This window comes from Lissotriton vulgaris, chromosome 7 (assembly GCF_964263255.1).
Source record: "Lissotriton vulgaris chromosome 7, aLisVul1.2, whole genome shotgun sequence".
NCBI classification, from domain to species: domain Eukaryota; kingdom Metazoa; phylum Chordata; class Amphibia; order Caudata; family Salamandridae; genus Lissotriton; species Lissotriton vulgaris.
Genome location: NC_141695.1, coordinates 1,652,708,978 through 1,652,850,750, shown reverse-complemented (window position 1 = coordinate 1,652,850,750; position 141,773 = coordinate 1,652,708,978). Strand labels below are relative to the sequence as shown.

The window sequence follows — 141,773 nt, the reverse complement described above, 5'->3', positions numbered from 1 at the left end:
ACATCTGTAAAAGAAAGAAGTCAGATGGTGCAAAACACCATCATAAAAGACAGTATCAGCCACTGTCTCCATATAAGTGAAGAAGTAAAGGCAGAGCAAGCTCTGATAAAGAACCTTAAAGCGAAGCATGGACCCTCCCCACAGGCTGAGTAACAAGGGAAGAATATCTCAACAGACAAAGGTAGATTGTTATTACCACGTAGAACTGTGCCGGCCAACAAGGACTGGCCACAGGAAGAACAACAGTCTACTGCGAGAAGGTATGAAAAGAATAGCACTTCCCTTATAGAAAAAGGGAGGGCCGTAACACAGCCCAGCAGATCCCAAAGAAGGCAACTATAGAGGAGACAATAGCCCTGATTCAATGGAGAAGGCGGGAGGGAGGGAAGGCAACAGGAGAAGAAGAAGAATCTCCTGATGATGGTGAATCAAAAAGGCACCATTTTACAGGAAAGAAGCCACTTAGAAGGAGGCAGCCGCATATGGCAATTTTTAACTCCTTGTATGCTCATGACGGAGCCGCTCCGTCATGAGCCGCGGTTGCGCTGTGCTCATGACGGAGCGGTTCCGTCATGGCCCTGCCGCCGCGCCTGTGCGGCGCTGATTTCGCGCCTGCGCGGCACGTTCTATTAAGCGGGCGGGGCCATGACGGAACCGTTCCGTCATGAGCGCAGCGCAACCGCGGCTCGTGACGGAGCGGCTCAGTCACGAGCATGCGAGCGCTGCTCGGCCCCCCCCCCCCCCCCTAGCCCTGCGGCGTAATTGCCGCCACAGCGAAGGGGTTAAAGGGGGTGTAACCCTGTGAGCACCCTGTAAAAAAAACAATGGCAACTGAAAGGAGGAAAAGTGGAGAAGTCCCCCTGGCAAGGTCCTCGCAGAACGGGGAGGGTGGGTGGGCGTTAAGGAATCTGCGGCTAGACAATGTCTCTACCAGATACATAAGGTAAGTAACTCGTACATCTGATAGAGACATCTAGCCGCAGATTCCTAAACTTAGGATAGATACCACAGCCATACCCCAAGGGGGAGGAGGGTCTGAGATAGAACAACAGAAAGTGCCAGAAGCACTGAGCCGGCAACAGAGTAACAGAGTATGGGGAGTGCTGCAGCGGAACAGCAACCCAAGTAGCTCAGAAGAGCAAAAGACAACAGGAGACAAAGCATCCCAAACCTGCCAGAATGGCACAACACCATACCTGTATGACTATGAGAAGTATAAATAAGGCACTGGCCATATCCCAGAACCTGAAGAGAGTGTCCAGAACGAAGGAGGAAGAAGGACTACTCCCAGACCAATGGTGCACAAAGTGGACACCAACCAAAAGCCAGAGAATAACATGAAGTGATGTAACCAGTGCCTACCAGGCTAGACCATGCAAGGGAGGCCGGAGATGCCACATCCAGGAATCAAAGGACTAGAGGCAGGAACTGAGCAACGTCTTCGAAGTACAGGCGGGAACAAAGGACACGCCAAGTGCACGCCTAGTCACCAAAGGAGTGAACAGTATCACTCTGAAGCACGCTGATGCAGGCCCCAACTAAAACATGCACAGAGCAGACAGCGATGGAGACAAGGCGGCGTAGCTAAAATGAGCATGGGACTGCCCAACCAGGGAGCTTGAAGACCAAGGTGAACAGAGATGCAGAGTGCAGCACCTGGGACGATCGGCATCAGAGGAGCTGTCCCGCAAGCACAGCAGACATAGTGTAGGGTGACACCCAATGAAAAAGAAGCATTAAAATGCAATAGGTCTCGCCTTTCATTAAGTTTGACCCATTTCCTTTGCTATACAATACCATTAGCAAAGCAAATAGCTTTAACTTAATCAAAGGCAAGACCTATTGCATTTTCAATGCTTGTTTCACTGAGTGAACGCCGTCCACCTTGCCAAGAAGTTTGGCCCCTGCTGAATTCTTCCCGGTGTAATTTCAAAACACCGGGACACTTTCAGTAGCGCCTGGAGGTTGTTATCCGCTTCTAATCCATAACAATGTGCAGAGGGGCCGGGACGGGATGGGGGCTCTCATTTCTGACTCCTAATGTGCCCATAACATAGGAAAAAACAAAATAAGGGTTTGGCTAGTCTGAAGTAAGGCCAAGCCATAAATATCAAAGAACAACAACAAATTGCCAATACTGCAATTTTTTCAGAACTTAGTAACCTCAAGAATCAGTCAAACCGGTTCTTGGAACCAATCTTTCAGTTAGAATTAATCAATTTATTTCACACTTGAAATTACATCACCTTATTTGTACTTTTCACAGGACTTCTTTTAATTCTTCATCCTAACTTCAAATACAAAGGACTCTATCTAAAAATCTCTACTTGTACCAAAGGGTGGAAAAAAGGGGGACTGCTCACAAACAATGTACCTTACGCTTCTTCACACTAACATACGCCTAATCATACATACTCTAAGTTTCATACAGACTGGGGACAGAAAAGGGAAAGAAAATTGGAAAATGAAAACACAACTGGAAACGCTAGTCAAATCCAAACTTTGGTTTGGAATATACAACGGTTTGCTCGCTTTATGTATACTTGGACTGAACAGTTGTAAATTTCAACACTAGGCCATCTACAGAAGATGGTCGACGCATTTCGAGTTCTTCTGTAAAAGAACTCTCTCCAGGACCTCAAAAGTTCTTAAATCTCATGCATTCTGCTCTTTTCAAAAGAATCTGTCACATGTACTTTTGATATATGATGTACTTCGCCTGGTTTGTCGGGGGAGCCTGTGGAAAGGGGTGAAATTGATGTGAACTGATTCTGAGTAGAATCTTTCGTATCTTCTAACATTCAATCTTGTTTTTGAGCAGGATCTTAGTCTCCCTTGGGGACGCCAAACACTTGTGTCTCTCGTGGCTGGCTTGTTGCCTGTTTGACAGTTCACATCAATGTCACCCCTTTCTAGAAGCAAATGCAGTAGAGGGGAAACAAAGGCTTACACCTTGTTAACACTTCACACATACTTAAGAGAGCCAGCTTTTCACTTTGTTCAAGCTCTGTTTAAGAGATATGTATTCACTGTAAGAATGGAAAGGGGCGACCATTCGGTCCCCCCGAACGTATGGCGGAGTACCACGATCCCCCCGGGAAGCCATCTTGGGCGGGAGGCGAGTCTCGGCTGGTATGCCCGAAGCGGCGTAGCCGGGACGCGCTTTTTCCCGCCCTGGAGTGGGCTGGCCTAGACACTGACGCGGCCGGCCACGCCCTTCGGGCAGGCAGGGGCGGGTTTACGCCCGCCCTGAAGACGGATAAAAGGAGCAACAAGCCAAGAAAGCATCCTCTTGTTCCTGTGCTCTGAAGCTGCACCTCCTCGCTGCACGTGAGCTCGAGACGGAACGAAGAGCCAATTTTGAGCGTGGTAATCTTTCTTTTTTGTCTTACAGATACTCTGTCTGAGAATGCCCAAGAAAGTCGGAAAGCGAGTTACTACCGATCAGATGCTCCGTATGCTCATGAAAGAAGTAACCGATCTGAAGAAGCAGATGGCGGCTAAAGACGGGGAAGGGGGACCGAAACGACCTTTGTCGGGAGCAGCTCCCGGAGGGAAAGGCAAGAGGTCCAGAAGGGGGGCATCTGGGGGGGACACCCCGGTTCCCGATACCCCACTTGAAGAGCCAACTCCAGTGCCGAGGGAGGGGAATCCGATTCCCGTGGTGGTCACTCCTGTGTCCGGGGAGGATATGCCTCCTGAGTTAGCAGCACAATTGGCAGCGTGGTTGGGGAAAGATAGCGAGGGCGCCACGGCTGACGACGCACGGGTGTTAATGAAACAACTGCGTGAAACTAGGGAGGCGGTCAAGGCACCATCGCCAGTTACCCCGCTGTCTCCGGCGGCGGAAAAAGCAACAGGATCAGGTCCAGCGGCAGATGCAGCTTCTGGTTCAGGTAAGCGTCCATTGCCGATTGCGAGGGAGGGGTCTGCACCTTCACGAAGGGAAAAGGTGGGTCAGCATGTTCCTCTGGCAATTAAGGAAAAGATGTGGGCAGATGAATATGTAAACATTTTCTCTTTGCTTACCGACCATTATGAGATGGAGCATGTTAAGAGCCAAAAGGAGCTCATGCATCCGAGTGTTTGGCGCGCAAAAATGCCGCCTTTAAGGTTGACGAAAACATTGGCACTTGGGGCAGGGCATGGGGAATATTTACCTCCATCATGGGCGAACGTAGGCCCGAGTTACTGACCGAATTGCCTATTTATCAGTCACGGATCATGGAGTATTATGGATCATATGGGGGCAATCAGTGGTTCTGTTACGATAATATTTTTAGAAAAGCGAAAGAACACGACAAAAACTTGACTTGGAATTGTTACGACTCTGTTTCATAGTCAAAAATGGAGAGTACAGGTATGTTGAAGGTACCATTGGTAGGGAGTAGCGGGGGTGAATCCTCCCGCCAATATGCTGGGACACCCTTTCGATCGGGTACAGGTAACGACTATCACTCGAAGCCGAACGGCAACGCAGGTAAAAGGGGGATTTGTTGGAATTTTAACAGGGGTAAATGTACGAGGCCCCAGGGGTCATGCAAGTTTAGACACGAATGTGGAGGGTGTGGGCAGCCATCCCATCCTGAGTCCATGTGCAGAGCCAAAACGGGTGATAACGGTGGTAGGGGAAGCGCCAAACAGGTCTGAAATGGTCCGAGGGGCGCCTTTACCTACTCCGATTGATTCCATGGCAATGATTCCTTGGCTCAACGAATACCCGGATCATGCTTCCGCTGGGGTGTTGCGGAACGGGTTTTCATATGGTTTCTGCATCCCAGTGGGGGATTTTCAGGGTGTAGCAAAATGTAAGAACCAACTGTCGGTCTTGCAACATACGACCGTGGTACAGGAAAAGATTGGGAAGGAGGTTACTCGAGGTCGAGTCGCCGGTCCATTCGATGTGCCACCATGTGCTAACTTTGTTTGTTCCCCTTTGGGGGTGGTCCCCAAGAAGGACCCGGGTGAGTTTCGGCTGATACATAATTTATCAGCCCCACGTGGTCTGTCCGTGAATGATGCGATAGACCCGGAAGTGTGTTCGGTGCGGTACGCATCTTTCGATGAGGCCGTTGCCATGTTGAATCGCCTAGGGCCCGGTGCGCTGATGGCAAAATCTGATATTGAGTCAGCGTTCCGGTTGCTCCCGGTACACCCAGACGATCAGCGTCTCCTTGGTTTCATGTTTCAGGGTAACTATTACATGGATAGATGTATGCCAATGGGATGCTCTATATCTTGTGCCTATTTTGAAAAGTTCAGTTGTTTTCTGCAATTGGTCTTCACAAAGAGGACGGGTTTTCAACATGTTATGCATTATCTCGATGACTTTTTGTTTCTGGGGGCAGCCGGGGATCCAGAATGTGGACAGGCTTTGAATGAATTTTGTGTCTTAATGAAGCATTTTGGTGTGCCATTGGCACCAGGTAAGACTGTGGGTCCCTCGACTTGCCTCGAGTTCCTGGGGATCGAGCTCGACTCAGAGGAAGGTTGTTTTCGATTACCAAGAGAAAAGGTGTTAAGATTCAGGGCATCCCTGGAAACGTGTATTAATGAGTCTAAGGTCAAACTGCATCAATTACAACAACTGGTGGGCCAGCTGAATTTTGCCCTGAGAGTAATGCCGATGGCCCGCCCCTTTTCCCGCTCGATCGCTCAGGCCATGGTCGGCCTGAAGGAGGGTCATCATCGCACGAGGCTATCGGCAGAGGTTAGCCAGAAATGCGCATTGGTTGGCATTTCTGGCGGAGTTCAATGGTCGAATCGTCTGGAATAAACCGGCGGTGTCCTCCGAGGAGCTGGGGCTGTGGACAGATTCGGCTGGGAGCATTGGTTTTGGTGCCATATTCGGCACACAATGGTCGGCTCAAAAATGGCCGTTATGGTGGCATGAGTGTGGGCTGACAAGTAACATTGCCTTTCTTGAACTTTTTCCCATTCTGGTGGCCCTGAAAACTTGGCCTGAGGGATTCAGAGATCACTCTGTGGTGTTTTGGTCTGATAACATGACCGTGGTTGAGTGTATCAATAGCCAGGCAGCACGATGCAAATGGATGCAAATGGATTCTGAGATTGCTCAAAGAAGTTGTGTTATTGTGTATGCAATTGAACGTGCTATTTAAGGCAAGACATGTGCCGGGGGTAATGAATCAAGCGGCTAATGCGCTTTCTCGTTTTCGTATGCAGGCCTTTTGGGGTTTTCTGCCCACAGCGGACCCGGTGGCGGCACCCTTTCCCGAAGCTCTCTGGTCTCTCGGTGCCCCGAACTACAGAACCTCGTGGGAGAGAGTTTAGCACCCAGGACGAGGAAGGCATATGAAGGGGCGTTCCGATCCTATTGGGCCTTTTTGGGGGCTGCTAGGGGAGAGCTTTGGGGCCAGGAAGAGCTAGTAGTAAAATTTCTGCTGGCTACGGCCCAGAGGCATCGGGCCGCCATTTCCTTTATGGCAAGGGCTCATGGGATCCAGGACCCGACAGCGTCTTTCGTTGTGCAAAAAGCGCTACGTGGGTGGCAACGCCTTGTGGGTCGCAGAGTAGATGAAAGGCGCCCGATAGGTCTGGATAGGTTGGCTCTGTTGTTATCTGTACTTCCTGCAACGTGTTCATCCCAGTATGAAACAGTGTTATTCCGAGCCGCTTTTGTGCTAGCATTCCATGGGGCTATGCGGGTAAGCGAACTAGTGGCAAAGAACAAGCAGGATACCATGGGGGGACTGTGCCGAGAGCACGTTCAGGTCAGGGGGGAGACAATGACGGTCTCGTTTGTCAGGTCCAAGACCGATCAGGGTGCAATTGGGGACTGCATAATCATACAAAGGATTCCCGGGTCTTCCATGTGCCCTGTGGTATGTGTAGAGGAATATTTAACGCAAAGGGTGGCATCATGGGGGGGGACCTTGTTAAGACACGCTGACGCCACCCCACTGACGAGGTTTCAGTTTCAGCGGGTGCTTGCGATGTCGATTTCGGCCGCGGGCTTGAACCCCGGCGAGTTTGGGACCCATTCCTTTCGGATAGGGGCTGCTACAGAGGCTACAGCAAGGGGTCTGAATGTTGAACAAGTAAAACGTGTGGGGCGTTGGTCCTCAAACTGTTATAAGAGGTATGTGCGGTTTCACATGTTGTGAAGCTGTAATGATGTACTCACGCTTCTTGTTTTTGTTTGGTTTTCAGTTGCGCAAGCCTACGAGGCGGGCGGACTGTGCAGTCGACCCGACACCGGGGGGCCAGCGGTCAGACATCACCGGCTGTGAAAAAGGAGGTGTGGGTCGTGGGCCACTCATACGTGAGGCGTGCCGCGGACGTATTCAAAGCAGGTGACATGATTCACGTGGCTGGGGAATACGGGTACAGTGTGTCCTTCTACGGAAAGGGCGGGCTCTGTATTGACCAGTTTCGATCATTTTTTGAGGATTTGTTAGGGCGGACGAGGTCACCGCCGTCTGTAGTCATAGTACATCTTGGGGGCAATGATTTGGTGACCACTGGTAGACGACTTCTTCTTGAGGCGATGCTTTCCACGGTAAGTTGGCTGGCGAGAAGAGTTCCAGGGTGCACAATTGCATGGTCCCATATGATCCCACGGAAAGTGTGGCGGGGGGCTCTTTCGGTTTCTGCTCTGAACCATTCAGTAAGGAAAATTAATAATAAAGTGAGTAGATTGTTCCGTTCAAGTACACTGCATTCTATTTCACATGGTTGTATTAAAGGGGACAGTATGTATTTGGGGGATGGTGTTCATTTGTCCCGGATGGGGAACGAGTTACTCATAGGAGACCTGATAGCTTGGCTAAAGACTTTATGACATGACCTTTAGGCAGGAGTGTTGTGGGGGGTCCGGATAGCCGGTCAACTATCCGGCCTGTGGCGGTAAGGTCATGATCGGTGAGCAGTAATTGGAAGATCCCTATGGGTGGGCGCCACCCATTACGGATGGGAGCGCTCGGGGGAGGTGGCCATTGGCCCCTCAACGGGGAGGCGGTCCCTTCTAAGGAAGGGCCGCCGAAACGAAAGGAAAGGCGGTCAAGGCCCCTTCCTGGGTAGGAGGGGCTACAGCCCCCTCCTGGGGAATTTCCCGGGGCCAGGACATCTGCGACGGCAGATGTGGTAAGTTGTGTGGGGTTTGGGAGGGGGTCTACGCTACCTTCTAGATACCTCACACGAGTCCTCGGACGACCTTTAAATGGCGTCGAGTTTATTGGGCCCCCGTCAAGTCAAGGGAAATTGGTAGATGCACTTGAGGTACACCTCTGTGCGGTCGCCCCTCACAAGTGAGGGGGATATTTCTGGTTTAGGGATCTTGACACCGGTTACGACCTTGCCGTTGGCCCTTAAACGTTAGGATGTACAATTTCAAGTTAAATGTTTTGTAGGATGTTAGTTCGGCTAGGAGAACCTTTGTATTAGAGAATATGTTAAGGTTAGCCAAACATCGCAATGTGGAAATGAAATTGTACATAATATGAAACTGTTATTTTAATGTTTTAATTTTGTTTCATATTTTAATAAATACGGCCGGGAGGGTCACTCCCTCCCGTCTTCCAAAAGTTCAGAACCGTTTCCTGTTTCCCATCCTTGGGGATTGTGTTGAGAGGGGGTGGCGGGTATCTCAGCTATACTGCAGATGTGTTGATCTTTCCCAGTATTTGCACAAAATAAATAGCATTCATATAGTGCTTACTACCACTGAAGGCTTTGTAATAATTTAAATATCACTATTTCTTTTAAAGTACTACGCCCAGAGAAAGCTGAACGCTGACAAAAGGTTACATTGTTTTATGTGTAGCGTACATAAGTGTGAATCTTCTGCCTAAAACCAGGAGGGTTTGCAAATATACTCTAAATCAAATGTACTCATGATAGACCTGCTAAACATATATGTGAAGGCTTAAGATCTGATGTCACTTCTTATGATGCCACTTCCTGTGATGTAACGAGCTGTGATGTCACGCGCCTCATTCGGCATGGTAATGCGCCGTGATGCTACTAGCATACCGATTAATTAGGTTGGTCCCCCACTTCATTTTTTAGGACTTGTGCCCTGACTAGATTGTTAGGCTCTACAAGGTGCTTATTTCAGATGTGATCTGCACTCTGTGCATAATGTTCTATGCACTTTAAGAAACAGTGAAATAAAGTTTTTTCTGTGACATTGTGTGGGGTCTGGATGTGAGGCCAGCACTCGGCAGGAGCAGGTCGAATTCTTACTGAGTGAACAGGACCCCTGAACATCCCTCCTCGGAAATCCGCATTTTATTTCAAAGCAATATTTGATTTCATTTTTACCGGAGTTAATAAAACACATGGACCTGAAGCGATTTTATCCCAACTACACTCCTCCAACTACCTCCACCCTAGTGTCAGACTGACCTCCACCCCGCCGCCTATAAGCAAAAACTTATGTATAGCGCCTTGACGCATCAAATGATGATCGTTAGGAATAATACCCTTCTTGCCCTAATGCCATGCAGGTGAAGTGATGCCCATGCACTCGAACCCAGGCTGCCTGGTGCCAATAACTTGATATTACCAGTTTTATGAAATGCGCAAACAAAGTCAGAATGTACACATAGGGGGCATCACCACATCAGGCTAAAGGGTGTTTGCAACGTAAAGCACATCCTTGGAGGGGGACTGAAATGCCAACCTTTGAGTTGCGATGTTTCCGTAGAAGCCACTGGAAAAAGGCTTCCCGCACTCACAGCAGTACATTGTGAATGTTAATATAACACTTGCATGAATTATGACGCAGATATGTGCAAAGATGCAGTACACCAGGTGAGCTGCAGCTTAAGATGATCTTTCTATTTGTACAACCAATGCTCAGTTCATATGGAACAATCTATGGTGCGAAGGAAGACAACGGTTTTTGTAAATGTGTACAAGATACTGCGTTTAGGGCTATTGGTTTTATTGGTAGAACTCTGAATTTCAGGCTACCCTTGTGATTCTGAGGGCTTGTTGAAAATGTTTTCTCCCTTGCTGACTGGCTTAAATTTGGACCACAAATGGGAGAGAATTCCAGTTGATAACAAATGTTCTACTGCTTGTGTTCCTACATTTTCCCCTATAAAACCGTTACCCATTTGTGTGGCTGGACCAACCGCCAGTGACAGGAAAAGGTCCCAAAACGAGTAATGGAGACCTCACGATCCCCCTTGAAAACTGACCCATTGTAGTGACGGCACATGGATCACAACCACAGGAAACAACCTTTACAACAAAACTTTTACAACGCACTACCATTACAACAGAACTTTTACAACGCAACATCCATTACATCGCATGCCATTACAACTCATGACACTACAACGCATGTCATTACAACGCAGTCATTGCAACGTAGTCATTGCAACGCAGTCATTGCAACGCAGTCATTGCAACGCATACCATTACAACCCATAGTACCCTTACACTATCTAACACTTACCTTCCTGTTGCACCCCTTGGAGTTAGAATAGTAATTTTTACCCCTACACTATCCAACACTTACCCTACTGTTGCACCCCTGGGGTTAGAATAGTCATTTTTACCCCTACACTATCCAACACTTACCCTACTGTTGCACCCCTGGAGTTAGAATAGTCCTTTTTACCCCTACACTATCCAATACTTACCATACATGCAATGTACTGTTATGCGCTGTAATGGTATGCGTTGTAAAGGTAGTATGCGTTGTAATGGAATGCGTTGTAAAGGTAGTTTTTAAAAATGCGTTGTAATGGAATGCGTTGTAATGGATGTTGCGTTGTAATGGTATGCGTTGTAACGTCATACATCCACAACCACATGAACAGTAGTGCCATGTCACAGCACCAACCGTAGTCCTGCCCATTCACTTCTCACTTTCACGACTAGTATTCAGCCATGAGACACAACACTCTGTAATTACACCTGGTCCCCAGCAGGAGGAGCTATATACTTAGGCTGCAACGTGAAACCATTCAAGTCCAAGGGTGTGAATCGCTATAAATTGCAAACCAAGTGCAAATGCAACAGAATTTGCGGGGTGCTCCGAGAAGCATGGCATTGATGAAGCCTTGTGACACCTCCCTGTGGGGGCATGAAGTGCAGCGCTACCCCCGCAGCGGGAGGCAAACCCCCCCAACTCGATTTATAGGGGGACAGACTTCGCCTTGCTCCCTCTTTTCAAGTTATCGCCATCATGTTCCTAGTGCCAACGCTGCCTTCTAGCCGCTAGAGGTACCACTATGGGCTGTGGAAGTAAGCAGTGACTACTCCATCGGGGACAGTGCTTAATTTGAAAAAAAGAATGAATGCCAGGACCCTGAGTTTGGAAGCCCTCGGCAGGCGCTAGCTAAGGTCGGGTGCTGAACATCAAGGCGCTGTAGTCCTGAATCCCCCTGGTGCCTCCTTCATCCGCCTCCAGACACTCACTCCCTGCATCTCACTCTTGCAGCTTCCTGTACATCCCTGCCTTCGGGTTGTCCTTTCTTTTCCTCCTTTCCGTGCTTCTTCTCTTGCTCTGTGTCAACTTTGAGGAAAAATAAAAGCTGGTCCTTGGAAATAAGTGCAGGTGACCCACCGGCTCAAATGCCGCAGGGGCTCTGCGGAAGTGTGACGTCATATGAAGGGTGCAGAAAGCACCCAGGAAGAAGTGTGTGTGGGGCGGGTGGGTTAGCACTCGTCCTTCACACACTGCCAGTCACATGACGTCACACTTTCGCAGAGCCCTTGCTTAATTTGAACCGGTATGTCCTCTGCACTTATTTTGTCTTAAAACTGCCCCATCGATGCATTGACCCACCGGAGGGGGTGCTAGCCTTCCAGCATCCGAGCGCCCCACCCCCACCCTCTAACATTGACAAACTCACTGGCATAAAACTTTCAAAGAGATGTTCTCCGAGTCACTCAATGTGTTATAGATACATGGGTTAGAATTCCCATCCCTTGACCACTTGTACAGAAGCTTAGTGAACAAGCATTGATAAATGCACTAGAGTTTGCCGTCCTATTATGATTGAATAATACAGTGTTTTTTTTGTACGTTTTAGCTTGCTGAGCTAAAATCAAACGCAACGTTTATTAACCACATTGTAACCCTTTAAACATGTAACGTAAGTTTTTTTTTGTGAAGTTGAGATTTGGAGGGTGGAAAGGATGCGACCACTGATATTTTAAGAATAGAAATAAGAGTTCTGCTGAGAGATTATGTTAAAAAGAAAAAACAGCCGAAAATACTTTGCTGCAGAAGTTTGACGGTCAAAGTGAAAACAAAGCTTTGTTACAAGTGGGAGCAGATCTTAACACATGCTATAAAAGTTACGAAATTCTTCACACTGAATGGAGTGAAAATGGCTCTACGTTAACATGTTAAACTGACGCCAGTGCAAAAATACTGGGGTAGTAGAATGAGGGAGGAGAGAGTGCGGAAAGGAGAAAAAAAGAGAAAAGCGTGGTGGAAGCGTACCACGCCATGCGGCGCGTGTGCAGGAGGGAAAGCAAAAGCACCCCACCATGCAAAGCGTGTGCACAGCTCTGGACCTAAAAATATAGTGCGTCCGTCTCATTCCGCGAGTAAAGGGACCAATCCCCGCGTGCACATCTTATGTCTTATTTGTCGCGCTGGAATCGTATCGATTACAAAAGGCCTCTCATGGCAGAGCAGCGCATGGGCTGCTTTCGACCAGGCCTAGACCTAATAACACATCCGAAGGGAGTGGCAGCAGAGACACCAAAAGTGGCAATAGGAGCTGTGAAGAGGAACACGCATAAATGTAGAGAAGAACCTCAGATCTCCAGACCACGTCCTCCGACTGTGAGGGGAAATTTACCCCCCACAGAAGAGAGGGACTGGTTATTATATGAACACCAAGAAAGGAGCATCCTGAAGGAGGGGTACCACCCCAGAGAGTGGAACGCAAGGAACCCTTATTGCCGAAGGTGCAGGAAAAGACACCGCCGTGCAGAATGAGGGCAAGCTCGAGTACAGCACTGAAATGCTCCTTGAAACATGAAGACATAGAATCAGACCTCTCAGTAGCGAAGAGAGGTGGAGATGTAGAAAAAGGGATACCCCCATGGTAAATCTGTAGATGTGTGCGTGCGTGTGTGGATGTATGACGATACATCGCGGTCACACTGATCGCGCGCTGTAACATCGCGTCTGACATCGCCCCATCCATTACATCGTGAACAAACACATCGCAGCCTTTTGCAACGCGATTGCGTTGCTTCCCATTGGCCCGAACATCACCCCACAGTACAAAACAACGTGGTTTTTTGTGTTTGCCGCATGAACCTGCCTGTACCCCTGCAAACCCCCCCCACCCCGTCCCCCTCGACACAAAATCTTCTATTTTTATCTGGTTTTTTTGGGTGGTGTGTATTTATTTTCGAAATGGCTAATAATAGATGGAAAGCTTCTGGCGGGACAAGTCAACAATCAATATTCCAAAATGAATTCAAAATATACTATTTATAGCTGCAACAAATGGGAAAACTATTGCTCTGATTCATGTACCTCAGGGACTCATTCTAATGAGAGGTGAAAATACACGTTATGCCTTGAACCATACAATAAGTGAAATATTACAACCATTGCGTCTGAACAGCAGGGGGCAAACACCTTCCTAGAGAGAGATAATCGATCTGATTCAGTAATTATAAGGATATTTCGGTTTTATGAAAAAACGATCCCTCTGAAAATATAGTTCATGTCTCTTACTTCTGCATGAGAGGACAATAACATTGTAACTCTTGCATCAATCACACTCAATCGTTGTCCAGAACATAATGTTGCAATATAACCTCATTGCAAAGCACGAGCGGAAAAAAAGTCGCAATGCGGTCATTGTGGAATATGGTAATCAGATGTGCATGCTACACATTTTTCTGCCCATTAGAAATAAAAGTTTACATGGTGTGTGTGTGTGTGGGTGGGTGTGTGTGTGTGTACACCGTATACCAACATGGCAGACAGAGTCTCCGCGCAATCGAGGCAGAACACATCGGTAATGCATCCTGGTGCTGATGCGCCACAGGTTCAGCCCCCTGGTAATGACATTGTGGTCAATCTGTCTGGCTATACACTGTCTCAAGATTAATCTAGAGTACTAATCAAGGGTTTGGGCTTTGTGCCGACGCCACGTCATGATATCTTCAACTGTCGGACAGAAATTTTTGAAATGATGAGAAAGATCAAAATGCAAAATTATTTTTAGTGGTAATGAAAAGGAAACACAATCTATCTTCTCCACCAATTTTCGTCGACCATCGAGTTTTTGCCCCCCGCTTCCTCAGTGGGGCCTGAGGTTGCTGTATTCGAACGGTTGGTACTACAGGACATAGAGGCCCTGGAACAGTCGCATGATCAGGCTCATCCAAACAAAATGAGCAAGAATGATTGGATAGCTGTAAAATCTATACAGGACAATAAACGTATTACAATCAAGCAAGCCGACAAGGGCGGTGCAGTAGTAGTACTCAACACCATTGACTACGAGGCAGAGGTGGTCAGGTTGTTGGGGTCCAGGAGGCGGATTTCTTAGTGAATCAGAAACCCAGAATAACGACATTTTACATCTTGCTGAAGATTCACAAGCCCCAACGCCCACCACCAGGTTGCCCAATTGTTTCTGGCATCCAATCAGTACTGGAGCCCCTGTCCCAATTTTCTGATTTCTTTTGGAGGGAATTGGTCATCACGCAGCCCTCAATCGTGCAAGACACAACTGATATATTGAACATCTTTAAAACAGTGGAATTCGATCCAACTAACCTGTTCCTGGTAACGATTGACATCGAATCCCTATAAACCAGCATATCCCAAGACGCCACACTGGTGGCAGCAGCGCGGGCGCTTGGGGTATTGGAATGGTTTTATAATACCCCTCAGTCTTTTGTCCTGAAGTGCATTGAGTTAGCCCTCACAAAGAACTTTTTTGAATACCATAACCAGTTGTATTTCCAGGTATCTGGAACTTCAATGGGGGCAACATTTTCTCCAAGTCTGGCCTGCATTTATGTAGGCCAGTTTGAGGAAAATGTCATCCATCATATCTCAAATCCCTTCAAAGACAATATTTCTCTTTGGAAGAGATATATAGATGATGTCCTCTGTATCTGGACTGGATCAGAGGACCTTTTGACCAAATTTTTTTGTGTAGCTCAATCAGGCTGATGATTGCTTGCGGTTTACTTGGTCCTATAGCAATACTTCTGCTGTATATCTGGATGTGGACATCACAGCTGTTGGTCAAGGCTTAGTTACCAATGTTCATCAGAAGCCAAGTGATCGGAATTCCCTGTTAAACTACCGATCCTTTCATCCCAGGTCGCTTCGGGACAATCTCCCGGTAGGTCAGTTTTTGAGTTACCGGCGCAACTGCTCTACAACGGAAAAATTCATGGAACAATCAGAGGAACTGGTGGTTAAATTGAAAGCAAGAGGGTAACCCTTTAAAACCATTAAACAAGCACGCAAACGAGCATTTAATACTCCTCGAGATGCTCTTCTGGAGAGAAATATTAAAAGGTAAAACTGAATGCCTTCCGGTGGTTACGACATTTGATCCCCTATCGACTAAAGTTAGGCAGATAGTGAGGAAACACTGGTCTATTCTGGACACTGCTACCAATAAGATGCCGCCCCGCGCTTTGCGTTTAAGAGCGCCCCAAGTCTTAGAGACTAACTGGTACATACTCGTACATTAACAACTTCAGTGGTTCTTAAGCTTCCCTCTGGTCATTATCCCTGTAGAGGATGTACAGTATGTGGGCTGACAAAAGCGACAAAAAGTGTGATCTTGGAAGGGGAAAAAGAGTGGTTTCTGAATAGTTTCAGTAATTGAAACACCAACAATGTTATTTATAGATGGACGTGCAACTGTGGGCTGCACTATATCGGTCTAACGTCGAGGAAGGTCAAGATTCGGATACAAGAACATCTTAGTACTCTTAAGGCGAAGAAATTAACCACACGTTTGGTCCAGCACTTTCAAGAAAAACAGCATGACCCCAGGTATCTGAGGTGGACTGTTCTTGAAAGGGTTATGGGCGAGACCCATAATATTGAATCCATTTTGGCGAGAAAGGAGACTAAGTGGATTTTCTCTGAAAAAGCAGATAAGTTTGGATTGAACGATTCGATCGAGTGGAACAAATGCACCAGATTCTAGATGCTCAAGATGAGAAAAGACCTCCCTTGGTCTCTCCGTGACCCACACCTGGCCTGAACATTACATTTCACCCGCAGTACATTGGTAATGGTTCTGCCCAGCCACAGAGTACAACACATAAGTGCTGGTTATTCTATTGATTCTCACATGTCTGGGGGTCATTGTTGTGTTGAGTGCTACACTGTACCCCCTGGTATATAGACATTAAAAGCGGCTTTGAGGGGGACCACATACTATACATATGGCAGTATTAATCGACAATTGTATGAGCTGCAGGGAGTCAATAACGTCAGTGCTAGGGAGCCCGTGTTGACTGACCTGGCTTTATAATTGCCTCAATATACGTGGGCTCTGTAAGTAAATATTTCGATACTATATATAGGATTTATATTTTATTCATAATTTGGTGTGATTATTCACACTTATTATGCTGGTATCGGAATTGTGTTTTAAAGCTTGTTGCTGGTTTCCTTTCAATGTATAGTCATACATACAGAGTTTTTTCAAACCCGTTCTAAGATGGCCGATACTGTGGGGACGTCCCGCGAGAATCACGTCATTGACGTGACTCGGGCCGAGAAGGAGTATTTACTCCCACATGCTCCAGGTGGGCCCTGTGCCAATTGATTTGGCCACTGGACGTGACCGGTAGCGGTAAGCGGGTTGTTTGAGCGAGTGAATGTGGTGGTAAAAGTGTGCCATCGCTTGTAGGTGTCGGTGCGGGGGCTCCCGGGCCAGTTTCATTATACTTTGGAATTACTTAGAGTTGTTGGCACTGAAGGGAGGGAAGCCTTTCTGCCGCCCGTGCTACCCCAGAGAGAGGGACCTCTACTCATAGGAAATTTATCAAGCCTGAGGTGGAAAAATGTATCCTTCCCTGGCTGTGGGCGGTCGCAGTGGATGGTGCAGTTGTTCTGGACTGTTACTCAGCCTGTGGCCCACAGCAGGGCGAGCCTGAGGGTCGGTCGGGCCCAGGCCTCCTTACACGCGGTATTGGACCGCACGGCACAGAACTCGCCCTCCCTGATTGCCTTCACTGAACCTGACCCTTGACCATAGCGTGAGGTCACTGTTAGTAAAAGCAAGAACGCCCCAGGGCTTGCTGGGTCTGGGTTGGGCTGTAAACTAGACTGTGGCCGCTGCCATTTTCTGGGGAAACTGATTGTACTTGCCACAGAGGTGGAAAGTGAGAGCTCTACCGTTGCGCGCGGGGTAGTAAACTCTGAGAGTCCCTATCTCAGTGCTACTAAGACAGTAGACTCTAGCCCAAGAAACAGTGCGGTAGGGGCATCCTGTGGCAAGAGGGGTGCCTGCTGCAGAACTTGAGTGCTAGCGAGGCACCCAGTACAAACAGTCGATCTCGAACAAGCCCATTACATATCTGCATGCGAGTGTGCAGCAAATAGTTATGGGGCTCCTCTGCTCGGCTAATCTATCAGACAATTCATACCGCCCCGTAGGCAAGGGAGTTTCGGGGGGCATGGGGGAAGCCGGAAGAAACGAACCACCCAGACCAGTCAACCAAATTAGATATGGTCCTGGCAGCATTGGAAAGGATAGGTGCGGCTTTGGAGCAGACCCGTGTCTCCCTAGAAAGCAGAATAGATGGCATCATGTCGGACTTTGCGCTACTACGAGCAGACCACCACAAGCTGACTACGTGCACGAAAACAAAGTTGCCCTTGCTGAAATCCAATCAAGCTAATAGTCATTCAGCAACCTTACAGGATCTGATAGACCGTGCACACACCTTGGAAGAGAAGCTAGACGATGTTGAGGGGAGGTCATGACGGAACAACATTTGTGTAATTGGCCTTCCGGAGGGTGTGGAAGGCTCAAACCCGGAAGGCTACATAGAATCCTCGTTGAAAGAGCTGCTGCCCCCGGACTGCTTTCCTCACAATATGTGGTAGAACGCGCGCATAGGGTTTCTGCCTGACAGCCTCCACCAGGAGCTAACCTACGCCTTTTTCTGTTTCGCCTTCTGAATTTTCATTACCGGGATGCAGTACTGAGGAAAGTGGGGAAACATCCTGGCCCAAGAGTGCAGAACATTATTATCTCATTCTTTCCAGATTATACCACCTTCATGGCAGTTAAGCAACAGTTGAGAGAGCTTGCTCTCCGCTACTCCCTACTATTTCCTGCCCAGCTAAGGGTCCTGTGCAACCGCAGCGCTATGTTCTTCGACACCACCGCAGAGGCATGGGACTGGCTGGAAGAAAATGGGCTAGCAACAATGCCCAGGCCCTCCAATGAATTTCAAGTACAGAAGAGGTCCCGGCGCAGTTGCCGTCGAGGTAAAGGCGGAAGCTTGCGGTCAAAATAGTCACCTGTAACCGCTCCGAACCGTGACCAGATGAGATCAGAACGTCAGGAGGTGCTACAGGTGGTCGCTGCACTGCATCCAACAAAACTTACACCACCAGCTGGCCCTGTAGGATCCCCAACGAAATCTTGCGAAGATGCTGAATCTATTGCGGATTGGTCTTCGGGGGCCAGCTCGCCTCATCTTCTGGACATCACTCCTCAGACGTCAGAAGAGATCTTTTGAAAAGGATCTGCGAAAAGGCTCTTAACAACTAACTGCAATGAGTGGACTGATACCACATCACTCTCCCTCCTGCTCAATGGGTGGACTGATACCACATCACTCTCCCTCCCGCTCACTCCTGGTCCCTCTCCTCTATTTATTGAGGTTACACACGCCACACAAGTGACATGCACAGACGATGTTCCACACATTGCATGTCTACATTGGCAAAGGTACATGGGATGGGCCACACGGGCCAATTCCTACTACTAGCTGCCCCCTGTGTTCACTCATCAGCGATTACCTGCCTCGCACAGGCAGAATGGTTTGGGTCGATCCGCGATTGGGATCTGCGCAATGTCCCCAGAAGCGGCAGGCACACATCTGGAGGGATCTAGAGATACACGCCAGTCCCCACTGATTCACGATGCACACCTGGGGTTTTACCTACACAACTTCACGACAGATGCTCTAGAGGGGTGAATAAGGGGGGTGGAATTTGTATCAGTTTTCTCTCTTCTCTCCGATAACTCAGTACCCCCTGTCGACCTCCATGTTCGGGGTCCGCTCTTATGATGTTTCAAGATGATTGGATGATACATATTATGAATTCTCCCCCGCAAGAGTCGCCTTGCTCCGAGACCTGCTGCCGCCACATATACCCTCCTTGGGGGTATTCACCTCACACTAGGAAACACACTATACGGGTGGGACCTGCTAGCCTTAGATCGCCACAATGACTAATCTCAACATCATAACCTGGAATGTCAGGGGCATACATAAGCCCGCCAGGCGGTACTCCATATACGCTTACCTGCAACGCAGAGCGACTAGCGTCACGCTCTTGCAGGAGACACATCTGACTAATCTTGAGGCTGTCCGGTTATGCAGTCACTGGCAGGGTCAGATATATAGTACTAACTACTCATCCATGGCTAGAGGAGCGGTTATCTGGATCAAAGCAGAGGTTCCCTGGGAGGGGGAGGAGGTGTTGGCAGACCCTGATGGGAGATATGTGCTGGTGGGGGTTAAACTGAATGGCCAGTCTGTCTTACTGGGCTCCATCCATGCCCCCAATACTGCGCAGGGCGTCTTTCTAAACAGTCTGTCAGAGGTGCTGCTCCGGTGGAAGGATGTCCCATGGATACTGGGGAGGAGATTTTAATGCTGTGTTAGATGTTTCTCTTGATCTCTCCTTCCCTCCCCTAAATCGCGCCACAGCTTCCTCAAACGCACACCTGTTACGTACCTGGATGGGCTATTGGTCGCTTTCCGACGTCTGGCATCATTCGTATTCTATAGTTCTTCATTCTATTCCCCGGTCCACAACTTACATGTGCGCCCAGATCGCATGTTAACATCCCCTGCCTTACTCCCTCTGATACAGTCCAGGGATTACTTGAGCCGGACACATTCGGACCATAATCCACAAATAATGCACCTGGCCTGGGAGGTGGGGGCCACCTCCGACCCGATCTGGCGGGTGCAGACAGTGGCCCTAGGCCTCGAGGATCCAGATTTTGGGTGCTCACTGGAGACTACGGTGGCCAAATATTTTGAGCTCTACACGGATTCTACAGAATCAACCCTGACAGAGTGGGAAGCTTTTAAAGTAGTTGTCAGACGTCACTCTCTGGGACAGACATGGAGTATTCGTAAACAGCTGGACACATCATTGTCTGCTGTTGAGAAACAATTGCTTCGAATCGCAGGACGATTCTCGTCCGGACCAGGGGGGGCAGCAAGACGATGCCCATACGGAAAGGAGGGTACTCTTAGAAAGACTGCGGTACCATAACTACTTGGCACATTCGGCCTGTTCAGTCTGCGGTAGACAAAGCAGGAAATTATTGGCCTATTTGACATGATAAGAGCATCCCCAACGCCCTATACAGATGCTAAAAGATGACCTGGGGCATATGCGGAGCACTCAAAAGGACATTCATGCAGCAATGACAGACCATTATGCTAGGCTGTATACAACCAGGCAGGTGGGAAAAGGCCAAAGTGTGGCGTCATTTCTCTACACTGTGGAGCTGCCCACGCTAACAATAGACCAGTTCCTTGCTCTGGAATCCCCATTAACGAAGGATGAAAGCAGGGAGGCACTGCGGTCCCTGGCATCTGGTAAGACGCCGGGTCCGACAGACTCCAGACGGAATTCTTTAAGACATACGCGGAAATATTAGTGCCTCTCCTGCACGCTCTGTACGCATCTGCAATCACCGACGGGACCGGACACTGGACCGCAGAGGGCATTCATGATATAGGAGATCTTTTTTAAATCCCATATCAGGAACTCATAACGGAATTTAACTTACACCTGGGACAGTTTTTATTGCACCAAGCACTTTTAGCCTCACTGTCTTCTAAGTGGGGTACACTTGCTCAGGAACCACCTACACACCACACACTGCAATACCTTCATGTGATAGGAACCGAGGAACATTTGACGTGATGGTTTGGGTCCTCCCTTCGCCAGCACACGGAGGCCAGCCGGCCTCCTCTGCCGCAACACTGGGAGGGGGTCTTGGGGAGGGCATTCACAGATAGGGAGTGGATAGCTGTCCGGGGTAGTCCGGCATACATCCAGCGTAATCAGCGGTATAAGCAAATTCAATTCTTCATGTTACACCAGTCTTATCTCACCCCAGCTCGAGTCAATAAGTACTTCCTCAGAGCGGATGCGTCCTGCCCTGATGCCGTCAGCTAGATGTGGACATTCTCCATAAGTTGTGGAGATGTCCTGCCCTAGAAGACTATTGGAGCTGCGTGGCACCCACACTAGCCACATGCACATCTCGCACTGTCCCGGCCAGATGGGAAGTACACATACTGCACCTGTTCAGCAGGAATAAGAAACACAGGGCTTGATCACCAAGCGATGGGTATCCCCCCTGGAACCTCACACATTAGCCAGGCACCGATCCCTGCTCAACTGGGCTACGGCGGAGGGGGTGGCTCTGCGTAGGGAGGATCTCCTCGGTATCCGAAAGTTCCCCCATGCGTCTCAATGGGATACTATGGCGTCGAAGTAACAGTGCATAGTCACAGGCACTTGGGAGCCACGAGACGATGACCAGGTCTGATATCCAGCGCTCACCCTTACTGGACACATCGGTTAAGTAGCACCGATTCCCAGGGTTGCATGTCCCAGCTTCGTAATGCCGTTTTTATTGAGCTCTGTTGGGGCTGGTCCACTCTGTTATACCACATACGGCAGCAGGGCTCCAGCAACTCCCTTACACCTCCTTTGATTAAGTTGTCCTCATTTTGTTGTACCCTATGTCCACAGTTTGGCCTATGATATATCATGTCTAGAACGCCTAAAAGACATTTGTGGTGAGACTAACTGACATTTATACGTTCCCTATACAGACACTGTCACGAGTCTTCTCTCAGTAGCCTATTGAATGGCTCACCTGTTTACTGCACTGTGATGACCTTGATATTGCATCACTTGAAGGTAGATATACATGGTGTCTATGCATTGTTTATGTTGTATGTTTAAAATGAGAAAATGTCAATAATTTTTTTAAATACAAGTCGGTGGGGTTGTCCAGGAGGCTGCTTTCAAATATAGGCTAAGGGGATGTTGCATAAGAGGTCAACAGTAGCACCCTTCTTGGAAGCAGAGTGAACCCTGGGAGGGGCTTGGAGGACTCTCTTCACCTTGAGGTAGCTGGTCTGAATGTATTTGGCAAAGCACCTTGCTATGCCAGCCTATGCAACAGACTCCCTATTGTAAAATTCTGGAATGGAGACAGAGTTGGTTTAACTTATGGAATAGTTGGGTCCTATCTATGTAGTACGAGGGACCACTTAACTTTTAAGTGCGCCTTCTGCAACAGAATCAGGCAGCTGGAAAGAAACGTGAAGTTCTAGGACTTCAGTACAATAGAATGGTGACACTACCTTAGGGAGCAACTTAAGATTGGTTCTAAGAACGTGCCTATCCCTGAGGACCTGGCTGTATAAAAGGTTCATGAATGGGATGGCCTTGCAGCACGCTGATTCAACTCAGCAAGTTGATAGCCACAAAGAAGGCCACCTTCCAGGAAAGAACTGTCGAGTGCACAGGCTCAGATAGTGGGCCCATAAGTCTGATAAGGACTATGGTGAGGTTCCAGATTGGAGCAGGAAGTACTCTGTGGGTATGACCGTCCATAAATGCTTTAAACACTGGTATCCTAAACAAAGACGTGTTGTCTGTTCTGCATGTAAGCGTAAACTGCTGTTAAATGGAGTTGAATGGATGTGTAGGCATGGCCCACTTTTAGAAGGTGCAAAAGGTACGCCACAATCTCCTACACTGTAAGGTTTAAAGGATCATATTTGTTAGAATCTCTTCCATTAGGCTGCAAAACAAGTGCATTATGTGTGACATTATGTCTCTTTCAAGATGGGCATACCTTTTTCGGGGGAGGTGGAAGTACCCAAATTCTAGGCCCTCCGGTGCCAAATCGCAAGCTTGAAAAGCCCTGGATCCAGATGCCTGGCCTTGACTCTTTATGAGAAGGTCCGACCCGAGTGAAAAACCAGGCTGGCTTGCCCATGTTGGAGCTACCAAGATGAGAAATAGAGATTCTTGTCTGAGCTTCCTGACCACAAAGCAATTCAGTAGGAGTGTTGGAAAGCATGGGAAAATATCCCTGGCCGGTTCATCCACATTGCATTACCCATGGACTGTGGGTATCTTGCGGCCAAGCTTTAGCATTTTGCGTTTGCTGGGGTGGTGAATAGATCTAGCTGATGGGTGCCCCAGCATTCAAAGAGTCAGTGAAGGACCCGGGGTTGGTGTTCCCACTCGTGGATTTAATAATATGTCCTACTGAGCAGGTCCGCAAAGTTGTTGGCTACCTGCGGTAGATGTTCTACTAGAAGGTGAATGTTGTAGCAGAGCACCCAGTGTCAGATGCTCTGCGCTAGGTGAGGGAGTTCAGCGGAGAGTGTATTGCCCTGTTTCTGGATGTCATACATGACTGTCATGTTGTCCGTTATGATCACCACTACCATGCCGCCAGTGAGTTGCAGAAAGGCTTTGAGGGCAACCTTAATGGCTAGTAGTTCCAAGTAATAAATGTGAAGCAATTGCAATGCAATATACCATTGTTCCCAAAAGATGCATGACTTTGCAAACCGTGATTTGACGGTTGAGCTGATAAAAAGGCAGCAGATGCTGAAACGCCAAGAGCCTTTGCTTGTCGGGGCATGCTTTGCCTGTGATGAGGCAGAGGAAGGGCTGTATCTGAATGGATAGCAGGTGGGACTTAGGGGCATTTATAGTACAGTCGAATGCAAGAAGCAAGGACATCACCATTTGCCCATGAGCAAGACATTGCAGCATGCCGCTGCTCAGACATTGCGGTCTGCTGCTGCTCTTGATCAGCCAGATGTCAAGGTAAGGAAAGACGTGGATTGCCTCTCTGCACAGATGCACCGCCATCACTGCCAAACACTTTGTGAACACTTCGGGGGAGTGGGACCCCCTAGGCGGAGTAGTTTGAATTGTTAATGATGTCCACTTACAATAAAGTGAAAGTACTTTTGGCGGGTAGGGTGGTTGGGACTATGGAAGTAGGCATCCTTGGGATCAAGAGCGTCATGAAGTTCTCTTGCTGAAGAAGGGGGATGACCTCCTGTGTTATTTTAGTTTAGGAATGTTCTGATAAGATGTAACAGAAGAAGTGCCCGAGATCTAGGGCAGGCTCGAGGGAGCCTATCCTCCCTTTCTCACCTTCCCTGTCCCCTCCCCTCTACGCTCCATTTATTTTGCCCTCCATGTTCTTTAAATGTTTTCCCATTGAGACCTAGCTATTTGGCCAAAGCCCGGTGGAGCTACCTGATAGCTATAGAGGAGATGGGTTCTGGGACTTTCCCCTCGACCGTCACCTACCCAGCCGGACTTTGGGCAGACTTTCCTTCGTCTTTCTGCCGTATCTCCCTCCCACTCCTTTATCCTTACACCCTCCCCCTCTACACTTCACTTATCTCGTTTTCTATGCTCTTGTAATTGTTTGTCTAGCAAATGATGTAAATTGGAACTGATGTAATCTTGTAATTTTGTGGACCCTCATCTAAAGCGCTCTGATACCTCCGGGTCTAGCCAGCGCTATATGAAACTCTTAAAATAAATAAATAAATTAGTTGCTTGAAGTTGCGGGGGTATGGCCTCTATGGTTCCCTTTTTCACCTCTGCCTCAAGAAGAGACAGATGCTCGTTGCTGAGCCTTTGAGACAACGGTGGGATATTGAAAGGAGATGGAACGCAGTTCGAGGCAGTAGCCCTGCTATATAATTGCTATTACTCAGTTGTAGGACGTGATTTACTGCTAGTGGTGTAGGAAATAGCATAATCTTCCCCCACAGGTGTGATCAGGGAGGATGCATGGCATGTCACTGTTTGGCAGAGGCAAGCCTCTAATTGGAACCTCCTTTACGTCTGCCCCTATTGTTCTCTTTGTAGGATGCCCCTACTGTATCCCCTACTGGCTTGATGGTGGTAAGCCGCTGGCTCTGGTATGAATGGGGATATTTAGGAGAGAGGTGGTCTTGGCCCCGTTTCTTGGTTGGTGCCTCAAAATGGGCCCTAAATGCTGTAACCTGGAGAGCCCCCAGCAAGTTTGCCGTCTTTGTAGCTGTCCTGATCTTCTCATCTGATCAGCCTGTGGCCTGAAAAGTTCTTCCCCGTCAAACGGGAGGTTGAAGAGATGTTGTTGGACCTCGGGTTTAAACCTGGAGTTACAGGAGGACCCCTATCTCTTCCCATTGTGCCCTATTGTATCCCGATAAAAGAGCAGCCAAATTGTTTATACACCAATGGGTACCTGCACCTGCTGCTACCAGTAGCAGCTCCTCTATGGGGGCGTTTCTCCCCCTGCTTTCTCGACGTGCGAGAAGGCAGAAACAAATGGTAGTTATTACCGTAATAACTACCATTTGTTTCTGCCTTCTCGCACGGCGAGAAAGCAAAAGTTCCTGATTGGGGGTGGGCGGTGTGGCTCAAGGGCAGGGGGGGGCTGGCTTTTCCACTTTTGTTCATACTGACTGTTTGGGCAGCCTGAGGCCGCCCAAACAGTCATTATGAACAACAGTGGACAAGCCACACCCCCTGCCCTCGAGCAGGACCACCCACTCTCCCTGTTCTCCATGTATGCTGCAGCATACAGAGAGAAAATGACGCAGGTGGGGCAGCGGCCTCACCAATATCAGCCCTGCGGTGGAGGGGAGGGAGGCTGCCTGCAGCCTTCCTGATGACATGCACTAATGGAATTCACAACCAGGACGGTGGGAGTCGGGAGTCTCGGGACGGTAAGTTTACTTTATTTTATATATTTTTTCCATTAAACCCCTCCCACCAACCCCCCTGCTGTGCGACGACCCCCCCCCCCCCGCAATCTCGGCCGCGACTGCATTTTATTGTCTGTTTAGTGGTAAGTAAATCCCCTGCTGTTGGGTGTGGAGGTAGGATTCCATGTAGTCTTGTTCTGCATTCTGTCCATCAATTGTCTTAATTTTTTTGAAGAGGCCACATTGCAATAATGGTGTGTTGTTTATAAATCCCTTCATAACGGCGCAGCTCAGGGCCATACGTTCTGTTACTTCTCAGCCGTCTTAATGTCCAGATCTCGGAATGAATTGAAATGTGCCGTCCTTGTTGGCGCTTTGCGGGTAATATTTTGTGTAAAGGCTGAGGCTCGGCGGTTACAACAGAACAGGATGGCACTGGTCAGCGAGCTGTCGAGCCTGACCCAAGCTCCTACTGACATTGCTAGATTGACAGGGACCTCGTGCAATATATATATATATATATATATACATATATATACACACACACACACACACACACACACACACACACACACACACACACACACACACACACACACACACACACACACACACACACACACACACACACACACACACACACACACACACACACACACACACACACACACACACACACACACACACACACACACACACACACACACACACACACACACACACACACACACACACACACACACACACACACACACACACACACACACACACACACACACACACACACACACACACACACACACACACACACACACACACACACACACACACACACACACACACACACACACACACACACACACACACACACACACACACACACATGTTCCAGTCAAGTACCCAGTATGAATATTCTCCGTTACTCCGTGGCCGATCATAAGATGCCCATTGGCATAACGGAGCTGTGACACAGAGGTCGGGAGGGTAGGGGGTGATTCACTGGAATGCCATAAAGTCAAATATTGGTCTCCTGTAATCACTTTACTATGTTTGGTGGTAAGACCCAGGAGGTGACTCGTAGGCGGCAGTGGAAGAATATTGCTTTTAATTCTTAGAATGTGTCAGTCGAGATGTCTAAAGGGGCTGTAAATGTATAATTGCTGTATAATCCCCTTGATGGGTAAAGGGCCTTTGGCTTGGTAGAAGTTCTTACAGGCCGTTATCACTTTACCTTCACATATTTCAACTGCCATGTCGCCAGGGGTAGCACTTTGGTATCCTTAAGAGCCATTTCTTTCTGAGTCAGTGCAGTACGATAATAATGTTACGCCTCACCACTTTCACACGTCACCAGCCACCACTGGCTGCTACCCTCTTGCCCGCATAGTCTATCATTTAGCATTCCTTATCTGGAGGGTGGACCACGCCAGTGGCTTCGGCAGAGGTGCACTTGCGGGCAATGAAAACCTCTAGGGGAAATGGTGGGACCTGTCCTGTAATACACACAGGGGTCACTTAGAGAGGGTTTACATTTTTACTCTGGCATGGATAGGCTCCCTGAAGTTCTCAGGGGCAGACTTCAGCATCCCTATACGCATAGGGATGAAGTGGACTGACCTGTCGGGTTTAGAGAGTGTTTCCATGAGGAAATTGTCCTCCTCTTGAATTATGTGCATGCCCACTTAATGGAATGTAACTGCTTACTAAATTACCTCATAGTATGCAGCTGTATCAACAGGGGGTGAAGCTCTAACAGGATAGGGGTCTAGGTCAGGGTCTCTCCTGGGGAATCTACGGTGTAATCATTTCAATGGTCATCAGTGAGCACTCCCCAGTTTCTGGTAGTAAAGCTCCTGAGGAGAGCCTGAGTAGAGAGACCCTCTGGAGACTCTGGTGAAGGAAGTGGTGCAGAGGTAGGTGGTGGAGGTGGCAGAGTGAGGGCTGAGGGGAGGATGCCTATGTCTCCGTCACTAAAGTAGAGGGTTCTGGAAAAGAAAGCGTTCGGAGAGGCACTTCGTAGAGCTCTTGTCCGTAGGCAGGTGAATGAAGAGGTACTTTAGGTGAATGAAGAGGCACTGTTGCCTAGCATTCCACTCTTGTTGCAATTTCTCCAAGACTGGGGCCTCAATGTCCACCTAAGTGGGTTTTGTTGGATTCTTGCATCCTTCCTTTTCTTTGGGACCTCAGTGAGATCTCAGAGCAGAATGGGACTTCACTTCTGAATTGGGTTTCGGCGTTGATGAAAGTTTCGATGTTGAGTATAACTTGGGTGCCGATTAAGGGTACAGAGCTGAGGTGACATTAGGCGCCAAGGGAGGGGCTGGCATCAGCAGGAACTTTACTGCCAATGAAGGGTTTGGTGAGTATGCTGACCTGTGGGGATCCACGTCTTTGGTCAGAGGCTAGGTGGCCTCTGAAGGCTGTTGATGCCAACCGGAGCTGGAAGGTGAGGGTGGCATGTGGGCTGATTTGCCTCAACTACTATGCTCGTGACTCAATGCCATACTCCAGTGGAAGATGTGTTTTACCTCAGTGAATGTCTTGTGCTTTCCCTGAGTCACTAGAATACCCTCAGCGTGGTCTTGACCCAAGTCTCGGTCTTTGGCTCCAGGTCGTCGCTCAGTGGTATTATTTCTGGACTGGGTGACCAGTGGGCGAGGGCGAACTCCAAGGAGGTAGATTCCTCTTGTTGCTGGGCGCAAAGTGGGATTGACCTCCCCCCAAAAATGCCCAAGGTGCTGGACAGGTCCCGGTGCTTTCGTTATACAGTTGGTGGTCAGCAATAGGCAAATATGCTGCTCTAAGGTCCATCACAAGTACAAATCAGTTAAGGCAAGTAATCTGGCACGGTGCATAAGGTATGAAAAACCACCAGATCCCCACGTTTGTGGCCAGCAGACCACTTATGCTGTATATACAAATCCTCTGCACACGTTCAAAGTAAATACATGAAGCTACATTAAATATCACAATGATGCTTGTCTTTATATTTTCAGATGTCTTTAATTCAAGATCGGTAAGCCTTCCTAGCCAACAGGTTTCTGTTACAAGGATTACCCCGCAACTTCTTCAGGGCTGAGGTCAGTTTCAAGTAGTCTCTTAATTCCGGTGATAATTGCAACCCGTAAAGGGTTCCTATAAGTACTGCTCCTGGAGAGGTAGACCAATTAGTCTTGTGTCCAGAGAGCTGAATATGCTTCCAAATATAAGGGAGTTTCTTTTAGTAGAGCTGCCCTATAGAGCTGCCCTATCAGGCAGTATTAGGTAGAACCCTTCGGATCTCCAGGCCGTGGCGTGTTCGCCGGGCAAAACAGCAGTCTCCAGGAGCAGTACTTATAGGAACCCCTTCCGGGTTGTAATTATCACCGGAATTAAGAGACTACTTGAAACTGACCTCAGCCCTGAAGAAGTTGCGGGGTAATCCCCTGTAACGGTGACGAAACATGTGTTGGCTAAGAAGGCTTAAAGATCCCGAATTAAAGACATCTGAAAATATAAATACAAGCATCATTGTGATAGTTAATGTAACTTCATGTATTTACTTTGAACGTGTGCAGAGTATTTGTATATACAGGTCCAGATGCCGCATGTTCCTATGTGCCCAGCAGCGTTCCCTCTAGTACTGGAGCATCCTCTTCGAACAGAAGGCTAGGCACGAGGTGAAGGTAATCATTGTGATCACAGGAAACCAAGACTGCATACCTCAAGGTGGTGATTCCACAGATATTTTGGGTGGCATCAACAGCAATATTGGAAAGGTGTGCGTTCCATCCCGCGAAGTGCATAGCCGGACAAGGGAGAGTCAGAAAGTGTGATAGGCCCTCAAAGGGTGCTAGGTTTAAAAAGGTTTTTAATGAAGAATGCGGTCTTCAAGGCATGAAGGGTTTCTGCTGAGACCAGGGTGATAACAGAGGTTGAAGGAGCCTGACGCAAGAAGAGACAAAGACACTGACGGACACAGTGTAATTCCAAACTATGGCACTATGTACAGTAAAATCATAGCTGGGCCACAGACTATTCTTTGAATGCTCTCTGCTGGTTTGCACAGTTACAAATGAGGAATGATAGGTCCTGAAGGAAGGGCCAATTTTGTCAATAACTGTGAAGTTACATTCGTGAAGACAAGAGCACTGCATTGGAGGTAACAATATCAGTAGGATGGCTAAATCCTTTTCAGGTTTTTTATACGAAATGTCTCTACAAGCAAATTATTTCAAAGTATACAAAACATGAATACAGAATGTATGCAAATGCTTTACCTTCCCAAATTACATTCTGTGCACTAGTCCTGCTCGCCACTTCAGCATCATGTGACCCCCAATGCAACCTGATAACCCCTTTCGCAGCGCATATATATTGCAAATTCAACAGAACATTGACAGTGACAAAGATCTGCAGCAGGCAAATCCCACCATTGCCTGATCCAAGATGCAGATCGACCTTAAGGGTGAGGATAGAAGTTCAAAAAGGGGGTGGGGGGGAGGGTTTATAGCTGAATAGCATCGGCTGTGTGTAGGAACTAACAGACAGAACATTTTTGGTCCATTTGTTTATTTATTATTTTCCTAAAAAGGCAAATACACTGCTTGAACCAATAAAGTACTAAAAAAAAAAAAAAAAAATTAAACAAAATCAAATCATAATGATCTTTTAAAACAAGACAATGAAACTTACCACAAGTAAAAACATACTTTTTGTTAAAGTCCTCGGTTACCCCCGATGCCTGAACAGTGAAGTTTACTTCAAAAAACGAAGTGAAGGGAGATTAACTCACAAGGAATTTGTGCCTCAGGCCCCTCGATTGAGATTTGAAGAATGACTGCAAGCTTTGTAGCGCACAAAACTCAGTCAAACATTCCATGGTGGGTCGATTTGTCCAGATCACACCAACAAAGACAGTGTGTTTACTGGATCCCACAGGTTCACAATGCACCGGACTACTGTTCCTCTTTGTCTTTGGTGAGCTGTGAGGCAACCCTCAGCCTTGGCTTCTCTTCGACCATCGCAAAGCCTTGAAGACTTGATTTCCATTACGTTGTAATCCAACCAGCAGCTTAGTCTATCAATTTACATCATGATGAAGTTGGATTTGCAGTGAGCTTAAATATAAACAAAGCACAAATGTTACTGTGTGTACTGAAAAACTGAGAAAAATAGATCATATCTGTAATATATGCATTTTGATGGCTGTACAGATTTCACATAAAGGAAAAGAGACGGTTAAAGTATATATGCAGATTTCAATTTCAAGGCACAAATTGCAAACTTAAATTGTGTCTCCTAATCGTCATTCATTAGGTTTCAAGCTTAAACAAAAGCTCCTAAAGTGTCCCTCTAGCTGCCATACTCCACTGTGAGGACAAGTTCATTACAGGTGCCAAAGAGTCAGATCACATCACTTCAATACTGAAACAAATTCATTGGCTCCCTTTGAAATAAAGTTTTTTTTCCATCGGAGTTTTATACAGCGCAAACTTGACCCAAAGGTATCAGAGTGCTTTACGTGTGCACCACTTGCATTACAGATGGACACATTCATTTTTGTTAGGAGCAGGGAGATTAAGTGATTTGCCCAGAATCAAAGGATGTTAAGCGTCCTTTGCCGAAATACGAACCCAGTTCTCCAGCTTCAAGGTTGACCGCTCTAGCCTTCAGGCTACATCCTCTCCCCAGAGAGGATACGGAGAATGAAGTTTGACTTTAAAATCGCACGTCAGGCCCACAAAACAAACTATCTACAGTGGTTTACCCTCCAAGCTGCCCACAGGTGGACAAGGGAATGCAGAGAACAAAAACAAACAAATTCTCAAAATCACTACATTAAACAAGCATTTACAATGCAATGGTCTCTGCATTATTAAAGGTAGAGCTATTGGCATTTTTTAAATCATAAATAAATGGCATTGTCATTTACAATGCCAATAGCTTAATCGTTAAATAAATGGCATTGTAATTTACAATGCCAATAGCTTAATCGCTCGCAAATGCATGACCTACTGCATTTACACCCACACAGAGCCCCCCTCACAAAGCCACCCACACAGTCATTCACATAGAGCAACCCTCACACAGACAGAGCCACCTACAAAAAAGCTATCTACACACAGCCACACACACACACACACACACAGAGCCGCACACACACAGAGGCACACACACACAGAGGCGCAAACACACACAGAGCCACACACATACACAGAGCCACACACATACACAGAGCCACACACACACACACACACAGAGCCACACACAGACAGAGCCACTTATGATCCAAGCTTCTGCTAACTAAAGGCATAATGCCATCACTGATAGATATATGTAATGACCATATGACTAGGCCCTCCTCATTAAGCCTCGAGTCTCACCCATCAAGTATGAAATCAAGGCAGTGTTCCTGAGTTAAAATATAGCCCATCTCCCCCTTGGAAATACATACACATGGTAGCTGCTCAGGCAAGAGACATTATACTCGACACAATTCATCAAAGACTACAAAATTCAGGCATCAAGCAAACCAAAGCAACATGTTCCCTAAGTAGGCTTACCAGTATAAGACTGTCAGCAGGTCTGCAAGACGTCACGGCAGGAAGGATGGGGGACGAATAGCTTCACCGGGCCAGTTTAAATTCTCCCGGCTGATGACACAGCCAGGGGAGCAAGCACAGCCAGTGGATAGCAGACTTCAAGGCGGATAGCCCCACAACACAGGTCACAAGATTGACAAGAGCTCACACTTGGGTGTCAGTCACATTGATATGAATAGGTTAGCCCAGGGCCTCAGCGCTACTCTTTATGATTCTCTTACGAGCCCCAACTCCTTCCTGAGATATGCCCAGGTCTCGGTCTCTCTCTCTCTCGGTCTCTCTCTCCCTCTCCCTCTCTCGCTCTCCCTCTCCTTTGAAATGTACTGGGGGAGTATGGCTCTTCCTTCTGCAGGTGCCACACCCAGCTTTTAGTAATGCACTAACACACAAATCTGTCCGGGAGAGGTGGGGATTTCTCCACCTCTTCTCCTCATGTTTCACCATGCAGCCCTGGGTCTCCCAAAATGGTAATCCAGAGACCTCCATTTATTTTATCCTTTGCAGTTACAAATACACCCAGCACCTGTATTCAGCATACACATACTGCACAACAGAGTACCTTCAAGTTTTATACCACTCACAGACACACAGGACATGAATTTACTATTAATGCACTGTGCAGCACTATATCCTTCATGTATTGTAACTTAGTTATTGCATTCATAATTTGCAGTCAAAATGTCAAACTAATCTGTTTTACTAGATAAAGAAACCCACCGTAAAGCCGGAAGGTGTCACGTGCAGAGTAGGAATGGAAATAGACAATTTCATAATCCAAGCAACACTTGATACCATGTAAGCTGATAAAATAGCCTGAAGAGTTTCGAGTCTTCCACGTTTAAGGGAGCCAATCAGCTTTCATCATTTGTGCCTCAATGTTTTCCATAAAGTGCCCATAAATTGATACCTCGTTTTCCACAGGCTCACAAACTCACCTCCAGTTTGCACAAACCACTTACTCCCAAACTGTCGCTTTAAAGTGACCCCCAAGATCAAGCCAGCCCCTGAACCATAATTTACTGCTATTTCACTGTACACTCTTTCACTATTCACTGAACACAATGGGGGTTCTTTGCCTTCAAATGTGCTGGCCCTACTAGAAATTACATCATGTTCTTCAAGGTCGAGGTGTTCTTCAACCATGGCCGTTTTTCCTACGAAGTGATTTATTTAGAGCTGTTGCCTCGCAAACTGCCCTGTTTTACAGTGTTCTAAACACAATATTGTTCTTTAGTTGCGGTACTATCGTTAGTAGATTGTGTTCTTTGTATCTTTGTTTTTTCCTCGGTGTAGAGTGTTCAAACGATTGTACAAATGAGACAATCTGAGCGAATGTTTATATTTCACTAAACCGGTTTTTCCTTTATTCTTTGTTAAAAGCAATCGCTACCTTGTGAGCACTGAAATGCACTAGCTGAAGCTATTTCTTCAAAGCTGTTTTACAGGTCATGAACAGATTTTATGTTGTTCGGCGAAAAAACATTTCAGAAGCCTTATATGTAAAATCACAAAATTGTTCAAGTTGTTTACTGTCCACTTTTTCCTGGAGGCAGCTGACCATACAACCTCTGCCCCTCGGATACTAAAGCATGAATGTGTTTTCTCCTTTTAAGTACAGGGAGCAAAGGGCCTTAAGGGTGCAGCAACAACAAAATCGAAGGACGACTGAGCTGTTAGCCGGTTTTCTGAAATTTACACCAAGACAAAAAGATTTTTTAAAGATATTTATTATCAGCAACGAAGATATTCTTTAGACATCGATAACAACTAAACGTAGAGCCATCACGTTTTTTCCTCGATTGGTAGGTAGCCTGATATTCAAAGGAGGAGATGTGGCTTAAAGGCCGAGGCTTGAGACCTTAGAACGGGGAAAGGAACCAGGCTCGACTCCACAACATCATTTGATTCGGAGAAACATCGCTTCACTACCCCGTGCTCAAATAAATGTGTGACGTAGTGTATGGTTCTGTCGCAATGCGCTATAATGCCCTTGGACGAGGTTCGCGCTATTAAAAACTTTGAAAAGAGGCGCTATCAATACAAACTCCCCATGTATACAGCTGTTGCAGTGCAGAAGTTCCAGAGGAAAAGCGAATGATAAAGAAGGGCTTATTTGATACAAGCGGAGTTATGACAATCTCTGTCGTGACAAGCCACTTAGGTCACGGACTGCCTCGCCCAAGATTGCATAACCTAACTGGAACAAAGGACACGTAAAACTGTTTTAGAAACAGTTAAATTTCAAGTGGCTCTGAAAAAGCGTCCCCTCCCTATTCGACCACAGATTAGGAGAACACGAGGTTAAAGAGTGATGTAGCAACCCGCGTGACCTTTCCCCTACATCCACTGCAAACGGCCTTTGTTCATTAGATTTCTCAATCTAAATTGTTTTATGTTTCTAACGCGGGACGGGTGTGGTTGCTACACTGTGGCAGAGCAAGTACTAGTCACATTAGACAGTAGAGCTCTACCTTACTCAATCTTTCATTAAGGATCGGGTGAATATAAAAACAAACATTTCTTCCTTTAGCCAATTTTGCAGCGTCAGGGCCAGGGTGCCTCTTTCATCTAAACGTCCAGTCAATAAATACAACTGCAGTATCTTTGCAGCCGCTAAAAGGGCTTCGTTCACTTTGTACACTACTAGAGATGTTTTCGTGACTACGCAAATAGATTTTAAAAGGTATGCCTCTTTGTTTCATCTCATGCCAGCATCCGCCATGATTATGTTAACAAGAAAAAAATAAAAACTTACCTGGAATGGCAGCGTGGCTGTTCCTAACGACAACAACAAAAAAATGGCTGCCGCAAAGGTCCGAAATTTTCGGAACCGGGGGCGTGTTTTTTGCGGAGTGACGGATGACGTCACAGATAGAAAGAACACAAAAAACACTCCCCCGAATCCGAAAAAGACGGGGCTTGAACCGAGTGACGCCCCTCTCCTCCAATGGCTGGCCAGCATTTACTAGGCCAGCCAATGGAGAAGAGGGGCGGGTTCTGAGCCCCCTCTAAGAAACATTAAATCTCGGGCTTTGTCCACTGCTACGCAGTGAGACGGTCCTCGACCTAAAAAAGGAAAAACATCTAAGCAGTCCTTCTCATACCCGACTCCAAGACTATGGAACTCTATCCTTGAACCCATCTGAGTAATTCTGGGTCTTTTGGCTTTCCATAAAGAACTGAAAACCCAACTCTTCAAATGATTACCTCACCGACTAATGACCACCCACTAATGTGTCTGTGTTGTTGTTATCATCCCACTTATTACCATCTTTTATGCAATCTCTGATTTGGCATACACTCTGCCTCAGCTCTTTTTGCGCTCTTATTTTAGTCCCGCCTTTTCTTTAGTTTTAGTTAGGGTTACCAAACTATGTGTACTGCTCACCAAACTATGTACGTTGCTGAGTCAAAAGCACTGTAGAAATTTCAATTAAAGGAATCTGCTCACTAAACAGTGGCAAATCCTACAGTCCCGTTTTAACCACTAACCTCTACTTGCACTATGCTCTTTTGCAAATGTACATCATTTTCACGATTACAAACAGTAACAATTCTACAATGCGCTCTTTGGTTGCCAATAGATACGAGCAGAGTATAGGATGAGGTCTTGCAACTCCTTACATAAAATTGTTAACATTTCTAAAGTGTACATTCAGTACTCTACACACGTCCCTCCATTTGGTGTGTCGTCCTCACCCCCAAACACACACTGAAAGTTATCCTACCAACTCAGTTTATGTTAATGCTGGCCAATAGAAGTTCCTGTTGTATGTTGCAAAAGTGGAGTTTACTGTCAACTAAAAGTCTCTGAAGTAAAAGTGTGAAAGCCTCAGTCCTGAGCCAACCTTTACCAACTTGGAAACCCAACTCTCTGTCCATAGATACATATGGAAGCAAGCTTCAAAAAAACATGTCGGTAAGAATACTGCTGTCAAAGTGAGCATCATCTATATAGGAGGCTTTTAAAGGATCAAGTTAAAAGATGGTGTGCAAAGTCTCCTATTCAATGTCAAAAACAGGGGCCCCCTGAAACTAGTTAGAGTTCCTAGGACATGGTAACAGTACTTTCAATAGTAAAAATTCCTATATTATGAACCTTGACTTGAGATACTGCATGCCATGTGTAGTATTATGGTACAGCTATTGATTCTATAAAAAGAAGTGAAAAGGCTAAGAAAAAGGTGCGTACCGATGCGAAAGCGTAGTCTCCACTTATTTTAAGTAAAATATCTAGTAAATATCGATTTTTCCACAAGAGTAAAGCTGAAATTGCAGTCTAGCAGAATATAAGGAACCATTGCATGAAACTAGGCAAAAGCTGAATTGAATTGGGAGAGATGAATATCGCTGATTCGAGGCAGGATCGAGGACCCTGATCCCCACGCGAGGCTACCTACGATTAACCCGAGGTGCCCCAGACGTTACATTAATATTGCCCACTCGACTCAAGCATCGACGAGCGATTGGGACCTTTATTCATCTCTCCCAATTCAATTCAGCTTTTGCCTCGTTTCATGCAACGGTTCCTTATATTCTGCCAGACTGCATTACTTTTTATAGAATCAATAGCCGAAACGCACATAGAGACATTCATCCTACTTTCCTCTAATTGTGTGGTTGCTATCGAACGGATTCTTCTGTTTATATACCCTTGCAATGCTTTATTTGTACACATATGAATGTTTTTTACTGTTCTCAATTGATATGTATTGTTTACTGTTTTAATGTAATTGATTTGCACATTAATTATTTTTTTAAATTTTACATGTATTAATAAATTATAATATACGGCTTCTTTTAACATAATTTCCTTGTTTGTCTTTACATTGAGGCTACTCCATTTGTTGCATCGTTTGTTACATATTATACCTGAATTTAGACAGGTACCGAGTTGCCTAGGAATTTTTACTATTGAAAGTGCAAAGTCTTCTATAGCACTCACCTTTAATGCAATAGGTCTCTAGAAAGCCAAGAATACTGCCTCAGCTACTGTGTAATGTGCACAACCGATCATGTCAAAGTAAGTGATATGGAAGAAGTACCCAACAATAGCAGAAGCTTTATGAGCTGGAAATTAATCAAAACACCAAAATAGAGGAATATAGTTCTTCTCCCAATGCATGGTACTAGAGCAACCACAATACTAGATTGCTCATAGGAAGCAAATAAAAACAAAATAGAGAACAGGATAGTGACTTTTTATTGTAAATAGCATGCTGTCTTCTTCAATGACTGATGCACAAAGAACAACTGACACGAGAAGCCAAACATGCTAAATATACACATTTTTATATTCTCCTATTTCTAGTCTCTTAATTTTCTTAATCTACATGACCTGGTGAAATCACAACTTATAGAGAAACTTCTATAAATGATATGCATTTTCTCCAATTCTGACTAGGGGCTGCATGCATACATACACAAACAGGTATGATGTAACTAGGCACAGGTCTGAGAGTAGAATCAAGATTACCAATGAATTCTGTGACTGGGTCATGCTCCCCTTCTGTTTTAATCGTCCCTGCGATGCTGTCATTCTCCAAGATTGGAAGGAAGAGATGCACAAAATCAGAGGTGTAGGGAGGAGCGATGACATCTAGCACCTGGGAAATAAGAAAAAAAGTGCTGAATGATTGTCATTTTGTTGTTTCGTGTCCTTAATTGCTCATGAACCCCTTTGAGGGACACCTGACTTTTTAGTACAGCAATCAGTAAGCAGTAAGCAGTTTAGTGAACAGCACAAAAAAACGTTCTGTCTGCACCAGAAGTGCTTTTAATCTCCAGCTGTTGAGGCCGCTGGCTACAAGCGGGCACGGCATTACATACATTCTTTATTCAGATATGAAAACTCGTGGGCCATGAGATTAAATGATCCAAGCATTCCTTAACGTATGAAACTGCGATCAATTCTCTGGTGATACCAAAACAGATGAATGCAAGAATTTGGTCTTATTGGTTCAAAATGAGACAAACCCAAATGATCACATTTAGTATAAAGATTTGTCAAAATAACCACCAAGCGTTTTAGATCCGGCATTAGCCAAACTTTTTGATTTCAATAAAACCATATGTACACAAATGCATGCCTGGATACAGCAGCTTTCAGTCTGCCCTCTTTCATGACTTTGCTGTAGTGTCATTCACATTTTGCTTTCACAAGCCACACTGTACAGCATAAGGTACAGGGTAGCAAACTTTAGCCACTGGCCTGATCTCACTGTGGGTGATGGCATTCCTCTTGTGCACAATCTGCAGATCCACAAAGTAGTCCCATCAGTGCCAGGGACTACAGGCCCAAAGTATGACTTTACTTCAAAAAATGACATTTCCTCCCACTTTCGAATTTTTTGTTTTTTTTGTTCACAGGTCTTGCGCTCTCGCTTGCGGAGCACCACATCCTGCTTGTGCACTACTATCCACTGCCACCTTGGAAAATGGACTTACACAGCATTCCAAGATTGCTGCCTATAAATGCAGAGCGACCTTGGAAGGCATTTTGTGAAACTTTATGACACAAATCCTTCCAAGATTGTCATCCATACAACTGCAAGTTAGGTTGACCATCTTTAAATATTTCGTAATAAAGTTTTACAAAAACTTTGATAAAGGAGTAAAAAAAAGCCTGGGCAAGCAAATAGTTATGCTGCCAACGCCAGACTTTTTGGTGTTGTCAATGGTGGTTCCGTCTTTGGATTATTTGGAGACATGTGCACCAGCACAATATTACCCTTATCGCAATTAATTGACCTTCATATCAAACTTTGGGCCTGATTTAGATCTTGGCGGATGGGTAACTCCGTCACAGTGGGGATGGATATCCCATCCGCCAAAATATATATATCCCGTAATGGGATTTATATTTCAGCGGACGAGATCATTGTTTCCGTTGCGACAGAGTAACCGGTCTGCCAAGATCTAAATCAGGCCCTTTGTGAGGCTTGGTACTTATTTTTCAGTCCATGTATATGAACCTGTGGCAATTAGCATTAGAACCTGCTCTAGGTGCATTTGACCTAGAAGTGAGCGATAGACATGGTTACTGACCTGTAACAATAGTTTATTAGCTCGAGTATAAACATGCTGTGCATTTATCCAGCCACCTAGTAGTTATGGTGAAGTGAAGGGAGGGGTATCAAATTAGGAACCATTAACCACATGCGTGCGGGGGTTATTTTTGCGCTACGCTGCGTTTTTCCAAACGCCGCGTTACATGACGAGCTCAGCTCGTCATCCGCACACGACCACCGTGGCTGATGACGAGCTGAGCTCGTCATCAGCATCGAAGGGTTAAACTGGCATAAAGAGCTGGTTGTCAACCATAGGCAGAATCAGAGTCACTCACTACATCAACATGACACCCTCAATGACCCACTAAGAAAACACTTCTTTGTTGGGGAGATGGAAAGGACTCATTAATCTAAAATGGCCTAGTCACAGAACTATTGCTACAGTTAAGTTACCTTTGACTTCTGCAATGTGAAAGCATTCTAGGTTCACATGCAAAACACAAGACTCCAAAACAAGTTTTCCCCACTCACTGGTGGAATATTTTAACCACGAGTGGAGCTAATACATTTTGTAAATAGTCTTTCCCCCGTTGCCTCTTGTCTTGCATGAATATTGATACAGTAATGTCTAGTGAATAAATGAACAGAGTACAGATTTGCTGAATTACACATGTCCGTTGGGACACATTCTGAAAAAGGCTATGGACGTTGTTTTTGTTCCGACAGAATGTGCTCTTGGTCGAGTGAGCAAACACTTGTTGCCTAACGAAGAGTACAACTGTCTAGACTGCAAAATCTTACTTCCAATTGCAGACTTGGGTAATCAGATTACTATGCTCTGGGTTGCATACAACACAAAAAGTTGTCACTTTCTAAAGACTTCTTTTTGAAAAGGTTTTACATGAGCTGTATTTTACCATCAAGTGTATGCAACACACTATATTTCAGTGCTGGCATTTGCACCCTAATAAAAGAATAATTCAATTATGCATGTAGATTATGTGGCAGGTATGTACAGTCTTGGAAAGCGGCCATGGGAAGTGTATTTTGCCTTCCGAGGTGCCAAAAGACAAATTGCTTCTCCTTTGCACAGCAGCAATTTCTTGTAGCTGGTCATGCAGACTCCCTAAGATTGTCTGTGCATTTCTTGTGGAGGTTTGATTTTAGAACTATGCTGCCAAATTCAGGAACTTAAAGTCTAGAGGCTTCATTTGGCTCTGGTGCATCTCGGATTATGAGGATTTACGGGCGACATCTTGTAGTATACAGGAGACAGGTTTATCAAGCTTGAAAAACATGTGTCCCTGCTCTATGCTGGTTTGATTAAATTGAGTGTCATCTAGCACAATGTGCACTTCTATACCCACTGTGGAAAGAGGATCTGGAGGTGAAAGCCATCACCAATGACCCATACCAACTGATTCACACAGTATACATAACCTCTTGACCCACATTGTATGCATCTAGAAGAGTAGTTTGAGGGTTTCTAGTTTTTGCTAAGAACTATATGTGGATGGCCGCATTTTGTGAAAAAGTCACAGACATGGCATGATCAAGCTCCTGTTTATGTATGTCTCAACTCGCAGCCATGTGACAGGATGTCTTTGTAGTTGGGGGGACATGGTGGGCAAATCAATGATCATAGCCTGGTGCAAACTGCTGGTGCACATCATGCAGATACCTCATTCTCAGGTTATAGTTGAAGGATTTTATACTAATCTTTACTTTTCAGAAAGGTCCTCGCTACCTTAATTCATTCATCATTCTTCTCAAGGAAGTTATTTGCAGAACTGCTGCAGACCTATTTTCACTATCTGCCAAGAGATCTTATAAAAGGAAGGGGAGCGGATGTAGCAGTACTGGTGGAGTGGAATTTAAAACACTACGGTGTAGATGCTGGTACCTCAACTATCTTCCAAACAGCATAGTGTTTTTTATTTTCTATATCCACAGGTTGCCCAGTGATAGTGCTTGTATTGACTAAGTACTTCTGGCCAGTTCTCAATATGTTAGAATGGGGCACGACATGGGACGTTACATACATTAGGACTTGAGGAGCAAGGCATATATTTCTCTCCCTCTGAATCATTACCAGCCAAGCACTGGCTGGACCCTTAAAGAAATCCTCTCCTACCAGCTGCTCTCACAGGACATTGGTAAAAACTGGAGATGGAGTTAACGTTTCAACCAAGAAGGAAGAGTGTCCGTCCTCCTCCAGCAACTATAGACTATATAAGTGAGATGCTCTTTGCAGCATACAGTGATAGCTTATAATATCATCTAGACAGGAAAGGTGACCAAATACAAGTCATAGCCTTCGATGGGGAAAAGCCTCTTGATCTGCTCATCTTCATCATTGTTAGTTTAGCTTTAATCTGCTTAGCTTTCATGGTGTTCCAACAATGGTTGGTATCAATAATGTGTGGTATTGCACAGTGACCAAGCCACCTGCAAGCAAATGTAAAGCTATTCCTCTGTAGAGACTGGCTTCTCTTGTGGTAGCTTCTAGCAGCGCTTTATGTGCAAGCTAAAGACTGGTGCAGAGCTTCTTCAAAATATAATTTGTTCTACTTTAGTGCATGTCATTTTCAGCACCACAGTAGCTTAAAAGTGTTTTTTAGGAGAAGTGTACTTGGTTGCAAAGTTATTTTATGAGCCAGGAGTGGTGCTTTTTGTGTTCATGTTGAAACCACCTGGTTTGGTGATGGCAGCAGTCAAATTTTCAGGATTATGTTAAGTACTGTGAGTGCTTGTGGCCTCTCAGTATGGGTACCTGTAAGATTTTGGACCTTGGGTAAGGTTCAAATCTACTTGGAAGACGTCTTGTGCAAGCTGAACCGACAGATGCGTTTCTCGTTCCACATCACTTTCTGAGTAGGCTCAGCTTTAACAAAAAAAGGTTTTTGCTTTGCAGGTTCCTGTTACACAGAGTCAGAGAGCTGACTGGTTACAACCTCATCATCACTGTGTTAGCACCCAGCATTGTGTGTACGTTGTCAAGGTTCTGGAAATGAATTATACATGAAACTAATGTGGAGTCATAACTGTCGCCTGAAAGAGATAAATTGAACATATGTAAATCTACACATAAATAATGAATGTAACACTGAGCAGAACTTACATTTTTTCACCCCCTGCTTGCTTCATAATTAAATGAAAGAAGGGTATGAATTTGAATTTATAGAAATTTATATAGCGCACGTATACCACGCCGTTTCTTGGCGCTTGAAGGATGCTTAACCCGTGGCTGGGGTAGCGGAATTACTGAGGTGGAAAGGCATGAGAAAAAAGAAAGGTCTTAAGTGCCCTGCGAAATTCGAGGTAGGAAGGAATAGATCTAATGTGAAGGGGGAGAGAGTTCCAAAAGGTGGGGGAAAGGACAGTAAATTTCAGGCCCCCAGATTTCTTTTTCTTGAACCGGGGGACAGAAAGAAAAAATTCAGTCGAGGAGCGGAGTTCTCGGTTGGGGCAATAAGTACTAATGGCGGAGGAAATGAACTCCGGGGCAGTTCCCGCCAAGGCCTGAAATGTAATGCAGCCTAATTTAAAGAGAGCCCGTACCTTCATAGGCAGCCAATGTAAAGATTGAAGTAGGGGGGTGACGCGATGGAATCTGGGCAGGCCATAAATCAGGCGGGCGGCCTGATTTTGGACTAATTGAAGGCGATGTAAGGCATATGCAGGAGCACCGTTATATACAATGTTCCCGTAGACCAGCCGGGACAGGACCATCGCCATCAAGATTAATTTAAGGGCAGGGACAGAGAAGAGCCGGGAAATTTTCCGTATGGTGCGGAGAGCAAAGAAACAAGAAGAGACAACAGAACTAATCTGAGAATGGGGGGTGAGGTGTTTATTGAGTGAAATCCCTAGGGTTTTTACAGAGGAGGAAGGTTTGGGGGAGGTGCCCAGGGAGGGAGGCCAAAAGTTAGGGGACCAGGGGCTGGGAGTGCAACCGGTGACGACAAGTTCAGTCTTGTCCGGTTTTAATTTCAAATGGTTGCCGTTCATCCAATCACTGATGAACAGCATGACAGACTGGAAGTTGAGTATACTGTTGGGGAGTGTGACAGATGAAAAATGAGTTGGAGGTCATCGGCATAGTTATACACGGTGACCTCCATTTGCTGAAGTGCAAAGATAAGTGGGAAAATGTAGAGATTAAATAATAAAGGAGAGATAGAGGAACCATGGGAAACACCACACCGGACTGAGTGAGGAGGGGCAGTGAATTCAGCCAAGTGGACGGCTTGAGAACGATCTCCTAGAAAGGAGCTGATCCAAGCCAGGGCAGGGCCCTCAATGCCCGCCGCCTTGACACGGGTGAGAAGGATTGAATGGTCCACAGTGTCAAAGGCGGCGGAGAGATCTAAAAGGACGAGGGCCTGGGGAGTGTTGGTGTCTAGCCCCTCTCTAACGCCGTTCATCTCAGAAATAACCACCTTCTCAGTGGAGTGCCGGGGGCGAAAGCCAGCCTGCCGGGAAGCAAATCCCCCCACTGTCCTCCACAAAGGCACCTAGGACCTGGGTGACATGGGCCTCCAGGACCTTAGCCAAAAAGGGGAGGAGGGAGATGGGACGATAATTAGAGGGGGAGGCAGGGTCGGCCCCAGGTTTTTTTAAAAGGGGAATGACAATGGCAGTTTTATAAAGGGCTGGAACAATCCCCTGTTCAAGGGTATCGTTAAGGAAGGTGAGGGGGGGAGGTAGCAGCTCATAAAGAGCCTGCGAAGAACGCGCGCCGGGGCAATATCCACAGGGGATCCAGATTTAACACGGACCAGTAGGGAAAAAAAGGTGTCTCTAGTCAGGGGGGGCAGAAGAGTCAAGCAGGAGGTGGGGGGGGGGGGGGAGGCTGGGGATCACATAAAATAAGGGAGGGAGGCGGAACCCCAGCCTTGATAAGGTCAACTTTCTCAACGAAAAAGTCGTTGAGAGAGTTGCACAACAGCTGGGATGGAGGGATTTTGGAGGAAGCTCTAGCAGAAGAAGCCAGTTCCCGGACTATAGCAAATAATTCCCTGGACTGGTTCTCTGCAACCAGAACTCTCCCTGAGAAATAGGCTGTTTTAGCAAGGAGGATGTCGTTTTTATATTCTTTGAGGATAGAAGTGTAACGGGATTTCAGGAGGGGTCAATAGGCACGCCTCCAGGCTCTCTCAGCTTGAAGCACCTCCAGTTTTTTTACCTTAAGGGAGGGAGAGATCCATTTGTTCGCATCATGGGTGCGTTTGACTGTTACACGTTTCAAAGGAGCAGCTTGATCGCAGGCCCTCAGGAGCCAGCATTTCAGAGCATTCAGCTGCCTGGATGGCGTGAGATCAGCCAGGTAATGATGCCTACAAGGGATTTATTTGAATCAAAATAGTTTTAAATAATTCTTTTTATAAATCTGTGGAGTGATATTTAATAACACTCAAAAAAAATGTTTTGAAATTAATTATGGTGAAAAGATTATTTCTATTGACAAATTAACCACATGATCAAATGTAAAAAAATATATTTAATATATCATGCAATAAAGTAATCAGTCATTGAAAAACAATATACAATGGTACAGAAAGAACAACAGAAGAACATTGACAACCGAGAACATAAAGGTTAGATATAGAAAAATATCAGCAGACCAGCTGGTTCATTTAATCTCTTTTGACGAGAGCTTGGAATAAATTTGGTGCTCCAATTCATTCCGAGCTCTCGTCATGACAGCCTGACAACTGCCACGGAGCAGACAAACTAGTTACCCATTTTCTCTGCTCTCTCAAAGAGATTACCTGAACCAACTGTGTTGCTCTTTCACAGTATTGGAAATACCGTATCTGAGAATCTTAGACATTTTTCTGCCCAGGGTCAAGAAATTATATAGGAGTTACGCTTTTCCTGAAGATGGTCTCAATGATTTGAAACAACGAAGATCGAAATGGCGACGAATAATCCATTCTTTTATGTAGTTATTGTCAAATTAATTGAAATTTGGGTGCAGAATCCTATGTTTAGGACAAACTCACTGTTTTTTCCAGAGGAAGATGGATATATACATTGATAACCAAGATATTTTCTTACATCCAAACTTTATGTTCTCGGTTGTCAATGTTTATTTAGTTTTTCTGTTCTTCTTTCAGTTCCCTTGTATAATGTTTTTCAATGACTGATTACTTTATTGTGAAGGTTTTTACAAAAAAATGTTAAAACATGGGGAAATACTTAAATGCTTGTGTAAAACAAAACGTGTGTACTAATGCATGAAAAACCAGGCTGCATTCTGTGTATGGCTTTGAATAAAATAAAAAGACTAATGCGGTTTGCTTTTGTGCATGTCAATAATAATAACATGTTTTTTGCATGGTTTAGTAAAATGCTGGGATGGTGTGCAAACAAAATTAATTTCATGAAAACAATAAAGACTAATGTGGTTTGCTTTTGTGCATGTCAATAATAATAACATGTTTTTTGCATGGTTTAGTAAAATGCTGGGATGGTGTGCAAACAAAATTAATTTCATGAAAACAATAAATGTTCTGTTTGATTCTTGTAGAAAAGCAAAGCATGGGCCTATTTCCTTGCATGCCAGTTTGGGGTTAACTTTTAACAAATGAAAAATAAAAGAAAATCAAATCGAGTATGGATGAGGGGAGAACGTAAAGAATAAAATTTGTCCTTCACATGTGCACTGACTGACTGCCAAGTTTCGGAAGACATTTTGTTAAACAAGTGGAAGCGATGCAACTTCCTTATGAGATGGCAGAAAACAAAGAGAGAGTGAAGGACTTGATCATTTCGATACATGTGTTTCTCTTCAGGAAATATGTAATGCTAAATGTTCAGGACAATGGTCATTTAAATTAATAGGTCATGATGAAAGTGGTATGACAGAGACACCCCTGTTCTTAGCCAATCAGAGTTCGAGATTTTACACTGATTGAAACAAATGTGGTTTGGACTTTTAGGTTTTAGGGTATAACTGAGGTGCCCCAGTGGGTGTCGTTTTTAGCATTGTCGGGTGATGTTAGTTAGCGGGAGATGGTCGCTATCGTCGGTTTTCTGTTTCCAGATAGAGACCTACCCTGTTCCTGTTTTCCTGATTTAATCTTTGCTGCTCGTTTTCTTCTCGAGTGGCCTACTGCCTTTAGGCCTGAGGGTAGATTTCCCTATCTGCTTATTTGGTTTCGTATAGATAATCTCCTGAAATTGCATATTCATTTGCAAATGAATGTACCCCGTTTCCCCGGTTCCTTCTGTGCCTTCTTTCCGATGCTGCGTCCCTGAGGCCCTGCCCCCGCCATTCCCATTAGCCGCCCCACTCTCGCCTTCTAGCTGCTCCTCCCTCCCACAGCCCCTTCATATGGAGCCCACACAGCGGCAACGCCGCTGGTGTGCCAAAGGCAAGCCCGTCTGGCACGTCCACGCCTGGACCGCGCCCAGCGCCACAACCCCTGGCCCCCGCCGGAGCCAGGGAACTCGAATGAGATACGACTCCTCCACCCTCAAAGCACTCCACACCGGACGACAACCCGCCTGCTACAGAGCAACCCCGAAGCGAACACAGAGACCCTTCACCTGTCAAGCCTGCAAATTCACCTGCCTCCGAACCTGCAGACCACCCACCGGACCTAACACCAACAACAACCACCTCAAGTACATTCTCCTCGACACACGCTCCGTCCACAAGCACGCCGTCGAACTCTGGGACCTCCTCGACACAACAGTACCAGACATTGCCTTCCTCACAGAGACATGAATAAACACTTCCTCGGCCCCCGACATCACCATAGCCATCCCGGACGGCTACAAGATCACCCGGAAGGACCGCATCAACCAAACCGGAGGTGGAATCGCCATCATCTACAGGGACACCATCAACATCACGACCAACGCCGAAGAGACACTCGCCACCGCCGAACACCTACACTTCCAGATTCACACCGACCCCAAGACCACCCTCAGAGGAACGCTCATCTACAGACCCCCAGGCCCGCGCACACAATTCGGCGAAACCATCGCCAACTTCATCAGCCCACACGCCCTGGCCTCTCCAGAATACATCCTCCGAGGGGACCTTACCTTCCACCTGGAGAAAAACAACGACAACACAACCACCACCCTGCTCGACAACCTCGGACTCAAACAACTGGTGAACACCCCCACCCACCTCGCTGGCCACACGCTCGACCCCATCTTCTCCACCAGCAACCATGTCTCCTTCAGCCAATCCACCGGACTACACTGGACCGACCACAGGTGCATCCACATCACCTTCAAAAAGAATACATCACACCACCGCACGCAACAAATCCCCCGTAGCTGCTGGAGCAAAATCACCACAGACCAACTCATCTCATCACTAAGCCAGAACCCGCCAGCCGACACCGCTGACACCAACGACGCAGCCCACAACCTCGCACAATGGATCACCAACTGCGCCAACGACCTCGTTCCACTGAAGAACCCCCCAGGCAAGACCAACAACAGGAAAACCTCATGGTTCAGAGACGCCCTCAAAGACTCAAAGAAATCCTGCCGAACCCTCGAAAAAACCTGGAGCCACGAACGGACAACAGAAAACCTGACAGCCCTCAAGAACGCCATCCGCGAACACCACCAGCTGATCCGCACCACCAAAAGGGCATCGTTCAAAGAGCGGCTAGACAACAATACCCACAACAGCAAGGAACTCTTCAGCATCGTCAAAGAGCTCTCAAACCCCAGCGCAAGCAACAACGACATCATCCCATCGCAAGACATCTACAACTCCCTTGCCACGTTCTTCCACCGCAAGATCGCAGATATACACGACAGCTTCGGACCCCAGACGCCGCCTCCAGCCACCGAAGCATCGACCCCTACCACCATCCTCAGCGCCTGGGCCCCATCAGCAAGGAAGACCCCACCCGAGCCATGAACACTATCCATTCTGGCTCCCCCTCTGACCCTTGCCCCTGTCATATCTTCAACAAAGCCGCCATCATCATCGCACCCCACCTCCGGACCGTCATAAACAACTCCCTCACGTCAGCCACCTTCCCTGAGAGCTGGAAGCACGCAGAAATCAACGCCCTTCTGAACAAACCCACAGCGGACCCCAAAGATCTCAAGAACTTCCGCCCCATCTCTCTCCTTCCCTTCCCGGCAAAAGTCATCGAGAAGACCGTCAATAAACAGCTGACTGCTTTCCTCGAGGCAAACAACTCGGTCGACCCGTTCCAGTCCGGTTTTCGAGCCAACCAAAACACCGAGACCGCCCTCATTGCAGCCACCAACGACATCAGGACCCTGATGGACAACGGAGAAACAACCGCCCTCATCCTCTCGGCAGCCTTTGACACCGTATGCCACCTCACCTTAACAACCCGCCTCCTCAACACTGGGATCCAAGGAAAAGCCCTGGACTGGATCACCTCGTTCCTCTCAGACAGAACCCAGAGAGTCCGCCTCTCTCCCTTCCACTCAGCGGCCACCGAGATCATCTGCGGAGTACCCCAAGGCTCCTCGCTCAGTCCCACCATCTTCAATATCTACATGAGCCCCCTCGCCGCATCTCCTACGCCGACGACACCCAACTGATACTCTCCCTCACCAAAGACCCAGATACCACCAAAACCAACCTCCAGGAAGGAATGAAAGACGTCGCAGAATGGATGAAGCTCATTAGCTTGAAGCTGAACTCTGGCAAAACGGAGGTCCTCATCCTCGGACAATCCCCATCCGCCTTGGACGACTCCTGGTGGTCCACAGCACTGGGCTCCGCGCCAACACCCACGGACCACGCACGCAACCTGGGATTCATCCTTGACTCCTCCCTCACGATGACCAAGCAAGCCAACGCCGTCTCGTCATCTTGCTTCAACACCCTGCGCATGTTCCGAAAAATCTTCCGATGGATCCCCACCGAAACCAGAAAAACCGTCACCCAGGCCCTCGTCACCTGCCGACTGGACTACGGAAACGCCCTATACGCAGGAATCACAGCCAAACTTCAGACATGACTTCAACGCATACAGAACCCCTCCGCACGACTCATCCCTCGCCACAGCCACATATCCGCCCACCTGAGAAACCTGCACTGGCTCCCCGTCTGCAAGAGGATCGCGTTCAGGCTCCTCACCCACGCACACAAAGCGCTACACGACAAGGGCCCCGAATACCTCAACAACCGCCTCTCGTTCTACATCCCCACCCATCAGCTCCGCTCCGACAGCCTCACCCTCGCCCCACGAATTTGCAGAACCACCACTGGCGGTAGATCCTTCTCCTACCTGCAGCCAAAACATGGAACTCCCTCCCCACGCACCTACGACTGACCCAGGACCATCTCACCTTCAGAAAACACCTCAAGACCTGGCTATTCGAGCAGTAGAGACACCCCCCTCCCTTCAGCGCCTTGAGACCCTCACGGGTGAGTAGCCCCTCTATAAATGTAATGATTGATTGATTGAAATGTATTTTGTCTCAGAAACTTCTCTCTTCGTTTATCCACTCCTTCAATGCATATGTTAATGGATATAAGTTTTTTCTTATACATTGCTCATGGTTTCTCTCCATGACAATTTATGATTTGCATTTCGTGTAACTGTACTGGATGAGCATTACATTTTACAATATTTACGATAAATATACGTAAAATTATATACCAAGTGTTATTATTTGATAGTATAAATAGAGTAAATAATTATTACCATCAACTCTTCAACTATAGGTCAGACACCACAAATTGTAAGAGAAGAAATGCAGATTCTGTAATGTACTTTTGTAAGTTAGGTTTAAACCGGCATCACACTGAACCCCAGCTTGAAGGGATAAGTTGGGTAGTGTAAATGGGCCTATGTTATTGGAAAATGATTGATCCCTGAGCGCTGGATAAATGGCAACTGTCTGTAACACTTCTACTGCATGTTGTAAATAAAGATCATCCGTACAATGAGCAGAGTAGGTTAGTGTTGCACGAGTCTGTGCTCTGTTGTAGTGTTTTGCTGATAAACCATGCGGCTCAGGAAAGTAAAAATTCCCTTTCTACAAGGAATGTGGATGCATCATGAAGTTTATAAGCAACCCATGACTTCTGAGCACCATTTATTGGTCACCTTCCAAATCACACAACATCTTTGCACAATAAGCAATGAGAAAGCAGCATTTTCAACTAAAGGTATAACATATTTTTTATTAAGAAAAAGTTCCACTGATTGTGTTGAGACTATAAATTACAAAAACAAAAAACTGAAGGGGTGCCATTCTTTGGTATGAATGAGAATCAATTGTTTATGGCACAAAAATATATCTAACTTTTTTCGAGCACTTAAGGGCAAGTAAGTTATGGAGGAGAAGCAGTAAAGAACCAGAAGGGGAAGGGAGAGCAATAGTGATAAGACAACTGGACAACAGATGCTTGTAGACCGTATAAACAAAAACAAGCATTTGCAATGCAATAGGTCTCGCATTAGGAAAGTTTGAGCTATTGGTATTGTAAATGACAAATATTTTATTTATGTGTTGGTTTTGAAAATTGCGAAATTAATAGCTTTGTAATTTACAATGCCAATAGTTTTAACTTTCGCAAATGTGACACCGATAGCATTTGTAATTTAATATGTGTTGAACTGACCCTAGGCAGCGGCCATGGTGTAGATTGACTGCTAATTTAGGTTATGATCTATTTGCTCTAGTATCTGGGAACACTTTGTTTGTATCACTTACCTACCCAGGTCCCAGCGACTTATTGGGGCAACCCGTGTTTTTACAGCACATATGTATTCACTAAAGGCATAAATGAAGACAATGTCACGCACAAACATACACTTAAGTGGAGTAACATCAAATTTAACACTAAACACCCAGTATATGCACTTTGGTTTTATGGTGGTAATTTTCGGGGGCAGGCGATTGAGCTAGAGCTGATGGGTCAGTGAGGGCTTTATTTTACCAGCACCAACAGTTAGCAAGCACAGTCAGACGGTGTAAAGCTCGCAGAAATCAATAGTGCAACGAGGAAGTCTGCAGAATAAGTGAATTGTTTTGTTTGGGAAGGGTAGGCAAAACAAGCCGGTATGCGTGACCAGAAATTATTGTGACAAAATCCGAAATGAAGGGGTTTGCGTATAACCATGTGAGCAAGGAATGCATACAAACACCAGCACACAACATCGAATAAAAATTATGATGACAACTGCAGCCAACCTATGCCTCATACTGCCTGGGGCATCAAATCTGACCAGGGGTGACCTCCGTACTCAGTGGAGGTTCGTATCTTATCCACCTGCCCAATAAATATAAAAATGCCTGCCTGTACCGACGCCAGGCTGGCTGTTCATATACCTGAAATGTTACCGACCGCATATCGTTATAATATCTTTAAGCCAATGTTTAGCAGATGTAATTCACTGTAGTTATGTCGGCAGTGTTGGAAACGCTACAGTTGACTCCCAGTTCAACCCACATGTGTGCAGTGTCAGCAGAGGTCCAGTTATTCTCACAAAGCAACAATTTTACACTGCCAAAGTCAGCCACAAGAGAAATCCGGAAGTCACTTACAGACATTTACTGCAAGCTTAAAAGACTCTCCGGCACAGGCTTCATGCTATGGTAACATTTTCAAATCTCCACGTTCTTTGGAGGTCAGCAATTTTAACATTTTGCACTTGCCGGTTGTACTTTAGATGGCAGCTGGCGCAACCCTGTGAATACATGAAAGCGGGCGCCGTGCTGTAGCGGGAAAACTGCGTCCATGTAAATAAAAGTTAGTCGCAATGTAAAGCAGGACCCCATCCCGAGCCACTCACATCCGGCCCGGCCCTGATTAGGCTGGGAGGGCTTATGGAGGCAGAAAGGGAACTGACAACCTATTGGAAGCACGGAAAGATGGCGGCTGCGACAACCCTGTGAAAGAAAGCGGTTCCCATGTGAATAAGTTTGGCATGCGGCGGACATTGTGAAACCTTATTACAATGGTGGCACTCTCGCTTTACCCTGACTCAGGAAATCTATCCACATCAGGGGGTCCTTGTTTGTTTTACAAAATGGCACTCTCGCTTTAGCCATAAACATGTAAAGCTAACGCTGTGCCGCGATTGCACCGAAAATAAAGCAATATAAAAAAAATTGTCAATTGTTTTCTATTTCTTTATGTTTGAAGCAATCACGGCACCAACGCGTTGGCTTTACATCTTTACATGTTTAAAGCTAAAGCGTGGGTGCCCCATGGTAGGCAAAGTAAAAAAAGAAACCGAAAGAAAGGCATGCGTACGGGAGAGCGAGTACTGCTGTGATTACTGCTTAGTAATGGCTCTGCTGAGTGAAGCGTGCGAGTGTACCTGCACAAGGAACAGTTGAAGGATAGTAGCGGCTAGGGGGGCGTGAAGAGAATATGCTCGCTTAGTGCTGCAGCCTGATGCGCGCAAAAAAAACATTCCAAGTTCAAGTATCAAATATATGGAGATAAATATCCGTCCGGCAGGGAAATGTCGAACGATGCTCCAGTCCTAATGTAATTCTTTCCCCAGTGATAAAAGGAGGCGCGCTTCCAATTCTGCCGGCACCAGCTGATTCAATTTATAAGCATGTGAACCGCGTGCTGCAGTCCGCCGCCGGCCTGCGACCAGGAATTCAGGCAGGCCGGGCGGGACAACCGGAAACAGGAAGTAGGAGGGCGGGAGCCTACCCCGCCTCCCACGGAAGAGCCGCGATTGTTTGGAGCACCGGAGCAGGCAGGAGCCTACCCTGCGCCCCGGTGCCGAAGAAGGGAGGAAGAGTCCTGCTGCCGGTGAGAGCCGCTGCACCAAGGAAGCCGGTGAGTGGGGCTTCGCCTTGTTGCTTGTCTGCGAGGGCGGGGGGCATGTGTGTGCGCCCGCGCGCGTGCGGCGGCGGGCTGTGTATGTGTGTGAGCGTGCGTGTGTATGTGTCTTGGAGTCTGTGTGTATGCGTGTGTGTGACTGGGGGGGGGGGTGCCTATCTGGGTGCCTGCGTGTCCGTGTAAGTGTGAATGCGTGTGCATGCATGCGCGTTAGGCTGACTTGCTGGGAGTATGGGAGGGAAGTGCACGGCGCGGCGCAGGACGGAACGTGCGCGTTCGCGCACCAAAATCTGCCTTCAAAAGCTCGTGACAGTTTCTTGTCCTCCATCCCCCCGTGTCCGATAGCTATAAGTCTCCGACCCTGGACGCATCCTTTGGATGCGAATTCCAGGGCGAGACCTAACAAAAGAAAAGTGCCTGAAAAGTGAGTAGTGCAAGGACACAGTTTTGCATTCAAGCTCCAGGGGAGGGACAAAGAGAACAGGAAGGAAAATCCACGCATGCTAACAAATAACAGCAAGCAATTGAGATGGACAATGGAGCCAATCAATGGTAAGCAATGGGGGGGGGGGGCAAGGGGGCAACAGGTCCACTTTAAGCTAATAATCAGGCTTGCAACAAACCATGAATGCGCAGTTCAGTAGGAGAGACCTAAATATGCACTGCTCACCTCAGTGACAAAGTATCTGATGAGAGAAATGTCTGTGTCCAGCTTCTCCAGGCACCTATGGATGTATGCGACGACCGGCAGAACATACCCTCGGCTAAGCAGATGAACCATCCTGTCCAGTAAAGTCTTCTTTAATTCAAGCTGCAGCACAGGATTAAAACCGTTACTAACCACAGTCACATTGTTAGTTTTTCAATCATCAAAACAAGAGTGTCCAGTGTGTGCAAAATACCAGAGCAGGCGATGTAGCCCACCAGCAGATTTATAAGTAAAATTAGATCCTTGAAAGTAGATGGCTACAGACAAAGCTAGGCTATCCCACCTCTCAGCAAATGCACTACATAGCGTGGGCAATACTGATATAAACCTCACTTTTTTTTTTCTTTCAAAAACAGTTATTGAGGCAATGAAATACAGACACATTACATCGTGCAATAAAGCAGCTCAGATGAACACAGTATAGATCAAGTCAGGCATTAGGGGACAATTCGACTGCACCGTGAGAGAAACATGAATATGTTAGGGCTAAATCACAGCGTTTGCACACAAAGGACAGAACAGCAATGGTAAGCTACATGAAGCAGCGTGGCCAATGAGGAAGAGGGGAGCAGTCACCGGCCAGCACTGGCAACCTCCGCGGGCACAGGGCCGGCTGGAAGCACGGAAGAGGCAGCGCCGCTGGGGAGGGTGCGTGAGTGGAGATAAGTGATCAGAGGGCCTCAAATGTCCACTGGACGGGACCTGGCGGGCAGTAAGTCCCAGAACTCCGATAAAAGAGTCTGACACCCAGAAGCGTCCTCCAGCTAGCCAGCTCTTGGCAATAGGAGCAGGCCTGCGGCCCCAGCACATCGCCACCCTACGCCTGGCCAAGATCAGTAGCATCACAATTAGGCGTCGAGAAGCATCCGGGCAGAATTTAACGAAGCCAAGCGAGCACCCGGTAGGGGGCGAGGGGGGGGGGGGGGGGGATGTCCGGGTGCACAACCCACAACAGCACCAGTAATGTCTGAAACAATGGAGCACACTGTCCGCCAGAATTCTGAGACCTTAGGGAATAGCCACTCAAAAAGTGCGAAGTCCGCCGCGGGGGTCGCACAGCGCATGCACGTGTCAGCCGGAATGAGCTCTAGCTTGTGTAACTGAGCAGTGGTGCGGTATAGCCTGTGCAGGAACTTAAAATGTATCAATGAAAACCTAGATTTAAGTAGGCTTATTTCAAAGATCAACTGGATAGTGGTGTTAGTCAAAAGTAGGCATTTTCCCAGCTTACGTTTCCCCCCCTCATTCTACAATTCAGTGCTGTGAAACCTACTGTTTCTATCTTCTATGGGTGAACTGAGTAGCAAAATCAGAAGCAAGAAAATTAACCACCTAACTCTCATAGGTTAGGCTGGCAGCCGACAGCCATAGCTATCTGTTTAAAAGAAATATTTATGGTTAAAGGAATTCTTTGAAAAAAATTGACTATTAATCTTTATCTTTTAATTAAAATCATCATTAAATTCAAAAAGAAATTCACGGCAGTAGTGCGTTTTTATTTCAACAAAAGTAGAACATATAAAACACTACTAATCCATTAAAGAACAATGTTTCATGCAAGTTAATTACCTGCAAATTAAAATCTAATATTTACAAGAAAAGTAATTGATTTCATTTTAGCTAATAATATAGCTAAAAACTACTTATTTGCTTATCAAACTTTTTCGAACCTCCAGCTCTGCTAATTTACTAACAACTTGTTATTGCTCACTATGTCCTGTGCTGTGCAGCCTTTCTGACACTCTCTACACAAACTAAAAAGTCATATTAGTCACAGGGATGTCGGAACAGGGACGCTGGCCAGACACCTTTTGCCTAGCACAATTTCATGGAAAATACAAGTGGGCGAAATCCATACGTTTTACAAATCCAAATAATCAACTGGGAATCCTAGCTTTCATATCTGCCTCAAATGCTTTTGCACAAGTGCAAATTCCCATCTTTACAATGAATGGATGCAACCATTGCACGAATGCTTTTAGCAGGGTCGGGGTACAGGTGCAATACACCAGCAAGGGACTTTAGCTTATATTTACAGTGATTGCATTTGCTGGTAGATATTTCAGATTACCAAACTAGAAAATTCTCATAATGTCAGTAGACCGAACCCTTAATTAATTTTTCTTTGCAAGTGCTGGGAAGGATTTACAGAAATACACTCCGTCTACAGTTGAAGCTTTATATATTCATCACTATCATGGACTGTTCCCATGAGGCACAGGGTCAAGACTGATTTGCACATGCCTGGGTCTAAACTGGGCTGGGATGATGAGCAAAAGAATGATTGATTTAACCCAGATCTCTTGACTGGGGGTGAATGTATGATTCATTCAGCACTCCGTCCATTATTTGTTTGTGTGAGCATCTGTGGCACAAGACTGTAATACCTGGGTATTAAAAGTTGTCTGTCCATATGAGGCATTTGTACATGGGAGTACTTGATGAAAATGAAAAGCTGATGTTTTGGGAACGTGCATTTCCTAAAATCTGAAAACGGATATTTTAAAGGCAGTTTTTGTTTTTAAAAATGGATTTTCTTCTGTTAAATTGAGTTTGTTTGCCCACAGTGGAAAGTGGTATTTGATAGAAAGAAGTGCACTTTCAGAAACCGATGAATAATAATAATTCAAGCAGAGCTGGGGAGACCTCCTGCTGTATGTATATACTTTGTGCCATGGGTATGTATAGATTTGAAAGTTACTTCATAAGTCAGGTGGAGGCATTTTATATTGATGAATGTTTTCCTGGCATTTTTTATGGTAACCGCACCAGGAATACTTGGGTGGTAACTACTGATAATCCGGCTTAGGGTGGTCATAGCATAGTCACTATTTTACAGTTATAAAGTTTGATAGTAGCTCAGGAAGACTTTCCTTGAGCAGAAGTAGCTTCACTAAAGAAAAGGTTGGAGACTCCTGATGTAGTGCTTTCTTTTGTCAAAATGGGCGTCGATGTCCAACCATTTGGTGTACCTTCGGTGACGTCGGCATGCTTCCGGCGGAAGCTCCCACCCTTGGGCCCCATCTTCGGATTCTTTTTTCTCTTTTTTGTCCTTGTAGTGAATCCATGGCTATGTTTGTTAAACCTTTCTTCAACGTAATTCTTTTCACGTATCTTGTAAGCTTCAACTTGCTTTCTATTCCATGTGTTTCCACCTTCTTCTCCAGCCTCATCTTTCTGGCGGAGGCGGGTGGGTTCGCTAGTGAATCCAGAAAGATCTTCAAGCTGAAAAACTACACCGACAGGTAAGAAACTATTCGTTTTGCAGCGTGAATCTTTCTGGATTCACTATGCTGTGCATAGATTTTGTAGCGGTTTCGTTACTTTTGTGGCGGCTGGGTGGAAGATGAGCGTTGGTTGTTGAATATATGTTGAAGCACTCTTTGTCCTACTTGTGCTTCCTTGTTCATCTGTACATCCACGCAATAGTGCTTAGTGAACGTGTGCACTGAAGCCCATGTTGCCGCCAGGCATATGTCCTGAATTGGTGTGTTGGCCAGAAAGGCAATTGTTGCTCCTTTCTTTCTGGTCGAGTGGGCCTGTGCCCCTCCTGTTAGCTCCTGGCCCGCTTGCTTGTGGCAGAATTGTATTGTTTGTGCGATCCATCGAGCTATGGTGTTCTTAGTCACTGGTCTACCCAGGTAACGGTTTGCGAAGGATACGAAGAACTGTTTTGTCTTCCTGTGTTCCTTCTTCCTTTCAATGTAGTGCATCACTGCCCTTCTTGCGTCTAGAGTGTGGAGCGCCCTCTCAGCGCTTTTCGTGGGGTTCTGGAAGAAGCTAGGAATATGAATACTCTGATTCATGTGGAACCTTGACACCACCTTTGGCATGAAGTGCGGGTCTGTTCTCATCACGACCCTGCCACTGTGTATCTGGATGTAGGGTTCCTGCAGTGTTAGTGCCTGTAGTTCGCTCACCCTGCGTAGCGAGGTGATTGCAGAAAGGCCGCTTTCATTGTCAGCATTTGCACTGATGCCTTGTGGATGGGTTCGAAAGGTGCTTTCATGAGCTCTGTCAGTACCACATTCAGGTTCCAAACCGGAGGCTGCATCCTTTTTGGTGGCGCTATTCTTTTAGCCCCTTCTAGGAATGTTTTTACTACTTGAGATGTAAAGAAGCTTCTCCCTGCTTCTCCTCTTGTGTATGCAACAATCGCTGCCAGGTGTACCCTCAGCGAGGATGAGCTTAGCTTAGCTTTTATTAGGTGCATGAGGTATCTTAGCACCGTTGATTCCTTGGTCAGCTTTCTATGGAGTTTTTTCTTGCAGTACCATTGAGTGAATCTTTTCAATTTTTCCCCATAGAACTTGCGTGTGCTGGGCCTTCTTACCTTCCGCAGCACCCGCAGTGTGCTCTCTGGTAGTTTTAGATGTGCGAACCCTAAGTTCTCAAGAGCCAAGCTGAGAGGCAGAGGTTCTCCGGCTCTGGGTGTAGAACTTCTCCGTTTTCCATGGAGAGAAGGTCTCTTCTTTTTGAGAACTTGTGGGGTGGGCCCTGCGCCATCTCCATTATCTGTGAGTACCAGGTCTGCCTGGCCCATTGTGGTGCCACCAGGATGAGCGTCATGTTGCTCGTCATGCATTTGTTGAGAACCCTGGGGATCAGTGGTATCGGGGGAAAAGCGTAGGCAAATGTTTTTGACCAGCTTATCCATAGGGCATTCCCCTGGGATAGTGCCTCTGGTTGTCTGGATGCAAAGTACTGGCATTTTGCATTCTGGCGTGTTGCAAACAGGTCTATTGTCTGAGTGCCCCACCTCCTGAATAGTCTTTCTGTTTCCTGTATGTTGAGTTCCCACTTGTGGGATGCTGAAGTCTGCCTGCTGAGCCAATCCGCTTCTACATTGTCCTTCCCTGGCAGGTGTATGGCTAGCAGGTCTATTTTGAGTGGTATTGCCCATCTCCAGATTTCCTGTGCCAAGCTTGACAGAGGGAATGATTGCGTTCCCCCCTGCTTGTTGATGTAAAACATCGTTGTGGTGTTGTCTGTCTGTATCAGCACCTTTTGGTTGTACAGTTGTTTCTGAAAGGCCTGGAGGGCAAGCAACACTGTTTTCAGCTCTAGGTAATTGACGTGTCTGACCGCATCCGCTGGGCTCCACAGACCCCTCACTCTGAGCCTGTTCATGTGTGCGCCCCATCCCTTCTGGGATGCGTCTGTGGTGGTGGTCACTGTTGGGACCGGTGGCGTTAGAGGCTTCCCTATTGTTATCCTCTCTTTGGTCCACCACTTCATTTCTTCCTGCACCTTGTGCGTTACAACCACTAGATCCTCCCAACTTTCTGTAGCTTGTGACCATTGCTGTTGCAGCCACTCTTGGAGTGGTCTTATTTGTAGGTGTACATTGGGGACCAGGTGTATGCCCGACGCCATCATTCCCAAGATCTTGCTCACTGTCCTCACTGTCAGAGCTCGCCCCTTCTGGTAGTGATGTTTCTCCCTCAGTAGGCTGAGTGTTCTCTTTTCGCTGGGTAACACCCTGCATTGGACGGTGTAGATTTGAGCTCCCAGGAAGATCTTCACTTGCTCTGGTTACATCGAGCATTTTCCCCAATGTATCGAGAATCCCAGGCTTGTTAGCGTTCTTGTGACTTGCTCTGCATGAACCTTGCATGTCCTGTAAGAGCTTGCCTTTATGAGCCAGTCGTCGAGGTAGGGGTACACGTGTATCCCCTCTCTTCGCAAATGCGCGGCCACTGCTGCGAGGCGTTTGGTGAATACCCTTAGTGCGGACTTTAGACTGAATGCCAGGGTTGTGAATTGGTAGCGGTCCCCGTTTACTGTGAATCTTAGCATGTGCTTGTGCTGCCTGTTCATGGGGATGTGCAGGTATGCATCTTTGAGGTCTACGGTGGACAAGAAGTTCCCGGCCTTTATCTGTGGGATGACCTCTTGTAGGGACGTCATCTTGAATTTTTGAGTCTTTACATACTTGTTTAGGAACCGTAGATCCAGGATGGGTCTTAGGCTTTCGTCCACTTTTGGCACCAGGAAGTAGTTTGAGTACACTCCCCTGTTCCGTTCTTTGAATGGAACCGGTTCGATGGCCTCTTTGAAGAGGAGTTCTTGAGCTTCCTCTTGGAGCAAGTGCAGCTCTCTTCCAGAGTGCTCTCTTTTCTTTGGCTTTCTGTTTGGTGGTCTCTTTTCCAACTCTATGCAGTATCCGAACTGTATGATGTTGAGTATCCACTTGTCTGTGGTTATTTTCCTCCACTCTTGGAGGAAAAATCTCAGCCTGCCTCCTACTGGTGTTACATGTTCTTTTGTGACTTGTCCGTGTAGGCCTCTCCTTTTTGCTTTTCCGTGCTCTTCCCTCGGAGGGTTTGAGTGGGAGAGCACCTTTTCCTGTGTGAAGTCACTTAGAGGGGGGTTGTTAACCGCCTCTCCTTCTCTGGCCCCGTCTGTTTCCTCTCCCGCAAAAGGACTGGCCCCTGTTCTGGTAGTTCCAGTTTTGCTTCTGCTGACCCTAGTGACTTTGGTTGTCACTCTGTTGACCCTGGTGGAACGCCTGGTGTGGTTGTCCTTGCTGGTTTCCACCCCTTCTGTTCGGCCTCCACGTAGGAGTGCCTCTTCTCATCCCCCTGAATTGCAGGGCCCCCATGGACCTTGCCGTCTCGTTGTCTTTCTTCAGTTGGGTGAGTTTCTCATCAACTGGGGCTCCGAACAGTGTGTCTCCATTGAAAGGGGTGTTCAGGATGTTGTTTTGAACCTCCGTCTTGAAGCCTGAGATCCTGAACCAGGCTTGCCTTCTGTCTGTGATTCCTATAGCCATCAGCCTGCTGGATGTTTCTGCCCCGTCCAAGGCTGTCTTCAGGCACGAGTTTGTGATGCTTTTCCCCTCTTCCACGAGGTGAGCGGCTCTCTGCTGGTGTTCCTCTGGGAGGTGCTTGAACAATTGGTTCATCTTGTCCCAATGCTGGTACTGGTGCCTGTTGAGAAGGGCGTTGGAGTTTGCCATCCTCCAGTGCATTGCTGACAGGGGTGTGGAATTTAATAAAATATCTAGTTGTCCATGGGACAAGTAGCTTCATAAATCTGCTTGCCCTTTAACAAAACCCACTTGTCCCTTTAGTGCCATATAGTGCACCGTCAAATAATGGCAGCAGTCTCGTCATAAAAGAGCTTTGGCAATTGCCACTCTGGTTATGTCAGGCTCATAGTATAGACGGATTCGAATACTAGCAAATCCCTTATCTTGCATCCTTTCTGCAAGTCTACATGCTGGGTTTGGAGGTAGCAGTAAGCAATAGTTACAGGGTTAGAATGCTCTTTCGAGTCTATGCAAACCTACTAACGCGCATATTTTGAGGGCTATCATCAGCTCTATTTAATCCTTTCCAATACTGAGAAGGGTTGGAAATGTACTCCTGACAGTAGTAACATTTCTTTGAGGGCTGGGAAAAATGTGGTTCAAAGAAAAGTGAACTTGTAAACATTCAACAGATTTCGCAGTGGCAAAACTACACATTCATAGCTCATGTGAAAGTGCAATTCACAAATATTTCCTAGAGTATGATTTCCTGGCCTACTTAAGGAAATTCATGTGAATTCATGAAAGATGTAAATCTGCATTAATGCAAGGACATCCATCATTGTGCACTTTTGTGGCTTTCTTTGACAATTAAGCTTTAACCAAGAACTTTTGTTTTAATTAAAATGCTATCTCTATCTATCGGCTGACTTCACTGTGTGTAACAGCATTCTGCTCTTTTACAAGAAGCATATCTGCACAAAAAGTAGTTGTGTTCAGTTCCAGGAACTACTGTGGCAATGTGGGCTTTTTGAGAACAAAAACAGTTGGCTGTCTAGGAAGAACGTGCTGGCAAACAGCACCACGCTCACCTGATAAGCCGAGATAGGGTAAGGAGCATAGTGCAGGCCAAGTGCGTGAGCAGAAAATTAAAATACACCCCACTTTGAACCAAAGTTCTTATGCTACGAAGCAAGTGAAGAAAGCCATCGCAACCCTCTCTAGAAAAGCTCTCGTCTTTCCCATCCAAGTATCTACCCATTCATCTTTTCATTCGCCCACTGATATCTACCATTTTACCTTTACATTGTCATCCTTTCATTCTTTCATCCAATAGCCTTTCACCATTGTTTTTCCATCCACCATCCGCCCACCCATATCTAAACCTACCCAACCATCTCCAAACCTATACATCCATCTATTGCAGCCACCCACCCATCCTTTTTCTCACCCATCCACCACCCTTTCACTCCTTCCATCCACCCTCCTTTTTATTCATCCATCCATTTATCCATCCTTCCGCCCACCCATCCACCCTTTCACTCATCCATCTTTTCTCTCACTAATCCATCCAACCTATAACCCATGCATCCACTCTTTCCTTCGTCACATCAGTCGTCCATCCACCATACCTGTCACTCATCCATCCTTGAACCTATCCTTTCACTCATTCATTCATTCATCCCTCCATCTAACCAGACACACTTACACTCACTCATCCAACCACCCTTTCACCCACACATCCATCCATCCTTTCACTCAATCACCTGCTCTTTCACATTACTTATCAGCCTTTGTCTGCCGAGTTGTAGACCGAAGAGGCACATTAAGGGCTGCACCCCCAGTGTAGCTGCTACAATGGGGGGGTCTGTGACACTCTTCTCCAACCCTATCCTTCCATCTCCAAATCTATCCATCAAACTCATCCATTCCTCCTTCCATTCATTCATCCCTCCCTCCATCCATCCTTTAACTCATACATCCACCCTTTAACCCCATCATCCTCTTTTTAACTCAGATATCCATCCACAGTTGCACTCATCTTCCATCCATTCTTTCATTCATCCATCCATCCATCCTTTCACCCCATCCATCCTCCTTTCAACTCATATATCCAGCCTCCCTTTCAGCCATCCCACCATCAATCTGTCCTTTTGCTCATCCATCCACCCTTTCAACCCCCTCCATCTACCCATTCACTCATCAGCCTTTTCACTCCACTATCCACCCATCAATCTATCCATCCATCCGCTTATCCATCCAGCAACCTTTCCACCGAGCCACCCACTTATCCATCCATCCACTCACCTATCCACCTATCCTCCACCCACCCACCCACCTATCCACTTATCCTCCATCCACCCACTTATCCATCCATCCACACACCTATCCACCTATCCTCCATCCACCCACCTATCCACCTATCATCCATCCACCCACCCAACCATCCACCCATCCATCTTTGTTCTTTCAGCCGTCAATCCACCATTTCATTCAGCCATCCATCCATCCTTTCACTCATCCATCCTCGTTCACCCCATCCATTCATTTACCCTTGCGTTAATCCTTCTATCCTTTCACTCACCCATTCTTACATCAATCCTTGCATCTATCCATCCACCCTTTAACCCACTCACCCACCCTTTCACATTAATTAGCCTTTGTCTGTGAACCTGCAGATGAAATACGCCTATCAAGAACCTCACAGCTGCAGTAGCTGCTACAACTGTGTGTTTACGGTGCACCCTGAAGAAGGCAAAAAGTGAGACGAAGTGCACGTACAGAAATAGGTGTGGGCCTGAGGCCTGCATGAAAGCCCCATGGGGAAAGTAAGGAGATGTAATGTATGCGTAAGATATGAGAGGCCAAGAGAAGGAGGTCAGGGCTGTCAGAGATGGCGGCGGAGGGGGGTTAGCAGGTATTGGCACCGGGTAAAACATAAGGTGTATAGGAAATACAAAGGGGAGGGGGGGCACAAGCTTCATGAGAAGGGAAAACAAGGTGCTTTACAGTAGTTCCTGGAGGTGAGGATGTGGAGGAATCTTGGGGCCGTAAGAGGCCCAAGGGTGAAGCACACAATGAAAGGCAGGGATCACAAGTTCAAGTCAGAGCGGGGGCCAAGAGGCAGTGAAAAGGCAGTCTCTTACATGCCAGTGCTGCGGGTGTTCTGGAGCTGCAGAAGCTCGATGTTTGTCTCAGGCACAAAGTAAATGAAAGGACCATGAGGGGGCCCACAAGCCACACGTGAGCCTGATACTGCTGTGGATGTACATGCTGGGGTCGGAGGTAGCTGCAACTTTGACCTTCGCTCCATCATGTTCTTCTGCTCAGGGGAAAGTGAAAGTGCAACCCCCAGCTTTTGCATTTGTCCTTTCAGTGCTTATAAACTGCTCTGAGCGACTTATTAACTGGATGTGAACAACAGAGTTCAACAGCTGTGTATCAAATTACTTTAGGACTTTCTACTTGTCCTTTGGACAAAACAGAAATTAAAACCTCTTGCCCTTGTAGAAAATCTAGATGTCTCGGGCGTCGGGAGATATGAATTCCCCACCCCTGGCTGAGTTTCTCAATTTTTCTGCCTGTTAGGTCCATCCTCCTGCTTTCCTTGTCAGGTGGTGGCCCCGATGTTGTTGGGACGTTGGCCCTTCTTCTGGCCGTTGCAGCTATAATTGAGTCTGCTGAAACTGTCCCCCGGATGTAAGGGAGTCCTGGGAGGAGAACTTGTACTTTTTCTCCGTCGTTGGCGTGACTGACCTGCAGGTAGCTGGTTCTCTGAACGCCTCTTTGCCCTGTGCCATGATACTCTTCAGCATGGGCAGGAAGTGTCTTTTTGTCTGTGCGGGGAGCAAGGTTTCCAGCAGGAAATCTGCCTTAGCCTTCTCCTCCTCCAATTTGACTCCATAAGCTGCTGCAGCCTTCTTGACGACCTCATAGTAGGCCCCAATGTCGCCTGGCGGCGAAGTCCTCGAGGGGTATGTCTCCACAGCCTCCTCTGCGTTTTCGGCCTTGATGTTCTGCCAACCCTGGTCCTGAGACGTCGAGGAATCCGAGTCGTAGCTCGAACGCGGGTCCCCATAATCACCCTCTGTGTAATAGAGGTCCTCCTCTTCTCCCTGCTCCGAGGGCTCTGGAGTTTTCTGCGGCTCTTCGGCGTCGAACTCCTCGTAGTCATCATCGTCTTCGAGGACCGTCATGGGCTTCGAAGGGATCCTGTAACTTTTCATTTTGTCTCCGAAGTCCCTCTTCCTCTGGATGATGTTTTCCATCTCGTCCTCGAGCCTTCTTTTCTTTCTCTCCATCTGTGCGGCCTGCTCGGCGTCGAGCGTTTCGGCCCTCCTCTTCGACGGCCCCGTCGACGTCGAAGCGGCTCTCGGCTCTTTCTCCTTCGAAGTCGAGGATCCCTTTTCGGGAGCTTGCTTCGACGACCTTTGCTTTTCGCTGGTCTTTGCCGTCTGGGAGTCCTTCTCGAAGGATCCGCTGGGCTGTTTTTCGGGGACCGCAGCTTCGGTCGATGAAGATTTCTACGCCGGTGCTCCCTTCGAGGTTCTAGACTCGGGGATTTCGGGGTCGTAGACTCCTACCTTGTTTGACGATTTCTTATCAGTCTCTACGACCGTGGAGACATCTGGACCTTCGGCGATGTGGTCCTCGTCGTCGGTGGAGAGGCCCAGGTCGTACAGCGACGGGGCCTTGCCCTTGCCTTGCATCGTGTGGTGAGCTATCCTCTGTTTTTCCCAAATCCTCAGAGTCTTCAGCGTGAAGACTGAGTAGGCGTTGCAGTCCTTGCTCCCGTGGTCGATAGGCAGACAGAGGTTGCAGACCGGGTGCTGGTCTCTCTGCGCGTACTTGTGGTGGCAATTACGGCAGAATTTAAATGGCGTGTTGTCCGTTATTGCGCTCAGAAGTCCCCGTGTGTGCGCATTCTCCGTCGGACGGCGAAGATCTCGAGGTTCCTCTCCTTCTTCGTCGTCCCGGCTCTGATGATCTACTTCTCCTGGTCTTCTCGAGTTTTTTCCTGAAGAAATTCGCGTATTTTCCTCCTTTTCTCCTCCAAAACTTCTGGAGCTTCACGCGACGATCCAGACCCAACGGCGGAAAAAAGATTCTGAAGATGGCGCCCAAGGGTGGGAGCTTCCGCCGGAAGCATGCCGATGTCACCGAAGGTACACCAAATGGTGGGACGTCGACGCCCACCTGGGCTACGAAAAAAAAAAAAAGAAAATGACTACGATTCCGGACCCAACCACCAGATAGCGGAATATGCACATCATAGTGAATCCAGAAAGATTCACGCTGCAAAACTACTCAGCTGCAGGACTGACAAGATCAACCTGCTTGTAATGCTGTCCCTAACCAACGGCGCTGAATGATGATGATACAGAATTGTGCGCCAATGCTCACTGTGCAATAAGTCTGAATATCAGTATTCTGAGCTTGGAATTTCCTTGCAGCATCTAAGGAAAAAATGAACTGTTGATGGGAAAGCTGGAAGAAGAGAGGAGATGTAGGCAAAAAGGTCAAGTGTTCCCCTTAAATTAAAATCTATTGGCAAATCTTGCCCTAAATCCTATCCTCACAACATAGAAAATATGCTGTAAGACCAAAATACTACTCTGTATTGGACGTTTCAAGAAGGATCAAGCAGCACCAATGAGACCGCTCAGCAATGCTACATTTTTAGAGTGTTTCTGCAATTCTGCCTGGGACGCACTGAGCAGAAAGAGTCCAACACCAAGCTTCTATTGTGTCCCAGCTCCTGCTAGTGAGTCTGCATTTAAAAAATAGCCAGTGTGTTCTACTCAGCCCCCCAAGAAAATTAAGAAATATGCCAGTCACCTGTTCCATGACATCGAGCTGTGAGTGCTCGGTTTCAAATAGCTTGACGAGGAGCTGCAGGACCTGGGGATGCAGAAGTGGGTGACAGGTGCTGATCTGTAAAAGAAAACACAGACATTTTTGGCAATACCACAGTAAATGATCTCGGTTTCATTAAGTATACCTGTTTGAAAGAATTAAATAAAACTCTAAAGAAAAAGCCTCTTCCCAGGCCACAAATTCTAAGAATAGTCCCGCAAGTCTAAAACCAACATCTTCTGGCCAAAGCCTTTAAAATCCCCAAGCCTACTCCAGTACATTCAAGATGCCAAACCTTAAACTACGTTTCTAGAGGAACTCTAAACTCCTATAACTAGGATCCACGTTTAAATATCTTATCCCAAACCATTAATCCAAGCCTAAACTCCTAATGCACCAAACCACAAATAAAATCCCTTTGACAAAGCCCCCCTTGAAAGTCCACACTAGAGCTTAAACCAATCAATCAATCAATCAATCAAAGACATTTATAGAGCGCACTACCTACCCGTAGGGTCTCGAGGCGCTGGGGGGGGGGTGCCGTTACTGCTCGAACAGCCAGGTCTTGAGCTTCTTCCTGAAGGAGAGGTAGTCTTGGGTCAGGCGCAGGTCGGCAGGTAGGGAGTTCCAGGTCTTGGCGGCCAGGTAGGAGAAGGACCTTCCTCCTGTGGTGGCTCTGCGGATGCGTGGGACGGCGGCGAGGGCGCGGCTGGCAGATCGGAGGTGGCGTTTGGGAGCGTAGAAGTTGATTCGGTTGTTGAGGTAGCTCGGGCCTTGATCGTGTAGGGCTTTGTGTGCGTGGGTGAGGAGCCGGAAGGTGATTCTTTTGTTGACGGGGAGCCAGTGCAGGTCTCTCAGGTGTCCGGAGATGTGGCTGTTCCGTGGGATGTCGAGGATGAGTCTGGCTGAGGCGTTCTGGATGCGCTGGAGTCGCTTCTGGAGCTTGGCGGTGGTTCCGGCGTAGAGTGCGTTGCCGTAGTCCAGTCGGCTGGTGACGAGGGCCTGGGTGACGGTCTTCCTGGTCTCCGTGGGGATCCACCAGAAGATCTTCCGAAGCATGCGCAGGATGTTGAAGCACGACGAGGAGACAGCGTTGACTTGCCTGGTCATGGAGAGGGAGGAGTCCAGGATGAATCCCAGGTTGCGTGCGTGGTTCGTTGGCTTGGGTGCGGTGCCCAGGGCGGGGGGCCACCAGGAGTCGTCCCAGGCGGAGGGCGAGGAGCCCAGGATGAGGACCTCCGTCTTGTCTGAGTTCAGTTTCAGGCGGCTCGTCGTCATCCACTCGGCTACCTCTTTCATCCCTTCGTGCAGGTTGGCTCTGGCGGCGGCGGCGTCGTTGGTCAGGGAGAGGATCAGCTGGGTGTCGTCGGCGTAGGAGATTATGTTGAGGTTGTGTTGGCGTGTGATGGCCGCGAGGGGGCTCATGTAGACGTTGAAGAGTGTCGGGCTCAGCGAGGATCCTTGAGGGACGCCACAGATGACTTCGGTGGCCTCTGACTTGTACGGTGGTAGGCGGACCCTCTGTGTTCTTCCGTCGAGGAAGGAGGCGATCCATTCCAGTGCCTTCTCCTGGATTCCGACGTTGCCGAGGCGCTGTACTAGGGTGCGGTGGCAGACCGTGTCGAAAGCCGCGGAGAGGTCTAGGAGGATGAGGGCCGCTGTTTCTCCGTTGTCCATCAGGGCTCGGATGTCGTCGGTGGCGGCGATGAGGGCGGTCTCGGTGCTGTGGTTGGCACGGAATCCGGACTGCGATGGGTCGAGGGATCCATTCGTCTCGAGAAAGGTGGCCAGCTGTTTGTTGACGGTCTTCTCGATGACTTTGGCTGGAAACGGGAGTAGAGAGATGGGGCGGTAATTCTTGAGTTCGGTGGGGTCTGCCGTAGGTTTCTTGAGTAGAGCGCTGAGTTCGGCGTGCTTCCAGCTCTCGGGGAAGGTGGCGGTGTCGAATGAGGTGTTGATAATGTCCCGCAGGTGGGGTGCGATGACAGCGTCAGCCTTGTTGAAGACGTGGTGGGGGCAGGGGTCGGTCGGAGATCCGGAGTGGACGGAGTTCATCATGCGGATGGTGTCTTCGGTGCTGGTCGGGGTCCAGGCTCGGAGGATGGTGGTGGGCGGCGTTGCTGTGGTCGTGGCGTGGGTCGGATGGGTGCTGAAGCTGTTGTGTATGTCCGCGATCTTGTTGTGGAAGTAGGAGGCGAGGGAGTTGCAGAGGTCTTGCGATGGGGTGATGTTGTTGTTTCCGGCGTTGGGGTTGGAGAGCTCTTTCACGATGTTGAAGAGTTCCTTGCAGTTGTGTGCGTTGTTGTCCAGTCGGTTCTTGAAAGCCGTTTTCTTGGCGGTGCGGATCAGTTGGTGGTGTTTCCGGGTGGCGAGCTTGAGGGTGGTCCTGTTGTCCGGTGTGGGTTCCTTTCTCCAGACTTTCTCGAGGGCTCGGCAGTTCTTCTTGGAGCTCTTGAGCTCGTCGGTGAACCATGGGGCTTTCTTACTGCCGGGTCTGCTGGGCGGGGTCCTCAGAGGGGCGAGTTCGTCTGCGCAGTTGCTGATCCACTTCGTGAGGTTGTCTGCGGCCTGGCTGGGGTTCGCTGAGCTCACCGGAGGGTGCTGGTTCAGGGAAGCGGCGAGCTGGTCGGCTGTGATCTTGTTCCAGCTTCTTCGAGCAACCTGTTGCTGGTGGTGGTGGATCGTCGTTCTTCTGAAACCACGAATTATGATAACATGAACCCCTAAACCTAAAATAAATAATCAGCTCTGGGCAAACTCCTTTATACCACTAAGCAATGTAGAGTAAATTTCTAAAAGGAACCTTTAACTAGAAATATATACTTAGCCTAAAAACCTAATCCAAAACCATTAAGGCAAGCTAAACCCCTAATCTGCCAATTCTCGACCTAATATGAGCACATACAACCAGCTGTAAACCAAAACATTAAAGTCTAAACCCCATCCCCTAAAAAGTCTAACCTTTCGAATGTGTCAAATTGGGGCTTACATTCCAAAACTATACCCTGAACTTTAAACGCTTAAGTACAAATCTCCGCACCTACACATCTAAGATGAAGCCTAAACCTGTAAATAAGTTGCTGAGCCTAAAACAAATATCCAAAATGTATGAAAACCGATAAGCCTTAAACCTAGACCCTAGGACAATTGAAATTAACCCATGCAAATTTTAGGAAAGTACAATTGAGAGAAGCCCAATTAAAGACAGTACATTTATTGTCAGTTTTGACCCAGTGTCTGAAAAGTTTCAACACTCTGTCCATCATCTCCTTGTGTTTGCTTTGTTCGCCCTAAGTTGGCGGGGTATGCCCAGACGTGGGTCTCTTGCTCACTTTGCCCATGGATTCAAGCAAGCCGAGCTGATGATGGTTGTTACCCCGAAACCGGCTTGGCAGTTTGGGCTGGACTGTTCCCATGAGGCACAGGGTCAAGACTGATTTGCATATAGCTGGGTCTGAACTGAGGTGGCGAAGTGAGCTAATGAACGATGAGGGATTCAAATCAGATCTGTGACTGGGGACGAGTGTCTGAAAAGTTTCAGCAGTCCGTCCATCATCTCCTTGTGTTTGCAGTCTAAAAACTGTCACATGTATAAAGTATGAAGCTCATGTCATCGTCCCCACAGACAACTGTTAGTTCCCAGTGGAATGCAACCTTAGAAAGGTATAAATAAATTATACAAGGGAGGTGTGAGCAGTACAAAAAGACAGACGGGAGAGCTATGATCTCACCTTAGAAGTTAGCCTAGATTTAATGCTTTGGTTACAAATTAATAAAAATATATTTTTTTAAAAAGTTGTCAGCATAGGTAGCATAACAATGGAGTCATGCACAACACGCAAGGGTGATATTATGAGCTCTCTACAACGAATGTATTAAAATGATGCAGTTTCAACCTAAATATTAAGAAAACATCCCTGAAAAGTCACTTTTACATGTCACACACAGATTTTATTCCATCACCCAACCTCAGCCACGCTTGTTTACTCTCACCTGCTTAAAGGTTCTCATGAGACAGCAATCCAACTCGGCCCCTTCTTCCAAATCAAAGAACAGTACCAAATGTCTGAAAAAACAGGACATGGCTAAGCTACAGTATTTCTAAAACACATCAGCAGTACCTCATCCAGTAAAGCCAGATGGACAGGGGTGTGATCAGTCTGCAGCTGGAAATATCGAGGCTCTGAAACTGTCCAATCCACCCATTTCAATATACCCATAGCTACTACTGGGTACCTGCAATGACAAACACAACATAATTAATAAATAATCTCAGAAATTGGCTGCCACAAAATCGTTTCACATTGATGTCCAACAACCAGGTTATATTCGCTTTACTCTTACTCTTATTCCATTACCAGCACAATACTGAAATACGTTCAATGCCATCCATGAAAGAATTAAGGCTTTGGGTTTTTGTAAGCAAGAGAACAATTAGTGGAGGACAGAGACAAAGCTCTTCTTTTTAGGATATAAGATAACCAGTAAGATCTATTAGACGTTTAGTTAAGAGATTTTACAAAGACAGTCTCCAACAGGCAATGTTTCAAATCACTGGCATGCAATACCAAGAAAACTGGAAGGTACCGTAGTGAATGCCAAGCTATGGGTGGGCTATAATCTGAGATTTCATGTCAATGTTTGCCATGAATCAGCTTTCTAGACCAAACTATTGTAGGAAACAAATACTCCATCATACAGGACCTATCATAGTTCCAAAAGAATGTGCCCGAGATGACACTATTTTCCCCCTCTCCCACTCCACTTTGGATTCCACCCAGGATCCTTGTTATTGACCTTTCCCTTATTTTCAATAACTACACATGCTCACGCCAACCCATTGCATCCAATGGCATCTACTTTCTCCTACAACAAAGTCTACATTGAAGCCTGGGTCTACAAAACAGACATGGTCAAAAAGCTAAACAAGCGGCCCGGACAGAATCAACAAAAACCAGCTGTAATTACTCACAGAAACAATGAAACTCCAGAGGAAATTAATTGCTCACAGAATCTCATCCATCCAAGTGCCACCCATTAAATCATCCATCGACCCATGACAAGAGCTATGTAGTAAATATGGACAACTAATCTATACTGTAATCATGAGTAGCTGGCACTATGAATGCCACACTAAATGGGTGAAAAATGATGAGCAAGATTACACACTTGCTATCCAAAAGACTGCAACAGCACCACTATTTAAGAATGATTGCTTCCTGTCCTCAAATCGGCAACAGAAGACCAGCCTTCAGAAGACACACCCAGTGGACAAGTAGGTCTAACTCAAGCAGCAAACAAGTTCTGCGAGTCGCCGGACTACCCAGCATATTGTACGCCTCCAAATGAAACACTAAAAACGACGAAACATTTGTGCTCTAGGCACCTAAAGATAGTGTCACTGAATATCACAGAGCTCCAAAATAAATGGATGTATAACTTTGATAAAGACATCACACATTTGGGTGCTCCTGGAAAGGTGGCGAAGGGATCCAATATATTTACAAGGGGATGCTAACTATGGCTTAGAAGCATCACTAATTGCAAAACAGAGAAGGGGCTTAACAGTATGGATAAAATTGGACCTGGCTTGCATAGTAACAGTCAAGAACAGCTGGAGTAATGATATTCCTGACTTGGGAAGAAATGGATTAATATAATGTGTATAACACAGGTGACAAAGGAATGACAGAGCTCCCTACAATAAAACTCTTAAATAGACTGCTTTCAGACTCGAACTTAAAAATACGACAAAAAACATAATTCTTATTGTGAGAGACTTCAATAAGAGGTTTGAACCAATTTCCACTGTTCAAGGCATATTGAAAGAAGAGGATTTGATCTGGGGTATTCCCAAGATGGAGGTGGTACCTCTTAAGATCACCAACACCCTAAGCTTGCAGTTAGCTACACTGATGATGGAGCAGGACTCGTAATGGCCGTATTTCCCCAGATATACCACAGTGGCTAATTTCAGCAATGGAAGTTGGTCTAGCCACATTGATGATATATTTATACACAAGCAAATGGAGTAATATATGCAAATCTTAGGTCACACATTTTAGCGATAGTGTCACGATCCACTAGTTGTCATTGAATGGGGTGAAATATATATATTTTAAAAGGTACTGAATAATCAGCCCTGTCTTTAAATAACCAACATAATATTCGTAGTACGACAAATAGCCAGAGGAGGGTAAAATGGGCAACAGCCCTGAAAAATAATGTGTTGCCTAATATAGAACAGTTGCTGCTGCCACTGAGGGATTGAAAATGATTAATTTTATAAGCAACAATAAAATTCTAGAATATACATCTTTCCTATTTTGAAAAGTTAAAAAGTTATTTCACAAAGGAGACTAGTAACAGAATGTTACTGGTTATAGTAATAAAACATTACTGGTTGATCAAGCCCATCATTTGCATATTGAGAGGGGTGAATTTGCAAAGAAGCATTTGGCTTTTCGGAGTAATGAAAGGAATAAGATAGCTGGCATTTATTTATTTATTTATTTATTTGCTGGTTTATATAGAGCTTGAATCCACTCCTTCTGGAGTATCTCTGCGCTTATGGAACCGGTAAAACAGCGTGCGTGGTATGGAGATGGAATTAGATTTCATTTCTGAACAAGGTGGTTTTTAGAAGTTTTCGAAATGTAAGATGTTCTTTACATTGTCTCAGAGACAGAGGGAGTTTGTTCCACAGCTTGGGACCAGTGATGGACAGGGCTCTACCTCCGTGTCTGGACTTTTTAGCGCGAGGGACCACGAGGAGGAGATCGTTACTTGATCTGAGGGATCGTGCCGGAACGTAGGGAACAAATTTCCGCTCAAGATAAGCGGGCCCCAGTCCATTCAAACACTTATGGATCAGGCAGCATATTTTGAATTTGGCTCTTTGTCGAATTGGGAGCCAATGCAGCTGTTCAAGGAGGGGCTTGGAGGCAGTTCTCGGGGGAGCATTCAGAACAAGGCGAGCTGCCGTGTTCTGAATGACTTGTAGCTTAGCCAACACACCTTCGTTTGCAGAGAGCAGCAAGCCATTACAATAATCGATCCGGCTAAGGATCAATGCTTGGACAAGGGTTTTCCTAGCAGAATCGGGTAGTAGTGGGAAGACTTTGCGGAGCAGACTGATGGTATAGAAGCATATCCCTGAGATGTAACTTGTATGTTGTTTTAATGACAGATCGTGATCAAACCGAATTCCCAGATTCTTCACAACCTGTTTAGGTTCAGGGACTGCTCCTAAGTCTGATGGCCACCATTCCGGAGTCCATAATATTTTAGCCTCCCCAAACAACATGACCTCAGTTTTGCTGACATTACATTGGAGATAGTTGGTGGACATCCATTTTGCCACTGCCTTCATGCCTGAAGAAAAGGAGTTCCTAACCTCAGCGGAAAGAGTTTTAAAAGGGAAGAGGAGCTGCATATCATCTGCGTATGATACGGGGATGAAGCCGTACCTACGCAATACTCCTGCCAGGGGTGCCACATAGATATTAAAAAGGGTGGGGCTCAAACAAGAGCCCTGTGGCACCCCCTTAGAAATCTCTATTTCCGCTGAGTGATACGCACCTATGGTGACTCTCTGGGTGCGATCAGATAGGAAGCTCTTCAACCAGTCAAGGGCTTTATTCTTGATGCCAGCGTTCGATAACCGTTCAGTCAGAATGGTATGAGACACGGTATCGAACGCTGCCGACAGATCTAATAGAACCAGGATGGCTGAGAGGCCCTTGTCCTGGTACATGTGGAGGTCATCAGTAACAGACAGGAGAGTGGATTCTGTACTGTATTTGGGGCGGAATCCTGACTGGGAATCATCCAGTGCATTAGCAAGTTCAATATGTCCGGATAGGTGGCGATTCACATGTTTTTCTATAAGTTTCCCCAAGAATGGTAATAGGGAGATAGGTCTTAAGTTGGTTAGGTCAGACCATGGGGTGGCAGTGTTTTTCCTTATAGGTCTAACAAGGGCTCGCTTCCACTCCTTAGGGACAATGCCTGAAGTAAGTGAGAGGTTCACCAGTTCAGTGATCGTTGGGCATAGTTGTTCAGCCAATGCAGGCATTAACCTGGCGGGGATGGTGTCCTCTGGACTCCCACTCTTAATCTGCTTTATTAGTGTAGATGTTTCCTGTAGTGAGATAGGGGGAAGGATGTCTAAGGAGTGTACATCCGGTATAGCTTCTGTGTGGTTCGGAGGGGGTACTAGGTCTGAAGGTGTAGCCTGGTTTGTGTACACTATTTTATCATAGATTTTATTAATTTTATTGGTGAAAAAACAAGAAATTTCATCACACAACTGTTGGGAGGCTATCTCAGGGGCTTCGCAAGCAGTGGGTTTAGCGAAAGTTTGTAGGATTTGAAAAAGAACCCTGGGGGGAGTTCCCTGCCTCTTGTATTTGTGATGTGATATGGGCTTTTCGTGCAGTGCGAATCGCTTTATGGTAGAAGGATAATGCGTCCCAGTATTTATTCTTATCCTCTTGAAGATGGGAGGTTCTCCATCTTTTTTCTAGTTTCCTTGCCCCTAATTTAAGTGTTCTTAGATGGTCAGAGAACCAGATTTCTTGCTTTTTGGCTGGCCTAGATTTGAAATGTTTTAATGGGGCAATTTTATCTATGACTTTCTTGGTTTCTCCTTCGAATTTATTAAGAGCGGTTTCAATATTATCCAGAGGTAGGAGGATAGGGGGATTAAATTTTTCTCTGAAGGTGGAGTTGGTAACTTTATGCCACTGTCTACGGACGCAAGGTAGTGAGCTGGGGCATGAAGGAGTGGGTACAAGGAGGAGGGTAGTGAATTCCACAATAAAATGGTCATTCCAGCTCACCTGAGTTGCAGGCGGGCAGGAGACAAGCGGGACATTGGAGAGTATCAGGTCTAAGGTGTGACCTGCCTGATGCGTGGGTCCACTGTTCCTTAATATTAATCCCAAGGATGATAGGTCTGTTAGTAGGGATTGTGCTTCATTACAATCTGATCTCTCACTGTGTACATTAAAATCTCCAACTAATATGAACTCACTATCGTTATTGATATGTGGGGCTAGTAGTTCGACCAAGGTATTAGTAAAATTATTGTAGGGACCAGGCGGGCGATAGACTAAAGCACCTTTATAGTTTACTTTAGGGGATGTATGTATTTTGAAAACTAGAATTTCAATTTCGGAGGAGCTGAGTTCTTCTAGGACCGAGATTGCCAGCCCTTCCTTGTGTACAATAGCAATCCCACCGCCAGTTTTTAAAGGACGGTCTATCCTAACTATTTTATAGTTACTGGGGATTGCTAAAGTTATGGCTGGGGTACAGTGTGGTTTGAGCCACGTTTCTGTAAGATAACATACCACAGGTTGTTTGGAGGAGATTAGTTCCCAAACCTCAGCGGCATGTTTCGAAAGTGATTGCAAATGCTACTTACCAGTATGCATCTGTTCTTGGCATGTAGGGCTGCTGACATTCATATCTGTGCATAGTCCGCCACCTAGTGTTGGGTCCGGATGATTGCACATTGTTGTCCTGGAAGAGTCTTCGAAGTATCACGAGATAGGTGGCTCCTCCCCTGGACTACAGTGCGCATGGGCATCGCCTCCATCCCCAGATTGTTTTTAGCCATAGGCAGAGATGGAGTGCAGAAGTGAGTGATGACCATGCTATGAGCATATGTTTGTATATGAATACATACTGCAGCTGCTACAGGCGCCGGGGAGGAGGGTGGGCGATATGAATGTCAGCAGCCCTACATGCCAAGAACAGATGCATACTGGTAAGTAGCATTTGCAGTTCGAGGCATGTGGGCTGCTGAATTCATATCTGTGCATAGAATACATAGCAGTCCCTCCATTAGCGGCGGCCGCCCGTGCCAGCTGCAGCAGTCTGAAAAAGCGTTTTTAGAACAGCCTGACCAACAGCTGCCTGTTGTTTTGAATGCACGTCTACACAGTAGTGCTTGGTGAAAGTATGAGTGGTAGACCATGTGGCTGCTCTACAGATGTCTTCTAAGGGAATGTTACCTAAGAACGCCATAGAGGCCCCCAACTTTCTAGTGGAGTGGGCCCTCGGTGGTATAGTGAGAGTGCGCTTTGCTTTAGCGTAGCAGATCTGAATGCACTTTACTATCCATCTAGCTATTCCTGCTTTGGAGATTGCGTTTCCCTTGTGTTGAGTGGCAAAAGCAACAAAAAGTTGTTTGGTTTTGCGGAAATCTTTTGTCCTGTCCACATAATACATCAAGGCCCTTTTTACATCAAGAGTGTGGAGCATCCGCTCCGCCAGCGTCTCTGGGTTTTGGAAGAACACCGGCAATTCAATAGTTTGGTTCATGTGGAACTGTGAGACCACTTTGGGCAAGAATTTAGGGTTAGTGCGGAGCACCACCCTGTTGGCATGGACCTGGAAGAAAGGTTCTTGGATGGTGAGCGCCTGCAGTTCGCTAACCCTCCGTAGCGATGTGATTGCTACTAAGAAAGCCACCTTCCAGGTCAGAAACTGCAGTTCGCAAGAGTGTAGTGGCTCAAAGGGGGGACCCATCAGCCTTGTAAGAACCACATTGAGGTTCCATTCCGGTGCTGGTGGAGTCCTTGGTGGAATGACTCTCTTGAGTCCTTCCAGAAAAGCCTTGATAGCAGGGACCTTAAAGAGTGACAGGTGTTGCCTATTTTGGAGGTATGCTGCCATAGCCGACAGGTGAATGCGGATGGAAGAGTAAGCTAGATTACACCGATACAGGTGAAAGAGGTAACATATGATGTTTTGAATGGAAGCGTCTAGCGGGTCAATGCTGTGCTCCACGCAGTAGACGACAAACCTCTTCCATTTAGCCGCATAACAAGCTCTAGTAGTGGGCTTTCTCGCTTCCCGAATGATGTCCATGCAATCGGGAGGAAGATTAAGGTAGCCAAACTCTAGGACTTCAGGAGCCAGATCGCCAGGTTGAGCTGTTGCGGATCTGGGTGCTGAATGTCGCCATGGCTCTGCGTCAGAAGGCTGGGAGTGAGATGAAGCCTTTGATGCGGTACCACGGAGAGTTCCAGAAACGTGGTGTACCATGGTTGGCGAGCCCACGTAGGAGCAACCAGGATGAGAGTCATCGAGTGCTGCCTGAGCTTGCGTGCCACCAGCGGTATCAGAGGTGCTGGGGGAAAAGCGTACGCAAATCTGCCTGACCAGTTCATCCACATCGCATTGCCCTGTGATTGGGGGTGTGGGAACCTGGCGGCGAAGCTTTGGCATTTTGCGTTCTCCTTTGTGGCGAACAGGTCTATCTCTGGATGACCCCACCTTTGGAAGTACGGTTGGAGTACTGATGGATGTAACTCCCACTCGTGCATCTGATGGCTGTGTCTGCTGAGCAGATCCGCCATCTGGTTGTCCTTGCCTGGGAGATGTTCTGCCATGAGGAATATGTTTCTCTGAATGGCCCACTTCCACATGCTCTGAGCCAGATGAGACAGCTGTGGAGAGTGTGTTCCCCCCTGCTTCTGGATGTAGTACATGGCCGTCATGTTGTCCGTCCGGATCAACACGACCTTGTTGCACAGATGTACTTTGAACGCCTTTAAGGCCATGAAGATTGCCATCAGTTCCAACACATTGATGTGCATCTTCCTTTGCTGAAGTGTCCATAGTCCCTGCACTGTGTAATGGAGTACATGAGCTCCCCATCCCTGGAGAGAGGCGTCCGTTGTCAGGATGATCTGTGGGACAGGCTCTTGGAATGGTCGGCCCTTGCAAAGGTTTTGTGGCTTCCACCAATGCAGAGAGTTGTACGCCCGACCGCTCACCAACACTAGGTCTGTCAGTTGCCCATGAGCCTGAGTCCACTGACGTGCCAGGCACTCCTGAAGCGGACGCATATGTAGTCTCGCGTGCGGGACAATGGAGATGCAGGAGGCCATCATGCCTATCAACTGCATGAACACCCTCGCTGGAAGCGAGGTCTGGGGTCTGAATCGTTGGATCAGCGCCTGGATGCCGGCGATTCTCACTGAACTCGGCTGCGCAGTGGCCGCCAGAGTGTTGATTGTCGCGCCCAGATACTGACGCACGTGGGCGGGCTGGAGATGGGACTTGGGGTAGTTCAGAGAGAATCCCAGATCGTGCAGGAGGTGAATGGTGCGTGACACGTGGTCTACGCACTGCTGTTCCGTCTTTGCCTGAATAAGCCAGTCGTCGAGGTATGGAAAGACATGGACGTGCTGGCGACGGAGATGCGCTGCTACAGTCGCTAGGCACTTGGTGAAAACTCTTGGTGCCGTGGTGACCCCGAACGGCAGGACCCTGAACTGGTAATGCTGGTCTAAGATCTTGAATCTGAGATACTTCCTGTGTGAAGGATGCAGGGGAATGTGAAAATAGGCATCCTTCAGATCCAGCGTCGCTAGGAAGTCCCCCTGTTGAAGTAGGGGAAGCACCTGCTGCAACGTGAGCATATGGAAGTGCTCTGAGTTGATGTACCAGTTCAGGGGCCTGAGGTCCAGGATCGGCCTGAGTGAGCCGTCCTTTTTGGGAATGAGAAAATACAGGGAGTAAACCCCTGTTCCTTGTTCTTGCAATGGAACGAGCTCTATCGCCCCTTTTTGCAGCATGATTAGTACTTCTTGCTGCAACAAGGTCAAGTGCTCGTCGGACATAGCACGGCCTCTTGGCGGTATGTCCGGTGGAATGGACGTAAGTTCTAGACAGTACCCGTACTGAATAAGAGACCTCACCCACCTGTCCGTGGTGATGGACCTCCACGCCGGCAGGAACTGCTGTAGTCTCCCCCCGACAGGTGTTGTGTGATCGGGGGGAAGTGACAAGACGTCACTGCTTGTTGGAGGCGGTGGACCTGGAGGCATTGTTTCCACGTCCTCTGCCCTTGATATTATTGCCTCTGTAGCCACCCCTGCCCTTGTTGTTGTTATACGAGGACTGGGTGTTACCCTTGTAGTATTGCGTGGTTTGGGGTGCCTGGCCTCTTGAGGTGCCTCTTGAATTGGAGCGGCGAAAAGAACCACCCCGAAACTGCTGACTTTGTAAAGCCCCCATAGACTTGGCAGTTTCGGTATCTTTTTTCATTTTTTCTAGGGAGGCATCTACTTCAGGGCCGAACAGATGGTCAGGATTCACCGTCTGACCCAGTAATGTGGTTTGTATGTCGGGCTTGAACCCAGAAATTCGAAGCCAGGCATGGCGTCTGAGTAACACGCTTGTATTGATAGCCCTGGAGGCAGTGTCTGCTACATCTAGGGCACATTTGATGGATGCATTAGTAATGAGTTTACCCTCCTGAATGAGCATCTCCCCCGCCTCCTTGTATTGGTCAGGCAAGTGTTGTAGGATGGCCTCTAATGTGTCGTAATGGGCCCTATCATAACGTGCAAGCAGGGCTTGGGTGTTAGAGATCCTCCAAATGTTTGCTGCCTGTGCAGCAATGCGTTTGCCCGATGCCTCAAAGATCTTTGACTCTTTGTCTGGGGGAGGAGCATCACCAGTAGTCTGCGAATTCGCCCTCTTTCGAGCGTTGGACACCACCAGGGAGTCCAATGGCAAATGTCCCTTAATATACGTGGGATCCGTGGGCGCCGCCTTATACTTCCTGTCGATGCGAGGATTGACCACCCGCTCCCGGGTGGGCTCCTTAAATACCTCCTGTGCATGCTTCAGCACCCCTTGGAGCATAGGTAGCGTCTTGACTTGCTTTTCGGCTACCGAGAAGGTCGACCAAGAAGTCCGCATCCACCGGGTCTGAGTGCAGTTCGACGTCATGGTTCGCTGCAGCTCTTTCTATTAATGCATTAAACGCCGCCGAGTCCTCCGTCGGGGACGTCTTAGTGGCGAAAAGTTGAGTGTCCTGACCCGACTGCAGGTCGTCCGTGTCGCCTCCTGCTGTCCAGGGCACTTGCTCCTCGTCCTGATCCGAGTACGCAGGATATGTGTACTCGTCGTATTCCTCCTCCACCTCAGGCACTGGGGAATGGGCCGGCGAGCGTTCCATGGCTTGTGGGGACAGAGGTTCCGTCAGAGCCGAAGAGTCCGCAGAGTACCTTTTGTTCTTTAATGGAATCCGAAAGGGTTCCAATGGCGGCTCCGAGGTAATCTTTCTCTTGAGGAGCGACAATTTTCCGGTGTTGGCGTCGATTGTCACCTCTCGACGTTCCTCCACCGCGAGCGGTTGGAGCCGAAGCTTCGATACCACCAAGGCAGCTTTCGGCGTCAATGCTTGTTGAGAATGTCCGCTCTGCTTAGGCGCGAAGGCCTTCGGCGCCGACTTGGGAGGAAGGGTAAAACGGATGGGCGTTTGTCCCTTGGCAGGCTTCGGCGTGGGCCTTGGCACGCCAGCGTCCTGGCTGGGAACCACAGTGGACTGTTGGATCCGCTTCAAGGATCCTCCCACCTTCTTAGTAAGGGATGCCGAGGGCTGAACTGTCTCGAGCGTCTCTTCGTCTCCGAGAGCCCGGTCGTCGGCAGGCCTCTTCTTCGGTGCCGACGCCTCTTGGCCCGTCGCACCGTCGGCGTGACGCTTCTTCGAAGCCGTCTTCGGGTCCGCGACCCCTCTCGGTGCCGACACAGCCGCGTCGGAAGTCTTCACCTTCGGCGCCGACCCCGAGGACCTCGGGTCGGCCATTTTGGCGCGGCTTTTGTGGTCGGCCATCTTGGCGTGGCTCTTCGAGTCGGCCATTTTGGGTTTCGTGGAAGTTGACGCCTCCAGAACCTTCTTTACCAACGCCAGTTTCGGTTTCGGTTTCGCATCCGAGGGTGCGTGACCGGGTGGCTTCACTTTCGGTTTCTTGCCAGAAATGTCCGTGACCGGGCCCGGGGGCGGGGACGTAGGACTTGTAGTAAGATCTCGGGTAAGGCCCGAAGGCGATCCCTCGACCTGGGCCGTATGACGGGGGGAAACCCCGGAGTCCGTTTGGGGATGCTCTTCCTCTGAGCTATCTCCCATGGCGGCACAAATCAGTTCGTCGTCCCCTACCTCACCGGAGACTTCGTCGCCGGCCTCCTCGTCCGCGTCGTAGGCCTCTTCTTCGGACGCGGGGCCAGAGTCCGACTCTTGCACGCCGGCTTCCTCCTCAATCGACTCCTGAAAGACGTCCTCAGGTGTGGGTGCCGAAGCCGACAACTGTGCCTGGAGTCGATTAGCCCGGCGAATCTTCAAAGTTTTTTTACTCCTAAACTTTGAACAAGCCATGCAGGTGTCTTCACGGTGATCCGGCGACAAGCATGTGTTGCACACAGGGTGCACGTCGAGGTGCGAGTATTTCGAGTGACATAGCGGACACTTCTTGAATGGAGTCCGCTCCATCGCAAATGAGTTAGTGTAGGCCCGTCCGCGTCGAAGCACGTGGAAGGGCAGTAGGAGATTGGAGCTGAGAGTCAGTAAGAAAACCCGAACGCAACTATACCGACGCCCAGCCTAAAGACCTTTTGGTCTCAAGTAAAATCGAACAACTATCGGTTCCGAAGGAGGGAACCGAAAACACATCCGAACCCTATGGCGGAAAAAAACAATCTGGGGATGGAGGCGATGCCCATGCGCACTGTAGTCCAGGGGAGGAGCCACCTATCTCGTGATACTTCGAAGACTCTTCCAGGACAACAATGTGCAATCATCCGGACCCAACACTAGGTGGCGGACTATGCACAGATATGAATTCAGCAGCCCACATGCCTCGAACCTGATGTTACACAAGATGTTTTTCCTCCCCAATGGAGGGTCATCTGCAACTTTCGAAATGGTGGGAATCAAAGGATTGGGGCAACTTCTATGGTACGTTTTTCTCATATGCGTAGAAAACTGAGTGTGACAGAGGCGGCAGGAGAAAGGGCCTTCGACCATAAGAAGATTATATGAAGATAAAGGAAATAAAGGGATAAATAGCAAGATCAACAATGATCATATTTGTTAAAAGCTGCAAAGGATAAGTTCACCCAAGTGTTCAAGCATTTACTCATGAGTGGGAGTTTAATAGTTTTTACTCTCCACAAGACTTGCATACTTCCTGAAGAATGGGTAAAACGCTGTCAGGATAAATAAGTCAGAGGAGGAAGAAGTATCTCCCATTCAGGATATACTCACCTCTTTGGCTGAAGAATCACAGAGAAATCCCAGGAAGTTCAGGCTTACATTAGAAGAGGTGTATAAACCTACAGGTCTGCAAAAACCAGGGTAAGCACCAGGGCTGGATAAGGTACCCATAGACTAGCACAAGTCTACCGTAATTGTTAGACCTTTTATATACATTCTGTGGCTAATGCTCTGGCTTACTGTGCCCGACAGCTTTAAAGTGGTTTGGGGCTGAAATTGTCTCAATCCACAAAGAGAGAAACACAAACAAAAGACTTTCTACATTAGATAGGATTGGATACCACAACTTCGTTTCTTGTAGATAAGGGACGGGGCATGCGATGACTCCCAACGCAATTTACTAGTTTTTTAATGAGGCAATGGATCACCTATTGCTCCGTTTATATGATGCCCCCATGGTTGCCAGGGAAAGGGTCTTTACTCTAATGTTTACAAATGCTACTTTAATAATTTCAAAGATGGTGAAAAGTCTTCAAAATGTATTAAATAGCTTTTCTGCCTTTAATGAGAGGTCTAAAAATAAACGAGGCCAAGACTAAATTAACCTCAACCCACCAAGACATTATAAGAAAGCCATTCACATAGAAAATTAGATATTAGAATGTGTCCATGAGTTTGACTATCTAGATGTTAGGATAGCTGATAATATTAAATCGACAAGTGAAATTATTAAAAATAGACTGATTTTAACTGAGATTTTAGATTTTCGAATTTAAAACATGTGGTAGGGGCAGAAACTGCTTTATAAAAACACTTATAAGGATATCTAAAAGCACCTAACTACATGAACAATGATCAATCTAGGAATCATAAGTGTTGAACACATTGCTAAACTTAGGCCTTTGAATATGGTCAAATGACATCTGATTACCTCATAGGGTGGCTCTTAGTGAGATCCTTCCTATCAGAGAGCCAATAAAACTATCCTGGCTGTCTTACATTCATTCTACCCTCTTAAAGTTGGGGTTGAGACATTAATGGTATGAACCAGAAAAAATTACAGTGTCTGAATAAAAGCCCTTAAGAACATTTTCTGGGTTATGAATCGGGAGAGTTTGCAGGCCTTAGATCATAGTGAATTAACTAAAAACTTTGCATCACACATGCATATCCTTTATTTCAAGATATATATTTGGATTCAATACAGCCTTTCCCAGCTAACGTACTATATATCAAATTTAGATTTGGTATTTTTCTTTTTGCAGGTTGTACTGCAAACTGCTACAATCACACAGGATACTCAAAAAATTGTGTTTATCCATGAACCAAGTAGAAACTCCATTGCCTTTTTCCTCTTCTGTATGATCTAATTAAAAGAAAATGGCTAGTACCAGTTTTCCAAAATATGGGAACTCTCAGACCCCTGATGGCCCTTAAATTAGCAAGGAGATTCAAATCCCCTGAAATCATATTAGCACTACCTAGATTCTTATTGCACGCATGGCAGCTCAGATCGCAGTACATTGGTGTTACACAATAATAAAACGGTGCAGCTACGGGTTGCTGCTACTATCTTAGTTACTGTATTTAATGCACCTAGCGCTTTATGTAGAAATACAGGTCTTCTCTCTACTGTGTGTCACAATATTGTAATTACTGTTCTCATACGTATTGTCATATTTTTTGTTATTTTGCGGAGCTTTATGGTTTTCTATTCGACATATACAACACAATGCGAAAATGAAAATTTTCAAACAGTTCAATTTTTGATTGCATTAGGAGTGCACTGGAGGTCAATGCAGGGTTCCCAATTCAGACTTGATGTGATCTCATTTCGGAATTCAAAATACGTTGGCTAGGACTAAGACTGGTCCACAGTGTGTTTATGAGTACATCAGTAGAGAAGCTTTTCTGCACCACTCACCTGATGCACTGGTATAGCGTGCTGAGATCTGCCACGAGTTCTGAAGCACCTTTGTTTTCATTGCAGCAGAGGTTGTGGACAGTTTCCACTGCTTTGGAAGTTGACTTTAATTCATCCTTGTTGATGTTCACTCTCTTGTTCTGTTAACATGTAACATATAAAAACAAATATATATACAGATAGTCAACAATCACACAATTTTCTGTAGTGCATTATTTATTCAATCACCATACCTTCTTCCACGTTTCCACCACACTGGCAGCATAAGCCAAGATGTGGATGTACTTGTGCTTATGATCCTGATTGATTTTAGCACCTGGTTTAAATAAGGATTGCATGAAGAGGTCCAGGAAAGCAGGCACGCGAATCTGTAACAAAAGAACAAAAGTTCACTTTACGATTGCATTATTTTCCATACACCAATTCCTCACAGATATTACATACACTCATAAATTCAACACAAGCAGCAGCTGTGGTCAACAACATTAAAATGTTTTGTAGACCGGCTGCTGTGGGGAGAGGTCATTTGAATTGGGAACCAATGTTTTATCAATATAAGCAGACCCAGGGATGAACAACAGAGTGCAAAAAGTGGCGGTGAGGGGGGAAATCTGAGCATTGAAGGTGCTTTGGAGGCACAAAGTTTGAAAAATTACTGGGGCTAGCAGACGTTTTGGCTGATCTAGTCAAGTCCTGCATGCAATTGAGGGTGTCTTTATTATTCAGAGCATTCAACAAGAAGATGGAATCAGGTTTAACACGTGGCTATATCTTCTTAAAAAGTGAACAGGGAGACACTATTATACAAGTAAACCTTACTAGTGATGCACATGCCACTGTGCATGTAGGTGCTACTAAATAGGCTACAGGAGTGGGAAAAGGTGAAGTAGGCTATTGGCATGTTCAAGTCAGGAGTCAAATGAACACTAAATATTGTATCACACTGAATCCTGAAGCATGTAATGGTAACCAAAATTGTTAACCTACATAAGAGGTTCTTGTGCCTGCCATTGGTTTCAGTCTTCACTGCACTTCACTCTAACTACAAATGTAATTTGGTGCACTCAATCTCCAATTTAGTTTCTTTGTGACTTACACATTAGGGAGTATGTGCATCACAAGAAACTAGTGGATGTCGACAACTTGAACAACTGCCCATTAAAGCTTTTTGTGAACAGTGCATTGAACACACTTCGGACAGACTGCGCACTTGGAGTCTCTGCATACAGCGATGTCTGCACATTAGCACGACAAAGGTAAAGGCTGTGAGGTCGAGTGGTATGGTTTAGGAATGTCCCCCAGCTGAGCTGGACTGTAATGCAGCAATTTATACTTCAGATGGGGAGGTACAGTATGGTCAAAACTTGCACAATTTGAAAATTACTACAATGTTCCCTCAGAATGTGTTAACAAATAAATTAAAAAGGTCCTTGACTTCAAGTGTGAAACCTATTTTCTCTGTAATTAATACACCTGTAATTTAGAATATAAAAAATATCTTATAAAATGGCAAAGACCGAAAGGTAAGCTGAAGTTTTTGGTTTAAGCTGGATAATGCATAAAAAAGGTGACAGGCAGTACATAATGATTGGTATATGAATGAAAACCTGCAACAGTAAAAGATATAATACAAGAAGCACACACAAATCTAAATGCGAGATACTTTACAGTTGAGTATCCAATTTTAAGAAAGTTCTCCCATTAACAATGGACCAAGAGTTGTATTAAAAAATAAGTAGCTGGTGCAATGGCAGGGCAAATATAACTGTGCTATTTTGGTGTTTGTGTATAATAGAGAGGAGTCAGAACATTTTTGATGAAGTTTGTTTTACAGAAAGGTTTTTACACTACAGCACAAATGAAGAAAACAGATTTTGGAACCACTGCTCAACTTAATTTAACACACTTTGGCTATCAATTTTTTGTGTGCGTGATAGAGAATTTAGTCGGAGTCAGGGAATTCAAGCCGGACTACGGCTTGAATTCCCTGACTCATTCGGAAACTCACATACGCTGCGAGAGATTGATTCTCTGTACTTACGATCCCCACGAGGATCGACCGACTAATCGGACGGAGGACAATTCCGCTGCCCGCCAACCCCACTGCTTTCCTTCGACTCATCCGTGCGAATTTACAGATGCCGTTCAGACTGCCGCTCCCCCACTGATGGATCCAGCTAGCATCATGGACTGATTCCTCTCTGATTCAAGCGCGATGCCTTGCAGCACTGTCTTATCCAACAACCCTGTCCTGAGGATGATCCTAACTTAACAGGATCGAAACGTCGTCGACTCCCTAGCCAATTCAAAGGCGCTACCTACATTGTGACCACCTTTAGAATCAAGAAATTGTGTTTCAAATTTATGATCACATTGTATTCCACCACTGTATTTATTTCACACTCCGTATTCCTGCGCCGTTCACGCTGAGCACTTTTGTCACTTGCGTCGCTATTTGTGCATATCACTTGCACCTTCCTGCACCAAGAACAACTTGGGTTGTATAATAACTTTTATTCACTGTGCTGTTACTACAAATGTCTAGTGTTTCCCATGTTTTTGCATAAATATGATGCCCATGGCACATACAAATGGATATATTGAGTCTCTTGTTTCTCTCCCTGATAATGTTTTTGACATATCATATTTAATTGTCTAAATGAACGATACCTGTTGGGATACTGTTTGTTTCTTATTGATCAAATTATTGCACAAATTCACAGATGTAGTTTTAGACTAAAACATAACTGAGATACAATACTTCCAACATCAATATCAAAGTTATAGTGCAGATACTTTTCGTGCTTCTAAGTAGGAAGAGGGAGCTTAAAGGATGTAAGGCCCTTCAGCTGAACAATATACTGCCTTGCTATACCACACTATCAACTTCCTTGTTGGTGGATTATCATCAATCCTCGAACTTAGACACACAAAGAGATGCACCCAGGAAATAAGGTGCAATCTCTATGGCTTAGGTTTATATTTTCTGCTATTTATAGCTGCCTAGTATCACCGATACTCCTTATATATCATGCGGATGGTACGATCTACCACTAAACAAAACATGTGTACAGTGCAGTGGTAAGTACATAGATGTACGTAATTGGGCTACCGTGCCCAGCTCACTGGGAAGTGGAAATGTTTTTACATTACAAAAAGCTGTACTGCGGAACTTAATTTGTGCATAAAGAGAAAAAAACTGAACTAATCTCATAAAATCTATGTTGCCAATAATTTGACCTCAAAGAGCAAAGTCAATCAATTTAACACTCTCAGCTAGTCCTGAAAAGACTATGCAGTGCTTCATAGCAACTTATAATCCATTTTATTCCTTACCCGATCCTTGGCCATTGCTTTTTGTTGGTCTACAAATTGGAAGCAATGGCAAGAAAGATCCACATTATAGACTCTCACAATGCAGTTCAAATGATCAGCAGTGGTCAATTCACAGACATGTCGATAATGGGTTCAGAAGCACTCAATGTCTGAGGTGCACTTACCAGCTCCACAGGTGGGGGATCCATGCTCGTGAACATCTTGAACAGTACTGTGATGTCAGCAGGATTCAAAGCTCCTTTTGATAACATTGCTCCCAGCGCTTGGCAGGCTCGGGGGTAGGAGGCAGCAGTTCCAAGTGCTAATGTGATCTGGCTCGCGTCATGACCCCTTCGTGGGAGAAGAGAGCAAGTTACAAACTTGATGTTTCAACAAGTGAACGGGATACACTGCAATTCCACATGAAATGACCTCAGTTTATCAATACACCAAGTATCACAACTGTGTTTTGAGTTAGCTAGGTCATACCTTCAAGCACATGGCAAGCATTAAAACATTTTAGTTTGTGTTTCAAATGAGATTAGTGCATATACTGGCAAGGACCTAAAAAGTGAGGGTGGTGATCTATAAGTCCAAATAGTAATGGTGACAGAGGCAATTACATGCCCTGACTTCAAGCACAAGTTCTGCCCCTAAATTCTGCTCCAAGACCAATACAATCAGGAATTCCTTTACAAGGACGAAATAAAAACAAATCTATCAGCTCAATTATTTCTGGCATTCAACATGGCGGCATAAGCCAATTCATTTTTCAGGTCTGCTGTGGGGAAGTAGTAATACCCGTCCACAAATGTATATCAAAAAGTGATGGATGGAACAGTTTCCCATTAGTTAGAGCTCATCAACCAGGTATAGTTTGGCTCCAGTGACAGTGTGCACAGGACCTATATCTGGACACACCATACCACTTAGGTCAGCACACTTAAAAAATACAAACAAAGTGACGGATGGAATGCTTGAATTAATCTCAGTCACTGGTAATTCCTCGGCCTCACCCCAGTCCACCGGTATTTTGCACACAATGCCACCTCAGTTTGAACCAGCAGTGTGCAAATCGGTCTGGACCAAACAGTCCTGTGTTGCTTGCGTTACGGGTCCTGGAGGGCCTGACCTGGCAGATCTAACTGGACTGTTCCCCCCGGGGAGAAGGGTCAAGACCGATTTGCATATGGCTGGGTCCATACTGAGGTCGCATGGTGTGCAAAATACCGATTGACTGGGATAGGGCCTGAGTAATTACCACTGGTTGAGATTAATTCAATCATTCCATTCATCAGTATTAGTAGTAGTAGTAGTAGTAGTAGTTGCTATACTTGGTCATACAACCATGAAAGTGCAATTAAAATACATACAACACATACAAAATAGCAACCGTGATCAAAAAAAGCCGTTAATGTACAAAGTAATAAATACATACATTGCATAGGTATATATTAAGTATTTTGGAATATTAATATACTGCCATCTAATTTACAGCATACACAAAAAATAAACAATGGTAATTGGCATCTGCTAAAAATATCTCAATTCATACAATCATGACAGCAATATAAAAACTCCTAAGGATAGAAACGTTCCATTCTATACTGTCATGTTCGACAAAATAGATATCTCAATGATCAGCAATACCAGCTTAACTTGTAATAGCGATCAATTGGCTTGTCTATGATTATGGCACATGACCATGAAATACTAGGTATCGCAAATAATTAGACAATCCTGAGTAGAGGGTCCTAGAGTAACACCCATTTCATCTTAACTGTACTTACAACTCGGACAAGGCTGAGAACTCTTGAGCAACCTGGGACAAACTTCTGGTGTCTAAACCAGATGCTTAGCAAAAACCTAATTACAGCAAAAGCAATAGATGCTGCCGTATCAGAGTTTAATATCCTAAGTGCCACCCTATAACGTCTAACTCTCAAATGACAACAAACGTGACAAATCCATTTTTTACGAAGACGGTGGTATTCTGTGCAAAAAACAACACGTGTTCGACTGTCTCCAGTGCATAGCCACATCCCAGGCATGCGTTTGTATCTACATTCATTTCAACTACATTGAATGACCATAGGGGCAAACAGCCTAGTCTGATTATCACATAGAGACTTTTCGTCAAAGGAGGCAAAATCAAATCGTAACAAAAACCAAAACTCAGAGAAAGGTTTCAAACTTAAAAACTCAGTAGTAAGTCGCCCCGCAGTCCTACTTGTAACATACCGTTCTTCACCAATGGTCCAATACCTGGCTTTCACGGTGGTAAGATCAGTTTGCTGATGCTTTCTGGGCAGTCCGACAAGTGAATCAGCCCCAACGATCTGCGCCAAGATTTGACATGGCAGAGCCCAGGAATCCCTTTAGCACTACTTAGATTTAGAACTTCTTTCAGAGATTCACAATATTCGCCTAGCACCAAAGTGGACCAAATTCATAGCCGGCAGATCAATGGTTTAATTGCGGCCAGGTCAACAATTCTCTTCATGCCAAGGTAAAAAAACTGTGGAATCAACGGAGGGCTCATTGGAACATAGATCAGGGATCTAGCAAATAGGTTTCAATCTCCACTAGTATGTGCAAATTGACTTGACCCTAGAGCTCTGCAACATAAAGTTCAGCATTTTGGGCTTTCATCCGGTAGACTTCCAAAGCGGGGGTAATTGACTGGGACCAAGCCTGCTTATAAAATCGCAGTATAGGTTTCGAGTTGTGACATAAATAAAGTTAAGTATTCTATCCATCACTTTTTTGTATACTTTAATTTAATACCCATACAAGCATTGGATTCTCTACTGGCTGGATGCAACTACCCAACTCAATTCATACATTTAAATGAACAATCACATGCAAAGACAAGTAAAAGGCTTGCAAAGTGTTGATATGTGTTGCACCATTGCGGTTCTCATTGGTCATCAATGGTGATGTGTTCAGGAGTCCTGTGAGGCCACCTGACTTGGTAAACAGACACGAGTAACGGAACAAGACCCGTATTATTAGGTGCAAACAAAGTAAGATCATTGAGACCAGGTCTTACTTTTCATGTGCATATCGCTGAACCTCCTGTGCAATTCTACGCACCGCTGATCCTCCCTGCTCTTCTTGGGCCAAAATAGACATAATTGTCTGAGCAAAAAGGTAGGTGTGTTCGCCATGACACACCATTCTCTGCAGAGATATAAAACATGGGTCTTTTAAACTTCATCGTCATCATAGGAACAATACATTCTGACATCAGTTCAACAGCAGCACACACAAACTATACAATGAACAAGATGTAACACCAAATACTTCAAGGCATGGATGGTATGATGGGTTGAGAGTACATGCTCAGATACATCATCTGCATTGACTATCATTTACTGTCAATCGTCTCACTAACTGGATGTTTTACACACATAAGCAGGAGATGTCCTAACCTCTGTTTACACTTAAAAAACAAAGTCTGTTTTAATATACTTTCTGATTGACAACACAGCCTATATCTTCCAGGTTGAACAAAGCGCTCCCCCTTTTCAATCACATTGGTATTGGTGCTCTCAACTGTATGGCAAGGATAACTGGTTCCAACCTCATTAGTAATTTATTTCACTGCAGGCCACGTCTTGAAAGAGAGTTTGGTTTCATCAAAGACTGTAAGATAAGGAGTAGAGAGGGAGTGGCTATGCGTGGCTTCTAGGTCTGATGCCATGATGTGTATTTAAACTAGTAAAACCAGCCCCAAAAGGGTTTTCTTGATTTCTTTTAGAAGAAGGCTAAGATCTCCAGTCTCCAAGCAAACATTTACACAGGGATATTTCCTTAAAAAGTGTACTTCATTTAAATATCCACGCTACACTCACCAAACACTGCAATCATGATATATATATATATATGGGACTCGTGTCGTTTTCGGAGTCTGGGGCTCCAGATTTCAGTATTCGTGCTTTGCCTGTATATATATATATATATATATATATATATATATATATATATATATATATATATATATATATATATATATATATATATATATATATATATATATATATATATATATATATATATATATATATATATATATATGTACATATATACACACACACACAATGTACAATAGTTCATATAGTCTAAGTAAAAATAACATCAATGTTAAAATGATTTAAAAATAGATTGATCCAGCATCAATTATTATATATCGGACACAGCATTTCCTTGCAATCCATGCAAAATCTGGGGAGTGCAAAAGTAAGAACATTGGTTGCTACAGTCTTCAATATATGTAAGATTTCAGTATAATAATCAGAGACCGGCATACTGGAATTACCCACATTTCCATAAAAGATCATGGCCCTTACAGAAATACAAAGGATGCTCTTTGATCTCAACAGACACTGCACAAACATGGTTTCAAGTTAATGGTGGAGCCTATTTGTATGTGAAATTGTTTATAGGAAATATGCCCAGGTGGATTGATTATAAAGATTTTTAGCACGTGGGGTACTTGTATTCATGTAATCCTCCAAAGCAGGCATCCATTTATTATAAAGAAAAGCAATCTATAATTACGTCCACCCTAGATTGTACAATAGATCTTTCCCTTGTAAACAGCCAAAAATTGCTTTTACGTTCGTTGGCTGATCTCCCTGTAATTCTCAGGAAAACCCCACAGCTCTTTCAAGTTCAGTTTACAAAATGTATTTTATTTATTTTAGTGATTTGTAGAGCGCATGGCTGCCCGTGAGCGTCCCAGCGCTAAATGACAAAAAAACAGCTGCAGGTGGATCTCACGGGAATAACCAAGTTTTAAGTGCTCTGCGGAATGCAAGAAGGTTGGGTTGGGCTCTGATGTATGGGGGTAGAGTGTTCCATAGTTTGGGTGCATTGTATGAGAACCCTGTGGTTGTCCTTTTACAAAGGACAACCACAGGGTTTTAGTTGATCTATCCAATAAGAGCAATTCCTTCAAACATTTCCTGTAAGCTCAAGTTCAGGGGTTGCACAGACACATAACCAGTACCATAAAGATCTCAAGCTAACAGTGTCCCCAACACTGCTCATCACCGCTGTGCTGCTGGTGGTGCAGCTTTGGTTCTCACCTGACCCATGCCAACTTTTGGTCCCGAAGACTGGAACTGTAAGTGTGAAACATACCCCTACAACCGCATTATTGTTTTCCTATATGGGATAGTAATGAACTTCACAGAAATTGTTCTAAGTGTCGAGTTTTGAAAGTGAAAAGTATTTCTATTTAAAAACATGCTTACCTTATTGCGAAGATCTTGGTCTTAAAATAAAGTACAAACAAAGCTTATTTTTCTAAAATTGGCGTGGATCTCCATTTTGAGTTGTGTGTCCAATATTAGACTATGTGTGTGCAATGAATGTCTCTGTTAGGTCTAAGGCTGCTCTCCCACACAACCATTAATAGAGCCCTTTTGGTTTAACAATGAGCCCTGTACACTTTTGGGGAACCCATGGACTCTGTGCCTGGTATAACCACCTAGTGTACATACCATGCACAGAGCCAGCTTCCCACAACAGCTCTAGAGAAAGTTTAGACACCAACAAGTTCCCCTCCATCCTAACCATGAGTGTTATAAAGAAATACAATTCAGGATGCAAATGGAGATTCATTAATGAAGAACTACATTGCTTGAATAAACAAACATCTTCCTCACAAATTTAACTTTAGCAAGTCAAACACATAGTTGTCAGTGGATCACATCACAACTTTCAAAGGGAAGCGGGTCTGCAGGCAGGCAAGACCAACTACCGGGACGATGTTCGGCGCAGTACAGCGCATGTTTGTGGAGCTCCGGGTCGCGGCTGCCTTTCTCTGCTTATTTCATGGCACCGGGGCCGATTCCAGCCTTCTGAGACGAAGCGCTGCTCACAGGAGGGGGTGGGTGATCCTTCCGATCAGACTCTTGTGCGCCCCCGAGATTTGAGACTATTAACCCTAACAATGGAGCCGGGAGCCCGTCTTAGCGGCCGCCATCTTGCCGCACGGATTCTGGGCGATGGGTGAGCATAATAAATAATAATAATAATACGGCATTTTATATAGCGCGAACAGCTACCTCACGAGGAGGTGTCCCGGCGCTGAAAAGAACACAGTTAACCAAGAAGTGAAGATGCCTAGTGCGGTTGGGTAAAGAGCCAGGTTTTTAGCAACCGCTTGAAGCAGATTTCGGAGGGGGCTTGCTGAATTGCTGGGGGCAAGGTGTTCCACAGTGTCGCAACATTTGCCGAAAAAGTTCGACCCCCCAGCCGAGCCCTTTTCACTCGTGGGGCGGCAAGCCAAACGCGGCAGTTGGAGCGTAGCGCACGGGCCTGGGAGTATCTCAGGAGCCGAGCTTTCAAGTATTTAGGACAGGTGCCAAACAGAGATCTAAAGGCCAATGTAAGTGCCTTGAATTTGATTCTGCTGGCAACTGGTAGCCAGTGAAGTGATCGAAGATGTGGAGAGACTGAGTGCTTAAAAGGAATCCTCATTAACAGTCTCGCAGCCGCATTTTGGACCAGCTGAATTTTTTGAATTAGGTATTTTGGTAAGCCCAGATAGAGGCCGTTGGCGTAATCCAGCATAGATGTCACTGTGGCATGGATTACTGTTTTTCGGCAACTCTCTGGTAGAAGTCTCAGAATCTTGCGGAGATTCCTCAGTTTACTTCAGCAGCAGCCGACTACTTGTTGGATGTGCGAGGTAAAGGACAGACTGTCATCCCACCGCACTCCCAGATTTTTTGCTGTTAGGCTGGGTGAGGGGGCTTGTCCCATTTCTACTGGCCACCATGGCTCTGATGGTGGAGGGAGGCCTTTCCAAAAAAAGATCACTTCCGTTTTATTAGTGTTGAGCTTTAATTTATTCGTATTCATCCAACAGGCCACATCTTGGAGACAGCCCTTGAAACTCGAGAAGGACTCCTCCGACACCTCTTAATACGGAAATACCAATTGGGTGTCGTCGGCGTATGAAATTGCCTTAACACCCCAATTGGCAATCAGCGTAAAGAGTGGAGCGAGATAGATGTTGAACAAGAGGGGGCTGAGTGCCGACCCTTGAGGGACGCCACAACTGAGGACTTTGGGTGTTGAAGATACAGATCCCAACACCACCTTCTGTGTTCTCTGGGACAGATACGACTGTATCCACCCCAGTGCCTGGTCACGGATGCCTATCTCAGCCAGTCGCATCAAGAGTCTAGCATGATCAACCGTGTCAAAGGCGGCTGACAGATCCAGGAGTACCAGCATCGCTGAGCTACCTGAATCCATCGACCACCTTACTGACTCTGCCACCTCAATTAATGCTGTCTCTGTGCTGAAGCCAGGTCGAAAGCCTGATTGCGTCTCATGCAGTATCTTGTCGTCTTCAATGAATTTGCTCAGCTTGCCCTGTATTATTTTCTCGAACATTTTTCCCGGTGCTGCTAGCAGAGAGATCGGGCATAGATTGCTGAGGTCTTTAGGATTCCCATTAGGTTTTTTTTTTAGCGGGAGGAGGGTTGCATGTTTCCAAATGTTCGGGTATACCCCAGAGACGATGGACGTATTCCAGATCTGTTGTAATGTGGGGGCCACAAAATCAGCTATGGTGCGCCAGAGTTTAGGAGGACGTGGGTCGTCCGGTGAACCTGATTTGCAGCGATTTAATTCTTGCCTGACCGCAGTCAGGGGTATCACCTGGAATTGAGCTAAGGTTTCACCAGCCACCTCTTTGATGGCTAGATCCGTTTTCACCGTTTTTTCCTCTGGCCCAAAGGACTCATAAACTTGTTTAATTTTCTGGTAAAAAAAACTCAGATGTTTTCGCACAGAGTGGTTGACGGGGGGACCTCCCTCTCAATACATTTAGGTTTGAAGAAGGACTGTACCACCTTAAAGATCTGTTTGCTCGATTACTCTGCTTGCTGGATTGAATCCGCGTAAAATTGTTTTTTTGCCTTTCCAATCGCCTTCTGGAATTTTTTGGATGCTTCCTTATATCTTATATCTAGTTTTTTCTAAGGGCCCGTAGTTAACCCTTCACAGTCTCTCCAGCCTCTTACAGGCTGCTTTCTCTACTCTGAGTGAACCAGGGAGCGGAGGGGGAGTCCCGTTTAGATATTGCGTATGAGGCTGGTGCAATGGAAGATACCATATTCCCGACCCAGTCATTAAGTAGCTGTGCGTCCATATTAGCATTTGAGGTGAGAGAGGGGATATTCTGAGCCAAAACAGGGCCCATGATATCAGGGACAAGCTTTTTCCATTGTCTCTTCATAAAAGAGCATTTGCTTGAAGCAGGACTATCCGCAGCTATATTTAATTTAAATGGGATCAGTGAGTGGTTCTGATCAGACTAACGGTAGAGGTGCCTCCGCCTTCACATCACTAATATTGGAAAAAATTAGGTCAAGCGTGTGACCCGCTCTGTGCGTGGGGCCGTCATTAATCAGTCTCAACTTGGCTGTATTTAGTGTGGATCTCAACAGCTCTGCAGGGGGGCAGTCCGCTTTGTCCATGTGAATGTTAAAATCCCCGACCACGATGAATTGAGGGTGGAGGAGTGAGCTCTGAACAATTGTCTCCAGCAGAGTTGACAAATTGGGATCCTCACCACCAGGTGGGCGGTAGATCACTAATCCCAAGACAGCTGAGGACCTACCTGAAAGCAAAAGTGTAGCCCCTCAATTCCCTGAATCATGGTAGGGGCCGAGGAGGTTAGTGTAAGCTGTTCTTTAAATATGACAGCCACCCCTCCACCTCTTTTCATGCCTATGCGGTTCGAGAAACATATTTTATATCCCAGGGTTACTGCCAACACGATGGTGGTCATGTTATCCTCATTGAGCCATGTTTCTGTTAGAAACAAAGCGTCCCATTCATGCTCTTCTAGTAGCAGCCAGATATCATCTGTATGTTTAACTAGGGATCTAGAATTCAGGAGGCCAGCTCTAAGACCTTTGTTGATCGGCGGCTTAGGTTTCGAAGACCTTGTAGCACCTATAGGTGCCAGTGATATCCCACAAGCCCCACATGTCTGGGGAAGAGCGGTAGTCTGAAGATCTGTCCCAAGAGTGCAGCACTCAGATGTAGTATTGAGAGCCCATAGGTCATCCCTTGACCACACGATCCTACCCTTACGCGCACACTCACCAGCAGCATGCCTGGCCCTGGCCTGGTCGGGGACGGGCGCAGACGAACTTGCCTTAGGCGCGCAAACGGCGCGCCCGCTGCGCTCGTCCGCTGCGCGCCCGGTGTATGCACATATTAAATAGTAGGTGGGGACAGGGGCGTGGCCTGAATGGTGGCGGGCATGGCCTGTGTGTCCCAGGGGAGTGGCAGCAACAAGAGGAAGGATCCCGCGGCAGCGTTCCAAACCGCTGCGCGGGAGTGCCCAGGGGAAGTGAGGTAGGTCTTGTATTAAAATCACAATATTACACTCAGCAGTTTTAAAATTCTGTCTTAAAATCACAGTATTACACTCAACAGTTTTAAAAATCACGAGGCGACTCTCCCGGCTTCCGCCTCAGGAGGTCAAAGGAGCATGAGCCTCCCCTGGGTCATCCTGCTCTGGTCTGGTCTGGATCCCCCCTGCACTGCCTGTGGTGGAGGGCTCTTCTGGTGAGCGGTCGGCGACCTGCGACTGGCAATTGGGGGATTGTGTTTGCAGCGCCCGGTCCGGGCGAAGACCGAGGCCGCCATCCTGTGATTGGCGCCAGCGGCGCCCACTGCCACAACCGCGAGGCCCTAGCGGCCAGCTCTACATGCTGCTGGGACCTTAAGGAGCCTCCATGCACGATGCTGCAGGCCCACGGGGTGTCCTGTGTCCATTGATGTTACGAAGCTAGAATCCCTGCTCGTGGCGCAGCGACCTCGGAGGCCCCGGGCCGTGGTTAGTCTGGCTGCCTGGTGAGTGAGGTCCTGACCTGCTGCTTTGGGCTCTTGTTACAATTGCGGAGTGGCTGCACAGTGCACACCTGGGATGCGGGACTCTGGTGCAGCCTCTTGTGAGGGTATGTAGGAGGGCTGGACTCGCCCCCTCCCTCAATCTTCCTCATCGCCTAGAGCACACAGCTTAGACTGCTACTCGGATGTGGCCCCTATGAGCGGTCTTGCTCCATGCATTAATCTGGCCCCTTATTCTTGCGGATTGAGGTCAGTGATGTTCTGGGGCTGCTAAAAGTTGATTAGGCCCTGAGAAGCGACAGGCCCTTTGCCTGCTCTTGCCCAGATCTTTGCTACAGGTTCTGCAACCAGCGCTTAGTAGGGTAGTAGCCTCACCCCTCACGCCTACACAGCCACTACTCCTATTTTGAGGTGTCTTCTGCTCATCCTGGTGGTGTTATGTATCCTTCTTGTGAATGGCTTGCTTTTGTGCTCTGGGGCACGCAGGGTCTTGGTGGGATCCCTCTAACATAACTCCTCTCTGGGAGCGCTGCTGCCTGGTGGGCCATGTCACGCAACAAGGCAGGCAAAGAGGCTACACTGTCCCTTAAAGAGGATCCTGTCACCTCGTTGTGGAGCAAAGCTGGTCCCACTGCCTCTGCATCTATGGTGTCCTCATTAGAAAGCCCAGACGATCCTCTCACCCGACCTATTATGACGCAATTTCTGCATGAAATTAAAACTGAAATTGGATCTCTTAAATCTGACGACCAGACTTTTATTAAGGAAATCAGAAAGGAGGTAACAGACATTGAGGAGAGGGCAGATGACCTTAAAAAAACAGTGGACACCCGTACCAAAGACCAGGAACAGCTCTGGCAGTGCCGAGCCAGATCCCCATCCAGACAGCGGAGTCCGAGCACTATGTCTGACGCCCAGTGGAGCTGCTCTGTTCAGCTATTGAGGACATCTGCCTTGGTTCATCCCCTGACCGTCACCTACCCAGCCGGACTTTGGGCACAGATTTTCTCCCCATCTCCCTGTCTTGCCCCCCCCCTCCCATCGTATTTCTGTGACTCTGCTTTTTCCTTGTCTCCTATCTATCTGTTCCTGTTCAGCATTCTTTCGTTCTTTGTCTACTTCCTTGCTCCTATCTGTTATGTTATGTTAGTTTTGTCTTTTATAGCGCACGGCTACTCCATAGAGTGTCCCAGCGCTTTTATTGAAAACCAGTAGCAGAGTAACACAACACAGTAAATCAAAGTGGACCAACAAGAATCAAAAGGAGCAAACTACTGGGCGAAAAGCCAAGTTTTGAGGCCCTTCCTAAAAGTCAGCATATTAGAGGTGCTGCGTAGTGCCAAAGGCAACGTATTCCAAAGCTGTGGCGCCAACAGCCTGAAAGAGCGACCCCCAATGCGGGCCCTTTTAACTCGAGGGACCACCGCAAGGAACAATGCTTCAGATCTCAAAAATCGGGTCGGATGGTAGAAGGCAAGCCTCCTTTGGAGATATTTAGCTCCCGAGGCATGGAGAGCCTTGTGGGCCAAGGTCAAGGCCTTAAAAACTATCCGCTTCCGGATAGGCAGCCAGTGGAGCGACTGCAAAAGGCCAGAAACTCTGGCTCGCCTATACAGGCCAAAAATGGCCCGCGCGACCGAGTTCTGGACCACCTGCAGACGTTGCAGAAGATATTCCGACAGGCCAAGATACAGGACGTTGGAGTAGTCCAATCTTGAGCCAATTAAGGCCTGCACCGTCATCTTCCTATGATCTTCTGAGAGCAAAGGAAGAAACTTACGGAGCATCCTAAGGAGGCCACAACATGTTCCCGTAAGACCAAGGATCTGAGATCTTAACGTCAGGCCATTATCCATCTTGATCCCCAGATTCTTAGCTAGCTGGGACGAGTGCGCTGGAGGCAACTTATTAACAGGCCACCATTCCTGCCAGTCTGGGTCATATGGGCACCTGAATCTTTCCCCTTGCCCGCTTCACCGCCTGGCCCCCTGTCCTTTTGTGCCCTTTGACTAAGCACTCCTTCTCCCCTTTTTGGGGAAAGATCCAAGCTATATACGCTGGAGTCTCAGCATACCCGCTGAGGGAGTCCACAGCGCCAAGGGAGCTACTCACAATTGAGGTATTGTATGGCACCCCTTGCCAAAGCACTCCCTCTCCCCTTTTTGGGGAAGGATTCAGTAAATAGGCCTTGGAGTTTCAGAGACCCCTCTGAGAGAGTCCACTGTGCTTAGGGAGCCTCTGGCAACTGAAATGGGGAAATGATACTACTCCTCCGGGGTTCACAGCTTACTGGACTTTGGGTGCAGCTTTGACTCACCTACTGGTTTGTGTCCCCGTCACCCTCCCCCTCCTCTTGCCTTGCCGTGTCTCTAATCCTCCCCTACTCTTTCCCTCCTCCACTCTCTGTATACTTCCCTGCTCCTACCCCCCTATTCCCCGGAATATCTCCCCTAGCCTGCTTTCACCACCTAGCCCCCTGTCCTTTTGTGCCCTTTGACTAAGCACTCCTTCTCCCCTTTTTGGGGAAAGATCCAAGTTGTATACGCTGCAGTCTCAGAATACCCGCTGAGAGAGTCCACAGCACCAAGGGAGCCACTCACAATTGAGGTATGGTATGGCACCCCTTGCCAAAGCAATCGCTCCCCCCATTTTGGGGAAGGATTCAGTAAATAGGCCTTGGAGTCCCAGAGACCCCTCTGAGAGAGTCCACTGTGCTTAGGGAGCCTCTGGCAACAGAGATGGGGAAATGATACCACTCCCTCTTTGATACCAGCTTCTGGACTTTGGGCGCAGCTTTGACTCACATACCGGTTAGTGTCCCGGTCACCCTCCCCCTCCTCTAGCCATGCCGTGTCTCTAACCCTCCCATCCTCTTTCCCTCCTCCACTCTCTGTCTACTTCCCCTGCTCTTACCCCCCCCCCCCCCCCCCACCCTCCCCGGAATATCTCCCTGTGCCAGCTTTTTCCCCCACCTATGTGTTCCTTTTTGTTTGTCTCAACCCTACTTGTAACAAAAATTGCCATGCTCTAATAACTGTGTAACCTTTGTAAAGCTGTAACCTGCAATTTATTGTCTGATACCCATGTAAAGCGCTCTGATACCTCTGGTTCTAGCCAGCGCTATATAAAACCTTTTAAATAAATAAATAAAAATAGATTGAGCCAACTGCTCACAACTGCTTTATGTATAAACTGTATGTGAATTTATATTTTTATGCTAATTATCATAAATATGACTAAACTACAAGTCAAGAAATTGAAATGAACAAGCAGGTGTGTAAAGTATTACACATCCATTTTATATAAAATGTTTTATTTCTACAAACCTGAATGCCACAAAGGAGAACTAGCCGCAGTGCCAATGATGTGACAGTAGTATAAGGACTTGACTGAGACCCTTGGAAATAGAAACTCAGAAAAAATGGAGGGGTTGTCTTGAACATGCAATGCCTTTTGCATTAGGCATGGTACAGCTATCGTACGAGAACAAAAAAGACACTTACTGCAAACTCAGGAAGGGTTTTCTCAAGGTTTTCTTCCCCGCCGTCCACGATTGTGGCTAGAGAAGTACGCAGAACTCTAGAGAACACTTCCAGCTGCTGGCAGGCCGTAGACACACTGGTGATTTCTCCTTGATACCCAGCATCAGAAATCAGCTGCAACAAGAAACACAACCAGTTAGTTCAAGCTATGTTATTTTACAGATATTGTACATAGCATATCATTAACTGTTTTGAAAGGCATGCTGGTGCGGTTTGGAATTAAAACCCCAATGACGAGCTGGGGAAAAAAGTATGTGCTCATATGAGGGATTAGGTCTTGCCACCCTCAGCAATACCTTTACTTGTGAGTCTGTATTCCTATTTTATTTTAGAGTTCATGCACTTATTGGTCTAGTGTGTGTTTCTTAATCCTACTCCTTGCATCTTTGTCAGCAGTTGTGTATTCGGTCTATTAAAGAGAGAGCATTTAAAGTGGAACTGCCAATAGAAGTGTGAGTGTTCGTCAATCAGGACATGTGGAGCTGGTTAGAAGTCATTCCCCCATGCTGTGCATGTGAATGCAACATAAAAGCAAGACAAAATTTAAACCCCTTAATTTGGTTTGTAAAAAGAAAAAAGAAAAATTCAGATGGACGGTTTGAGATGGCCCTAGACGGTTTGAGATGGCCCTAAAAATGCAGTCACTTTTGGGCTCGTATGATGGAAGGCAGAGGAGATCTCTCAAGCTGTGAAGATAAGAAGAAATTCCTTGCAGCAGATCCACTTCAGAGTGAATTTTAAGACTATCTGTGTAACTGACTAAGCCCTCCAGGGTTAGAGTGTGGAATTCCTACTGTCCGACAACCAGCACATATTGGGTTGGGTCCAGAACAACAAGGGTTTGTTCTTATTTTGTCAACTGAACTAGATGGGCCAACCCTCTCCAGCATAAAACTTTTGTCTGACGGTTTGTAGTATCACAGTACGGATCTGAGTGTGGATTGTCTGCAACGGAGGCCAGTTTGGAATCCATACATATAAGCTGCTGCAACTTCTATATGCAATTCATTAATGCAAAATCTTTACTACTGGGGCACATGTCGAAGGAAACAAAGTAAGCTGCGAATTCGGCTTGCATTACTAACAGTGGTTCCAGTATAAAAACTCGTACAAGTGTTTAACGATTTCGGAAAAATTATAAAGATACTAGAATGATCTTTGATTAAATGCAAATGCATGCAATAGTATCCAGGCACGACTGGTGATTATTTGCTTTCATAATCAAATGTACCTAAAAAAATGTTTTCCTAAACCATTGTGAACCTTTAAATACCATTTTTCCACAGGCATAACTTAAATCAAGCATTGGCAAAGCCAATAGGTCTCGTCTATGCACGAGCTATCAGCTTTGCCATTGTGATTTGGCCATGTTGTACATCAGCGAGGCTGCTGTTGATTATTGCAAATAGTTAGGGGCGTAGAGGAGAGTGGAATGGAGTATCGTAGAATGGAATAGAGATGAGTGGAGAATAGTTGTCACGGAGTGGCTTAGTGTCAGTTTTGGAGTGAGAGAGTGGAGTCGCGTCCAGTGGTGTATCGTAGAGTGTAGTGGACTGGTGTAGATTTGATTGGCATAGAGTTGTGGAAGACTACAGTGGGGTAGAGTGCAGCAGCATAGAATTCCGAGGTGTACATTTCAGTGTCGCAGATAGCAATGGCATAGATTAGTGTTGCATAGTAGAGTTTTAGGAAGCGGGCTCTCTATATCATGCACCAAAACGAGATACACTCTGTATAGAGTCCAGGTAACCCTTATTGGTTTACAAAGGCTCAAGTAACAACCTCAAATGCTCTCTTTTGTGGTAGTGTGGGCGAGCAATTTAGGCTCATTAATGGGTAGTGCTACGCATTTGTTGTACTCACAGAGGCAATAAATAAATCACGCATTCAAGAATAAATCCAAGACCAATTTGGAAAAATACATTTTTTATATAAATTTCAACGAGAAGTTCGGTATCTAGTAAGTACTTTTTGGAATACTGATTTTACAGGTAAGTAAAATATCCACTTAAATTAATCTTTACGCGGAAATGCTTTCCTATGGTGGAAAAAAGGAATATTTTGCACACAGTTACTTGCAATAGGTTTACGGGGTCCCCTTAAAGACTTAAGGTGGTAGGGGGCCAAGGGCCAAAGAACCACCAGCAGTTAGTGTTTACCTGCCCTAGAGCGTCCGCAAGAAACAGTGTTTCTTGTGGAAACATTGGTTGGATACATGGATAATTTGAAGAAAGGCGCAATGGCAATATGTTTGGGTCAAGTGGATGTCAGACAAAAAGGTAGCCAAGAACACTGTTCTTATTTTTGAAAATGTATATCAATTATTTGAGAAAAAACTATTTTTTATGTACAAGCTGCAGGAGAGCAGCTCCTCTACTCCAAAGAAGATAGCTAGTAATATGTGTATGCTTGCAGTCTACCAGAGTTCTTGGCAGACTGTACTAACCATTGGCTGATGGCAAAAATCAGTCATGTTATATAAAACCACTAATGACATTGTGACCACAACATCGGAGCAGCTCAGATCATACTGGGAGAAGAACTGCAGGTATCTCTCTTAGATGCCAAGTGGATGAATACATGCAAATCGCTACAGTGTCCAGAAATACTTGCTTCAAATATATCCAATTCAATTTCCTGTACCTACCCTAACTAACTCCCAAACAATTTAGAAATACACCCCAAAATGCCTGGTATTTGTCCCGAATGCATGAAAACAGAAGACCAATTTTTCATTTGATCTAGTCCTGGCAAGCCTCATTGACTACTGCACAGAAAACACAGAAACACTGACCGCCAGGACGAGGAAGATAGGACTTAAAATACTTAAGACTGGCCTACTGGGACGGAGGTCACGCCCCAAATACATAAAGCCGGAGTGTACATTTATTGATCCGATTCTGCTGCTGGTAAAAAGGCATATGGCACTATTGTTCAAGGCAACATTAGTAGGGTGGCAGAAACTAAGTACTGGAGGAAAGCGGAAAAATAAATCAGCTGAAAAGCTAACAAGCTCATAAAGAGCGGGGTGCAGCATGAACTAGGATTCATTGCTCATGCGTTCCTGACCAGGATACCTCAACCATCGTGATACCTCACACACATTCTTTTAGGATCAATTATCGTGTCTCCATACAAAAAAGATGTCCAGGGACCAGCCAGGGTAGACAGCAGAAAAATGGGAGTATGGGGAGCAGTACGCTGGACACAGAATCAAATTCTCGCATCACACATGTGCGATGGTGGGAAAAGGACACGCAAGGCAGTTGCAATAGGATTATTACATATGCTTCCTCGGTATTGTTGAAGCAGTATGCAGTAATATGGAATTGCTCTCATTGCCACTTGTGTTAGCACAAGAAGAAAATTACTGTAACCACAAATCTTTCTGCAAATATCATTGCTTATAAAATCAATAAAAAGAAGTTTAAAACACATAACCGGAGAAGCCATCATTTGTCACCTCACTGCGTTGAATCAAAAAAATGTTTTACAGGATGAAAAGATTTCTGACACATCCGGTCCACTGGACAAGAATATGTTTTATAAAATGTAACATTCCTGCTTGGGAAATGCTCACATAATTCTTAATTATCTCCAACTTAAAAATGCTGTTAATGAATATAAAGAGGTAAATCACATTGGCTTGCATAACTTTAACCACTTGCTGAACAATCACAGATTGGAAAAAGTATATCATATTCACAAAAAAATTGATCTTTTGTAAATATAACCCTCGAAGCTGTTTAAGTATCCACCTCCTCCCAGCAGTCTTTCAGCACCTAGAGACTACTTATTCTGTGATTCAAGAGCTATAGAAATGCAGAGTAGAAAATGCTACCACCATCAGGAATATAATGTTAAATAATGATCACATACAAACAAAACATCCATCTAAGACAATGTTTGTGATTGATTAAACAGGTCTTACTCCCACAAGTCGCGCTTAAATTGAAAATGGCTTGTCAGATCTATACGAGGAGGCAGAATATTTTTAGAGAGGTAACATGCACCCACGTGTGCTTGTCTCCCATCTGTTGCATTACCTTGACAGTGAAGTTGAGCATCAGGCAATCAGGGTGGGCCTCAGCAAGTTTATAGAAGAGATCCCTCCAAGTAGTATGCGCAATCATCTGTTCGAGCCAAGCTGGTGTCTTTAAAGAGAAAGGTCCATAAAAAAGTCTCTTTAGTTCCAAGATGCTGCGTACAAACCAGCTGGACACATGGACTTTCAAATCCGACAAATACACAAATGTAAACAAAGCTTTCCTCTACATTACCTCAAAATAGAGCTACAGGAAATCAACTTTAATTGTATTTATCAGTCCAAACATTTACAGCATTTTATGTTGCGTTAACTGTCCTGTAGCTTCCAAGCTTGGAACACCCAACTACTACATTCACATAATGTTTTTACTGTAGTTCACAATCTTTGAGACTGTCCCCTTCCATGCGGAAAAGTATAGAAGACAAAAATTGTCCCCGGCCCCCAAAAACAATGTATAAAACATTTGTGAATTTGTCACATGAAGGAATCTCTAGAGAATGAGAGACGAAGGTAGCACTGGAAAGGCAACAGTGCCAATTGCGATGCCTTTCTTAAAAGTAAATAACATGTGCAAAGTCCCACCATGTCTCCTGTAATACAATGTCCAGCTGAATAGTACCTCTCCTTCTTCTGTGAAAATGGAATCAGCTTTCCGGGGATCGAAGTGCTTGATTAATAAACTTTTCAAGTGGTTCTCCACCGTTTCTTGAACTTGCACAGGCTCAACACCTACAAGGAAAATACCACAATAAACCACAGGCTGCAAAAACTACATTTGGACATTCAGGACCAAGGCTACAATGGATGGCTGGGTATGCAAGGATCAAGAAGTAGCAATCCCGGTGTCCGATTACAGTCCCTCAACACCACAGGGTGGATGAGGCGGGTAAGATTAATTTAGGAGTGGCGATGGCTATTGTACACACTAAGCAGGACTGGTCATGAATGGTACACAGCGTCAGTCCAATTCTCCAATCAGCCTTGACTACAGATATAGCAGAGCAAGGCCCTTTCTCTGTTGTTGAAAAAGGCTTGGCACCTTTTGTTGAATAAAGATACAAAACAGGCACTATTAAGCGTACTGACAAAGACTCCTTTAGACATAACTAAATTATGTCCACCTTTTTAAGTAGATGTTCCCTCTTAGATTAACCCATGTACTAGACACTTGGAAAGACTACAGACAATCGCCTGGCTCTTCTGGGTGGTGGGAGCTACTTTCACTGCAGCCTAACACCCACCCAAACCATTAGAGAAAGACTACAAGCAACGTACAGGAAAACATAAGCTTGCCCAAATATGGCTGTTGGTGGGGAGGATAAAATAGGAAAAAGTACCTGACTGAATGAGCCACTCGGCTAGCAAGTTCACAGTCTGTGCCACTGCTGTGTAATTCTCAGACAAAAGTTGGATCACATTCTCTGGAGAGCCTCCTGCCTGGAAATATCTGTTTGTCACAGAAAAATCAAAAGTTACGCTTTCTGGAACAAAAACTACATTAGCACACACACATATATCCACTTCCCCAGAATGATTAGACACAAAGCACAAATGTAGTATTTTTCACAGTGTGTTCTGGGGTCTTTCCTGTTATGAGCAAAAGGATCACCCACAATGGGGGTACAGTTTTAATCATCAGAATTAGGGGAATCCTGAACAGTAGAACATCTGTTGCTATATTTTGAATCTCTCAAAAAAAATGTTTGCCATTTTCTGAAATAAACAAACATATGTATTCAAATGCATTTAAGTAAAAATAATCACTAAGACAGTTATCAGGAGTTGTTGGAGAGCAGGTGCAACACAGGCCCCGGCTTGACAATTAAAATATGAAAATCAAAAGTGAAGAAAACAAATTAATCCAAAAAGAGAACAGGAATCTCTTCATGGAGAAGAAGAGAATAGGTTTGATTTATGTCCTTAGGCTCTAAGAGGAGTCTCCTGTATTAGAGAGGTCAGTGAGGAAGGAGGCATGAGACTGTGGCATGAAAACCTCAAACACAGAGAAGGAGGTTTGATCTTGGGGACCTTTTTGTTGTCCTTGTGAAGGGAAAGTGAGAAACATGACATTATCGTGGTCTTGTGTCATTTTTGGAATTTTCAGTGAAATTATGAAGTATGGTGTCCCAGTATAACGCATGGAGTCTATTATGTGAACATCTTTTTTCCTCCCTACACTTTCCACATGTGCCAATTTAATAACCTCACTTCTCCACAACAGGAGTAGAGGGGGACTTCCACCTTATTGATATTGCACTTTTGGCAAGCAGGAGAGTCAAGTCTATGAATCTCATACTGGCCTTCTTGTTTTTCGGCCTTGGAAACAACCCCAATATACAGCGTTGAGCCATAGTACCATCTGTCCACTCGGTGTCTTGTGTGATAATCGACAGTACTTTCCCCCCCAAAACTGGTGCAATGCATAACATGCCCAAACCATATGATTCATGTAGGGTTGGGAGGCACCGCAGCAGGAAGCAAGGGCCCACTGCTGAAGATTGAAGAAGGTGTAATCTATTGGGAGCTTAAGTATGCTCTGTGTAAAATGTGAAATTGGATGCATTTAAATCGGGCTTTGCTAGAGACTTTGTCATAGTATTCTAGGACTTTAAGCCAGACATAATAATTGAATGCCTGTCCCAGGGAATACTTCCTTTTAGTTTTCAGTTGCGCCAGGGCCACCGCTGGATCTTGCGGAAATGATTTGTAAATCCATGTGATGAGTTGTTTGCCCTGGCCAATAGTATGCAGTGTATGAAAGAGCAAATTTATGTTGGGTTCCTGATCTTTTATATAAAATTGTCCCCTTGGTGGCTCCTAATATATCTATAGATATATTAGGAGCCACCAAGGGGACAATTTTATTTAACTACTGTGACTTACACAGTTCCCTTTTGGTTAACGGGTTACTCTCTACTGTTTTATCCCTGATCTTTTATATGCCAGTGTGTATGTAACTAGTGCCTGTTTTATAGTACAGTAAACTAAGAAGTAGCCACTATCCAGATCGTATTGGTCTCTCTGGTCCTGAATGCTAAGATGGAACCCCCTGGAGAACATATCCCCTATTGTATTGATGTAAGCATCTTTGCGGCAATCCATTTGGGAGTATGTTACATCCGATAGGGATCCCCCAGAGCAGCAGGGTCGGGAAATAGGTTCTTAATCGTGTGTTGTGGGGAAACCCTAATTTCAGACAGTCCAGGGCAGTAGGTGCCAGGAAACTTCCAAATGTAAGTTAGAGCCATAAAGAAGCACATTTCTAAACAGCCTGCCCACAACCTCCTCCCTCTCAAAATCACCATATATGAAGGTTAATGGCAAATTCAGAGTGGTACGAATAACTCCTATATATAAACTCTGATTCTTGAACACAAATGCCTAGTTTTTCCTTCATACCCATTTTTATCCATTACATTTTTGCCTCATGAATTGATCCACATTGTAAAACGTTGAAAAAAACAATACAAGATGCTGTTAAGTTGATGGCTCTGGAAATACCGTGTTTTTGGACAACGCACAGTCAGCATACACTGCAAAAAAAGTTACAGATTAAAACACTTACCAATTTGCTGTTTTCCTGTCCTGTCACTATTCGTTTCTTAAAACTAGGAGTGATGTACATAAACAGCATCTTTCTCAATGCAAAATGTCTACTCTTCAGAAATCTGTAGTTTTCCTCCACAAAATACAAGTAGGCAGAAACCACAAAAATAAGAAATATTGACCAGCACATACAAAATTGCAAATCTGCTTGTTTCTCAAGACTTGGAAGACGGCATTATTAGCACAGCAAACCTTTAGTTGCAACAGTTTTTAGAAAATAAACACACACTTTCTTCCCATTGTCATTTAAGAAGCAGAGGTGTAGCCCAAGATTTTAATACTTCATACTGTTTATGAAGGAGCTGTAAGAGAGGTCCAGCTTGTATCAGAATAGGATCTTCATGTAATGTTTTGATACGGAACCACCTTGGAATAAAGCTTGCAAGCTTTAATTTGAGCAAAACTGGATGAACTGGCCTTCTCTGACGTAGAATGCCCAGTTAATTTCCTAAACTAGGCAACTCCTTGTTTAGAGATTTAGCCCCTGAAAGGGCTCATGCTATGTGAAGAATTAACATACATAGGTGTGCTCTCCAGTGGGGAAAATGCAACCTACTAAACACCCACCCCTCACACAGGGTTAACAGCCGTACTTCAACAATACTTGTATATTATCAGCTGAGGGGTACTGTGAAAAGGCGGCCCACCTTTACTATGCACACAAATATCAACCAAGAAGTGTCCTTCTATTACCCTCCATAGCCAGGCCTTTGAGGCTACTCCAAGAAGATGAAAGACATTTGTGTTGCTACTCAGCTAGTCGAAAGTCTTGAGCTTTACCGTAGACACCTATGCTTGTTCTGGGATCAGAGTCCACCAGGTAAAAACGAAAGAATGCAGAGGGAAAATAATTTACTGAGTGAGACTTCTGCAAGAAATATTCTGGATTTTCAACCTTACAAAGCCCCTTAGTGCAGCCCTGAAAACTCCTTTCTGCAATCTCCATCTTGCTTATAAACTACAAAGGCAAGAGTCGAAAAAGAATTTCAATCTAAATGCTGGACACATAAGTGATCCAAAATCATGCAAGTGTCACTGACCACCACACGCTCGATCCAAACAAAATGATCTTTAACATGGAATGGCTCACCCCTACTTGCAACAAAACCATTAATTTAACTATGGTACCTCAATATAGCCATCCACTAAACGAATCATTAGACAGACCAACAATGCCACCAAAATGTATAGAGTTAAGAGAAGAAAAATAACCAGGTCTGACAAACGGCAAGTCTAGGGACGATCATGTTCAAAAGTCAAAGTAAAGCGGGTTAGAACAAAAATAGATCAAGCAACAAAAAAGAAAATAACATCATCTTTGTCAAACATAAGTTTGCTGTTCTATACACTTCGGGAGCTTAGAAGTTGCCTTCACTGAGTAGCAAGTAGCTTGTTAAATCAAGAAACTGCCTATGACTGCAGGAGGAATGCACTCCTTGCTCTTAAAGTGTCAGGATTTTATTATGATGTTGGCTATTGCATGCAAGCGTCCCTTATTTTTCAAATAACTCGTTTTTCTCACATCTATTTTTCAACTAAAATGTAATTTACATAGGGATCATTTATTTTACGAATGTACATTATGAAACAAAAGTTTTCAACCTAAGCACTTTTTCAAGATAGATTTAGGTCACATTCCTTACTATTAGGTCACATTCCTTACTATTAGCAGCACATTTAACAAAAGACAGGTCTCAAAATCCCTGGATGGCTCAAGCTGCGAATACGGTAACCACAACCCAAATTACCAAATATAATAACAGTCCATTATCTCCTGTGTAACTGGTAATTTGACTTCAGAACAGGCGGAAGCAATGTAGCAGGCCTGCATGAAGATAAGAGGGAAGATACTCTACAGACAGGAGCAATACAGCTTTATTAGTCCACATTTAGACCTAACCAACAAATTGTACAGTTGGGAATCGAGAAAGTAATCGTATAGAAAAAACTCTTCCCATTTTAGACTTATCTTGACACGTTTGCAAACCCAGACTGGCTTCATTTTTTTCAGAAAATCCCAAAAGTCTCAGACGATAAACAATTACTTTCAATCTGGCAGTTGGCAGATGCAAACTATATGACCCTGAACAGCAGCAAAAATAAAATATAACTACTATGCTCAAAGATCAACAATGTAAAACTTGCGCTAGTGTAGTCTCTCTTAATAATGGACTGCAATTCTATTACTCCTCAAACATCAAAACTTCCAACATACAATTCTACCCAGTGCGGAGCATGGAGAAACAAAATAATCAAGTCAACGTAATATTCCTTGCCAAAATTATTAACCAACAGATTCTCTTGAAATAGCAGGTTTTGAAATGGTGACATTTTGGTGTTGATCAAGAATTGATCACAAATAAATATTTGTTACCAAATTCTACTAACCTTTTCAGGGTGTTAAATATGGCTGGTTCCATGATATAATCCCGACTGCAGAACTTTTTCAGGCATTCCTGTTGAACCTCAGCGTCATCTTCTGCCTCACCATACTCGTCATCCTAAAATTAGATCGCATTATTACTAATTTTATAAAAGATTAACTGTCTCTGCAGCCCAACTATGTTACATTCAAAAATACAAATGGATGTTTCAGTTAAAGCGATTTAACCTGTATGTTTCAGTTTTTGTGTTGGGTATTATAAAACCACATCACAATTGTTAAAACAATGTCCTAACACATCGTTTCCTTATTCAAAGCTTTAGGCAGATCATATACTTTCTATAGTAATTCTCTTCTAAAGCTCTCTCATTAAGGTGCCTTTCACAAATTGCATTAACGTGTAGAAGGGGCTCTCATGACTAAATTCGTAGGATCTCCCCTGGTTTAAGCATTACTTGTACCAACACTGGAGTTGTTCAGATATAGAAACAGAAAAATAATTAATATTGTCTAAGTAGTACAGAATCTTTTTCGGAAATTTTATCTAATTCCCTCTGTGTGCTACTTCTATCAAAAGAGCATTCAGTCATACTAATGCAACACAATGCCTTGAAAAATAGATATTCACATTTCTATGCAAATAAATGTTTAATCCTAATTAACTAGGTCAAACTGCTGTGTTTCAACAGTTCTTACCAGCCTTATAGTTTGCACTCAAGACCATTTTCATTCCAGAGTTATTTTCAATTGGAAGAAACTACAGAGTCTTACATTTTAAGTTTAATTCAAATCAAATCCACAGTGCCTCTAGTTTAACATTGTGAATCTCTATCCTTAATACAGTAATAGTAAATTAATGTAGTTAATTTTGGAAACCCAAGATCTGAGCTTAAAAACCTATTTTAAGGAATTAGCACTCTCTATAATCAAGCATGCCCCCATATGTAATAGTGAGAAATATTGACCGTATAGTCCTCAAAACAACAACTTAAGACCAGAGCTACCACCTTACGGTCAAAACTGATAACTGCCAAAATTCTGACCCAGACAGGCTTTATCAGTCAATACAGATGAGAGCCAAGCACCACTACTGGCAAATGTAATTCCAAGAGAGGCATAGGATCTGAGGTGTTTCACCTGACTGACTTTCAAGAAAATATGCAATGTCTTTTTCTTTTGTGTGTGTGGCTGACTGATGTTCTGCATACTTCTCACTCCTTTCTCATATGAAATGATTTGTAAACTGTAGTTTGTGTAGGAGCAGGTTATAGAGCGCAGAAATGAATTGTGCAGAACACTTGTTTTTCATTAATCACTAGTTAAATAAAAAAAACTGAGTGCTACAGTCCCCACCTTCCTAATACTCACAGCAGTAGTCCAGTGCCTCAGATGGGAATACCAAAATCTCTACTTCAAAGAGTTTGAAGTCAGCCTTAGTCTCTACAAATAAAAGGTCAGTTTACCATTGTATGCATCTCTTGCTTTCATGCATCTGTTTGTTCACTGTGGACCCTGAGACCATAAAAACAGATGTGAATTCAGGACTGGATCTGGCAAAACGTAAGGGAAAGGAAATAACGTTTTTATAAAGCTGATAGAGTCCCATATTGCCACTGTTGCCCAGTCCGACGAGTGAATTATAAAATAGCCCTGGCCATCAGGTCTTAATTAATGAAGTGATGATTCAGAGTGGATTATCAACTGGAATGCAGCCAATGAAACACAACTGTTTATCAGTCTCTGGCAGCAGCTGTGGTTCTTGGTAAGTGCAGGTTATAATGAGGGGGGGGGGGGGGGGGGGGGGGGGGTTACCCTCAAGTGTTCCTGTCTTCAATTGGACACCATGTGTTTCCCCGATATCCCTGGGGCACTCCTTTCACACGTGAAGTTGTTCTCATCCATCAGCAAATATTTAAGAAGATTGCTTAGGATCACAAGGAAAGTATTTGGAATACATAATCAAGGTCATTTTTAGGTTGCGTAATTTTAATTACTCGAAACCTATTAAATCTGAACCAAAGTCTCTTGAACCAGCCGGATTTCCTACAATGCATGTTGTTTACTGGAGCATGATGCTTCCCCAGGCGCGCACACCACCATCAAAGGCTTCTGCTCCCCCTCACTCACACCCCATCCCCATATGCTCCTTTCCTCCCTCCCACTCGCTGGCTCCACTGCCCCCCCACCAGGCTCTTGAAGCGCGACGCTTCACCAGTGCTTTCCTCCCACCGACTTCAAAGGAACGTCGCACCCCGCCCCCCCCTAATTCACCCCTGCCGTTGCTGCCCACGGCCGTGCTTTCACTTTCACGGCCGCGTGGCCGTGTCTCTTTCATGGCCAATGCTCAATGCTTGTTACTTTTGAGGTGGATCTGTTTACTTTTAGATTTAATTGAACACAGCGATGTCTCTGGAGCTGCGTGTTACATCTGTCCTACGTTGGTGAGTGTTATTACTGTAGCGCTGTGCTAATCCTTGCATGCGCTATGGTAATGCTGCCATTTTGTAATCCTACTTCCATGTCTCTTGTTATTTTAAACCTTTTGAAAATCGATTTATTCTTTTCAGTTTTATGTAGCGCTAACTCGACCTGAAGGTATCAGAGCGCTTTACTTGAGCACCAGTTACGTTACAAACGGACATATTAATTTTTATGCACGGGGAGATTTGCCCAGTATTAGAGGATGCTTGAGCCTCCCACCAGATTCGAACCCGGTGAGCCAGCTTCAAAGTCGACCGCTCTAGCCATTAAGCAACATGCACTTCTTGATCTAACCTCTCTGTTCCATGTGCACATGAAACCCATCTCTCATGCAATTCGGATAAAAGCACATATAGAGTATTTATGGGCAATATTTATTTTCATTGTTATTGTTTCATCGCGATGGTCTGCGACATTGTCGCCCCTGTATGACATAAATTATTGTTGGTCAGAGCAGCAAGAAAGAGCTGAAGAAAATAAGTGTGTTGAGTGGCTAACTACAACAGCTGCAATGATTTGTGCGCCCATCTCTACTGACAAGGTTGATACAGTGTTTTAATACTCTCGAGTGCATATGGTAATGATAAAAATAAAATCTACATGTACACTCCAAATCCCACTCAGTGCCACATAATTACACGCCACATAATTACACTGCACTCAATGCAACATAAACTCGAAATACTACTCAGTGCCACATAATTACACGCCACATAATTACACTGCACTCAATGCAACATACACTCCAAATCCCACTCAGTGCCACATAATTACATGCCACATAATTACACAGCACTCAATGCAACATACACTCCAAATACCACTCAGTGCCACATAGTTATATTCAACATAATTACACTGCACTCAAAGCAACATACACTCCAAATACCACTCAGTGCCACACCACATAATTACACTCTACTGAATGCAACACACACTCCACACAATACCACTCTATCGCCCTGACTATCTATCGCCCTGACTCTCTCTCTCTATCAGCCTCACTCTATCTATAGCCCTCACTCTATCTATGTATCGCCCTCCCTCTATCTATCTATCGCACTCACTCTATCTATGTATCGCCCTCCCTCTATCTATCTATCGCACTCACTCTATCTATCACATCGCCACAGCATCACTCAGGGGCACCACAACATCACTATGCGCTTCCACAGCATCACTGAATGCCACATCATCACTTGTCGCCACCACAACATCACTCAGCGCCACCACAGCATTAATCTGTGCAATCATTCAACAACAACTGGTTCAAATATGTTCTCCCAATCTTTCAAGCTTTATTACAAATGTCACAAAAAGATGTGAATATTTCACTTCTGTTCTTGCATTTTCATCATAATAAAATACAATTAACATATCTTCACAAAAGTTATTTACAAAAGTTTAAGCTATTGCCATTATAACTTACAATAACTTTTTTTACGTAGTAATTATTAAAAAAATTACAAGCCATTGTTATTTGTAATATCAATATATCTAAGTCATGTAAATACAACACATATTGCATTACAAATGCTATAGGTGTCTCATTTGCGAAAGTTAAAACTATTGGCATTGTAAATGACAAAGATATTAATTTCGCTATTTTCAAAACCAACACATAAATAAAAAATTGGTCATTTACAATATCAATAGCTCAAACTTTCCTAATGCGAGGCCTGTTGCATTGCAAATGCTTGTTACGGAGTCTATCCACCCTAACCATGACTAAATTCCATCACTGAAGATGTTTCTAAGTCTCAGGAACAAGGGGGGTGCAAATAAGTATGGTGCAGAGCTGGCTATCTGGATCCCCAAGTGTGGATGGGCTAGTCTACTTTAAGGAGGAACTGTTGACTGAGTTTCTGTATCGACAACTTCAGGGGACAAAGATTCAGGATGTCCAGCTTCTGCAGGTTGATTTTAAAACCTGCTACTCATCTGTATCCATCTAGACCTGTGAGAGGAAAGGTCCAGCCCTAAGCATTACACAATGAAACCAGAACATCATCTGCAAGCCTGGGCAGTTAAATTCATCTTTCCCAATCTTAAATCTTTTTTGTACTATGTGATGCCAAATCTGGTTTGCCAAGAATTCCATAGTAGGTGTGAATAGTAGAGGTGAGAGCAAAAATATCATGTTTTGTACCCCTCATGGTTGCCAGAGGCCTAGAGATCACCCTGTGCACTTTCAGCTTTGTCCTAAGACACTGGTACGCTGTAAATATGGATGAACTACAATTCTCCCCAATCCCATTGCAGTCATACTTCAAAAACTGCCAATCCACCCAACAAAATGATTTTCTGAATCCAGGGTGATGAATATTACCTTTAACCTTGTGTTGCATGCTTTTTTGTCTTCTATAGCTCTCAGATACCCACATTTTCCCAGTGCTTTAGCGGCAGGTTGAGTCCAGCAGGGCCCCAATCACTCAAAATAACCAGTTCTTAATTAGATTTCAAAAGGTGGACAGCAAGGTGCAACTTTTCAAGAGTTAAGGTAGGCATTCCACAGCTTGGGCCCTTGAAATTTAAAGGACAGTCCTCCTGGGCATGCCCGGCAGATTCTGGAGACTATGCACAGAGTGAGGTCACTTGATCATAAAGGATGGACAGGTCAATATGATATTACTAGTTCTTGTAGGTATCGTGGGCCGTCACCTAACCTTGCTCTATGCACATAACACAAGGCTTCAAACTGAAACCGCTTCTCTGCCGTGAGCCAATGCAGCTCATGGCAGAGAGAAGATGGCGAGGCACCCTTGAGAAGTCTGCACAGCAAACAAGCACCTGAGTTCAGGACTACTTAAAACATCTAATGGATGCTTTTTCCACCCGAAGATAAAGGATGTTTCCGTAGTCCAGTCTAGACAAAATGATTGCCTGGATGACCGTCCTTAGGGCTGGGAAAGGGAGCACCCAAGTGATCTTCCTCAGACATTTCAGCACGGTACGTTAGGTAGCAGCCACCTGATGTTTCATAAACAGCTTCTCAACCACCAAAAAACAAGATTTTTTACTTGGGGGTGTGGGGGAGGATCTGGGAGAACGCTCAAGGTTTCAGGCAAGTTCCGTGGGCCCCATACCAAGGGGTTATTTCCTAGCACCAATACTTCTGTCTTATCTTCATTGAATTTGAGCTAATTGTTGTACATCCACTTGTCGACAAGAACGAAAAAGAGTTCATAGCCTCAGCATTTTGGGCCTGGGTAGACAACAATGAAAAGATGATTTGCTTGTCATCTGCATATGAGAATAGAGAAAGACCACAGCTTTCCATCGGGTCAACAAATGGGCAGACAGAGGGTAAATATTGCCAGATTAAAGCTGATCCTTAGGGGACAGCAGAGGTTAGGGCAAAAGGTTTGGAAGAAGGATGCTATCTATACCATGGATAATGTTTTTAGTATTGGTACCACCTGGTCTTTGTTTAATATAACTTGTTTCATCAGGTTTGATTAGTAAGGGTATACTCTACCCCAAAAATCTAGATGCCAGTGAAAACATCCAGGCTGAGGAGTTAAATGGATTGTTGTTACAAGCCGTATAAACTAAGGTTCTTAACTGGTATGGGGATCTTTAAGGTCAGTCTCTACAACACAAGAGACAGGGACTGCCCGCTTCATCAAGGATTTAAATAACACCCTGAGCTTGGGACCACGAACTTATCCAAACTTTTAGCAAAAGGGAACATAAAACCAGCGTGTGCCAGAGGCCTGTGCTAATTCTCAAACCCTTTTGTTATTCTTTTTTTTACTAGTTGCCTCTGTTTGGTCTGCATCATCTTCTATATGCAAGACTCCTTTTTTTTTAGGTCTCGGCGTCAACGCGCGGAAGCGCGTCTCCGCCGGAGATCTTTTGTCAGGGACTATGCTTCCCAGGAGACAGCCTTGGCCACGCGCATTGCCTCTTCAAGGAGGCGATTTCCGCTGGCCACGCGCTCGCGAACGCGCTCAGCTGCTGTCTCCTGGGAAGCAGCAACACCACACGCGCATGCGCAGAAACAGCAACAGACACACACACGAGCGCTCATGCACGCACGCACCCACACATACAGCGAACCCACCCCCGGCGTTGCATGCATACACACACACACACACGTGCACCGAGCATCCCCCCCACCCCTCCGCCGTCGCATCCCGCCCCCCACCCCTCCCCTCCGCCGTCGCACACACACACGCAGACATACAGGCATTCTCTCCCCGCCCCGCCGGACACGCAGACATACAGGCATTCTCACCCCCCCCCCCCCCCCGCTCCCCCCTTCCGCTCCGCTCCGCTCACCGGTCAAAGGCCCTCCGGACTTGTGCAGCCTCCGACCGCGGGGCTCTCCCTCGGTGCTCCCCCAGGCACTCGTGGGCGCGGGCTTCAAAAAACGGAAGTCCCGCCCCACGATAGGTTTAGTTTTCTCAGTCCCGCCCCACGATAGGTTTCGCCTTCAGCTCGTCTGTCTGCTGGGCCGGTGTCGGCTCGGTTTGCATTGGCAAAGTCAGTAGGTCGGGTTTAAAGGGTCAATGCATATAAAGGCATTCACAAATGCAGTTTACATGCGCCCCATGTACAAACTCAATTTTACATTAACAAATGCATTGTTAGCTTTGCCAGTGCGGCGGAAAAAGAGCCAAAAAGGACTGCTTTATCTATAGAATACATTTAAGAAATTAAAGAATTGAGTGGGGGAAGCAGCGTGATGATTGAGTTCATTTTTTAGATTGCAAATATCCCATCGTGCATTCTACTGGAATAGTTTAAAAGCTGAGTAACAAACCAAGCCACCAGTGGCATGAGGTGAGCGGGCAGTGCTGCTCTGGGTGGAGAAATTGATACAGTTGGAATATTTGGGATCAATACTTTTAGCAGCCATCTGTCTAGTAAGTAACACCTAAAACGGATATTTTTAATGGATACTTCTAACTGCAGATTTTAAGCAACTAAATAACCACGGGCATATTGGTATCGGAGATTATATTTAGTTAGACTAAAGGGACAGGTGTAGTGAGTGCAGAGTAGTGAGTGCTGAGTGCAGAGTGCAGAGTGCAGAGTGCAGAGTGCAGAGTGCAGAGTGCAGAGTGCAGAGTGCAGAGTGCAGAGTGCAGAGTGCAGAGTGCAGAGTGCAGAGTAGTGAGTGCAGAGTAGTGAGTGCAGAGTAGTGAGTGCAGAGTAGTGAGTGCAGAGTAGTGAGTGCAGAGTAGTGAGTGCAGAGTAGTGAGTGCAGAGTAGTGAGTTCAGAGTGAGTGCAGAGTAGTGAGTGCAGAGTAGTGAGTGCAGAGTAGTGAGTGCAGAGTAGTGAGTAGTGAGTGCAGAGTAGTGAGTGCAGAGTAGTGAGTGCAGAGTAGTGAGTGCAGAGTAGTGAGTGCAGAGTAGTGAGTGCAGAGTAGTGAGTGCAGAGTAGTGAGTGCAGAGTAGTGAGTGCAGAGTAGTGAGTGCAGAGTGGTGAGTGCAGAGTGGTGAGTGCAGAGTGGTGAGTGCAGAGTAGTGAGTGCAGAGTAGTGAGTGCAGAGTAGTGAGTGCAGAGCAGTGAGTGCAGAGTAGTGAGTGCAGAGTAGTGAGTGCAGAGTAGTGAGTGCTGAGTAGTGAGTAGTGAGTAGTGAGTGCAGAGTGCTGACTGCAGAGTGCAGAGTGCAGAGTGCAGAGTGCAGAGTGCAGAGTGCAGAGTGCAGAGTGCAGAGTGCAGAGTGCAGAGTAGTGAGTGCAGAGTAGTGAGTGCAGAGTAGTGAGTGCAGAGTAGTGAGTGCAGAGTAGTGAGTGCAGAGTAGTGAGTGCTGAGTGCAGAGTAGTGAGTGCAGAGTAGTGAGTGCAGAGTAGTGAGTTCAGAGTAGTGAGTGCAGAGTAGTGAGTGCAGAGTAGTGAGTAGTGAGTGCAGAGTAGTGAGTGCAGAGTAGTGAGTGCAAAGTAGTGAGTGCAGAGTAGTGAGTGCAGAGTAGTGAGTGCAGAGTAGTGAGTGCAGAGTAGTGAGTGCAGAGTAGTGAGTGCAAAGTAGTGAGTGCAGAGTAGTGAGTGCAGAGTAGTGAGTGCAGAGTAGTGAGTGCAGAGTAGTGAGTGCAGAGTAGTGAGTGCAGAGTAGTGAGTGCAGAGTAGTGAGTGCAGAATCTTTTGATTTAAAGAAAAAAAATGTCATGAGCAATGCCAATAGCTCTACCTTTAATGATGCCGAGACCATTGCATTGCAAATGCTTGTCGTTGGTATATCATTTAACACATCCTGATCTTCAATTTAGAGGTCCTGGTAATATTCTCGAAATCCGTTTATATTGCAAGGAATATTCGCCGCCCAAGAGAAATCAAAATGCACGAGTTACTCAATCCTAGAATGTGCCATACAGACTCAAAGCTTTTCAGTCAGTAACAGAATTATCCCTAATACTTTCTCGTACATACCGCTTTGTGCATACAGCCCTGCTGCGGGAAATTCAGAGCACCTTCAAGGGGCGCTCACATGCATCAAGACAAGAAAACTCTACGCTTTAGCCAACACATCGATCAACAAAACCCTTTCTGATCTGATCCAATCACTATAACAATTGGATCCTACCTTATCAACCACTTGCAGAAAGAACACTTAAAGTGGTGCAGAGAGCGTTATACAAATGCTACACACAAAACAATAGACTCTTCTAAGCGGACTAGACTGCGTTGCCGCCGATTCCATCGTAGCTACTGTATGCATAATGTGCCATCAGCACAGTCGCTATTTATAATATTTTTCCATCCACAAAAAGAAACTTAAAATTGTGTCTGCTAACAGTCTTCTCTCAGTATCCTGCACATAGGAATTATATAGCTCTATGTATTGGCCACTAAAATGCCGAGCTGCCGAAATAGTATCTTGTTGCACCGGGAGTGTTGATAGCAACCTGCCCCTGCCTAGACGGTCACGTCCCACCCCTTTTGCTGGTGGTTTGATATTGTTGGCATTGGCAACTCTGCCCCGTCTCACTCACCCCTCCGCGCTCCTCCCAGTCTGCCACGGCAGACACCGGACTAGGTCCGGGTGCACCATCATTACGGTTCAGGTAAGGCACGTCCATGATGAGACCTCAGGCGGGTCTCGAACCCGCTCCCCCCGCTCAATGAGATCCACAAGCAATGATTACAGCGTAAACAGAGAAGAAGGACTACAGCCCTTGGGGCGCTCACTGCTTCAACCAAAGCGCATGCGTTAGTGCGTAACTAACGTAAGCCACCCATACTTTCTGGCACGCAGATACGGTACAGGAAGAGAAACCAAAGGAAGCTAGTGCCGCCGCCCTTCAGAGTCTGCGCATGCGTAGTGGAAGAAGCACGGCTTCGCATTTGGATTTTCCAGATCAAGTGTAAGAGCAACGTCTTGCTTTCTCTTAAAAGGCCAGCACGTGGCGCCAAATTACCAGTTTCGAAATTCTCTCAGTTATTTTTTTATTTTCATTTTTTGGCCTTTACGTTCACTTTCATAGGAGCAAATTGAACTTTGGGAATCATAGGAGCCAAGTTTTCAAGTTGACCATGTCGACTTTGGAGTTGGGAACCAGATTAAACCTTGGAGTTGCTGAACATCTTGTGATTCTGGGCAAATCACTCAATCTCCCTGTGCCCGCCAAAATGAATGTGTTGTTGTGTAACGTAACTGGTGCTCATGTACAGCGGTCCAATACCGTTCGGGTCAAGTTTGCGCTATATAAATCTGCACACAAAAAATGTGTGCATTTTCAGGTTCTTCAAGTATCTATGAATGACAGCGCAGTGGCAAACGCGTGACACTTCATGTGACGCTTTCTTGTGAGTAAAAATCAAGCGTTCGGGAAGCAGGCTAGCTAACGAGGATTGTTGAAAGAACATTTATTACTATTCATCTGATCACTCCTTTTGTATATATTTAACAATCTCCTTAATATGATAATTCATATTTGTAATGAGACATCCGGCGGCCACTGCAGGACAATGTATCCACTTGAACCTTCTGGCCCGGGCGCCTACCGGAGGCAATAAATAAAAGGTGTGACAACCGCTCGTGGTTGTCGTCACCCACCACCGTTACCAATTCTATGTCAGGACAGGAGGCTCCGATTATGCTTTTCTCATTTCTTTAATGAAATGCTCAGCAGCCAATAAATGAACAAAAAACTACATATCCCATGAACACCAGGGAGTAACCATAGAGTATAGCGTATAAAAGGTCAACACATTAGTCTGTCTTCCTCTTTCTTTGCTGCTCCGCAGCCAGTTAAGTGCATTATCTTTATTACTCTTGGCATTCTACTGTTTATTTTACATTGTGCCTTGTTGCTTACTGTCGCTTTGTGCTTTGCCTTTGCGCAGTGTGTCGTGCGTCTGGGGGCTCGGTCTCCGTTGTTTTCTTCGCGCATTTCGCCGCTTTTAGCGTGCAGTTTGCCTGGTTACCGGAGCGTGTGTCTCACCTCCATTTCGGTCGCCGAGCGCTTCCTAGATGCTCGCGCGCTTCTTGTGGAGCGGGAGCAGGGGTTCCGTTTGTTTTGGAGCGCGAGCGCTCCTCGGCGGTTTTCACTGGCAGGCGACAGTCGCGCATGCGCGCTGTCCCATTCCCGGTTGCTTTCTCTTCAGCTGGTTGAGTGACGGCGTTTGTTGACGTCTTGCCCACGGCCTGTCAGTGCAATTAACCCCGTCTGACGCCGAGGTCTTTCAGGACTTTGGTTGTATATTTCCTGGCATAGGCTCTGCCTAGAGTGTTGTTTGGTGCAGGCTTTGGCTCCCTCCACGTTTTATTTGTTAGCAAGTCAGGTTTGTTCCTGCTTCTAAGCCTGCTTTGGGGTTTATACACTCCCCCTTGACTTGTGTTTTTTCCAGCACTCCATATTTTTTTCTAGTCGTCTTGTGGGCATTTTACCTCTACCTTGGTGTAGAATGGCTGACTATTATGATGACGCTGAAGACGACTACTATTATGCTGATGAGGAGGAAGGCTCCTTGGAACAGGATTTAGTTGAACAATTGGACAAGGGTGTTCAACAGTCCGTTAACAAAGCACTAGTACGTGCTATTAATCCTTTGAAGCGTCATCTCAATCTCTATGCACAGCAGCAGGGCTGGTTGCCTGCTTCCAAGAAAACAGCGAAGTCTCCTGTTAACCCTCACAAGACTGACTTTCAGCGTCTAGCGAAAAGTTTGGCATCTGCGCCATCCACAACTGCTTGTCTTCACGATGCTGATTCGGACAACGTGCTGTCTTCCGCATCTTCAGACCATGTTTCTCCTCCACCTAAAAAACGGGTCTGTAAAGAACATTTTGTAGACGCTCCCGAGCGTCCTCCGGTGCTCAATTTCGAGCCTGCAGACATCATTCATCCGAACTCTTCCTCATGGATGCCTTCTCCGGCTGTAGCTGCCTACATTGAGGCGCATATCCGCCAGCCTTTTGAGGCTTCAGTTCGTGCCCGGTTGCGCTCAGAGTGCCCGAGGCCTGATTTGTCTGCCCATTTGGCTGAGACACCAGACGTTGACCCCATGATGGTCACGTATTTAAAAAAATATGCCAAGGACCCGAAGAAGGGCCTTGATAGATCTTGGCGGTCTTGTCAAGATAAGATGTTAGACCTGCTTGGGCCTCTCACTAAGATTTTGGACCTAGGTTACAGAGCACAAGAAGCTTCTGCCCTTGTGAACCCAAAGGAGATGATCGAATGGACGCAACGGGCGATCTGCCAATTGGGAAATGCCAATTGTGCAATGTCTGCGGAACGTCGCAGGTCCATCTTGTTGAAGCTTGACCCTAGACTCTCTGAATTAGCCACTTCAGAATCGGGCCCTGAGGCGGACGGCCTCCTGTTTGGTCAGCCATTCCTTAAGGAACTCACGCGCTTTGTATCCACCTTCAGTGGCATCGACAAGGCGCAGGCCTCCTTGCGGCGAGCCATGCGTCCGGTTTTTGGAAAGGCCGGACGAGGTAGGGGACGCTCGTTCGGCCGTGGTTCTGCCAATCAGTCCCAGAGAGGCAATTCCTCTCAGCACAGAGGCTCCTACGACGCAGGTTATTCATCGAGAGCCAACTTTTATCCTTCCAGAAAAGGAAAAGGCCAGTACGGCAAAGGACGTTCCGGTGGTCATCAGGGACAATACCAGGATACCCACTCTACAGGTGAGCCTGATTCGTGCATGCGATGTGATGTTGGGGGGTCGCATTCAGTTTTTCCTGCAGAATTGGCGCATGCTCTCCGACGATGCTTGGGTGCTACAAACTGTTCAAGGGTTCAGAATAGAATTCTATCACCCGATGCATCAGACTTGTCCCCCTCCTTGTTTACGTTTTTCTCTTCAGGATCAGGTTTGTCTCTCCGAGGAGATAGACTCTCTCCTCAAGAAGGGGGCGGTTGTTCCAACCACCCGTCATCCAAAGGGTTTTGCCAGCTCTGTCTTTCTGGTCGAGAAAAAAGGGGGCGGTGCTCGCCTTGTTCTCAACCTGAAAGACTTCAACGGCGGAGTCGTCTATCGACATTTCAAGATGGAGGGAATCCATCTCTTGAGGGATCTCCTTCGAGAAGGGGATTGGATGGTCCGGCTGGACCTCAAAGATGCGTACCTCTCGGTTCCGATTTACAAACCACATCGCCGTTTTCTCCAGTTTCTCTGGCAGGGAGTCTGGTACGAGTATCAGGTTCTCCCGTTCGGTCTTTCGTCGGCACCATGGTGCTTCACGAAGCTGTTGAGACCGGTTGTGGAACATCTTCGGTCTCTGGGTGTCAGGTTGATTATTTATCTGGACGATATTCTCCTTATGGCGGATTGTCCACTCAAACTTCTTCAACATCTGGAATTGTCCATCACTCTTTTACAGTCTCTGGGTTTTCTAATCAATGTTCAGAAATCGGTTTTGGTTCCAGCTCAGCGTATCGATTTCCTGGGCTTCCAGATCGACTCGGTAGCTTGTCAACTTCTCTTGCCCAACCAAAAGATGCGTTATATCAAGAGAGAGTTGACATCTGTTATTTCCAGACCGACTGTGTCGTTGAGGTCGTTGGCACGTGTAGTAGGTCTGCTGGCGTCGTCCATTCAGGCGATATTTCCGGGCCCTCTACATTACAGGGCAATGCAGCGACTGAAAATTCTTCATCTCCGGAAAGGCCTCGGATATTCCGATCAGATTCCTCTTACGGAGGAGGTCCGTTGGGAGATGCAGTGGTGGTTGGACCACATGGAGGCCTGGAACGGCCGAGCCCTCTTCGGTGTGTCCCCGGATCTAGTGATAGAATCCGATGCCAGTCGGTGGGGCTGGGGAGCCCGTTGCGGCTCGGTCTCGACCGGGGGTCGTTGGTCCCCTCAGGAATTGACACTACATATCAACTGTCTGGAACTTCTAGCGGGTTCCTTTGCGATCAAATGTTTTTCCCCCCTGCAGACCAGTTGTTGTGTCCTTCTCCGGATGGACAATATATCAGCAGTCCGCTATGTAAACAAACTAGGCGGGACCAGGTCCAAAGTCCTGGCGGAGATCGCCAAAGATTTTTGGCACTTCTGTCTGCAGAAGAAGATCACTGTTATTGCGGAGTACCTTCCGGGATGCCACAATCAGATAGCGGACTGGCACTCCAGACATCTCCGGGATTACAGCGATTGGAGGCTGCATCCTCGGGTCTTCCGTGCTCTCCATCGGCGTTGGGGTCCTTGCCAACTAGATCTCTTTGCCTCACGCCTCAATGCGCAGCTTCCGCATTTTTACAGTTGGAGGCCGGACCCTCAGGCTCTGGCCACGGATGCCTTTCTCCAGCAGTGGCCATCGACCCTCTGCTATGCCTTCCCTCCATTTCTAATGATTCCCAGGGTATTGGCCTACTCCAAACAATTTCAGACGGATCTGATTCTGATTGCCCCTCTCTGGAGGGCTCAAGCGTGGTTTCCGGTCCTTCTAGAAATGTGTTCGGCTCCACCGTTTCTCCTTCCTCCATTGTGGAATCTCCTGTTGGACCCTCTCGGAGATCCTCATCCCCTGATCCTCTCAGGCTCCCTCCCCCTTCTCGTGTGGAGGATCTCGGGGATCGCTGGTCGCTCCCAGGCCTTTCAAGCAACGCTTCCAAGCTCCTTAGTGAGGCATGGGCTCCCAATACTCACAAACGGTATAAGGGGTCTTGGAAGCGTTGGTGCGATTGGTGTTCACAACAGCAAGTTGATCCCGTTTCAGCAGAGATCAGTATGATTGTTAATTTCTTGGCCTCCTTAGCCACCTCTGGTCTTGCTTATTCGACTATCAATGGTTTACGGTCGGCTATCTCGGCGGGTCATGCCCACATAGATGGGAAACCCGCGGGTGAACATCCTTTTGTTTCCAGGTTACTTAAAGGAGTTCGTTTTGCAAAACCTCCCACTCCTAAGTATGTTACCTTGTGGGATGTTTCAGTTGTCCTCAGATTCTTGGAGGCCTGGCCTTCCAATTCTTCCTTATCTCGCAAGCAACTATCTGCAAAACTGACTATGTTGCTATGTTTGGTCTCATGTAAGCGCGTGTCGGACGTACACGCTTTGGATCTGGCGGGTCGCAGCTTCACTCCTGAAGGAGTTTCCTTTCGTCTCTCCAGACGTACCAAATCTAATACGCCTTCTATTTCTTATCCTTCTTTTCCTTCTCACCCCAACCTTTGTGTGGTTCAATGCCTGAAGGATTATGAGGTGAGTACCGCTTCTTTGCGCTCAGACATGCAGGGTCAGCTTCTGATTGCATTACAAAAGCCTTTTCGCCCTGTCTCTCCAGCTACCTTGGCGCGCTGGGTGCGGGGGCTTATGTCTGAAGCAGGAATTGATGTTTCTGTGTTTGGCGCACATTCTGCACGTGGAGCGATGGCATCCAAAGCTTATTCCATGGGTGTTACTCTGTTTGATATCATGAAGGCTGCAGATTGGTCATCTGCTTCTGTGTTTAAGACGTTTTATTTTAAACCTATTGATAGTGTTGCTTCTGTGGTGGTGGAACAGCTTTAAAAAAGCATAATCGGAGCCTCCTGTCCTGACATAGAATTAAAAATTTGCAAACATTCGTGACAAGAATTTTCAATTCTATTAAGGACTAGGAGGCGAGGATTATCCCACCCGTGTTTCATATTTGTATGCTAATGTATTATGACTGTATACACGCAGTTACAAATATTTCATTCCTTGTTCTCCCTCCCTGACTTGTTGTTCAGTAATATTACTTTGGATATTATGGCTTTGTATCTTTTTTCCAGGTTCAGACCAGAAGTGATGTTGTTTGTTCCTCGGCGGAATCGTTTGCTCCTCCTGGTTTCTGGACCCATGGTTCTTCGGCTGCCTTTTTCAGGATCCTCTGGATGACAGCGGCCTGTTTGGAATTGTTGTTCCTGTTGTATTTAGGATTTTATTTTAACTTGGACATTTTCCCACAAAGAAAGAGGAAGACAGACTAATGTGTTGACCTTTTATACGCTATACTCTATGGTTACTCCCTGGTGTTCATGGGATATGTAGTTTTTTGTTCATTTATTGGCTGCTGAGCATTTCATTAAAGAAATGAGAAAAGCATAATCCTCGCCTCCTAGTCCTTAATAGAATTGAAAATTCTTGTCACGAATGTTTGCAAATTTTTAAGTGTGTGTGTATTCAGTTATTTCCCTAGCTTAGGCCCAGTACCCTGCCCCTCCCCATCTACATGTTCCTAACCAACGTGCCCTCTACATTGGCGACTAAGCGGGATTGTGCCCACAACGTGCCTAGTCGCTGCCACCGTGATGGTGTGCGGCGTGAGAAGGCGAGAGAAAGCGGAGATATGCCTTACCGTCGCTGGGGGAAGCGGACCCAGGCTCACGGCAGTAGTCGTCTGAGGTGCGGAGCTGTGGGACAGAGGCAGTTGACAGCGCGAGTGTGGAATGAGGTGAGGAGGAGGAGGCGGCGAGTGCTGGGGCTGCGTGTCGCTCCGTGCGTCAAGGGAGGCAGCAGCCTGTAGGAAGAGCCACGTGGGTGGTGCGGCGCGGTGCAACATGAAAGTGAACAGGTCACAGCGAGCTCACGGAGGCCTCTCAGGTACCCCAGCAGTGAGAAGGAAGTGTGCGCACAATCACGTGGAGGGGATGTACGTTGTTACCATGCGATGTATTACATCACAGTACTTTACAACTCGTCTTTTACAACGCAAGTCGTTACCACGACTTGCGCTGTAGGGGTGCTGGACTTAGGAATAGTTACATTTACTATTCCAACACCAGCCTGCGTACAGTAGGGAAGGTGTTGGAATAGAAAATCTACTATTCCTTAGCCTAGAGCACCCTCCAGCGCAAGTCGTGGTTACGACTTTCGTTGTAAAAGACGCGTCGTAACTGCACTGCGGGGTAACATCCGCGTTGTAAAGGATGTTCCCCACGTGGAGGAGAGGTGAAGAAGGGGCAGAGGCCCGAGGCCAGAAACCAGCGGCAGCTCGTCGAGCTGCTGTAGAGGAAGGTCACATTGGGGCACAGAGACACGGAGCAGAAGTGAGCCAGACAAGTGTCCCGGATCCAGCAACAAGGCTAGCTGTGCAAGTGGACACACGTGCCCAGGAGATAGGAAGACACACAGAGGAAACCAACCCAAAGAGAAGGAAATTTGGAGTGGCAAACAGAGCCAAAAAAACAAACAAACGAAAAGGACTGAACAGACAGCTCCAAGGGGAGGTGTGGAACAACAACCACCGGCAAAGACAAGGACCCTGTGAACACAGCAAGAGGGCAGCAAGCAAGGGCAGCACAGTGCTTCGAGAGCGCGAGGCACAACACAGAAGAGCATGTCAGTGCATGCGGGAGATTTATTTATTTATTTACTTTATTTATTTATGCATTTTTATATAGCGCGGACTTTACCCGAAGGCGTCAGAGCGCTTCACATTAGGAACAGAAATGAAACATAATGAGAAACATTACAAAAGAGCAGATTACTAAAACATACGTTACTTACATAAGGTAATAGTGACAATTGTGAGCAAACAAAAAACATGAGGTAGTAAAAATTGTGAGCGACCAAAAATACATGAGGTAGTAAAGGTAATAGTGACAATTGTGAGCAAACAAAATACTTGAGGTAGTAAAAATTGTGAGCAACCAAAAATACATGAGGTAGTAAAGGTAATAGTGACAATTGTGAGCAAACAAAATACTTGAGGTAGTAAAAATTGTGAGCAACCAAAAATACATGAGGTAGTAAAGGTAACAGGTGGGGAAGTCAGGGGAGTGGTAGAACACTATTCACACCCTACATTGGAAGCGTTGCCCCCATTCAGTCAGCTGGCAGACCCACCTATGGCTGCACCCCGGTGGAGGAAGTGGATTGCTTGCTTTGATAACTACTTTCAGGCGGTGCGGGAAACAGCTTGTCCGGTCAAGCGATCAATGGGAGGTGATTAACTTTACGAGTTGTTCCAAGACCTGCCCGACACCGGAATGACTATGAGACGGCCGTGCTCAACCGCAACTAAACCCTGATTTTGAACACCAAGCTGCGTCAGGCGAAGCAGCAGGAAGGGGAAATGGTGGATATGTTCTTTGCCCGGTTTCGAAGACTGGCGAGTTCCTGCACAGGAATAGACCAGCAACTGGAAATAAGGGCCCAGCTCATACAGGGGTGCAGATCATCTGACCTGAGAAAACTTATTGTACGACAACTTGGCATCTCACTGGACGAGATACTAATTCTGGGACGCTCGCATGAGCTAGCGTATGTCAGAGCAGGAGAGATTGAGTCAGCACTAGCATGACATTCGGCGGAGCCACATCAGTCACATCCCATGGCGGTCAAGGAGGAATGGGTGGATGCCATCCAGAAAGGGGGAGAACGAGGCAAAGGTTACCCCAGTGCCCGCTAGGGGAGACGTGGTTGCAACAACTGTGGGATGGAGACTCACCCACCGAGAGGTTGTCCGGCATACGGGAAATCATGCCTGAAGTGTGGTAAGATGGGACATTTCACCAAAGCGTGCATGAGCGCGAAATCAGCAACAGGAACAGGGGATCTAGATAAGAGGCCAGAGAAGGTCAAAGAGGTGGCAGGGGCGTCAGGAGGTGCAGAAGAATTGGATGCCCTTTGGAACCGTTTCCAGGTCATGGAGGATGACATTGATGAGGAGGCATTCGTAATATTTTTCACTGGCAGGAGCAACAAGAGGAAAAGGCCCCCACTGATGTCCCAGATAACAATTGGCGACAACCAAGTACCTGCGCTCATTGTCACAGGGGCGTAGGTAAACATCCTGGATGCGAGCCACTATGGCCAACTCAGCCCTCAACCACTGCTGATGCCCACAAGGGTGAGAATCTTCACATACGGAGGAGACACACCCATTCCTCTGCAAGGGGTGATCTAGGTAGAGGTCCAGCATGGCGAGATCACAGCGAAGATCAAGTTCCTTGTGACCAAGGATAGTGCAGGGATATTACTGGGTTGCCATTCGGCGGAGGATCTAGGGTTGGTTATGTTTGCGTGCCAGGTCCACCAGTCTCATGCAGCAGACATCATTGCGGAGTTCCCTACGCTGTTTGAAGGATTGGGGTGCCTCAATGGAGTGAAGGTAAAGTTGCATATCGACAAGGCAGTCAAGCCGGTAGCACTGTACCACAGAAGGGTGCCATTCCACCTGCGATTGGTGGTGGAAGCGGAATTGGACAAGCTTGAGAAGGCCGGCATCATTGAAAAGTTGTCGGGACCGATGCCATGGGTTTCCCCGTTGGTTATCGCCCCGAGCCGAAACAGCCTGGAGCGATCAGGTTGTGTGTGGACATGCGTCTCCCCAACAAGGCCATCAAGAGGGAGAGACACATCACGCCAACCATTGATGAGATCGTAGCGGACATCAACGGGGCGAGGTGGTTCTCGAAGGTGGACCTTAACTCTTGCTACCACCAGTTGGTATTGGATGAGGCCAGCTGCTATATTACAACCTTTTCTACCCATGTGGGGCTGCGCAGATTCAAACGTCTGAGCTTCATAGTGTCATCAGCGGCCGAAGTCTTCTTAGATGCCATTCGTGAGGGTTGATTGGAGTGATGAATGTCAGTGATGACATGTTAATATACTCGTAGACGTTGGAAGAACATCACAAAAGGCTGCGGGCGACACTAAAGAGGATGGTGGAACAAGGTTTAACCCTGCATAAAGTCAAATGCAAGTTTTCCTTGACGGAAATGAGAAGTTTTCTGGGGATGACAAACTGTTGCGGTAGATTTATCCTGCACCCAGCAACCATTGCTGAGCCACTGAGGGACCTCACAAAGGAGGACACAAAATGGGCATGGACAAGTTCGGCAGCCCAAGCTTTTCCTGAGGTAAAAGGAGCGCTCCTGAAAGGTGGCAACAGTGGCGTATTCCAAACCAGGGAGCCCTACAGAGCTCATCGTCAATGCCAGTCTGGTGGGGCTGGGAGCCATACTGCTACAACAAACCGATCGTCAAGAATAGGTACCCATTGCCTATACAAGGAAGGCACTGACAGCAGAAAAAAAACGGTACGCCCAAGTGGAAAGAGAGGCCCTGCGATCAGGTGGGCTTGCCAACAATTTGATATCTATCTATTTGAACAAAAGTTCAGAGTGGTCACGGACCACAAGCCGTTGGTGCTACTGTTTGGAGGGACAGTGAGAAATGGGCCCTACAGGATTGAACGATGGGCCGTACAGCTCCAGCAATATGACTCTGTGGTGATGTACCAGCCGGGAGTCGCCGGTCAAGACAAATTGGACTTAGCTTTCGACACAAATTTGTCTAGCAAATGCTTTGAGTGTTTCTCGCCTGTATCCTATGCATTTATAAAATACCTTATCTTAACTACCAATTCCAGCTCTCCAGAAGACCTGTGTCCACCTTCCATTATAAAGCTAGTCTCAGTCATATTTAATAATATGTTTAGAACTGGTTTGTTTCTTTTTCAATGGAAATAAGCCTCCATCCTAGCTCTACTGAAAAAAACCCAACTTAGATCCTGACAACCCATCCAATTACCAACCCATTTCCAGGCTCCATTTCCCAGCGAAAATTGTAGAGAGGGTAATGAACATGCAACTAAATCAGTTTATCAAGGATTCAAACTGCTTGGATCCCACTCAGCTCGGATTCAGATCCGAACATAGCACAGAGACTGCTCTGATTAAGCCAACCGATGAACTAAAATTCATTTTTAGACAAGGGGAGATCAGCAGCACTCATCCTGCTGGACTTATCCGTGGCGTTTGATTCAGTGGATCATTCCACCCTGATACACTGTCTGGAAGCAAAGGACATACAAAATCTTTCCCTGAAATGGCTTTCCTTTCTTCCTGTCAAACAGGGAAAACACAATTAATTCAGATCCCTTCTCTTCAAGCCCATTTTGTCTACCCTGCGGGGTTCCACAGGGATCCTCGCTCAGCTCAACTCTTTTTAACATATACATCACAGACCTAGCCCCCCTGGTCAAATCCTTCGGGTTTTTCCTTACCTCATATGTGGACGATACCCAAATTGTATTATCAGCCTCCCAGGATGCCAACAACACTGGTGCCCGCATACATGACACCATGAAAGGCATCAATAGTTGGATGAACAGATACCATCTTAAGCTTAATGCTGGAAAGACTGAGGTGGTTTTACTCAGCAACAACCCTAACCTTTGTTCAGCCCAGTGTTGGCCTAGGAAGATGGGCCCCCTTCCTCCACCCACTAGGGAAGGCAAGAGTTTGGGTGTCATGATTGATTTTTTTTGTTTAAAAATGGTTTTTATTGCAGTTATAAACAAAGCATCGGAGTAGGTCATCCTTCTCGCTCATGACATCTGAAAGCACATTCTCGTCATAAAAGTGCACACAGCCATTCAGCCCACATCCCGGAGGCTGGGCGGCGTGCCAGGACATTCCAGCGTAGATGTCATGGTGGCCACCTCATAGAGACGTCCGGTCAACAACACAATTTAGTATCTGGATTTTATACCCCCCAAACTCCCCCGCCCCAACTCACCGCCAGTTATAGTCAGCCCCCCATTATAAGCGACGCCAGTATCCTCAGTGCCCGTCCCTTCCAGTCACATTCTAGTGCCCTCCCGTGGTGGTATTCTCTGGGGACTATCGTGAACCAATCCATATATACACAAAGTGTCATGGCCCGCCTGTATCCTTCCTTCATTCATAACCACAATTCCCTTCCGCGGGCATCCCTCCTGCTGCTATGACGGGTCCCTAGTAACCCCCCCTCACCCCACCCTCCCCCAACTGCTGCTGATGTGGGTTGTAATTGTAGGACCTGACTCTATAGTTCGCCACCTGATGATTCTTTGCATTCGTTCTTATATGCCCCATGGAACCCCACTCTCCGGATGCCTCTATTCTTCATCCTCTGTCAGGTAATCTTTCAAAGCCTGCACTATTGTTTCCCAAGCCCTCGCCATCTCCAGGCCCTTAACATTTGCAGTCCTAGCGGTCTGCCGCAACCGAATCACACCTTCACATCTTGACCATTTTAGCAGCTCATTCATCCATCTCCTAACCGATGGGCCCTCTTTGGATTTGCAGTGCCAGGTGATCTCTCTCTGGGCTAATATGAGTCCTAGGTCGATAAATTTACTCGTGATTTTCGTCCTGGCCGTGTGAGGGAACCAAAGCAGTAGACATGTCGCCATGTCAAACTCCACTTCACAATCAGTAACTGCATTCAGAAGCTCCCCCACCTCTGGCCAGGAAGTCCCAAGCTTCGGGCAACCCCATAATAAATGGTCAAGTTCCACCTCAGGCGCTAAGCATCTCGGACATGCTGCGTCTTGTACCCGGAAGTACCGTCTGATCTTCCCCGGGGTCAGATTGGCCCGGTGTAGTACAAAGAAATGCACTTGCTGGAAGCGGAGATTTCTGCAACCGTTCCATGTTCTCTTCAGAATATGTCCCCAGACCGTGTCTGGTATAGGTTTGCCTATACTTTCCTCCAATTTCCCTTTCAATGTAGTAAGCGGCTCTAGTCCCTCATGCAGCATTCTAGAGTGGAGGCAGGTAACCGCTTTGATCGTTCCCACAGCCATCACCACATATTGACAGGCCATGGTCGTGTCGGGTTCCACCAGCCCCCCTTCCAGTGTTTTTGCATTGCAGCGACCACTGCCGCTTGCAAGAGGTAGCTCCCATCCGGGAGACCAAACTGATCTTGTAACACCCTAAAGGGGACCAGCATCCCATCAACATACAAGTCTCCCACCATCTGCAAGCCCAATTCTTCCCATTCCAATAGTGGCGATCAATCGCCGCCGTGCGGCAGCGCCGTCAACATCCCCAGACGAATCTCCGGCGCGTACGGTCTTGCCGCTTTCGCTCTTTTCAAGCTCCTATGCCAGCACAACCGTAGGGTTTTCTCTTCCATGGACAAGCCTCTCAGCTCTAATTTCTGTTGCATAATTATATATGACAAGATGTGTCTTTGGATACCTGTCCCTCGTTCCTGGACTGGGCCTCTGAATTCTTTAGCAATGCTTTGGGTTAATATTTGTAATTGTGCCGCTAGGTAATACAATTCAAAGTCGGGAACCGCCATCCCTCCTTCGAGTTTGGGCCTTATCAGAGTATTCAATGCCACCCTGCGCCTCCCGTGCCCCCAAAGAAAGTCAATAACCATCGTCCTCAGTTCTTTAAAGATCCACTGAGGAACCCACACCGGTAAGGTACGGAAGTAATAAAGCAACCTGGGCAAAGCCCCCATCTTCAATAATGCCACCCGACCCTGCACCGATAAAGGCAGGGAGGTCCAAAAGGTCATACACCCCCTCAAAGCTCTTATGCAGCGCTTTAACTGCCGTCCAGCAGATTCATGGCATCGTGGTATATACGGACCCCTAGATAGGTAAAACAAGTGCCCTCCCAGACCACATCTACTGTAAGCGGGGGATACGGCGTATCCGCCCTCAACGGGAAAACGCAGGTTTTATTCCAGTTCACCCTGAGGCCCGACAGTCTACCAAAACTTGACAGCATCTCTACCGCCCCTGCTAGTGCTCTCTCCGTGTCCTCTAGGTACAGCAACAGATCTTCTGCGTACAGTGATATGTGATGAATCTCCCCACCATTTCCAATCCCATTGTACAATGCCCCCGTCCTCGCCTGTGCTGCCAGTGGTTCCATTGCTAACGCAAACAACAGGGGAGACAGCGAGCATCCCTGCCTCGTTCCCCTACATACCGGGTAGTGGGAGGATATAATAGACCCCAGACGAACCCTGGCTGTCGCCAAAGAGTAGAGAACTCTTGTCCAACGCCCAAAGCCGCCCCCTAGTCCGAACCTCTCTAACACCCTATCAAGGTACCTCCGCTCTAGGCTATCAAACGCCTTTTCGATATCCACCGACAATACTGCTGGTTTCTGATCCGCTTCCAAGGTGCCGTCCAGTAGCCGGACCAGACGGCGGATGTTTATTGAGGTGTTTCTAGTAGGAATAAACCCGGCTTGGTCCCTGTGGATCAGCATGGTCATGTGCGGCAGCAATCTAGTGGCCAAAATGCGACTCAGAATCTTATAATCCACTGTCAGCATAGACAGGGGTCTATACAATGTCACGTCAGTGGCCTCCCTACCAGATTACAACAGCGGGACCACCAGTGCTTCCCTCATCGATTGAGGTAGATGCCCCAGTTCCATGGCTTCAGAGTATACCTCTAGTAGCCTGGGCGCCAGAACATCAATATATTTCACATAGAATTCAATCGGCAGGCTATCCACCCCCGGTGTCTTATTTCTAGCCATCTGCTTGATGGCCACCCTAATCTCCGACATCGTTACGGCACCACCCAGATCCTTCGCAGTAGCTTAGTCCAGCACTGAGAGATGTACACTCTCCAAGTAGTTGTCAATTGCAGGGGTGTCCACCTCTAGCCGACTTTCATACAAAGTCGTGTAGTATGTCAGGAAGCGCGTCAGAACCGCTGCTTGTGAGTAGACTACCTCTCCCCTCTCCGTCTTTATGCTCATAATCGGGCAGCCTCTAGGTTCCGGGTTAGCAAGTTTAGCTAGTAGGGTTCCCACCTTATCTCTTTCCGCATGCACCTTGGTGATATACAACTTGCAGTCATAACACCGCAGGCGCTCTGTCTCCGTCGCGACCAATTCCTTCGCCTCTAACAGCCGGTCCTGTAAGTCTGGTCGCTCAGGCCTACGCTGCTCTAGATCTCTCAGCACACATTCCGCCTTCCCCAGATCAGCCAAAACCGTTGTTCTCTCATTCGAAAACCTGCTCATGCAGATGCCCCTCACTACCACCTTCATGGCATCCCATTCTATCGACATCGTGGCGGCTGAACCCTCGTTCTCATCAAAATAGCGCTCGATGCCCTGGTGGACCGTATCACTGAACACCAGGTCCTCTAATGTATCAGGCCGCAGTCTCCATGTTGGAACCGCCGACCTCGTTCGCTGCCACTGAACAGTCATCAGTAAGGGATTGTGGTCCGAAATGGTTCTAGCCAGGTATTCTGTGTGTGCTATCATGGCGGCCAGGGGGCCACTACACAAGATGGAGTCTATCCGAACATGTAGTGCATGCAGCGCCGAGAAGAAGGAATAGTCCCTAAAATCAGGATATTGCTCCCTCCATACATCAATAAGGCCCCATCTGTCTTGCCAATCTTTCCTGTGTGTGGCTAACCGGCGCACTGGGGAGACGGCTAACGGCGGGTGTGACCTGTCCAGTAAGACATCGGTGATCAAATTGAAGTCACCTCCCAATATTTTTGGGTGTCATGATTGATGACCACTTACTATTGGGAAACCAAATTAACTCAGTGGTGTCCTCTTCATACAACATCCTAAGAATTCTCAATTTTTAAAAAATATTTGTGCCTATGTCAGTCAGGAAGTCTGTCATTTCCACTTTTGTTTTATCTAAAATGTATTATTGTAATGGCCTCTACATCAGCCTTTGAGCTCAATATCTAAATATGTTGCAGGTCCTTCAGAATTCGGAGGCCAGGCTCTTTTTGGACATACCCAGGCATCTTTCGGTTTCTGCTGCTCTCAAGGATCTCCATTGGTTGAGATTCAAAAATAGGATCACATTTAAAGCCCATTGCCTTACCCATAAGGCTCTCCATGATTTAGGACCCTGGTTTCTCAAGAAAATCCTAACTTGGTACACTCCCTCAAGAAATTTATGATCAGCAGGCTCTTTCAGAGCAAACTCTAGCAGATAAAAAAAATTAATTGGGTGGCAACCGTTTCGTGGTTCGAGCTGCGGCAACCTGGAATCTCCTCCCACTCAATCTCAAATCAGCTCCCTCCTTGTCTCAATTTAGGAGACTGCTGAAAACCTGGCTTTTTAATCAAGGATTTCACTTCCACCCCTTTCGCCGCTTCTGCTTCAGCGCCAAGACAGCCTCGGGTATTCGCTGCGCTATATAAATAATTTAACATAACATAAAAATCCGTCTGACTATCTCTCAGGGCATCCTGTGTGGCAGACCCTCAAGGTCAGTGGGAAGTAGACAGAGGAGCTGAGAGCTTCGTAAAACTCAACAGAACTGGCGTGTCCCCGGGCACTGTTGCTGGTGGAACTGGCAGAGGCCACCAGGGAAGACAGCTGTTTGAAGGATGTCAAGGAGGCTCTGTGAGGACACAATTTGAGGAACTTCCTGTACGGGGTAACAAGAGTGACAGATGAAGAAAGAGAGACAAGAACTTGTCTGAGGAGGTGCCAGGACCTCAGTGAGAAGGCCTGATCTTAGGAGAAACACGGATCGTGGTGCCCCAGAAACTGTGGAGATGGACAGCGAAGTTAGCACACCAAGTTCACCAGAGAATAGCCAAGACCAAGGCCAGACTGAGAACCAAGGTGTGGTGCACAGGGGCAGACAGAATGATTGAGTCAATAGTGAGAGGGTGCCACTTGTATTTGATAACAGGAGGCGAACCTCCTATACATCCGATTATAACCGATGAAGCCAGCAACCGGGCGTAGACGGCAATCAGCATGGATTTCGGCAAGTTTCAGGATGTGTACGCCACACTGGTGATGATGGACCAATACTCAAAGTTCCCGATAGTTCCCCACAGCTTTTGAGCACATCAAACCAGTCATGGAAAAGACGTTTGCCATGTTAGGGTTGCCGGAAGAAGTCCGGACAAAAAAGGGCCGCCATAACAGGGAGAAGAGTTCAAAGAATTCTTGCACCATCGCAACATTAGGCATAGAAAAGTGACCCCACAATGGCCTCAAGCTAATGGGGAGGTTGAACGGTTTATGCAGACCCTCAATAAGACACTAAGAATTGGGGTGGACCAGCAGGTCGAGACGGAAGGATGTCTACACCAATTCCTGAGGGCATACCTGCAGACGCGTCATAGCATGACGGGGTGTTCGCCAAGTGAGCTCATAATGAGATGAGGGGTGAGAGATGTGGTACCGGTGAGAGACCGGTGGACACCAGGAACAATGAACACCGAAGTGGCCCAAGCCAAAAGGAGGATGAACAATGAGATAGCCAGTCATTGTCGGAGAACACGAAAGGTGAGCCTGGAGATGGGGGACCACGTGGTTGTAAAGAACCGTTATCCGGGCTCAAAATTCAAAACACCATTTGAACGAGACATTTGGACCGTCATTGGCGTGAGAGGGACCATGGTCACAGACAGGCTGGGAAGCCGACAACTGTCGAGAAATGTGTCATGGCTCAAGAAAGTATTATCCCCGGAAGGAGTGATGGAAAGTGAAGGTCCAGTAACATCATAGGTGGAGCTCCGGACAGAGACTGAGTACATGGTGAGATACTCCACATCAAGAGAAGAGCTGGGAATGGAATCTCCTGAAGCTGAAGAAGAGAGGGAGCAGGAAGGAGAAGCAAGAGATACGGGAAGAGGAAGCGAGGGGTTGTAGCAGTGTGGACATCCTTATCAGCTAAGAGAAAACCTTCAACCGAGCCAGAGGCTGAGAGACAATGTCTGCTAGGATATGCAAGCCTTAAAGTGGGCTCTTGATTAATTGTTATTGTTTTAATGTTTTATTTTGTACCTTCATTAAAGGTTAGGAGGGATGTAGTGAGCCATCCGGCAACTGCAGGACAATGTAACCACTTCAGCATTCCGGCCCGGGCGCGGACCAGAGGCTATAAATTAAAGGTGTGACAACCGCTCGTGGTTGTCGTCACCCACCACCGCTACCAAGTGTGTGTGTGTGTGTGTGTGCAGTTATTTCCCTAACATAGGACAAGTACCCTGCCCCTCTCCATCTACGTGTTCCCAACCAACATGCCCTCTACAATAATAATTCAATTACTCTTATACAGAAGTAGTGCAAACTGAATTTTGCCTTAGCTCGCTCGTTAGAGCATTTGTTGGAGTATTATTAATGCAGGTCAGATTTTATGTGATTTAACCAACATAAAATTAGCATATATTATTGGACCTTATAGTAACAGATGGGGGAAAGGGTACAATAAACATGGGCACACACAGTGGTAAAGCCGTCACTGGAACTTGAGAGGTCTACGTCTCTTTTATTTGCAGCTTTCTGGCTGTGGCCTGCCATCAGTTTGCGTAGGGGTCAGCAGTGCATCAATCCAGGGTGGGGTAGCTCACCGCATCGCAACCAACATCTGATCAGAACTGGTGATCATAACCCACATAAAGCCTTTCAGTCTCTGGCTGGGAGCAAGGTTAGGCCGCAGGTCATAGCTATAACTCCGGGTTGGAGATGGCCGGCTCAGATTCCCCAGCTACTCCATTGCTGGGGTTCTGGTTGGTGGCAGACTGGACGCTGGTGGTGGCGTGGTGTTAGGCACTACTGGCTGCGGTAATTAGCTTGGTGTTGGAATTCTCTGTTGCTATTTGTGGTAATAGGGTATTACTATTACCTGTTATGCTTACATTGGAATATTGGTTGTTTAGAATGTAGTGATGTAGTTTAGAAGGCTGAGAGTGATTAGAGGCACAGCAAAGGTGAAAGGAAGAAGTATTTAGAGGCGCACTTGCTGCATGGTCTATGGGGCTTTTATTAAAGTTACTTCTATTATCAACCGGAATGTGCAGACGTTTTTACAAAAATGGCGACAAGGAGAAAACGGTGTATTTTCAGCCCCAACACCATTCATTTCAAAGTGGATCAAAGGCGGATGGATGTTAACTGTATATTTGGCAGATAACCGTGATAACAGTGTGACAAAATTCACCAGATCAGCAAGTTTTACAGTGCAACCGTGTATATTTGGCAGATAACCGTGATAACAGTGTGACAAAATTCACCAGATCAGCAAGTTTTACAGTGCAACCGAACAGTGAAGACAATTCTGTTGAATGGACTATTATGGTGATTTTCAGAAATTGGATCAACTGCTTTGTCAGTTACTCGCAATGGCTCAACGGTCACCATCAACAGTTACCTGTCATCCTGCGTGTCGTTGCCATCATCCGTTTTTGTCAGGTGTGTATAAGGGACGCGATCGTCCATCCTGACTTATGAGGTCACCGGATTGCTTTGGAATGCGGAGCATTCCAGTGGTAATGCCAGACTGCGTACAATTGATGCTGATTGTCAGTCCTGACTTGTGCGTGCCATCAAATTCTCAACACTGACAAGAGCACTCCAATTACATCAGCTCGTCAAGGATGTATGACGTTACAACGCATACTTTTACAACGCCTACCTTTACAACGCAATTTTTACACCGCAACATCCATTACAACGCATACCATTACAACGCATGCCATTACAACAAATTCTTTGAAACTACCTTTACAACGCATTCCACTACAACGCATACTACCTTTACAATGCATACTATTACAACGCATAACATTACATTGCATGTAAGGTAAGTGTTGGATAGTGTAGGGGTTAAAATTACTATTCTAACTCCAGGGGGTGCAACAGTAGGGTAAGTGTTGGATAGTGTAGGGGTAAAACTTACTATTCTAATTCCAGGGGGTGCAATAGTAGGGTAAGTGTTGGATAGTGTAGGGGTAAAAATTACTATTCTAACTCCAGGGGGTGCAACAGTAGGGTAAGTGTTGGATAGTGTAAGGATACTATGTGTTGTAATGCTATGCGTTGTAATGACTGCGTTGTAATGGCATGCGTTGTAGTGGTGTGCGTTGTAGTGTCATGCGTTGTAATGGTTGTGTTGTAAATGCATGCGCTGTAATGGATGTTGCGTTGTAAAGGTTTCGTTGTAATGGTAGTGCGGTGTAAAAGTTGAGTTCTAAAGGTTGTTTCTCCCCGTCAAAGGTTGCATTTCATGCACTACTATGTATTACAACAAGCAATAAATAAATACAAACCGTTGTCCTCCTCTATCCTTCTACTATCATTCCAAATCCAAATAACTGACTAACCTATCGATCACTTAAAATGTACTTGCATGTTTCACTATACTAATATAACACTAATACTCTATGGGTCCCGGAGTAGCGTGCTACTCGCCGAAAAAGCATTTCGACTCCTCGTCAGGGGTAGTAAGCGCTATATAAATGCAATTACAATACAATACAATATAATATTAAGGTCAACCACATGCTGCCAATTTAACTACTAATTTCTGCAGTGGTTTACAGGAGGGCACATCCGCTCAGACTACCAGACAGATTTTTTCCCACCAAGAGTGAAAATTGCGGCAATTAACCATAAAGAGGTACCAGTTAAAAATAATTTATGGTTAACATGCTAACTCTTAGTACTATTTACTTGAGGGACTACTTACTTGTAGGAGCATGTACTTTTACAGCTGATACTGTACTGGGGAATGTATACATACTTATTGCATCTCAAGTTACACTTCTTGAAATATTTACTGCAGTTTAAATTATTATCCTTTTAGTGTAGTATAAGTCCTTAAATCGTTCAACTCCACAAGCATTTATATAGCAGCAAAAGGAGAACCTGTGATGAGGTGGCTGGAATGGAAAGAGTATTTTTGCAACTATATTGAAATATATGAAGAGAAAGAGTTTCACCTGAAAAGAAAATAATATTACTGCACTACATTGGTCCAGGAGGTTTAAAAATA

At 46.2% G+C, this 141,773-nt stretch overlaps 1 protein-coding gene across 1 annotated transcript; it reads right to left on the bottom strand.

The window, feature by feature from the left end:
• Positions 1-30,496: 30,496 nt before the first annotated feature.
• Positions 30,497-120,985, bottom strand: NELFCD (negative elongation factor complex member C/D). Its single transcript, XM_086932639.1, has 15 exons — positions 120,808-120,985; positions 111,391-111,503; positions 106,734-106,843; positions 106,016-106,125; positions 105,395-105,502; positions 101,310-101,462; positions 90,968-91,098; positions 88,101-88,266; positions 84,834-84,968; positions 84,601-84,740; positions 70,777-70,891; positions 66,638-66,733; positions 54,007-54,147; positions 38,023-38,152; positions 30,497-31,061 (listed from the first exon to the last, which is right to left on the bottom strand). Exons 1-15 carry the CDS (start codon positions 120,892-120,894, stop codon positions 31,030-31,032), a joined length of 1,767 nt encoding a protein of 588 aa, XP_086788765.1. The 5' UTR covers positions 120,895-120,985; the 3' UTR covers positions 30,497-31,029.
• Between the last annotated feature and the right edge of the window lie 20,788 nt (positions 120,986-141,773).

Coding starts and splice junctions, on each gene's coding strand:
- NELFCD (XM_086932639.1), bottom strand. CDS start 120,894: ATGGACGTGCCTTACCTGAACCGTAATGATGGTGCACCCGGACCTAGT. Junction 91,099..101,309: donor AAACCCTTCCTGAGTTTGCA/GTAAGTGTCTTT, acceptor ATATCTCTGCAG/AGAATGGTGTGTCATGGCGA. Junction 88,267..90,967: donor CAGCGATATGCACATGAAAA/GTAAGACCTGGT, acceptor TCTCCCACGAAG/GGGTCATGACGCGAGCCAGA.